This window comes from Botrytis cinerea, chromosome 18 (assembly GCF_000143535.2).
Source record: "Botrytis cinerea B05.10 chromosome 18, complete sequence".
NCBI lineage: Eukaryota > Fungi > Ascomycota > Leotiomycetes > Helotiales > Sclerotiniaceae > Botrytis > Botrytis cinerea.
Window position 1 is genome coordinate 69387 of NC_037327.1, and position 139380 is coordinate 208766.

Genomic DNA, 139380 nt, shown 5'->3' on the forward strand with positions numbered 1-139380 from the left:
GAACGTATGTATGGAATTAATGATGAAGATGGATTTGATGAATTGTAAGAAGAGATCTGTTTGAGTCGGCGTCAAGGAAGTCCAAAGCAGGATGAAATGAGTTGAGAGGTAATATAAGAAGAAAGGAGAAATAAGGTAAAAAGTTAGGGGGGAGAAGTAATTTAGTAAATTGATCTTCTGTGAATTCCTGAGGCAAGATGATTGTGATTTCAGTTTGATAGCTGATTTGAAGGAGAGGTCTGTATCGGAACGTACGATATCATATGACTAAGCGAATTATATGATTCTTCCCTTTATATATAGAGGGAAGAATTATATTTTATATAGACTTTTTATAATACTTTATTTAGTGATTTGGATTCGCTTGTTTTTTAATGAAATTAAATATTAATTAATATTTATCTTTTAAAGGTATTTATAAATTAGATTACTTTCTGAGAATTTATATAAAGATATTTATATAAAAATGAAAATGATGATTTAGACTATTTAATGAGATATTTTTGAAGAAAATGAATAAGATTGTATTAGATTGAGTTTATATATGATTTGTGTAAAAGAATTAGAATATTATTCTTTTGAATTATATATTAAAAAGGGATCTCTAATTATAATTGATTTTTTTGGGATAATTTTATTCTATATCGATTCTATTTATATCTATTATATCTTGTTTAGAAGTCTAGTATACTTTTCGAACTCGAATTCCTTTTTTTTTTATAAAAAGAATTTTTTCTTTTTTTTATTAGAAATCTTTTATTAGATCTTTCTTCTTTATTTTATAATACGAAATATTCTTTTTCATGTATTTATTAAATTAGAAAGTAATTTGTCTATTGGGAATAATAGATTTAAATTATTCGATTCGAAAAATAAATGAAAAAGATTATAAAACTGAAAAGTTTATTATAATATGAATAGCTATTTGATAAAATAATTTCAAAATCCTATATAAATTAAATCTCTATTTTTTTTTTTTTAAAAAAAAATATAGTATTTTTAGTGCTTTATAAGTTTCGAATTGTTGTTTTCTTATTAAAAAAAATTCAATTGTTTATATTTAGAATTTTGTAAAGAAATAAAAGAATAACTTATTTCTATTTATCTTTATATAATCATTGAATACTTTACTCTCTTTTAGTTACATTTCAAATTCCAATTGAATATGATCTTATATAATCGAATCGATTTAATATTCTCCGTTAATTGTTTTATTATAGTAAATAAAACTTTTCTTTATTTATATATAATTTTCAATTCGATTTGTTCTTTTTTTTTTAATTTAAATAAAAAATAAAGAAGATAAAAAGGAGGGGTAGTTTTATTTTAGGATTTAGGATTCAAGGGATTTAATTAATATAATTTGTTCTTTATATTGTATATTTTGAATTTTTATTAAAAATGGAAATTCTGTTTGTATTGGAACATATAATATTATATAATTAGATGAATTATATGGTTTTGCTTATATAAAGGGAAGAATTATATTTTATAATAGATTATTTCAATTTATATTATTTATTTTGTATAGACTTTTTATAATACTTTATTTAGTAATTTGAATTCAATATTTTTTTAAGTAAAATTAGATATTAATTAATATTTACTTTTTAAAGGTATTTATAAATTAAATTACTTTTTGAGAATTCATATAAAGGCATTTGTATAAAGATGAAGATAATGGTTTAGACTATTTAATGAGATATTCTTTGAGAAGACGAACAAGATTATATTAGACTGAGTTTACGTACGATCTGTGTGTGTCTGGTTTCACTTGGGGGGAGGTCGAATTCAAATCACCAGGTAAAGAAAGCACTATAAAAAGTCTATACAAAATGAATAATATGAATTGAGATGATCTATCATAAGGTATAATTCTTCCCTCTATATATAAAGGGAAGAATTATGTTTTTCGCTTAGTCATATGATATCGTACGTTCCGACAGTCTGGTAATAGAGACTTTGTAAATCGTATGAGCCAGTCTTGAATTGAAGTTGAGGAGGTTTTGGGTTGGTAGAAAAATAATGGTGGTAATTTTGATAGGGGTGAGTAAGATGAGGTGAGAAGAGGATCGAAGTAAAGTAAGTTGAGAGAGAGAAGAAAGATCGATATCGTGTTTTTTGATATTGATAAGTGATGAGGAGAAGTTTGAGGTGGAGGTAAAAGGAGGTAAATAGAGAAATAAAGGGGGGTAAGATATAACGAAAGAAGAAAGTTTATATTATATTCCAAGATTAACAAAAGTTGCAAAGAGAGAAAGAGCCAACTCATATAATGTGTGTGATGATTTCCTACGATTTATCAATATCATAATGAGGGGTAAAGGGGGGAGAAAATGAGAGGAATATCATACCAGGGAAACAGAACGGACAGAGTGTTTATGGAAACTTAGAAGAGAAAAAATACCACAAGGTTATAATTCGAGAGCCACCAAAAGTCCAGATAAGTGGATTATCTTGATCGTATTATAGTATAAAGACTGGTGGGAGGAGAAGAGAGAAAACCAAGGAGTTCCATTAGGGTGCGAAGAAGATTGAGAGGAGGAAAAAGGAATAATTCAGTATGTATTGAGAATTTCATTCATCGACTTAGAGGCTTCAATTGGTCATACAGTAATCGTGCACACCTATTTGCCGAAACGCAAAAAACGCGTCAATTTAGTTTATTCATTTTTATAATAATTAATTGAATTATTATAGGAAAGGTAAAGGTGGGTGTATGACCTTTTGTAATTATAAAAGAACTTGGGATTTTCTTAATAACTATTTTCTATATTATTAAAATGGATGTGATATGTAACAAAAGAACTATTTTATTTAAAGTTTTTAGAGGGAGATTAAACATAAATTGAAATAAATAAATATTATTATAATATATAAGATTATAATCTAAATCGATTTATTAAAAAATATTATTAGTTTGTAGATTTGAATATAAAAGGGATATTGTTAAGAGGATTTTTAAGAAGTATGAAATAATTAATTGAAAAATTAGAAAAAGGTTTAAATTTATAAGAGAATATATTATTAAAAGCTTAGTTTGATATCTAGCTCACTGGGGGTAGATAGTAGAGAAATGAGGTCTAATATTTTAATCAGATGAGTACTTTGTAGAATAGAAAAGAGAGAGAAATTAAAAATGAAAATAGAAAATGATTTAAATATATAATATATATAAAAATATAAAGATTATAATCTAGAAAGGCTTTTGTAATATTGAGAAAAGTAAACTTTATATTATAGATAAGGATTTCGAGAATAAAAAGTTTGAATATAGTATTAACTTTTATTTCGAAATTCTTAATAAGAAATTAATTTCTATTTAGAAGGGATTAGATAAAGAGTATTAATTTATATGGGATAATATTTTTATATATTGAATTAATAAAATATTGAAATAATTTAGAATTAGAAATATTCCTTTAATTGATTTCTAACCTCCTTATAATTCTGATTTCAATTTTATAAAGTATATTTAGTGATATCTAAAAATATATGTTTTTAAAATATTTTCTAATATTATATAAAATAAAAGCAAATCGAAATATACTAGGCAAAGGTTAGAAAGTATATTATAAACAATTTGGAATATATTAAACAACAATTTATTTATAAAATTAGAAGTTAATATAGAAAATAAAATAGAGACTTATATTATAGTAAACAATTGATATATTAAATATTAAAAGTTTGAGTTATAGAATTATTATATAAATTATATAAATTAATATATATATATCAAAAGATGATCAAAATTTAATATTAAAACATTAAAGAATTGATTTAATAAATAGAATTGAATGAGGGGGTGGTATTGATGAATTCCTGGGTAAAATCTGGCCGACGAACAGCTGTGCCCTAGTACTGTATGATGTCGTATGTGGGTTGAAATGAAGAATAAATGTAGACTACGCTCGGACGAAGCCACATCAATATCGATTGAAACGAATCGTTGGAGAGATAATAATAACTAAGGAGGGAAACCAAGAGAGCAGAGTAAGCAACCAAATTTAGATACTCTCGTACTTTCATTTCACATCCCATCCTAATGTAGTTAAATGCGCGTCCACATTCAACAGCATCAAGATCTGATATATCAGCCCATAGAACGGTACTTTGAGAGAGATGAGATGAACCGCGAAAACAGATTGAAGGAGAAGTAAAAGAAGAGAGAAGACAGGGGAGATGAAATATTATCATTATCATATCATCATGTGTATATGAATGCTCTTCGTCCGTGGCATAAAGACCGATTGGCTGCTACCACCGCATGAAACAAAACAACAAAGAAAACAAATTGAGAAAGACAGAAATTCTGAAAAATCAAAAAGTGAAAAGATGAGAAATTGAGAAAAGAAAAGACGGGATAGAACAGACCCGAACAGGACAGATGGGAATGGCACAGAAAGTTTCATTTTCATCTTAATCTTAATACAAAGAAACTCCCAATATCATTAGCGAATATTTTCAACCGAACTACCTACAGCTCCCAACCTCTACTTCCTGTTACTCTTCCTCCTCATCTTTGTTGAAAACATCCATCCATATCTGTTATCATACCTTAGTAGTTATACTATCTCACATTGTTACATTTCCACCTATGCACGTAGCAACGCCATCTCTCGAGCTCTTTTAATTATGGCGGAACCGTCAGCACCGTCAGGTCAAGAAACTATAGGACCAGTAAGCTTTGTATTTTTCAACACTCATTCTTGCTCTACTTGCTCTCCTTACAATATTTACGCCCATTCCTCTCATTCCTGCTACCCAGCCCCTATTGTATCGTCACGTATACAGTCTCTCCACTTCCCTAATTCGATCTCCACAATACCGAAATGCTAGATTACAATCCGTAATCCACTAGGCCAGCCCTCCCGTCGTTTCCTCTCCTCTCGCCTTAACTCTAATGGCCCACCCCATCGCCCTTCTTGGCTCCTCCTCCCGCTTCGATTGGTCTCCCACCCAAAAATCTATCATTACAAACTTTATTAACTCTAACTACTTTACAAAAGTTTAATGCGGTAAATATAAGACTAACAAACTATCCGCCAAACAGTTTGTCCCATTGATTCGAGACTTGGATTTGGAAAAGTATCGGGGCATGACCACCGGGGATGGAACGGATGTGATGGATATAGTGGTGGAGAAGTTGCGCACGAAATTTGTGAGCACGTGGGACGGAAAAGGTAGTAATCAAGTGCATATTGGAGCCGTTATGAGGGGGAGGCTATTGCCATTGGAAAACCCCTCAGTTGGCAATAGTGCTGTAACAAACAATGACGTTGCTATGGGTATTGATGTTGATGTCGAGGTTCAAGCTCATGGCCAACCAATCCAAACGTCATCGAATTCATCTGTTGCTACATCAAACCCATCCGTCGCTATCATACCCCCCACCTCAACTTTCACCAAAAAACCCATACATCGCTTCATTGAGAGCTCGCCGAAAGCCTAATTTGGAGCAGACTTCCGGTAGACAACTAACGCAGCCGGTCCTTTCAAATTCCGTTGGATCTGCACCAAACTCCGTAACCCCGTGACCAGCTTTTCTGCTCAATATGGAGGGTAAAAAATCTCAGGGCTCGAATGTCAATACAGCCGCAAACACTTCTTCTGGAATTGATGTAGCTGCGAACAATTATTTCGTGAATGAATCTCAGAAATTCCTGTCTCGCAATTCACGTCCCTGCGTTGAACAAAACCAGGGAGCGGGGAATTCTGCCAATCCTGGAATGCGGTTGCGATGAATTCCAATTCTGACCAAGGTCCTAAACGACTTTCTGTTGATCCATGCCCCTATCTGTCCGATTTGGAAAAGAGGAATCGATTAGAACATCTGAAGCAGGAAAGAGAAAAGTTGCGACATAACAACCTGGAAATTGATGCCTTGAGTGCTACTTTAGAAGGATCAAGTGTTGGTCAGAAAGTCATTCCAGAATCTGGATTTGAACATGGACAAAATCAATCTGGGAGCTTCCTGTCGACTATTGTTGGGAAATTGAATAAAGGAACAGAGTGGCTTGCTAGACAACAGCTGCAGGCCAATACCCAAAATTTACCTTTATTGAGGCAACACAACTTAGGAGATGCCACTGTAAATCCGGTGCAAATTCCAAATCAGAAGGCAGAGAGTCAGGGGGCTTTTATTCATGGAGGTCAGGCTGTGCCTAGTCAGCAGATTGATCATACCTCTCGAAATTATCAACAGAGAGGTTCACGAAGTTTCATGAATGAGGAATTAGCGTCCAGTGTGTTCGCCCCTACAGCATCTCAGCAGGGAAATGTAAACCCATCTCTGGCTCAAAATTCACAAACTCAAAATTCAAACACACAACATCCACAACAATTGATGAACAATAGATTAGATACCCACTCTCAATATCAACAATATTCAAGTCCTCCATTTTCAGAGAATCAAGGTACTCGTCCCAAAACAATCTCGACTTTACCAAATCGACAAGACTATAGAAGTCCATTTACAGTCGATGAACTTGACATTGATGCTTCTCAACGATATCCTCAAGTCTTGCAATATTCACATTCAACTGTAGAACAGCCTGCTCGGAATCAGCGAAGGGCTCACTTTGACAACACTCAGACTCGGGAGCGATCAGCACTAGTACCAACGCAGAATCTAATGCCGATGCCGATGCCGATGCCAGTTCCGATCAATGCACAGCGACAAACCTTTCCGGAGCAACAAGTCCCTTTGCACCATCGTTATCTCCAACATTCATCGAACAATCATTCAACCCCAAGTCCAACGCAAACACACCAAGTGCTCGGCAATGAAGTGGTATTTAGAAGCCCTGAGGTTCGAGAAGATGATGACTAGACCATTTTGTTCGATCATTCAATTTCATCGGTACAACAGCAGCAGCAGCAGCAACAATCGCAAAGTGTGTACGACAAGAACACGAATATGTATCCTGTGCAGGAGAGCTATCCCTCAAGGCCAAAATATTCCAGGAAGTTATGCGACTGCTCATACTCCTTCGCAATACCCACCGTATCAACATCAAAGCCCCAGTTATTGCACTGGCAATCCAGTAATCATAAACCCCGTCAACAATAGTAGGCATGCTTTCTCCAATTGCCCAGAGTCACACTATAGTTACCCACAATCTCCTTATCATCATCCCTCTACTGCTGCACAACATCCTCCAACTGCTCCAAGAGCAGCAACAGATCATGTTATTCTACCTCACCCCTTATTACCACCTTCGCCCACGATGCCGACCCCACAACACAGCAGAGATTTCACATCATTTCTTCACCATACGAAGAAAACCCATAAGAAGGAATCGCTCAAAGATAAAGCAAAAATTGAGGCTTATCAGCGAGCAATGCGTAAAAAGGAAAGGGCTAGAAAGATTAACATTTTGGTAGGGATGGCGAACGAGGTGAAGGACGATGGTGATATTAAGGGGGATAATACTTGGGGGGGTTGAGATGTGGGACATAGGCTTTCAAAAAGGGGGGTATAAATAGACAAAGACGGTCGGAGACGAACAGAGGGAGAAAAATGGATGGGTAGAGATTGACGAGTGAAGATGGAGTTTGATGGGAATGGATTTTGATATGATACAATATGATAATGATTATGAACGAATCGAGATGATAGTTTTGTGAATCTATATATGCATATCTGATCAAGGGTATAGTTAGATGGCTAGTTGTTGTAAATTTTCGTGGCGTGAACTATCATCCGTAGATGGAAGTATACGGATATCATAAGCCCCATCAAATGATTATTGAGAATTTTGAGAATTCCCAAACATAATGATATTCCATTGGCTTGGGAAAATACACCTTCACATTCACCAGTCATAGCTAGAGTCATTGTCAATTTCAGATAGTAATAATCAACAATGATTATATAAATGAATTTTTCAATGGAAAAAGTGAGACTCGTGGAACTGTGAAGGAGGTAGATGTGACTGTGAGAAAGAAGTGATATGATATTGTGAATTTAAGAAAGTTACAGGAGACTGTGTTTTACTATCATGGTATATCAACTACGTGCGTTAAACAGTTACAGTATTGCCTTGATTCGGATACGCGACAGCCATTTTATTTGCACAATAAGCTTATTCTTGCTTGCGAGGAGATAGATACCCCGAGCTCCAGGGGGAGAGTGTGGGTGTAGAAATTTCTCCATTTTGACGTAAGCGATTGTGCAAGTCTTTGATTTTTTAGTTGGACACTATAGGATTGATTGAGCCTGTGGCGAGCGGGGTATTGATGTGTATAATAGCGAGAGTGGTCAACCAAGAAGAAATATCGATGTCCCGGAGTGAACGGGTGCCGGATTTGCAAGACTTATCAACAATAGAATGAACAGCGAGTGGTACAACTTGTAATGAAAAAGTGGTAGGTTTGTAGGATGAAAAGATACCGACACGCAAGAAGCATGCTCGCGCCAGGGTATCGGAGGGTATTTGTATTGGCTTGAAAAGGGATGCCAACGTCTGGAGGGGTAGCAACCGGTATATAAGAGTTGTTAACATTCGATTCGTGAGAGATGTTAGTATGTAAGGAGAAAGCAGATTCGGTTTGCGAGAAGCATCAGTACGTGAGAGGACAGTGGTCAACGTGTGTAATGCAGTTACAAATTTGCAATGGAGATGTAATCGATTTGCGAGAAAGGCAGATGCGTGAGTGGTCAAGTAGATAATATATTAGAACAAAATAAATTGCTGTGCGAAAGAAAAAAACCTGAATTTGCAGGGAGAGGTATTTGAATCAAGAAGGGAGGGTTGTAGATTTGAGGAAGAGAAATGTGAAGTTACCGAGGTACACTGTTTGTTTGGCGGTGAGACGACGATCTTAGGGACATATATCAAAGTGAGTCTATTGAAACGAACTGTTTATCAGTAAGAGATGTTTCGATGCCCACGGGATTGGAATATGGATCTGCGATGTATCAAGGAGACAGATATGAATTTGCGAAATACAAGAGGTATCGTTGTCTCGGCTCGACTGACATTGATTCTGTCATAGGAACATTTAAACAGATAGTTTGTGCTGAGGTTTTCACGCGATGCGCGCTCGCAATCTACATCATTAAGTAGTAAAGATAATGAGAGTGAAGTCTTTCTATGTAGCTAGCGATGATGCTATCGATCTTGTGATTGGAGCTGACGGTGAATATGGAGAAGATAGAGTAAAAGGCGCCCGGTGCTTGTAAGTTTGACGAAACTCGGGGAGAAGAGGTTCCACCACAGTTAAACTAACAAATTTCGATGCTTGGAAAATGAGAAAACTCTCCAATGATAGAGTCCAAATCTAAGTCCTCGGAGGCCGACTACAAGGTATTGATTTGACGAACTTCCACACGATACATACACAAGCATATGGCAAGATGTACACATGTACATACCTGAGCTTATCAACCATCTCATTATATCTCATCAAATCATTCTTGTCGGCTAATCATCCCCATGGCAACGACCTCAACTTGGTCGGCAGAAATTGTCGAATAGCCGGCAATCACCAGTCTCATTGGGATCTTCGATAAGTTATTTAGTGTTTGGGGAGAACTATTTCCAGTCCGATGGAATCTTGAGACCATTTTTAGATGAATTGTTGGATCGCCTGCTCATTCAAGATAAGAGCTTTCCGTGTACACTGGGATAAAAGATTACAAGAAAGCAATTGTTGATACAAGAAGGATACAAAAGATATAGTATCCAAAAATTATATAGATTCTATATATTTAATTATATTCTATTTAAAAAGCTAACTATATATTGAAAATAATAAGTCTTATATAAACTTATTAAAAGAGCTAGCCTCTTTTATATTCGCTTAAAGCTTTATTATAATAATAATTGAATTGAAGTTATTCATTTTGTTTATATATTAACGACTTTTTTTTAGTTTTCAATTTATATATAAATAAAAGAATAATAAAATTCCTGATTTTGTCTGTTAATAGATTCTACATCTTTTTTTATTCTTTTTTTATTCATTTTGTTAACTTAATATTAATTTTGATTGTAGTAATAAAGTCAATTAATTTTAATGTAATTTTTTATTATGATATTAACTAGATTAGTAGTTTATATAAACTTATTAACAGAACTGATCTCTTTTATATTCGTTTAGGACTTTACTATAATAGCTAAATTAAAGTATTAATTGAATTGAAGTCATTCATTTTGTTTATACATAGCTCTTTAGACAGAATAAAACTTTGATATTTAGGACCTGCTATTGTAGGTGCCACGTCATTCGTATCCTTCTCATACGAACATATCTCAGAGGAAATTCGAATTTGGCGAACGAGTTTGTTATGTGTGTTTTTTTTCGGTATTTAAAGTTGAGTGTCTTTAAGCTCATATTGTTGTTGAATAGATGGTTTGTGAGAGAGAGAGAGTGAGTGAGTGAGTGAGAAGGAGAAGAGTGGGGAGTGGAGAGTGGAGAGGAGGGTTTATATGGGTGTGGTTAGAGTCAAAAGCAAAAAAGACAGCAGCGCTATGTAGTTAGGCTTAGAGTTTCTCTTTTTAATAAGTCGATTATCTGCATTCTAAGATGTCTCCGATGATGGTTTTGCTCTATCCGTCAAACTCGATCTCCCCCCCCCACAGCTTTTCCAGCCACTATTTCTCCATTCAAGAGCTTCTATTCATACACAATCATTCACGTTGTTTCTCTTCTTCTCAGAAGAAACCCAAAGGGACTGGGAGCGAGGGCGTGGTCCAGCATTGTGGATTTTGTGATGTATCCGTAATTTCAGAGTCTTGAATATGCACTCCTTCTGACCGTATATCAAAATCAGTACGTGGGAGCTCTGAAGATGTATCGTACTACACCAGGGGGAGCACTCTGGTACTCTACCATATACAAGATATACTGCACTACATCTGAGTATGCTATCACTCTATCATGTAAGAGATGTATCGTGGGGGAGCCTCTAATACTCCAAAATCTCCTATTACACTTTTAGAGAAGCGTTTACACTAGTACAGAGCAGTCCCAGATGAGGCGATTTTCTGTATTAGAAAAATGATTCAAACATTGGTACCTCGAAAACGTGGTATCATCGCTCGATGACCTCAATTTCAACAACTTGCTGGTCCCAGAGAGCTTCCTGGCATCTCCCAAGCCCGACCAAAGCCGAATAAGAGCGATCAGGTGCTGCCCACAAATACTTACGATTTAGATTTGCTGCTTAGCTCGGTCTTAACCAGATACAGCCCTAACCCACAATAAAGCTGTCTGTATGCGATATTAGCCTGGGGGAGTATTGGAATTATTTGAACAGAAGGTCAAATAGTACACTATGATGTATCGGGATCAGCCCACATGTGACTCCGCCAGGTCGCACATATATTGCAGATTCGTGTATACACTTTTAACTAGGAGGTACTTGCTTATATCTCTCTCCGTGAATAAAAGAATACGCTAAATCCTACGAGGTCTTTCAAAAGCCAATAAAAGCGCACTTCTCTCCACAACTATCTATCTACAAGTTTTTAAATATACACATAGATCTGATATCTATTTACAGTTTTATTACAATTTCGAGATAATAATAGTAGAGTTTAAATGATTCGAGAGGCACCATTGATACATTATTGATATTTAAAACTCAACGAAGAGTCTTTAATTATTTTATATCTTTGATTTCATTCCGATTTATGAAAACATCTGGTTTATTGAGAAGTATACAGTCTTTTTTGAATTCTTTTTATCAGTATATATTGTTTACTTGGGAAATAATACCTCTCCTTTTTCTCTATCGAGTAATACTAGAAATCAGTAGGAAAAAATGAGGCCGAAATTTAATGGTGGCTCACAAAAATGTTGGGGAAAATTGAAACGAACATCAGATAACATTATTATAACGTCTTTTTGAGACAAAAAGTAACAAAAATCAGCTTTTTAATAAAGATTGCTAGTTCCTAATACAAATTACTAGTTCTCCAATATAGATTGCTAGTTTTTTAATATAAATTACTAATTTCAATTACATAATTACAAGCTTTTTCTTGGCCCTTCATAACTAAAAATAACTATGGAAAGCACTAGTGTTCTCCGTAGTTATTTTTAATGCTATTTAGAATTTACATTTATATTTGTATTATGCAGCTTTAGAATTCTAGAAATAAATAAAATTTACATTCTTACATTTTATCAAAATATGAATTTTGAAGATATTTAGAGATTATAAGCTTTTTAAAGTAGTGGTTTGTAGGTATATAGGCTTAAATGGAATATTTCTAATTAATAATAATAATAATAGGGTTAGAATTACTAAACATTTTTCATTATATTCTTCATTAGATTTATTAATTGAATCTGTTATTTATGTTCTTATTTATTAAGTCTTTTATTAGATTTTTGATATAGATTATTTCTTATCATTTTCGTTACAATTTTTTTTTTCATGGCTCAGATTTTATTAAATATTGTAATTCTTATCACAATATTCATGATAGTTTAAATTAAAATTCGATATTATAATTTCAATTCAGGTTCCGATTTAGATTTAAATTCTAAGAATTCAATGGTGAAAATGTTCAAGTTGGACATGTCTTAGATATCAACACCTACATTTTTAAATATATTCTTAAATACATTTTTAAACATGTTTTTCGAGTTTCAATCGATTGTTATTACTATCATTATAAAACCTGATTTAAAGTCAAATAGAGATTTTGAATAACTTGAATTGATTTATGATTGTATGTTCGATCAAAAATAATTTAATAACTTTACTTCTCTTATATGTAATTATAATAACCAAGTTTTGATACCTACCTAGGTATCTTTATAAACTTGTTTTCTTTCAACTATAAAACTGAATTTTAATTGATTAATTATTTAATACTATATCTAGGTATCTATAATCAATTAAGAAAAGTTATATACATTTAATACAAATATTCTGATTATATAGATATTTAACTATATAGTACGATAATACAATTCTATTTGATTCTATGAATTTATAAAGAGGTTAAATAATAAAATTACAATATATTTCTTACACTTTGATTTCTTCTTTAAATTCTCATTAGATTTGAATTTAGATTTTAATCTAGAAAAAAGTTTACGTTAAATATACTTTAGCTGTTAACAACCCCTACTTTTGAATATATCTTTAATTGATTTTTTGAAATTTCAAACAATTGATATCATTATCTACTGTTATAAAGTCTAACGAATTCAGAATTGAGTATTTTTAAAACCCCCTCAATTCATTTAATCCGATTATTACTTTTTTAATTCCTTTCTTGATTCATTGGAGATTATATATTGAATGAAGATGATTTATAAGTTGCCTTTGTCTTACTCATTTAGATTAATCGAACTTTAGTATTTTCATAAACTGCTTTTTTTCGTTCGATTAGAAACTCTAAATTCTAATTTCTTGCTTTCGTTATTTAATAGAAATCAAATTGAACTATAGTATTATTATACATCTATATAATCGAGTTATTTTTGTCAAAAATACAGTGCTAGACAATTGAAATAAGGCGAAATCGCAAAACATACCTAGGTACTCAAATTTATCGTTTTTCATTCTTTTTAAACTCTCATATTTTGGAACCCTTTGAATGGATTATAATAAATTTTCGACGTATTTTAAAAATTCATGTGAATTTTAACAAAAATAAAATAAATGTTTTAATACATCATTTCGTTTTGATTTAGTTGATTAAGGATAATCAAACTTCTAAAAAATCATTTTGTGATTATTTTATTAATCAATGTAATATATTTTGATAATTTTTTAAAATATCTAGTTTTAAATTGTAAATTTTAAATAAACCAAAATCCTAAAAATATTTGATATATTTTTTATAAAAAAAAGTCACTGAACTTCTATTATGTTAAAAGATTTCGATTATTAAAATAGTTTCTATGAAGGATTATATAATATTAAAAAGATGAAAAATTGATTATTTTTAGTGTATTTTTGGGTTATGGCTTTTTTCAATTGTAGGTCATTGTATATATATAATCCTCTCTAATTAATTGTAGATGAAATACTAGTACCAATTTAAAACTTTTTAATACAATTATATTAAACTTCTCCACAAATTTATATAATGTACAACTTTAAAAACTGAAAGAAATTGAAAAACTAGTAATGCAACTGAATAAATTAAAAGTTACTTGAACTTTTATTTAAATTTAGATTAATTCTCATATTTATAATGAAATTGATTAATTAAAATATAACGAAATCAGTTTAAGAGATTTAAAATATATATATATAGTTGAAAATGAAAATAATTGATATTTGTAGTATGACTAAATTTCAAATTTTGCTATATTGGAGTCGAAATCAAAATTACAATCTAAATAATAACTCCAATAGTTAAAAATCCGACAAATAAAGTTTTGAATAATAGAAACATAAACTAGAATCTAAACATACATTCAAAGAATAGGAATCTAATAGTCAAACAGCTGTATAAGAAATTTAAACCAAAAAATTAAAATAAGAGTTGTACAATAATTTTATTATTTCATTATTCAAATTTTAAATCATTAGAAGAGAAGAAATTGATAACAATAAGAATTATAATGATGATGATGATGATGAAAATGTATAGTACTTTTATATAATAACTAAAACTCAAGTTGTCTCTATATATCTTATATTACACCATGGTTATCATTTGAAAGATAGAATCTATTTATTTCTTTGTATGTGTGTATAGAATATGTATATATTGGTGATATCAGTCGTTGGGGACAGAGAAACTGAAGTTTCTAAAATAAAGAAATTTCAAAATTAATAATAATTAATATAAAAACAATTTACGAATCCGCAGTTTGAAAATTTTTATTGCTTAAGTGGCTAGTATTCAATTGTATGAAATAGCTTTGTACTTTCTTATAAATCTTTTCTTTTAATCTGGTTATTATTTTTGTAATAATATCTTAAAACAGAGAATACCCAATTCCAAATCATTTATCACAATCACGAAATCTGAAGTTCATACATTCAATAAACTTAGATACAAACCTTTTCCAATTTTAATAATAAATATATACCTACGTACCTATACTCTATTTTTTGATTATAATAGTTGAGAAGTAACACAAATATATTGATTCAATTCCTTAAAACGATTAAGTAATTTTGTATATGATATTGAAAATGAACTTTAATATTATATCGAATATGACGTAAGAGTTCTGGGCCCTGTTCATAGCACCTCTTCTATTTTTCAACCACTTTATATTGAATTTAATAATCATCCAAAATTATATTATTTATTAATAAAACTTGATGATTTATTAATGAATAATAACTAATCTTTTAATTGCATTCATATTCTCTAATTTTTACATTGATATTTCAATATATATCCTAAAATGTATCAAATTGGTTCTCTTTCAAAATACTATTAATCTATATTTCAATTTACAAGTAGAAATAACTATAAGTAATAGTTTTTCTTAGCTCCTCTTTTATTTATTATGATATTTTTTCAATTGAATGAGAATTGAATGAAAAGGGAGACTAATCAAAGTCTTACTTTAGTTGAGTTAACCTAACATAGTTAGAATGAATTTTAAATTTATTTTATATAAAAATTAGAGAAGGGCTTAGTCTTTGAATAGTGAAAAAAACAATAGGCTCAGGTATTTGATTATAATATATTGAGCTGGTAATACTTTTAGCTTTTGATTTTTTTATGAAAAAAGGTTTGCAATTTATAGTTCTATCTGATTATTTTTCATATTCTTACTAATATTATTTTTGATTAATATACCTAGGTATTGATTTAATAAATAAGGAATATCTTTTGTTATGAACCTTTTTAATAATCTAAATACTATTACTTTTTCTCTCTTTAAAAGAGCTTTATTTGATTATATAATTTTTTTTCAATTATTCTTTCTTAGATTGATAATGTTGATACCATCAATCTCTTAATATCGATAAGTTTATATAGAATCTAGTTGCTTTTTTGTTTGTAGTCTTGAGATAAAGGATTTAGAATATACTATATAATATTTACAGTTATTTTGATATAATTTCTAAGGAATTATATAAATCAAAGCTTTGATTCCTAGTATATTTTTGATTTGCTCAAAATCCATTCTTTTTTTTGATTCGAATTTTGTCAATGTTCTTACATTTTAACAATTTTTTTTAATTAAAGTTGTGAAAAGTTGATACATTTTCCTTTTATATATAATCTTATAAAGTTGACTCAATTTTTTTGGGATTTTTCACTAAATACTTATAATAAAATATTAAAAATAAGGTGGCTAGCAAGAGTTCACTTAAATGTATAGTAAAAAGCTTTCAGAACTCCTGTATGTCCATGTGATATCTTATCACGCTTACCTTAGTTTAGGACCAGTTTAAACTAAGCGCTACTTTAGATAAAAGAGATCAATTAGATAAAAGATCTTTTTCCTCTTTAACTTTCTTATTCTAGTCATCTAACCACTATTGATTTGCTCTGGTATGTGATCGTGACAAAGGTTATATAATCTTATTTAATTCATTAATAATACTTGACACCGATTATCTTGATAGAGAATTTATAAAAGAATTTATTAGTATTATAATTAACTTTATAGCAAACTAGCTCTATATCTCTCAAATCTTGATTAATTACTCTTATACCCTAAAATTAAAAGTGAATTTTGACTTCATGAGCCTTAGATTCTATAATAGATTTTTTAAAAGCTTCTATAGTAAGATCATTAGATTTTCTAATAGAGAAGTAAATGTAACAAATATTTTCAATTCAACAACTACTATATTATGATATTAAGCAAATGTGAAAGTGATTAGTCGTTTTTAATTTAATTTTTTCAATTTCTAAGTTTGTATTTAAGATCCAATTTCTACATATAATTAGCTTACTTTCCAAATAAAATATATTTATATTTGGATTCTTTAATTTGTAATAGTGGGAAAATTGATTTTGCAATAGGTAATGAAAATGTACTTGAATTTAAATTCTGTGATGGGGTATGGAAATGTAAATTCTTTAATGAAATGATTAGATGCCATAATAGAAACTAAGGGGTATAAGAGTGATTCATTTTCTAATCACACAGTATGAGAGTAATCTGTCGGATAAATTGATACTATCACTATTATTACTATTACTACCAAAATTATCAAGAAAAGTAAATTTTTGAAAATTAGGCATTAAAATGATTAAAATTAAAATACCTAGGTACTAAATATTCTTGTCACTTACTTTACTTGCTTAGAAATGTATACGAATATACAATATAATTATAACAGTGTATAGTAATGCAAAATTCTTTACCTAGGTACTACACATTCAGATATTATTGATATTTTAGTTTACATTTAAACTTGAATTCTTGTCACTAAAAATAAGAGAGTTATTCTCTTAAGACTTTGTACATGCGTAGAAATAAAGGGGGTAAATCTGTACTACAATATGATATAATCAAAATCTATATACCTAGGTGACTTAGCCTTTTTCATGAATACGGCACACACAAATCCCATTCTGATTGGTTATAAATAGCACACTAGCATTGAAACAAAATTATTCCGTTCCCAATAGATAATTATAAGCTTCGATTAAATATATAATCTTAAGTTAATGAACGGAATTACTGTGAAAATGACAATCTAATCGAATTGTTTAAAACGTTTTCAAATGTGCTTTGAAACTTAGGTTAAGTTTCATAATAATAATAGTATCAACCGAGATACATTTCATACGATACAACAGGAGATAGAGATTTTAATACCTGGAATACATTTTAGTGAAAGATTTTTCTGAATTAGAATCTGAATCTGAATCTATAAAAGAAATCTAATAAGCAGTAATTAAAGATAAAAATATATACTCAGTCTATAGTTCAGTAATCAAATTATCAGAGCAAGATAAATTAATAATAATTAATAATTGACACTCAAGCATAGCGATAATGTGGGGCTTGCAGTTATATATTATAAATTTATAGTATATCCACACACAGCAATAATACTAGCCGCCAACAAAAAAAAACTAAAGCTGAGGAATTTGAAGGGTTTCAAAATTAATCATAACTCATAAGAGAAGAGAAGTTATATTAATTTGTAGTATGAAAATTTCTTTTTCCCCGACGGCTAGTAATAAAATTGCAAAGATTTCTATAAAAAAAAGTTCAATTTTATCAATGCTACTTTTTCTCTTTAGATTATATACATTTAAGAAATCAAAACATTGTGATAAACAGATCAATTTTATGAAAATATTCGATTCTAAATTGTTTATCGAGATCAGAAACCCCAGAATTTATGTATTTAATGTATTTGTAATCTTCCAAAATCAATTATTACCTAGGTAAAATTTTAAGGATAATCTCAATATATCAGTTATTTTCAAACACCAACACATTAATATTGAAATGAAGATCAAAACCCGGTATATAATCATGAAAGATATGAAAAAAAGAGAATAATAATTTATTATTTTTGATTAATTGAAAAACGAATGAAGATTTATTAAATATCAATATATAAAATATCAAAATGAAAACAAATAACAGTAGATTTATATCTTCTTAATATTGTTTTTCAAGTTTTCAATGAGAAAATAATCAAAGCTTACCTAGGTATATATATAGATCACAAATGCCTAGGTGTATATTAAAAATTTCCTTACCTGATCAATTAAACCCTTAACATTATACTCATAATGTATTCTTTATCTAATAGTACCTACTTAGCTAAACTAGATTTCTTATAATGAATTTAATATATTATAATTTGATTTATTATCAGATCATCAATATCACTGAATCGCCACTTCTCATACTATTCAATTATTTCAATTTCAATATACAACATTTCAAGGAATTATTATAGAAATATTATTGAAAGAAGCTCGAATTATCTTAGTTATTGAAACTAACTTCTTATAAATCTAAAAATCTATCAATTATTCAAACTACAAAACTCTATAGTGTTTCGATTTATATTATAAAAGAAAATCAATAATTGAAATAATCGAACAGAAATTCAAATAAATGATTATAAAATTATAAAATTAGAAATGATAATTATGTAATGTATATTCAATATAGATTTAAGAGAATTGTTATTTAAATTGAAAAAATGTAGAGAATATAATAAATTATATTTTTGTAATTAAGGGATATAAATTGTATTAGAAAGGTTTTAATATATTGGTTTTTAAAGTATTGAACTAAATTAAAATGCATTTTAATTATATTCATAATTTTCAAAAAGGGTTTTAAAAAGATTTTAAGTGCAATGAAAAGTGATTTTGATTGTTTATGAATATATAAGTGAAATGTTATATTTTGGATGATGATTTTTATAATTTCAACAAAATATGTTTTATAATAAGATTTATGAATATAATAATACCTGTCATTAATATGAAGAAATACAATAAAAACAAAATAATATAGATAGATAATTGAAAGTAGATTATAACAATAATATATGGAAATAAAAAAGGATTAAATTATTCTTTTGTTTTTGATATTTTGAAAACACATTTATTTTTTTAATTGATATGATTAAAAAATTTCTTTCACAGAATACATTATTAAATTTATATTAAATAAATAAATCATGAAACAAATCTAAAACAGTTGAAATATTTATATAATAATGAAACTAATGGATTTATTGAAATAAATATCAAATATATTTTGAAGGTTGAATTTTTTTAACTTTTGAAATTTCATATAACAAATCGATTATTTTTTTGAAATATGAAATTAAGATTCGAAAAAACAAATTCAATTCTATTTAGTTTGAAATTTTATTTCTCAAATTATATATTCGAATTTGTATATGTATTTATTATTTTTTCAATATATATCAATAAATCTCCTAAACTTCTTATAATTCAATTAAAACTGTTTCTTGATCAATTTTAATAAAATCTCAAATACTTTACTATCAGTTAAATTTTTTCATATCTATTCTTGAATTTACATCAATTTTAATTAAAAATACAAGAAGATTAGTTCGAAAAAACAGTTTTTTAATCATAAAGGATTACATATGATAATTAGTGAATATAATATATTATAAATATTAATATATAAAATTCTTTTAATTATAATAAAAAAGTTTATTAAATAAAAAGCTTTCAATACATTATTTCAACAAAAGATTGATATTTAGATTCAATACAATGAATATCTAAAAGAAAGAAGTTTCAATACAGAAGTGTTCTTTAATCGCTATTATAATAAATGTGCAAAGATAGAATATAATATAAGAATTCGTTAAAACAATATAATAGATTCTAGATTGTTGGATTCTTAACAATTTTAATTAATTGATTCAATTGTTATTGAATAATATAGATTTAACGTGATTGAATACCTAGTATGAAAAGTAGTGATTCGGTGATATTAGCGATCCAGTGACAACCAATTATATATATATATATATATTAAGTAATTCTAATGTAATTGAATTCATTTTTTGACTTAATATTATATCACTATTTAACTCTTTTTAAGCTCTCAACATACTCATCAATATATCCAATTACATAGAATTCTTTATGCGTCTTCTTATAAGAATATAAGATTGATTCAATCATTCATTTTCCATTACTTGTTTTACAATCTGAATGTTATTCAATTAATGTTTGAAATAAAATGACATTGGTTTTGGAAATGAATAATAAATAAAGTACTAAGTAATTTTAATAATATAAACTATAACTTTCATATATATATATTCAAATAATTGAATGCAAGATCGATTCAATTATATTAAGAATTAAACAGTTCATTTTTAGTATCTTTCTATACTGGAGGTTTAAGAGTAATTCGCAATAAACATTCTTAAAATCTCAATCAATTATATAATCAGGAATGTCTTCATTAAATATCAAAATACCATAACAATACATAACAAAAAACTAAAAATATTAAAGGTCGATTGCGAAAGTACATAAACTCCTTTGTTTTTTATAATATATCTAATATTGAATAGGTAATTAAGTAGTTCTTATAGACAAATCTACAATTCTTCTTAGTTAATTAATATAATCTAGAAGTAATATGACAGAAGTCTCAAATATATTTTTAAAACATATCAAGATATTAGATATGTATTTTTAAATATCTAGTAGTGGTAACATTAATCGTATTGATTTATATTCAAAAGATGTTATTAGGGATATAGAGATATATTAAACTAAAGATTTTGATTTAATATAAAGTCCTGTTTTATAAATAAATCAAAACTATAAAAAGAAAAAGAAATCTTTATAAATAATTCTAGATCTCTGATTTAACAATGATAGATACAATTCATTTTCGTTTCTAAAAAGTATTTCCTATTTTATTAAAGTGAGATTAAAAACAAAAGCTTTTATTATATGTTTACTAACTATTCAATTAAATTTCTTTCATTTTATATAAATTAAAAATCAATAAAGAAAAATCTGTTTACAATGTTATTAATTTCGTTATAAAACTTGCTATTGGGCTTACAGATTTAATATTTTATAGATTCATAATTAACACCACGTACAAATGGGAGTTCGGCTTCTTACTGGCCTTAGGGCACGTTCGGATAGTTTTTTTAATTTGCTGACAAAATAATTTTTTAACTAATAATTCAGCTTAAATTTTATAGATCTATAAAATATAGAGTAATAAATGTTAACAAATGTTATCCAATTGCTATTAAATGTTGTATTACAGATTTGGCGAAACTTAGTAAAGCTGTTATACAAATTTTCGAAATTTGTAAATTCATATTTTGTAGCTTTTTGTAGTTCAATATAATTATTCAGCAAATCACTTTTTTTCAATTTTATTATTAATATAGATTGTTGAACAACATTTGTATTTAGTAAATGCTTATTTAGATCTATATTGTTAACGAATATAGCTGTATATCGTCTAAAAAATCGATTCGAACGGGTCTTTAGATATCTATAAATCTTGAAGCATTATTGAATTTTATTAATATTATAAAATTGTGGGAAATGGAATCATTTAGGAACGTATCAATTTTCTATAGCCTATAAATTCTATAAATTTTATTAGTACCTAGTACTATTGTCATTATCATTATTATCATCAAACTTCAATTTGTCAATGATAAGAATTAATAATTCTAAAAAAATACTTTTCTTCTTATCCTTGAAAGATATAAAAAGATTTATAAATTCAACCTTGTTATCATTCAAACCTCAATCATTCCTGTATTCAATAAATAAAGTTCTAATAATCAAGTGATAATATAATGAATCCTTATACCTATGTAAGTGAAATCTTAGATGAATTGATGAAATTTTATATTACTACCCATATAAGTCGTTCCTTTTCTATTGATTCCAGCAAAATTAATTAAAACTCGTTGAGGTAGGAGAGAATTGCATAGATTAACAAGTAGAAATAATATATATAACCTGGAAGCTTTCAAAACTGAATTTCTAATGAAAAAATACTAGTATTGATACTAAAATTAAATCGTCGAGAAAACATTTATTGTAGTTTCAATTAATCTGAAACTTTTCAGAAATTTGAATATGAATTGAAATTTAAATTAGACAGTACTTACAGCATTAAAAATCTAATAAATTACGTTTATAACATTAAAATTTTTAATTGCATATATTGAATATCATAGGTATTTAAAATCCTAGAATCTATTTATCTTTGACTAAAATCTACAATATAATCAAGATAGTATGAAAGTAATTTACAATACCTAGGTAAAATTAAAAGTAAAAAACATATCTATCTATAATTTTTTCCCAAAGAAATATAATGAGGTATCTATCAGTGCTTTATTTAATCATTAATATAAGATTTGAATATCTAGGTAAAATATCAGAGACGTTTCAATCTTTAAAATCATGTTTCTATTAGGGATGAATAAGATTTTAAATTCGAATAAAATAATAGAATATTTTCAAAACTAATACTTCTTGAAAACTTATAAGTCACTGAAAGGTTCAGGCTCTTGAATTTGTCTTTGAAAGTATTTAAAAATCTTGAACTTGAAATCGAATTAAAATTTATACTTAATGTATTAACTATTCTTTGATTAATGAAAAATAAATTAATAATAAACTTATATAATATAAGAAGGCGAATCTGCATTATAATATGATATTATCAAATACCTTTATTGCCAAGGCATTCGATAATTAATATATTGAGTGTAAAACTAATATATTGAATATGAAATGTCATTTAAATTAGTATAAATGATATGGAAAATTTGATTAATTGAAGTACATTCTTATGATTCTAAAAAAAACTAATTATAATATCCGAACTGGTTTATTATGATCAAAAAAAGTAGATGAAATTTAGAAAATCATTTAAGATCAACAATCAATCTTAAATATATTGATAATATAGTTGAAAAAGAAAATTCAATGAACCTTATTCAAAGAGTCAAGAATATAGGTATTTTTGCATTCATTTTTCGTTTTAATATAGTAAAAAAATTAATGAACCGAAACTCGAAAACAAAGATAACAATGATCAGAATATACCTACTTCAGTATCTAAAATAACCATATTTAGGTAAACTTTCAATTGTTATAATATAAATCAAATTCTGAATCGCATTCAATTTAATGTAGGCATATCAACAAGAGACACAAATGTGAAATTAAAAAAAAGCTTATTAGGAGATTTGGTCGGAAATTTGAAAGAAAAAATCTAATAAAAAATAATCCAAATAAGAATTGTATCACTTCATGAAAACAAACAGAATAAAATACATAATGTATTATACATTCCATATATTTAATACATTTCTATCACTAGGCTATCTTTACAATTTGTAGAATATCAAATCTCTTTTAATTGTTTATAAGTAATATACTAAACTTTTAAATCAATAAAGTTTCATTAATTCTTATTGAAAATGAAAAGAGAATTATTAAAATATCAAACTTTGATTTTTCCAATCTTTAAATTAAGAAATCAAAAAACAATTAAAAAGATTTAAATGTATTAAGTTGCAAAATGCTATAAAAACTCATAGTATAATTTGATTATACTTATAATCTTCAAGAGGCTTTATATAAAGACTCTAAGATTAATTGAGACTAGGTAGCTTAACATGATACGTATCATATATATAAAAAACTACGACAAATTAAATCATAATACACAAACTTTTTTTTGGCTTTTTGTGGTAAAAGAAAAGTAGTCGTATTAATATTTTTTATAATCATTTTTGATGTTAGGTACCTAGGTATTCAGGATTTATACTTATACTTGTGTTATGTCGCTTTTAAAATTTTATATTTCAAAAACATTTGTAGTATTTAATACTTAGGAATTTTAAAGCCATTTGAAGATTTAAAGCTTGTTAAAATGATACCTAATCTATATGCTAGCTTAAATGTAATAAATCTAAATCTCTTTCTATATTTGTTTCTTGCTTTCTTTTTAAGTCTTTTCCTTTCAACCTTTCTTGAAATGTAGTTCTGTATCCATTGCTAAATCGTGTTTTTTAATCCTTATAATCTCATAAATTTTATGAATCAATTGAGAGAAGTTGTTCTTTTTTAATTCTTTTTCTAAATTCATTTTATTCAATCCTTATTAACTTTGTGAAATCTAAAATCCTGAAGTCTTTTATCTCTCTCATTATGTTTCCAAATCTCTAAATTAATCAAGAATATTAATTTAATTTATGAAAACCTTAAAAGCTCAAATGAATCATTTCTTCAATAGAATATTATTGATTAATACAAAGATTATCTTCCAAGGTTATCAAAAAGCCTTCAATTTATAAAATTCCATAATATTTTCTGATTTTATTTCATAAATCCTTCATTTGTAGTTCATTGATTTTTGAATTCTGAGATTTTAATATTCAGTACACAGAACATCTACAATCTTTCCTAACCAATCAACTTGCAATTATATAATTTGTTTCAAGATATCAACCTTAGAATTGAATTTTAATCAAATAGATTTCACAACAGAAAATATGAATACCTATTGATACATAGGGTATAATCATTATGAGTGTTAAAAGGAACAATAGGATTGAAGTAGTATGATGAGATAATCGAGAATATGTAACGGCGATGATATCTACACCTATAGGAGTAGCAGAAGAGAAATCATGTTTTTATTCTAAATAATTTAAGAGTAGACTCATTTTTTCAATTAATATATAGGGTAGTAGTAGTAGTAGTAGTAGTAGTAGTAGTAGTAGTAGTAGTAGTATTATTGAATTGTACTAAGCTAAGGGAGTTATAGTAATAATTTATTCAATAAAAATCCCAAAAATTGTAAAGGGAAGAAGGAATTCATTAACCAATAATACTAGGTTCCTGATTTTAATATATTACAATTTTATTACTTATTTCAAAAAGTATTCAACATCTTATTGTATATAGTTATATAATCTCTCTTTAGAGGTACATAACTTCAATTATTATTTATATAATTCCATTACTTTGTTTAAAATAAACATATATTAGTTTGAATCATAAAAGGCTCTAGATGGTTCAAATCTTCCTCAAATAAACTCCAAATTTTTGTTTTAGAATTTTCATACCTAGGTAGACTATAAACCCCAGAAATGTAAAAAATCATTATCTTCAAATTTATGAGATTCTTTTGTATTTTTTTCTTGGTATTTCTTTTTTTCCCCCTTACTTTAATACTACTTATTCTTCAATTGATAAGATCAATCTTGTATTAAATAAGAACAATAAAGAAACTAATAGGAAAGCAACTGAGCTTTTAGAAAATAATAGTTCAAAGAGAAAGGTTTAACATCATGTATAGATTGTTAGAATTGTTAATATTGATGATTCAATTTTACCTTTATAGATTCTAATGAAAGAATCCTACTTAGGTTTGTAGAGGTCATTATGTACTCCTGTTGAATTTTTCCCCTCCAATTAATACACGGAAATCGATTCTTTTGTGGATCAAATCCTTGAATTCAATAAGAATTGATGAATAAATAACAAGATAAAATTAAAATAGTTAGAATGATTTGATTGATATACGTACGTATCATTAGTTGTGGAGTGAGTAAATATTGAATAAATATGAAATTTATAAAATTTTAACTTTTTCATATTTCCTGGGTGTTTTATATTTATTTTTTGGAAGAATTTAAATTAAATTTATACTTGTTAGTACATGAAAGTCATTCAATCAAATTATTTGACTTCGAATGTTGAAGGGATTGAAATAAGAATATAATGTTTAAACATAAATTTTTATAACAGTTTGTGATAGTTTTATTTCAAAAATCGAATATTTTTTAATTTTTATACCTGTGTATCAATAGGTAACCGATTACAAATTGGAATATAAAATTAATATCTTGAAAAATAGGAGAAGTCTTTATTGATCTCAAAATAGCATTTTCACCATTAGATATTTGAATACCCAGGCACACATCCCCATCACCACCCCCTGAATCTCTCAAATCTCTTATAATTCTGTAGCAACTCTCTTGAATCAATATTAATTAAATCTCAAATCACTTGTTACGAATTACCTAGGAACCTTTATTTATATTCATATCTGATAAGATATTATGTACTATTACTTAAAGATATTAAAATATCGATGTTTAAATATACATTTCTAAACACCGAAATTCTTTATTCTGAGGAGTTAATAGAAGATTAAACAAATGTTGAGATATAGAAAAAAACTATAGTATAAGAATTCTTTAAAACGATGTAATGTACCATAGCCACTTAAATTGGTGATAGCTTCATTCAACTGATTTAATTACTTGCAAATTATATAAATTCGAAAATATGAGTTGAAATAAGAATAGGCCACATAATGACATGGGTTGTAAAATATCAAATCAAACTATTCAAACAAAGTTTAGAGATAAAATGTTGAGGAAATCAAATGCTTATTGATTTTAAATCTAATTGTATGTTTTTCAAAGATTGTAATGTTTGATATATAAGAATACTCATTACAAATTAACATAATGTAAAACATTACCTAATTAAACTTTAATGTCTATTTAATGTTTTGATGTTTTAGTTATTTTACTTTAATTGTTTAACTAATTTCGGAGAACTTTTGATCAAAACACTTCTGATTAACTGATCAGTATTTCAAATTTCAAATTTTCAATCTTTATATAATTTCTGAATTTGATAGAAAATATGATTGCTAGATCTAAAAGTGCCTATGTACCTAGGTGAGTAGGTATTTGTAATGTTTAATCCAAATCGGAAGCAAATGAGCAAGTAATGTGAATAAATTTCTACATAGGTACCTAGGTATTTGACATTATAATTGTATTTCTATATAAGAAAAGATTTTCATCTATGTTTGTGATCAGAATATTGAGATACCCAGATAAACTTTTAGAGTTTATTTAAAAGGAGTTCAAATTATTTACAATTTTTCGTTACTTAAATCAAAATGAATTTACTTTGAATGAACCTTGAAAATAAAAAAACTATGTAGGGAACAATTATAATTAAATACAGTAATGACGATACTGATTTATATTTAAAAGATCTGTTTTGGAGTATAAGAGTAGGTATACTAAACTAAGGATTTTGTTTTAACATAAAATTCTGCGGCAAATTACCCTCATGCCCCTCAAATGCCATTTACTTAGGTGATTACTCTCATGCCCTAAGATTCAGAAATAATCTACTCTCATGCCCCTTAAATTCTATCATAGAATCTATTATAGAATCTAGCCATTTTAGACTAGATTCTATAATTTTAGGTTAGATTCAATAATAAAATTTACTCTTTTGTTGTTTACTAAAGAATCTCTATTTTAAGTTATAGAATCTACTCTTCTATCGCTTATTATAGAACCTATACTTTTAATTATATAATCTAATTTTTCTATTGTTTACTATAAAATCTATACTTTTAGTTATAAAATCTATCTTTTTATAACTTTAATCCTAAAGTAGATTTTACAATAAAGTACTTTGTAATTTTTGCATTTTCTTTAAATATAGAATCTAATCTCAAAAGATTAGAATCTAAAAGGTATTAGAATAATTTTTTTTCTTTCAAATTTCAAGGCATGAGAGTAATTAAATGACATTTGAGGGGCATGAGAGTAATTTGCCGAAAATTCTATCTTTATAAAAAGATCAAACTATAATATTATTTTCTTTTGCAAATCTATTCAATATCTTTCGTAACTCTTTCTAACGCTTTATATCATTATAGATTCTAGAATCACTTATATAATAATAATAACAAAAGTCAATAAAGGAAAATCACTTTTCAATATTGATAATTTTGTTTTAAAAGTATCTATGCTATATAGATTTGATATATTGTAGATGCGTAGCTAGCACTATATATAGATAGGAGTTCGGCTTGATGCGGGTTATGAGTATATATAAAAGTAATTATAAAAGTATACTTAATAAAACTGGAACTAATTTTTAAAATAAATAGTAAAATAAACGGCAAATTACTCTCATACCCTAAAACTGAGAAATAATTTACTTTTATACCCCTTAGATTTTATTATAAAATCTATTGTAGAATCTAATTTAAAATTATAGAATCTAATCGTTTTAATTTAGATTCTATCCTTATCGCAATCATTTTATGAAATCTATTCATTTGATTATGAAATCTATTATAAATTTTATTATAGAATCTCAAGAGTTTGAAGATAATTCTTTTCCAGTTTTTAGATGTAAGAATAATTAAATGATATTTGATGGGTATGAGAGTAATTTGCTAAAAGATAAATTATAATATCAATGAATCAGAAGCTCAGGATTATTTGTCAAAGAATTTCTTTTTCCCTTCTTAATTCTTCAATCATACAAGACAACCTTGGAATATTAGATAATTTGTTAATATTATTCCTTAGCCTAATATATCTTCATAGGAGATTTCCTCAGATATAAATCGATATAATTTTTGCTATTCTTACTATTTTAGTTTTGATATAATGTTATTTATAGTGAACGGCGAAGATTGAGTATCTGTAGGTATAAAATGCCTTCTAGAAATCTATAGTTGTTTTATTAGAATCTAGACTTAGAGTTACGATTGAATTATCGACATCTATGCTGAGTAATCCATAGGTTACATTCATTCTTTCTTTTTTGAATCATTTTTTTCCAAAAGTTTAATTATTTTTCTATTAATTATTTTTGAAATTTTTATATAATTTTGAATTGGTTTTATTGATTGAAAAATGAGCGATATATAATGACAAAATAGAATATTAGAACATAAATAGAAACGAATTCTTTGTTACAATTTGTTTTGGAATTTTCAAAATCTATAGTCTATAGAAATATTAGAATGTCTACGTAAATCTCTAGGATTTGTTTGAAAGAGATTCTAATTATTTGAAATCTGTTATTACTTAAAGTCATACTTCTTTACTTTAAAAAACTATAGAAGGAAAATAGAATAATAGTCATAACAATATATTAAAAGTAGTTGTCTTTAAATTTGTATATAATAAAGCTTAAAACTCACTTGAAAATAAATGAAAGAGTTATAATATTATAAAATCAAAGACTTAAAGTTATTTATTAGAAAATCTTTTTTTCTCTCGATAATTTTTAGATTTTTTAAAAAATAATTTATCATTATAATTACCTACCTAATTTAATATATCTTGATATTTCTTAGGAGATCTTTTTGGATATAAATCAATATTACTATTCCTATCACTAGTATTAATTATTATTATTTATACTATTTAACATTCGGAATCAAAACATTCAATATGAAGACTTCAAAATTACAATAAAAATAGAGTACATCATTAAAAATCAAAACAATGATTTAAGGTTTGGAATCTAAGATTAAATACTAAACTTTTAAGATCAAAATAATATAACTTGGAATCAAAAACGAAGATCTACATTATCCATAGAATATATTCAATTATGAAAAATAAAATCAAGGTTATCAAGTGTGAAACTTAATTAATATAGAGCTATGTACCTAGGTAGATGATATTAAGAACTATATACAACAACTTTTTGTAATATTTTTAATATACAAAATAATTTTAAAAAGAAAGATTGATAATAGATTCTACAGATAAATCCTAATTGTCAATCTAATAAATAAACGGCTAATTACTCTTACGCCCCTCAAATGTCATTTAATTACTCTCATACCCTGAAATTTGAAAAAAAATTACTTTCATACCCTTTAGATTCTGTAATAGATTTTATAATCAAATGAATAGATTTTAATCTTTTAAGATTAGATTCTATATTTAAAAACGATATAAAAATTATAAATTACTTTATTATAAAATCTACGTTAGAGTTAGAATTATAGGAGAGTAGATTTTAAAATTAAAGATATAGATTCTATAATTAAAAATAAAGATTCTATAATAGGCAATAGAAAGGTAGATTCTATTATAGAATTTATTATAGAATCTAATCTAAAATAACTAGATTCTATAATTTTAGATTAAATTCTATTATAGATTCTCTAATAGAATCCAAAGGGTATGAGAGTAAATTATTTCTGAATTTTAGGGTATGAGAGTAATTAAATAACATTTGAGGGGTATGAGATTCATTTGCCGATAAATAAAATGAAATTGAAGATGTAGGTTCACCAAATTCTTCTTAATTTTATTCTGGATATATATACCTAGGTGATTAATTCTCAGCTAGTGTAAACCATAAAGAGAAGAGATCTTTATAAAGTTTCATTATTCATTTTCAACGTACAGATTCAAACTAAAATATTATGGTAGAGTTTTGTACTGGGATATATTATAAAAATGTTATTTAGTATGCTGATGTATATATATATATATACCTATATACATGATTGTTGGCCAGCAGCAAGCCGAACTTCTACCTATGTATAGGACCGATAATAAATCTATAGTATATCAAGTTTTTAAACTTACTAAAACATTTATAATAAAATCAATATATTATAAAAAGATTTAGAAGAAGTATTAAACAAATTTGCAAAAACAAACAGTATCGTATTTAAGATTGCTTTTTATAATTAAAAAGAGAAGAAGAGAAATAAGCGAATATACACAATCAGTAAGAATTTTTCATATAACACATTTGAAATATATTTTTGTATACCTAGACATCTAATTAAAAGTTTCTGGTCTATATTAGATATAATTAAAATAACAGATCTTTATTCTAAAAAAAAAATTGGGGAAATTGTATTTAGAAAATTAATAGTTGTTATATATCAAAGACTTTTATTTCTAGTTTGGGCTGATCAAAATAGAAAATGCTTTCTAAGAATGTAAAGAAATTATATTCTTATGGAAACAGAGATTTGGAACTATTTATATACCTAGGTAAAGAAAACCTTTCTTTTACCTAAGCAGACTTTTGATTCGTTTATAAAACTAGAATTTTATATTAAAATAAAATTTCTATCTTAGTATACCTATATTTAAAACTCTAGGGAGATCTCTTAGATATAAGTTGATACTATTACTTCTACTACTACTGTTTCATATTACCAGATTATCTAGACTCTAAAATGTTTGCATTAATTTAAAATGAATTCAAATCAAATAATCTTTCATGACAAATAAATAATTTTTTTTGTTAATCTTTACCTTTCTTTTCATCATATAGTCTTTGTTAATATGCTTGTTATAAACTTTGGCAATTTGGAAATTTTGATTTAGAATAATCCAATTTATAAATAATTAGGATAAAAATGTTAAATAGCTTGGACTGACTATAGTGGAATATTTTAATTAGAAATGATATTATACTTAATATTGTGGAGTTGTAAAACTATACCTACCTACCTACCTAGGTAGGTAGGTGACAAAATGTGTTAAACTTTATGATGGAAGTATTAATGTATATGATAGAATCATATTTGATAATGAACCACTCATAAAACCTCTTTTGCTTGGTTATAAATAAAATAGCAACAACAAAATGAAGTAATAACATTTCCAAAAAACTACCTAGGCAGGATAATCAAATTTACTTATAACTCGATATCAAATACAAGTCGAATAGAATTAAGAGAACAATCAAAAACAGAATTAGATTCAATCAGTTGAAATTTTTTTGAAATCGAGATTCATTTTCAAATTGAATATTGTAATAGTATTAAAATCAGTCAATTGAAATTGGAAAAGATCAGTTGAGGTATGTTTGAAGAAAGATATATAGATATATAAAGTATATATAATAATTATTATCAGGGAAAAAGAAAATCAAACATGAAAGATTTCAAAATCTGAAATTCTGTGAATCTGAAACCTGAAAATATCCTTTTACCCAATTGTAAGTAGAATGTAATTCAACACTAGGTACCTAGGTATAAAGAATATTATGAACTCAAAGAGCTGTAACAATTTAACATTGTTTGATAATGATATCACTAAATAAACTTTCGGATAATTTAAAAATGTTATGTTATTACTTTTGAAAAAATACTGAAAGTCTTGACGAATAAAGAGACTACTCTCATTATCAAACATTATGTTGTTCTATTATCTTTGTCTTTATAACATAGTCTAACATAAATATATGAATAAAACATAAACATAAATATGAAATTAAATTGATCTTTATGTGCCTAATTATCACGAGTTAACATTAGTATTATAGTCTTAATGCTAAACTTCAAAATAATCGTTTACGTGTGGCTCTTACATCGATTCTTAAAAGCTCTCTAAAGGATGCTCTTACTTTTTAAATTGAACACAGATTCCAAATTTCATACCTAAAAGTTCATTAGATGTTAGGTTACCATTATAGTTTCTTATCTCTTTTAGATTCCGGAATAACATTTATATAGAAAGTATCTTGACTAGGAAGCATTGATTAATATAATAGGTAGGTATAGTACTTTTCAAAAGGTTCAACAATTGTAAAAGAGTCTACCTAGGTAGGGTTTAATATTAAATTGAATTCTTTTTATTATAATTGGCAAACCATAAAATCAAAAAAAATTGAAAATCTAATATCTCATGAATATATAGCATGAATTTAATTTTTTATCATCTTGATTTTTCGAATATCAATATTTGAAAAGGATTTATGATATCTATTTAGAGTCTTTATAGCTACCTAGACAAAGAAAAGTAAAGCATACCTAGGTGCTTTGATCTATTTAATTGGATTAAATTTTAATACAAGATTTTGAGCATTATAAAAAAGTAATGCAACTTATTATTATACATTAATGTAATTAGTATAGGATTGAAACAAAATTAAAAAAGCCATTTATAATTATCATTATATCAATTCGCTTTATATTATTGTTATATAAGACTTTTCAGAGTTTATTCAGAGAGATTAAAATTATATGTAAAATGAGCAGATAACTTTTTTCCTGTAAATGTTTCAAATCTTGATTGTGTTTATATAAAAATCGTTCATTGTCCTAATTAATATACTTGCTAATGTGTTCTTGCTTAAAACTTTGCTTTTTGAATATTTCTTTGTGATTTATTATCATTATATATATTTGATTCTAAATTTTGTGTTCCAACATCTGACATGATTATCTTTAATATTTAATGTTAACAGAAAAATCGAAACTACGAATAAACTGAGCAATAGTGCTCATATATTTTCAGTAAATCCTTATATTATATATGAATTAAATAATTTTGATATTCAGTTTAGAAAAGCGATTTTATATTCAATTCAAATTCACATTGCTTTTTATGATTCTGAGAATTTTATGATTTTGATTTTGTAATTTTTGAAAATAAGTGTTTGTGTAGCAAAAACAGAAATTAGAATGATGTATAAGCTAGTTTATAAAATATATCATAAATCAATAATTGATTTATGAAAGATCATTGTAGCTTACGATTCTAGAATCAGTCTGTTATTTCTCCTACATTTTAAAATATTATATACCTAGGCAACTTCAAATTTGAGTGTCATAAGTTTCCATGGTTCCTATATATTTTGAAAGTTTATTAAATTCATAAATTATACTTTGAAAGTTAAGATATTAGGAAAAAGAGATATTTAAAGTATGAATTTATAGCATCTTCTTCTCTTATTGATTACCTAGGTAAGCAATTGTTTCGATTGTAACCCTTCGGATTTTGAACTTCGATTTATTTTTTAATAGTGACCACCGCGAACACATCTATAAACGCTATTGTGAATATTATTACCTAGGTACTTGATTGAATTTCTTGTTTGAATATTTTAGCAAAACTTCAATCTATTACGTTTCCACTTAGACTCTTAATTATCTAAAGTTTTAACAAATACAGCTTTTTTGATATTTTATTCGAGCAAATCAACTACTTATAAAAATCTTAAATAGAAATATAATAGAAATATTAATATAAATTCACAATACTGAAATTTCTCAAATATTTAAGTCAAATATATTTTCCAAATCTCAATTAATTGATATAACCACCAAAATGAAGCTTAATATAAATTTGAATACAGATTTTGAATGCTTTTGATCAATTCAATCTACCTAGGTAGGTGTCATTTTTTCGATCATTTTATCCATTTTTTTAAAATCATATATCAAATCAAAACACTATTTTAACACAGTTGGTATGATTGGAATACAACAATTACATACTATTTAGGCATTGAATACATTTAGGTAACAGGAAAACGAAATAATTATTATGTGAAAGGGGAAGGAAATTTATTACCCATAATTTCCAAGGTTCATCATCATTTCAATATTATTTCAAAATTTATGCCCAGATTATGAAATTATTGGGTAAGTAAGAATTGATAAATAGAACGGATTGGAAACATTATTTTTAAGAATAAAGTATTCAAATCAACTAAAATTCTTATTATTTATAAATATAAATTTAGCAAAGAAGATTGAATTATTAGATAAAATAGACTGTTTTAGGTTCGAAATGACATTATAGTTAAAACTTCGATAAAATCCTGATTAATACTACATTATGAAAGATGATATAATAACTATAATTGAATATAAGTCATACATATAATCGTAGTATTCTTTAGTATTAAAATATCAAAATTCATGTTATTATTTCGAATTCTATTTATTTTATAGTGAAGATTTTATAGCTTATAATGTAGTGTAAAACGATTAAAATTGATTTACATATTTTGAAAATCTTTAAATGTTAACTTTTATCTTTGAAGCAATCATAAAATGACATTCTGCATAGCACATGAAGTCTTAAACAATGACCTTATGTTCGATCAGATTTGAAAATAAACAGTATAAATAATTAAAGCGATTACATGAAACTGCCCGGGTATACATATATTTAAGATATTGTCGATATTTATTTTTTAAAGGTTTCCAATATTTTTGAAAACTAAATCTATAAGGTAAATTATGTACCTGTATTAAAGAGATTATAAACATTCTATTATCAATAAATATATGACTATCGTCAATAGATTTTGTACTATTTTGATTCATTTTATTTCGATAATTTGAAAACCTTGTGGTGTAATAAATATCTTTTAAATTTTCTTAAAATCATATTTATTGAATCATTCAAATTAGAATTTTGAGAAATTGATAAAATCAATACATAAGATTATTATTAACAATCTCTCTTTTTTCAATTATTCATTAGCTAAGTTATAGCCATCTTCACAAGGAATTCTATTTGAGTAGAAAATATAAAAAAGATGAAGTCAACGATAATTCTTTTTTTAATAATTTAATTTAAATAAATAATTGAAAAACAGCAAAAAGACCAAAGCGCTGCTTTCCAATTATCGTATATATATAATACTATATTTAAATTCACATTGGTAAGATCGTTATTAATACTCAGATTAATGAATATTAAACTCTGCCCTTAATTTTCAGTATATTACTATACCTATTTAGTTTTAACTATTATTAGCCGAAACACCTTTTCACACGAAAATTTATCAGTTTCATGTATAGTTTTCATTATGATTATCGATTTAATACAATTCTTTTTTTAATGAATCCATTTTAATATGATAATTCTTTTAAAGAATATAAGATCAATCATATATTGGATGTATATAAGTCAAATTGTATGAGTATACAGAAAGTTAAAGTTTTCTCAAAACCATTAGATTTAATAATAAAATGAATGAAAATCAAATAATTTTTTCAATATTTTTATTCGACTATGAGGCTTTCTATAAACAAATTTCTGAGGATTCGAATTATACAGAACGTGAATTATCACTATGAAAACAGTATCAAATTCAAATTCAGAATTTGAATAATAAATCAAAAAGATTTTTATATTTGAAAATACAGTCAAGTCAAAACTTGATTTTTGACACAAAAATGCTCTTCAGCTGATAGCGGTTGACTAGTAGTAAAATCCAGATTCATTTAAAAGCGCTTGAACAACTTAGTTTTAATTCGAAAGTTTTTATAATACCTGGGTATCTAGAAAGATTTATTCGTATTATTTAAATCAGAAGTATTCTTTAACGAAATTGCTCATAATCCGATGTTTACAGATTAAATATGAATAGCATTTTAATATTTGAAGTTATTTTTAACGTCTATATCTGCATTTTGACTAAGGATTTTCCGTTGAGCATTTCTTTAAAATATAATACCTACTACCTACTTCGATGATATTAACACAATTAAGATTGTATATGAGAACTATTTTTAATAATACCTGGGTGATTGATTAATTGTAATTTGATAGATTGAACTGAAATTGTTAGTTTATTTCAAGAACTTTATAAATACTATTATATTCTTTTAAGTGCATTTACACTGATTGTAAGTTAAATTATTCATATCCCCCTGTTATTATTTAATATCGAGTTGAAGAGAATCTTAGTCGTATGCAAAATCTATGATATATTTATTTTTCATAAACTTTTTCACTTTTTCTCTAAAATGGCACAAAATACAATATTATTATTATTATTATTATCCTTTCTTCAAATATCTATTCAAGCTCTTCATGTAACACATGTTAAATTTTTATACTTTTTTTAATGAGAAATTCAAAAACTTCTAATCTATTCTTATTATACTTTTTATTTGTAAAAGCGACTACTATATAAATTATTTTATTCTATATAACTATATTCAGGATTTAAAGTGATTTTATAATTCGCATGAATATTCGTTCAAATTGTATTTTTATAAAAATAAGATTTTTGAAATGTATAGAAATTTCATTTTATTGAAGTAATAGTAGTAGTAGCAATAGTAACATTGATTCTGATTTGACATATGTACATAGATTTAAGACTTTATTTTTTTTATTTTTTCGAAAAATATTAAGACGTATTAAGTTAAAATATCTACAATTACAATAATTAAATTACTATAAAACCTGTCCTTAAATTATAATAGATCTTATAAAATTAATAAAATAGATATATATTATTTTAAAATAAGGTTCGTCTTTATTATGAAAAAGAAAAGCAACTGAAAAGTCTAATTCAATATTATAAAAGATTGAAAACAAAGAAAAAACTATGTCTAATCAGAAATGTAATTTCAATAGAAAAAAAGCTTAAATAAAAGCTGTTAAACGTATTCGTTCGATATCATCAATATGGATATCTAAAAGATCAAATCAATGAAAGAAAAAAATAAAAAATAAAACTATAATATTTACTATATCCATTGATACAAAACTTTATGAAAAATGAATATCCATCTAGGATTCAATAAAATTAAGGAGTTTTCTAAATCTAAATGATCTATTTATTAATCATGAAAAATATTTGATATTTTTCATAATTGTAATTTAGAAAAAAATAATCGAAGCTCTATCTTTTCCAAAATCTTGAATATTTAATATAATAAAATATGAAAAAAAGAGTTTTTGTTTTATTTCCAAAAAAAAAGTTGAAACTAGTAGTTATATAATCGAATTTCTTAAATTATTAGACAAAATCCTTATGAAAAGATTTTATAATTAGAAAACTATATAATTAATATTATAAAAGTTCTAATGCAAGAAGAACCTTGATTTTGTATTCAAAATTCCACTTGAAATATCTAATAAATACTTAAATTTTTGTTTTATCTATTAAATTTATTATTTTATATACCAAAATCCCTTTGTATTAGAGATTACTAAATAACTATAAAATAAATTATATGATCTATGATTTTATTTATGATAAACTATCTATATATGTTTAAAATAATAATATTATTGATATTAACTTATAATAAATTTTTGCTATAAATAAATCTTCATTATTAGATGCAAAATCCAATATTTTTATAAATGTGCATAAAAATATAGGAATGGGAAACCTATTCTCGTAATTCGATTTCTCTTAAAAATGAAATGATATATAATTATTGAGTTTTAGATTGTTTTAGGTTTGATAATTAATTTCTGTTTGGAGTTTTAAATACAAATAATATTAACTGAATTCGAAATATCCTGATTTATATTTGTTCTATTCATTTGAAAACTGTATTATCATATAGAAATAGATAAATAAAAATTATAACATTATTAATGAATTTATCTGTATTGTTCTTTTTCAGAAAAAATAGCATTTAAAACATTCAAGAAAAAAATTAGAAAACTTTGAGAATATAATCTTTAACTTTTTTTATGTTTGAATATATCCTAAATAGAGATTACAAATGTTCCAATATTACATTCTTTTTGTAGAGAAAGTTTTTCAATATAATCTGATTTACATATGTATTTATATTTATATATAGTTTTATTATATTAATAAGTACCTAGGCAATTAAAAAATAAAATAGAACATTTATGACTATTTATAATGAAATAAAAGTAATTCCTTTTCTTAATTGATATTTCATAGATTCATTTACACAAAATTACTTTATATTTGCAAATAACATAAATTTCATTGTAATTAGATTTGATATATTTGTGATTTTTATATTTGAAAATAATGAGGTAGTCTGAATAACTTGTAAAAAAGAATTGTGATAATTAATATAATAAGAATTGTTGATATATTTAATATTAAATATTTTACTTTATTAGTCTTTTGATGCATAGAAACTGTATTAATTAGAGGTTATCTACTATTGAAATTTATATAATTATATTAAGCTATGAACAATTCAAAAGAACTTACTTCAAGAATTTACTTTAATACTTTATGTTCTTTTCAATACTTAGCAAATCATATATAATAGTAACATTAAGTTTTATAAATTAATAATTATCAAAGTAATAATTTTAGTTAAAAGCAAAATAATATCTTTAATAACTTGTACTATCTAATAACAAAAAAAAGATTTTGAATAACTTAAAAGAAGTTTAAGAATTATACTTAATCAAAATTCTTTACTTGAATCATTTTTGATTGTAATCAAATTCGTAATTAAAATCAATTATAAAAACTTGTGACAATATTTCATTTAATGAATGATGATGGGATTTTTATAATTTCAATAATTTTATCCATTTTCAATAAAACAGATTTTGAAAACTAATCGATTAAACTGCAGTTAAAAAAAATAACAATTTATTAATTTTCAACATAATCATAAAGATGAAATCATAGAAATTTAACTCAAATATAGAAAGTCTTTAGTTTTAATATAAAATAATATCATGGAAAATAATAGTATTATTTATACATGATCATAAATTATTTAAGATTTTAGAAATTTCTTAAAATAAAAACAATAAAGTTGTTGATAAATCATATTGATGCTAATATCTTGTTATTACTTTAAAATAGTTAACAATGAAGAATTTGTTATTGAATGTATTCTATTAAATAGAAAATGAAATTAATTAAAAATATCTACATTTTTTCTTCTTTTCCTTTTTATACTAAATAAATTTACCAATAATTAAGGGTTTTAAAACCTTATAAACTGATTTTCAGATTCCAAAAAAATTGAAATATATTGAATATTATTAATCAATACTATCACAGAACTAATAAAAATAAAGTAATACAAAAATACAAAGAATAATCATTAAATGATTTGAAAAAAGAGTATTAAGATATTACTAATTTTAGATTTGTTATATCGATGTGTATATGATTGATATTTTATTGAAGGACTTCTATTAATAAATTAATATTAAACTTAAGATCAAAATTACTGTTTTACCTTATATAGATTCAAATCTATATTTCAATCTGATAAATCTAATGAATCTAGTGAATCTAATCAATTCATATTTTTTACATATTTCTTACTCTAAACTCGAATTAAAACACTATACCTATGTGCTCTTAAGCACTAAAAGGCTATTGAAAGAAATCCCTCTAATAATATTAAAAACACAAATTATTAGTCCTATATTATCGAGGCAGATATCTTTTTATTTTAGGGTTTTCAAAATTTAGCTCAAATGAATCAAAACCTATGATAATTTCCCACTTTCCATTGTAAATTCCAGAATAAACTTTAGATCCATTTCTTTAAATCCGAGACTCCAGTATTAATTCCTATTCTCTTATTATAGACTGTCTCCGTGAATCTAGATTCTGTCTTTGAATCATAGATTTTCTAACAAAGCAGTATAGAATCTACATTAATATCTATAAATATCAAGGTATCTGTTACGAATTCTGATAAATATTCTTTTAAACTTCCAAATAACAGATTTTTGACAACATTGTAAATAATGATTCTATAATTTCAATTTTGGATCTTGATTTGTAATTATGAAGTCTAGTTATTATAGACTTTATAGAGTAAAAGACTAAAATTAGGTTTATTTCAAAGATATAAAGTACCTAGGCAGGTAATTAAACTTTTTTCCAAGAATCTCAGAATACTTTTTTATCATCAATCAAGAGTTTACAATTAAAATAATAATTTAATTCGAACTTTCTTCGTTTGATAATATCCTTTTAAAAATACAAGTTAAGTTTAATAGAAGAACTATTAAACATTTAAGAATTACTATGATATGTATGATTCAATATAAAAGTAGAAGGACATTTTGAATTTGAGATATTGTATTGATTTGACAAAATCTATAAATATATAAGTTTAAGAATGTTCTGAAAAAGAAATCTAAAAATCTATGAATCTAGAAATATTATTATCCAAGAGTCTGACTTAATATTCGATGTTTATTAATTATGAGTATTTTGATCTTCATTTTTGATATTTCATTTCCTACAAAGATATTTCAATTGAATTAAACATGTAAGTCTTTATAATAAACTTTCAATTTAAATTAAATTAAATTTTCTTCTGTTGAAAATTAAACCAAAATATGAGATTATCTCAGAACTTTCAATTATAGATTTCAATTTTGAGATTAAGTTCATTTATTATATCGAACAATATGTTATATTTCTCAATTTTTCCTTTATCTTTTTTTTGAGACTCTATATTATACTCATATTTCATTTATATCATTATCAAATCTTCCAATTTTAGTAAATTCATCGAATTATTATATTCCAGTTGGTTCGCTTATTTATATCAAAATCACATTAATAATTATTGAAATACAATTGAATTAGTAAAATGTATAAAATATTTGAATATAGAATGGTTTTTTCTTAAACAGTCTACCCACGTAAAAACTTCCTAATATTCATATTTTAAAATACATTTTATAACTGGAAGCTGATTGATCGAGAAAAAGTATAGATGCTTTGTATAGGAATATCAAAATATAAAACTCAATTGAATTAATAAATTAATTAACAAATTGAAATTAAAAGATTTACAGAATAAACAAAAATTATTATATTATTCTTCGAATCGAAAGCTTTTTAATAATATAATTTTTTTATTAATACACTATTGCTTATTGAAGGAATGATTGATTTAAGAATTGAATCGAATCGAAAAAGTAGATTGAAGTTTTGAAGAATTGAATAAATGTTTTCGATTGGTTTGAAGATTTGGAAATGCAATAAAAATGGATAAGAAATCTTAGATTCTTAAATTTAGGTAAAAGAAAAGAATAAGAAAAGAAATTAGAAAGAGAATTAGAAAGAGAATTAGAAAGAGAATTAGAAAGAGAATTAGAAAGAGAATTAGAAAGAGAATTAGAAATAAATTTATTAGATTTATTAGATTTATTAGATTTATTAGATTAACTAGATTAATTAGATTTAATAGATTTATCTTAGGATTTGAGATTTTGAGGGTTTAAAGCTTAATTGCGTCTCCAACACCTTTATATAAGTTAGAAGTGAGAGACTAGTGAAGTTTATAGATTATTATATTATTATATTGTTATCATCATTAGAAATTGAGAATTGAACATATCCTACTTAAGTTTGTATACAGACAATTGCTTTAAAAAGTTTACAATCTTCGAATAACTTCAAAATTTGTGTTTTTATAGTATTTTAATATATGAATCCAATTTTTAAAATTCTAAAAACTATTTAGCACACATCCTAAATATTATTAAAAATGATCATAAAAAGCACTGACATGACCATTATTATTTTTAGCTACGAAGGGCCGAGAAAAAGCGTGTATCTAGAGAAGCTGATTATCCCATCATAGTATCCTATACAATTGAAATTTACTTTAAAAATATTCAAATTCCTCTAGTAAAGATCTAGATTATTTATTTGATAATGTTGTTTTTAAATATTTGAAATGAGGATTATCAAAATGTATCAAACATTTCAATATAATATTTAAAATTTATGGAAAGTTTGAAAAGATTTTATAAAAGATATTAGAGTATTATACTATATTATCTTGATTATCATGTTATATAAATAAATAAATTTTAAATAATTATATTAAAAAGCGTATTTAAGAAAATTGATTTTATTAAACTTACAACACATTGATTTCGTATTTATTTTATATTTACTTTGGTATTATATAAAACTATTATAAAATTATATAAAATAATCAGAAACATGAAAACATTAAATTTTAAGATTTCTTTGATTTAAAATCTTCAATAATATTCTTTTGTAATAAAAACTAATCATCAAAATACAAAATCAATGTTGTGCAAAAGTTTTCAATATATTGAACAAAATTATATATACAATTTTTTCTTTTTATATTAATCATGTATATTATAATGTGATTTATTATCGAGCGGATCATATTATTAAGCGAATCATTTTCACCTTAATTTATATTCTCAATCGTATATTATTCAACAATAATTGAATCAATTAATTAAAATTATAAGATTCTAGTAATCTCAAACGTATTATATTATTTTAATAAATTTTTATATTATAATCTACCTTTCTATATTGACTATAATATCAACTAGAAAATGCTTCCTTATTAGAATTTCCTTCTTTTAAATATTCATTGTATTAAATTTGAGTTGCAATCTTTTATTGAAATAACATATCGAAAATCTTTTATTTAATAAATATTTCTTTTTTATATATCAATATTTGCTTAATATTTCATTTGCTTTGCAAAATATACAAATTTCTATACTCAAAAGTATATTTTCGTAATCTAATCTTTCTATGTCTTGAATTAAAGTTAATATGATTTTAAATATAGGCATTAAGGAGTTTGATTGATAATAAATTCTTAAAGATTTTATTAAAATTAATAAAGAAAAAGCTTTAATCAAACTGTAAAGAGTTTAAAACATTTATTGATTTAGATTGAAAAAAAAAGAATAAATATATAAATATGAATATCTAATTTCGAAAATACAGTTTCAGAATTGAATAAGATTAGATTTGTTTTTTGAAATTTTGATTTTGTATTTTAAAAATAATTGATTTTTTATATATAGTTCTAAAAAATTATAAAGAATTCACTCTTTATAATAAAATTAATATACACTTTAATAGATCTATTAATTTAATTATTATATAAACATTTTAGATTATTAAAATAATTAATATCAAGTGATTGAATTGAACGATTTGAATATAATATTATACTTTTCATAATATATCTGAAAAGTTGATTATTTGAATTTTTAACATCTATTTAATACTAATATTCAATATTTGTTTCTTCTTTAATTCTTAATATACCTATTAAAATATTCCAATTATTTTAAGTCTATTTTGATATTTGTTTATTTATCAAATATAAATTTAATAGTTGATTTTATAGAAAGATTATTTTTGATATATCAATTAAAAAAATGAATTTGTTTTTAAATTATTATAAATCAAACGATAATTTTATTCTCCCTATTTCTATATATTATTATTGTATTTTGTTTTCAATTATATAATTCTATTATTTTGTTTTTACTTCTTTGTTTAATATTAATTATTATTATCTTAGAATATACTATTGTTATGACTATTATAGAGAAGCACCTTAGGCATTGAGGTTTGAATCAATCGAGTTTATCTCGTACTAATGACAACCCGCACACAAATATAAATGATATAATTTTCATAGTTCTAGAAGGAATAATGAAAAGTCTTTATATTATAGTTGACTAGTTGATTCATTACTACTCTCATTTTAACAATTATGCTTATTAAAAAGATTGTTTTATTGAAATTTTAGAAATCACTATTCAAAATATTTGATTTCGTTTATATATTTACAATCAATCGAAATTTTTTTTTTAATAAGCTTAAAATATTATAAAGAATCTTTTGAAAGTTTTAAATGTAATTAAAATATGTTTTTAATTCAATTCAATATTTAATAAATTAATATATTTAAAATTTCTTGAAAAAATTTGAGGTTTATGATTTGAAAATATTATTTATCGTATACTTTATTTTTTTATATTTAAATAAAACACCTTTTGAATTTATATTAAGAATATATTTAATAATAATTTTATCTTTTAATTCATAAATTTATATTAACTTTTTGAATTTTGGAATATAGAATTGAATTATTAATTTTTTAAATGAGGGTTATGTAAGGGATATTATATAATTAGGAAATTTTTCAAAGATTAAGTTTTTTATTGTTTTTAATAGTTTTAATAATTAGGAGTAAGTATGCTTTATTATTATTAGATTGTATAACTAATGATTAATAAATTGTATATTAAAATTGAAGATATAAATTAAAATAAAAGTGGTGAATTTAATGATTTGATTTGCTCAATAATAAATTATGTTATATATATTTTGAACTTAGTATTCCAAAACACTCTTAAATATTATATACTAATCATTCATGTTTTTCTAAGCCAATCAGCTTTCAATTATGAATTCCGTTTTAAATCCTATATGTTAGGATATTAATTAAATAAGAAATGTATCTTTAAAATTCAAAATAATTTTCTATAACAACAACGATTTTATTTTTAATAACAAAAATTCTCTTTGAACTAATTCAATTCTAAGAACTAAATACAAAATTAATAAAATATAAGAAATTTTATTTTCAAATTACTAAACTCCTCAATTACTAACTTCAAACAATTAAACATTAAATATATATCTTCAAAATAACTTGAAACATGTTTTTAAAATTTGAAAATTTTGATTTCTTATTAATAATCTATTAGAAGATTATTCTTATTTACAAATCTTTATTTGAATAATAATCAACATTATTTAAAAAAAAATTACTTTTAACGAATAACCTTTATGTTTCAAATATAAAATTAATTCTATTATTTAAAAGTATGGGATTTTTTACTTTAATGTTCAATCTTATTTTAAAAATAAAAGAAACTATAAAATTATCAAATATTTTAATCATTCAAAGATTTTAAAATATAATATATTTCAAAACTCGAAAAAATATAATATAAATAAATATCCTATTCTTTATAAAAATATTAATTGTTTATTATAACATAATAAATACAGAATCAAAATACAATAACAAAATAAATCAATTTATATAATTAGAAAATAATCAATTATTATATCAAAAATAAATCTATGAAAGGCTTTTATAAGTCTAAAAAGGATTATAAGGATATTAAAAGAGAATCAAAAGAAAAGCAAAAGTTGACTACTCAGTGGGGCTTATAAACGGCTAATTTACACCTGAGGTCAGATCGCCACACTAACATTACATTATATTATATTATAATAGTACTAACCGTCGGTGAAAAATAATTTAGAGTCTACGAATACGTAGGGTTTCAATGTTATTACAATCACTGAAAAGAAAAAAGAAACTTCTACGAATTCTTAGTTTGAAAATTCCTTTTCCCCGACGGCTAGTAATATCTCAGCTCTTAAAAATTTACATAATGTGTTAGTGTCATTGATATGTAAATGTTGTAGTGATAGTAGTGACCTCGGTTAGTTGGCATGGCTAATGGTAATGTCATATAAGTTTGATTGAGGTGGAGAAAATGCAAAGGGAGAGTTCAAGTCAACGGCGGCTGATGATGGTCCACAAACGTAGTTCTCGGATCCGGCCCAGAAAATATGCGGGTGAAGCGCTCTGTAGTGAAAATTGTGCACCTACTGCTGCTGTAAGCCCACGCCGCTGGGCTGGGAGTGATATAAAGCGAATTCAGGTGTAGGAGTGCACGTTTATGAAGGCTGCGGGATTGAGAATTCACGGGCTAATTGTGGTCAGAACATATCACAGTCGCGAATCATCGGTTGGAATTGTGGGTGGAGGGTCATTGATGTGAGACTATTGCAAAAGTTGTGTGCTGTCAGTTGCTGCTGATGCTGACCGCCAGTCTGGAGGAGATATGAATCGCTCTCAGGGGCGAATGTTTGCAAGCACAGCAACTGCGATGGCGAAATCTGACGAGTAATTTGTTTAAAGAGCATATCGAAGTCACCTCTTAACAGTAATGATTACTGCTGCGGCGTTATTGTTATTTCGGGGGGGGGGGGGGGGTTGACAACATTGTAAAAGTTGTGAAGATCATGTTGCTGATAATTGATAGGAGAGAAGTCTGAAATAGAATCGAGGCTGGCTAGTTCTTCACTTGAAAGCTCAAGTGTTGGCGGGCTTGTTTCAACTTGACTCCCTGTTTGCACTAGCTGTTGTTTTTTCTCCATTCCTGTAAGAGAGATATCACTTAGAAGGCCTCTTTATGTAAAAATGTATACCATGTATGCTGAGCTTTGACTTACGATAATTTCGTTGAGCGATTCTAGTCTGTATACGACGACGCTCATCAAAATCTGGGATCTGAGTCTAGTCTTCGTTGGGGTTTGCACGAGAGCTGTAGGCACTGTTAACTTTTTGTGATGTCTGCCTCTGTTTCTTAGAGCTCGATGCATCCTGTGGTACAGCAGCACCGCCAAATTTGCTTCTGGATATATTTTGAATGAATTACAACCGGTAGCAACAGACTAAGTTATCAAGAAAAGATACAAGACTATGGTTTTAATGGGGGTACTTAGTAGTTCGCTATAAGGAGAAGAAAACGGAAGACAAAAGGATTATTAATTCTCATGTGAAGCTTATCTATGTCAGTCAGAATGGCCCTAGTAATTGGAATATTTACTGAGTAATGATGCATTCGAGGCTTTTAATATCGTGGTCGAAAACTATTGAAGAAATTTATCATAATTAAAACTCTGTATTATATTCAAAAAATGAGTCTTAAGTTACCTAAGGGCCATTTTCTTTATCTTCAACATTTGGTTTCGAGATGAATCATCTAGATCGGAGAGCGATCTCTCCTACCTCCCTTAAAGAAGCAGCCCTCGGAGAAGACTATAGTCATCTTATAATTCTTATGTAATTTATAATCTTCAATATTAACTATATAGTCAACTGAATATCCTTACTAGACGTATGAAATCAATATAGATATTAATAATATAAAACATATAAGGAAATTCCTTTAGTCATTAGTATTATTTATATATCATTATCTATAATTTTCATTTGCTAAAAGTGTATATCGAAAACTATCTCGTGTTTCATTTTGAGTTATATAAGTTTACTACTCTACTACTATATTAAGTTTGTGCGAATGACCTTTTTATACTAAAACTTACCTTATTTAAATACAATTAAAAATAAACCCTTTGTTTTCATAATATCAGAGTTTCAGAATCAATGAAACTTCATTTAAGTATTAATATATTAATATCTCTATTTTATAATATAATTGAATGTGATTAATTCTATTCAGAATTTTTTTTTAACATTATACATCGCTTTTTATTATTATCGAGATATTAATCATATGATCTTTCAGAGCTCACTCGCAAGCCCACTATGTCTCTTTAATAGAGTCTCGATCGCAATTGATTTTCACCAAACGATAACAAAGTCGGACATTGCTAAGTTTGCAAGGACTACTGGGGGACATGCCAATATTAAGCGAAAAACATAAATCCTCAGTAAAGGAGCTGATATTGGTCGATGAACATGAAGTAATTGTATGCAAACTTCACACTAAACCACCAATCACTTCAGCCATCTTGATGAGATGATGATTAACATAATGCAATTTCTGAATATATAATTGAGGATTTTGATTTATTCTTTCTTTCCGATTGTCCGTCTGCTTGCTTATATATTGCTGTATACGTAGTCAGCCAAAACTTGGTTGGTATCCAGTGAGGCCCACAGAGCCTGCTAGAATTTTTACTTAATCAACAATTCTCGATCCAAAGGCAGATAATGTTGCATGTAGATGATCTAGTGAAATGCTTCGAGTAATTTTTTTTGCATCTGATCTCGAGTCAGTCACCAAGTGTGCTCGCTTGCTCAATCGGCTTTTGGTGGTAACACATATTTCATTACCATCGCGATCGCAGAGCATAGAGACAAAAAAAATCCATAGTGAACTCGGCTGATCGTTATGTGGGAGCTGGTAGTAGGTGCGACCTGCTAGGTTGCTTTCCGACCGAGGATTTGCTTCGCAGTCACTTATCGTAAAACTGGATGTATATCTTGGTGAATTAAAGCTAGCTAGTAAGAACATGAACTATTTTGAGTATTTTGGGAATCGATAAGTGTCCTTCCTCTCAGTTCTCTGGAGTCGTGATATTTGTGCGATTTAGTTTCGTAGCCTTTCCTTTAGTAACCAGAGCATGTAATCACTAATCCTCCCCCCTCATATCTTAGGTATAACAGCTCATCTTATAGATGATTGGGTAATTCAGTGTTTTCCTCTTTACATAAGTCTTGAACAATCCACATCATCTTTGTAGCCTCGAATGATCTCGTACGAACACCCGTGGCTTGTGAAAAGGGTCCCCATAACTTCCTTCATCATGTTCTTGATGATGTATACTTTTAAAAATTACCTATGAATATATTGGGGTGCGAAATTTATTGGAAGAGCAGTTGTGACAAAAGACGGCAAGTTTTCTTGGCCAGTAAATGCTCCCGGGACGGTCTCCATGCTTATGGGAGACGACGCTAATAGGACCTCTGTCAAGACAGCTCATGAAGTTCATGCTGCTATTGGGTTTCTTCAAAAATGATGAATCCATCTCCTTGTAGTTTAATTTTTCAGCTAAGACTTTTTACAAACAAATATACTTTTACTTAATTGTTGATTTCGATGGTTATCTGTGTAGTCATTATTCTAGATGTTTTATTTAGTCACATTGAGGACATTAATCTTACACTTATATAAGTAAAAATTGGAGAAATGCCACTCTGGAAAGCATTCATTTTATTAACAGAACCACTTGCGCTATTACATTACTATTAATTGATCGAGATTTTAAGAGTTCTATCAATGGCAATAATAGCAAATACACCCTCGATGATGCTCGAGACATCTCTGTCAATTAGATCAACCGCTAGTGATAATTGATCTAGGTATATCCCCGTTAAATTTCTCCAGCAGATCAAGAGAAGATTTTTTTCATAAAAGTACTCTCATCTAAGTTAGACACATCAACATACAAAGCCCCTGCGGCAATTACACAGAAAGGAAGACGATCATCACGCTTGACTTTTTTTGTAGGACCGGTCATACATAGTGTTAGCAACACCTGACTTAAATTTGGTCCATTAATTACCATTAGAGATGTTAAGTAATGTAAGTTTGATATCGTTGAGAACTTTGCTACCATAACGCTTTTCTAGCTTGAATTGAAAGACCTGTCTCCGTGATGCCTCGTATTTCCTTCACATAGTCCTTGGATTTTTATAAACATATGTGTTTTGGGATAATGGTTAAGAAAAAGTAAATGGGCTGCGAGGAAGAGAGTTTTGTATTTTTTTTTGCAAGAGGTAAACCAGCCAGGGTGGCGGTTGAAGAATTGAGGAATAGAAGTTCTCAGTATCACGTTATCCTATAGCTGTGAAAGGACTAACATCCGAGATAGTCCTCTAGCACTGAACAGTATAAGCTAAACACAATTAAAGAGCAGGGAGGATTGAATTTCCCTAAATACTTTTCAACTGTAATCACGCTCCACTAACCTTCCAAGTATGCGGCTTTAGGAATGATAGATGGGAGATGTAGTGGCAGGCGGGTGGGCGCATAAGTGAGAGAGGGCAGAGTTTCTATACCTAGATACTTCTCTAGTAAGCATGTATAATGATGCTTAATTGGATGACGCTCTGCTGCCTCTTCGAGAGCTACTAGTATTGTGGCCTTTTCGCTTCGCTCTATCTAAGTGAGAATTTCACAGTAGAAAACTTCAAGCCCGGCGAACCATGGGGTTTGGAGGCTTACCCTTTTGATCACAAAAGGTGGTCATATACCAAATCATCATTTACATTCAACGATATCGCATATAAAACGAACGCCTCATTAACACGAATATCATCATGGTATATACTCGCTCGCTCACCCAACTCGTTCACCCGCCTGTTAAGCAACCATCTATCCATCAATTACAATCATTCTTTCTTCAGTATATTCAACGTCCCAAGATATTTCTCCACCATCCCATCAATCTCCACTTGCTTCTCCAATGTCCTTTCCATTTCCTTCAAATGTACAACAAGTTCCCTTCTCTTCACTATCTCCTCATTCAAATAACGAGTAATCTTCTCAATCTCAGCATCTTTTTGTCTCTTTTTCGCCTCTATTCCATTGGCCCTTGCATTAATCTGACTAAATATCTCTAGCAGTCCAATGTAAGGTCGTACATTTTTGGGCACTGGTCTTTCCTATGCCTTGAAATCCTCCAAGGTTTCCTTGATCGATTCCTTTTCCAATTCTATCGCCTCATCTTCCAGTTTAGCAACTCGTAATTGCGCCATAAAATTCTGAGTTTCTTCTTCAACCCTTCGCCTTTTCACTATATTTTCTTCTCGCTCTACATCCAATAGCTTTCTTTTAGTCCTCTCTTGCTCCCTAAACTTATCAAGTAAGTGTTTCGTGTTAGTGATTGAAGTAAAAAGAGCATCAAGGGAAACAGGTTTATCATCAAAAATAGTTGAGGGAGTTGAAAACATGAGCGAAGGAGTCGTAATATTGGAGATACTAGGAACTCGATTTAGAGTAAGTGAAGAGGTCGTTTCAGTTGAAGCAGCTTGGGCTAAAGGCGGCGGTTGGATTATAATCGGGACCGATTGATACGTCTGTAATATTACAAACTTTGGTGGCATCGTCGTTCTGTGTCGATTCTATTCCTGATGTCACTTGATTTGAATCAAGCCCTCTGATGAACAGGTTTCGCATTAGTTCAATTGACATGATTGGTAAGTATCTTGTCGATGTAGCGATTGTCAAAATTGAGCATTCTATAGACAAATGTAGCCACAAATAGTCCACATGATGATGAATCCGACTGTTGCGCACACTCTGGAGGGATTCCTGAAGGATAGCTTCTCATGTTTCCCCCATTGAGTGTTTTGGTTCCAATCCTGATCTTGCTTCTCGAAGTGACCCCTCCCATACCTCCCTCATTGAATGTGATTTGCCTCTGTATCCATTCCAACAATAGATCCGAACATTCTGTAATTCTTTCAGTTGATCGAATAGAATTGTAATGCCTAAAGCTATTTTCTTGAGGCCTTACTACTGCCAAAGTCCAGTGAGGGTATCTGCCAGGATGATGAATCGGTACGAATATTTTTTCATACTTGTAAAACTCCTTGATCCGAAAGTCTTTGGAAGAGAATGCAAGTGGATAGAGTAGACGTGTATTATCCGGATACTTGAACGATTCCAGCACAGAATGTAGGGTATGGTCCGTCCATTTTCACCAGAGTGAATGTTGTACTTCAAGCATTGGTATGTAGCCGCAGCATTTTTCTTCAGTTCCCCCTCAGACGGCTGTTTTTCAACTGAAGACATTCTTTCAGGTGTAAGGAGGATTTGTTGCCCATCTCGGTTAGGTACAGGGGTGATAATGGAATGCAATTGGGGTATTCCTGGAGTATTTGGGATCTGTCGAGCGCCATGAGTGCTTGGAGTGCCTGATACATCTGCGGTGGGTTCTGCGATCAATTAAAATGAAACCTCTTGCTCATCTGAAAAATTCCTATTATTTGCGCTCAAGCCATCATATTTCTCGTGACTGTTGACCACCCCCCTAAATCCTTCATACCCAGACTCAAACTCAGTCTCACTCTCTTTCCATCTACGAACCTTTATACATCCTTCTTCATTCATCATCATCTGTGCATCTTTATGTTTAGGCATTTGAAAAGGAAGTGAATTGTTCAGTTCTTCAATAGCATGATCGTTATGTGAAGGATGAAAAGCGTCATTATCATCCGTGTCATTGTCGTTTAGACTAGAGTTATGTTGAAGCTCGTTATGCGTAGAGTTTCTTTGTGCAATTTTTGGAGATGGGGTAGACTCCAGGTTGGCTGATAATCCTATTGCTTGTGTCAGAATGTTAAACCAAACCATCAATCCCCAGAACATACCTTAAATTGACGAATTCCATTTTCTTCCCATGCGAGTTATATTGTCGACAGCAAATGCGTGAGCATTATTGGATACTCATCGTCTGCGTATTCTCTCCGCTTTAGCAATTACTAGATTGGCATATACATTTTGGTAGGTAAAATCGAGTATAGTGAGTTCCTCCTGTCCGAGTATTGTGGGTTCTCCCTGTGCTTTCAATTCTTTCCGACATATGTTTTATAGCCTTTCCTAACCCAATCAATATTTGCAAAGCATCTCTTGACTGAACTATCTCTTTACCAACCCAAAAGTATAATGCCCACCAATCTAACCCCGAATAATTCTTCTCGACCAATTTGCTGATGCAAGCTCTCTTCCTCTTGCCTGTGGTCAATTCGTTGTAATGGCCTTGCTCGCATCTCTCAATAATATGCTTCAAGTCTTTCTCATCTAAAGACTCCAAAACGTATTTTTGGAAGGAGCTAGAGTCGTTCTCTGGGAAAGTCTTGCAAAGTTTCGCCCATTGTATTGAGATCTTCCGAGCTGATGTATGAAAGGATTCGAGGCTGACTTTCAATTCGCATAGTGTATGTGCGAGTGCATTGTTCACACTCTTGTATGGTGTAGGTGATGTAAACAGATCGGATGCTGTGGAATCAAAATCTGAGCTGTCGTTATCCCCTGTGATGGCCAAATTAATACCTTCGATGAAAAGAAATTCAATATAAATCCCTATACAAACTTTAATATGTATATTATATTTATAATATATTCTTTTCGTTATTGATGAAATAGTTATTTTATTATTGATGAATATTTATTGTTTCAAATAGGATTTGTTTAATATTGATTTTTAATAGAAAAAAAGAAAAAAAGAAAAAAAGAAAAAAAGAAAATAAGAGTTTTGAAGGGTTTTAGAGATTTTAGAATTTAATGAATATTAGAGTTGTAAAAAAAGTGGATGAAAAGAAAATAAGTGTAAGAATTAGAAGAAGGAGGGGAATGAATGTAAGAGTTATGAAATGGGTGAAAGGTATTAGTTATAAGTTTAAAAGGGAAGGGGAGTGAGAGGTAAATTATTTATATTATTTTTAAATTATTTTTCAATTAGAAATTTTATTATTGTATTATATTATATAGAATGTATTATAAAATCATAAATATTGTATAGCTTTAATCTATTTATTTTATATCAAATTCAAAACAAGTAAATATCCTAGTGATTTTTAAATCAAAAGTTAGAATTAGCTTTCAAATTCAAGAAATTTATTAAGTCCTTTTGAAATAAATTTTTTTAATTGTTTACAAAAGAAAAGGCTTTTTAATCAATATTTTAAAAACACTTTTTTCAATATATTATAAAAATATTGAATATTTTCTTGGGTTGACAAAGCGGCCATTTTGTCAATTGCGGATTCTGCCATCATAGGGATTGTCATCATTATATTGATCTGTATTTATACCTGAGTCTGAGTCTATGAAATTTCATAATAGGTATATTAAATCCATTATTAATATATTACTAAAATACTATATTATTATATAATATATAAATAATATAATATTACATTATATATTTATATAATAATATTATAATATAATTATATCTTTTATTAGATTGATTTATAATGAAATAAAATGGAATAGAATTAAATAGAAATATATAAAAGATCATTACTAAATTGATTAAATTTGATTAATTATAATTTCCTTTTATTATATAAAATGATTCTATAAGATTCGATTTAAATTGATCTTATTTATAAATATAGAATATATTAGAATTTCATTATAAACTATATAATCCTAGAATATTCTTTAAAAAATACCTAGAAAAATAAGAAAATTCGTTCTTATTTAGTTTCAATATACAATTTGATTTCAATTTACTATATATTCGATTTGTCCTTTATAAACTAAACTAAACTAAGTCTTCCATATTCACTTTTATTATAATATTTATTATCATATATTATAATATAAGATTTTACCTCTTAAAGAGTCTAAGTCTGAGTCTAGACCTGGGCGTTTAGTTTGGCAGGACATTGTAACTTTAATTGAATGATCGAGAATTGAAATGCAGTTATGGTCGCAGTCGCTTAATCGCAGTCCCATACAAGGCAATCGCATTCTGCTAGGAAGAATTATTAGTAGACGTTTAACTTTGTAAAAGTAAACTTGCAAAAGCGTCCCAGTCCTAGTTCAAGTCTCAGACGCAATATTATCGATGCTTTATTGATGTCGCTTTTTGTAAGGTTATTCGGTCAGATGCTGTAGGAATGTAGTTATATGGCAAGCGGTAAGGTTTGCGCGTAGGCAAGAAAGTCTATGGCTGATGAAGGTAGCATAATAATGGTAATGAGAATGAGAGAGTATGAGTATTGGAATTATCGGAAAGAACGAACGACGATGATAACTAGAAGGTTCTGTTAAGATGGTTAACCTTGAAAGTATAAGAACGATAGAGAGCGTATTGAAGAAGTGCTTGAGACAAAGTGTGGTATGGTGAGAATGGATGAGGGGAATCGAAATGACGCGCTGCCGACTCTCCGATGGCCGCTGCCATAGAGGCTTTTTTGCTTCGCTCTAGAAAATGAAGATGTTGAGATGAGAAGATGGTGACGAAGATGGTTTTGTGGTGTTGTGTATTTATCGTTTGATTATGGTTGTAAAATCTCGTTCCAATGTTACTGTTGTCGGCGGTCGTTACCCATAGCGACGACCACATTTATTTACAGAGGTACAGTGCATTATCTACTCAAATAGGTCATTAATCTTCAGAGGCCTCTGAGTAACCTCTAACAATTTCAACTCTTTCATAATACGAATACGAACCATGCCTCCTTCATACTTTATATACCGACTCTACCGACGAGGTAATCGCTTTCTCTCATTGCTAAGACATAACTGGTTTAATGAAGTCCTTACCCCTTCGATGAGTCGACTGGCAAGACTTTTATGCTGACCTCAGTTACTCTTCTCTGAATATGCGTTAAAGGAAACATGGAAAATAATGTCTCACTACTCAACTCAAAAGTCATCGGAGTCTTTTCCTTCCTTACTTGTTCTTTTTCAAGTGTGAGAATGTATTGACTAGAAACCGAAATACCTACTAGACGTTGGGTGCAATTGAAATGACCAAAACTAATTTTATTCTAAGCCTATTTAAGTACAATCTACATTACACTTTTGAAATAAACTTTTCAAAAAAAAAAGACTGATCAAAGTATTTGTAGTTTTGTTTAAACGATTTTCAAATATTTGTATAATAATGTTTTTTTGTATCAATTCTAATGAATCAGAGTATTCTTCATCAAAAAATCTAGTTTTAATTTGTTCTAATTGTTCTTTTATATTTAGTCTTATATATGTATCATTTGATTTTATATTATATAATTCTTCAATTTCAACTTTTACAATGCCTATATATAACTTAAAACTATATTCTTCAAATTTAGTAATATAATTGTAGTGAGATAAAATCTTATATTATAAAATATAATAATAAATATTATAATAAAAGCGAATGTGGAAGACTTAGTTTAGTTTAGCTTATAAAGAACAAATCGAATATATAATAAATTGAAATCAAATTGTATATGAAGATTAAATAAAAACGAATTTGCTTATTTTTCTAGGTATTTTTTAAAGAATATTCTAGGATTATATAGTTTATAATGAAATTCTAATATATTCTATATTTATAAATAAGATCAATTTAAATCGAATCTTATAGAATCATTTTATATAATAAAAGGAAATTATAATTAATCAAATTTAATCAATTTAGTAATGATCTTTTATATATTTCTATTTAATTCTATTCCATTTTATTTCATTATAAATCAATCTAATAAGAAATATAACTATATTATTCATATATTATATAATAATAATATAACATCTTAATAATATATTAATAATTGATTTATTATATCTATTATAGAATTTCATACTTTCCTTTAATAAATATATTAAATCAATCTTATAATATATATATATATATTAATTTAAATTGATCTTATTTATAAATTCAATCAATTTAATATAAACTAATAACTCAATAAATCTATTAACTTTTTAATTATTAATCGATATATAAATAAGATCTAAATCTTTTGAATTTATAATATCTTTAATAAAATAGAATCTTATTATTATATACTTACTTTTTTTATAAAATATAAAGTTTTTAAAAAGAATTAATACAATTTGATTATTTATATATAAAAGGAATTTATTTTATTTATATGATTTAAGCTTTAATAATAACTTTTTAATATAAACAACCTTTTTAATTATAAAATTAATTATAATAAATTCTAATTTTATTATAAATTAAACTACTATAAATTATAATTTAGATTTCTAGTTAATTGATCTATTTCCTATTATAAATATATATTTACTAATGGATTTATATATATTGATTTCTTTTTCATAATTTGTATTATAATAATTTAGAATATAAAGATTATTTATTTTATTATAATTAATCTCTTTATTTATTAATCTTTTTAAATATTTTAGAATTCATTTAATAATTTGAATATATATTATATTAAAATTAAAAGCGAAATTAGATAATCTGAATATAAATAAAATTATATCTAATCTAATATCGAATATTAAATATAATAAAGAACTAATGATTTCTTAATATAATTTAATATTATTATAATTAGCTTTCTTTTTATTATATAATAGTTTGATTTTTGAATCTATTGAAACAGATATAGGATTAGAATTTAGTATATTAAATTTTCTAATATCTTTTTAATATATTTTGATTAATGTAGTTTTAATGTTTTGCTAATTCTTTTAATTTGAATATTTAAATAGTCTTTTATAAATCCTAAATCTTTTAAATTGAAATGATTTTGAAGATTATTAATAAATTTATTAATAATCTTTTGATTTAAAATTATTATAACAATATTGTTAATATATATATTAAAAATTATATTTTTATTATTATTAATAAAAATATATTCTTTAATAATTAGATTTTTAAAGTTTAATTTATTTAAAATGTTTTTTAATATATAATATTAGATTATAATAGATTACTTTAAACTATATAAAACTTTATTTAATTTTAAAACTTTATTTTTTAATTTATTGAATCCTTTTAATAAATTTAATAAAAAAAATATATTAATATTATCTTATATAAAAATTAGTATTATATAGATTTTATAAATTAATTAATTATTTTGAAAGATTAATATAAATAAAAGCTTTTAGATTATTGATTTAATTATTAAAATATATATATCAATATAATTTAATCTATATAATTATTTAAAATCTTTGATAATAAATCTGATTTTGAATTTTATAAATTTACCTAAATCTTTTATTTTATATATCTATTTAATTTTTAGAGTTTTATTATTATTTGAATTATTAATAATATTTTATATTTTATTCAATTCTAAAATATTTATTTTAAAATTTATAACTTTTAATCAATAATCTTTTTCCAATAAGCTTATAGCTTTTTTATAGGATTTCAATTTGATTAATATATAATTTAATTTATTAATAATAATCTTATTATTATTATTGAATTTAATATTGAAAACTAATTGGAATTCTAAATCTTAATTTATTTCGATATTCACTCCCTTATTAATTGAATTGAAATATTCAGAAAAAGCAAATCTATAATAAAATATTATATTTTTTTCGTTTTCAATTAAATCCTTATTTTTTAGAATTAATTCTCTAATTTATTTGAAATATTGTATATTAAATTCTATAGAATTTATCTTATTTATATCAATCTCTATATTATTTAAAATTTCGTTTTTTGATTTATTATTTTCATTAATTTCAATAATTTCAATGATTTTGGAATTAATCTGTTTTTTATTAGGATTATTATTCTTTTTTTTATTTTGAATAAACTTAAAATCAAGATTTTCTTTTTTTAATAGATTTAAATCTTGATTTTTATATTGATTTGAATATATTAAATCTTTTTGAATTTCGATATCTTTAATACTAATTATTCTTTTATTGATAGGGATATAAATGAAATGATTATTTAATAAATTATATTCTATTAATATATTTTTATAAATTTGAAAATCTATTTTTTTATTACGAATTTCTTTATTATTAATAATATAAATAAAAAAATTTAGGATTTTAAAATAATTTAAATTAGATTTCTTATTATATATCAATTCGAATAATGATTTATTAATAAAATTATTATATATTCTATTTTTGATATAAGTTATAATTTATATTAAATATAGCTATAAATATAATAGAATTCCTTTTTTTTAATTAAATATAATAATCTTTCAATTATATATTTATTCAATATTTCAGTTATTTTATTTTGAAAGTAAATATATAAACTAATATATTTATATATAATCCCATAATCTTTAATAAAATTATTTCATTTATTAAATAAAAATTCAAAAGCATTATTTAATTTCAATATTTTGATGTTAATATTAAATTGATTTTTAATAAGATTATAAAAATCTATTAAAATATTATAAATCTATAATTTAAATTTAATGGGATATATCCAAATAACTTTAATAATCTAATCAATAAAAATTAAAAAATATTTTTCATTTTTAATTTTTATAATTTGAAAGGGTTTAGTTATATTCAAATTGAATTTTTCGAATTTATAATTTATATTAAGGATTTCTGAAGATTCCTTATTTATTTTTTAATAGAATTTATTAAATTTACAAGATTCACAACTTTCTAAATTGAATTTAAATTTATTCAATTAAATATTTAAGGATTTTATTATATAATCCTTATTTATATAATTTAATTTTCAATAAATTAAATTTAAATTGATTTTATTTAATAATAAATTTGATTTTAAATCAATTTCTTTTTCGATTTCAAAAATATTGATACTTTTAAAATATTTAATATTAATTTTAAAATTCAAATAATAAATATTATTTATTTAAAAAATTGTAATTCAAATATTAACATTTTTATTAATAATATCAATTTTATTTTTTAAAAGAATAATATAATTAATCCATCCTTTTTGAATTATTTTTATTGGAAATCACATGTATAGGCATGTGTATAGCATATATATGACATGTGCATATCATTATATCAAATTCTTTTTTCAAGCTTTTTACTCTTTATATAATAATAATATATATAATATATATTCTATTATTATAATAATATATATAATTTGCTATCTATTTTCGATAAATTATAAATCTCGTATTATAATTAATATTATTTTTATATATAATATATATTCATTCCCTCAATCTTTTTGTTATATTTAATAAATATATAACCGATTTGGTATAAATAAAATAGAGAATTTTTATTATATTCAAAGGCAATAATTGAATCGAATTTTATAAATCTCTTGAAGTAATAATAATAGTATTTGTTAGTTTTGATATATATATTGATAATGAAGTAGTATTAATTGGAAATTGTTTCGATATTATTAATTAAAAAAAACAAAAAGATATTGTAATTTCTATTATAAACTTTTACTTATCTTTAATCTATTATTTTCAGATTATACCTTTTATTAGAAATAGCGATCTTATAAAAGTATGAATAAAGATTTCAATCTTTAATAATTCATTAAATCTTTAATATATTAAGGATATTAAAAAGCATTTTTTATATAAATAATTCGATTTTAAAATAAAATCAATTTAAATCTTCCTTAATTATCTTTTTCATTATCAATATAAGATATCTATCTTAGATAATTCTATTTTTAATAAAAATATTTATAATCAGTTTTTAAACTTTTTTTCTGAAATCGAAATCTAACAAACTTAATAAAATTTTATTATTATTATAAAAATAGGATTATAGAATGTATTATATACTTTACAAAAAGCCGAAAGGATTCCTTGAACTAATATAAATATAATAATAATTAATATTATATATAATTCTTTATATAAACGATAAATTCAAAATATTTAAAAAAAAAGAGAAAGAAATCATAGGGGATATTATATATATATAAAGAATTCTATAATTTCACAAAATATTTATAAAATTAATAAGATTAATATTAAGTTTTATAAATTCTATAAAAAGAAAGATTATTAATAAAAGAATTGTTTTATATATATTAAAATTAAGGAAATATTGAAACTAAATAAATAAATTATTAAAAATAGTTTTGTATATATAATTATTGTTTATTTAACAATAATAAAATCAGAATATATTACTTCCCTTTATTTTGTTAATACAATATATATTTAATTTCTTAATAATTTTAATTGAATATTCGATTCTAAAGCCTCTCATTATTTCACTAATTCTTTCTTAAATTTTATAAATATTATATATTGAAATTCATTTTATCAAATAAAAACTATCAATAATATATATATTCTTAATATCGCTTTTGATATAACCTTTATTGAAAATTTTATTTTAAAAGATATTTAATATATTGAGGATTTTTATTCAATTCAATTTATTTCAGTTAATACTTTTATAAAGATTAAAAAAAAGATTATATTTAAAGGGGATTCAATTTTATATTAGAAAAATGGTTAACTTAAAATATCAATAAAACATTTTAATAATAACTATATTATTCGATAATTCATTTTTTATTATATTTATATAATTAATTTAAACTCAAAAATAAAAAGTATCGATTTTAATAATAATAAAACCAAGATTATACATTATTGGTTTAATTATTTCAATTATAATTAAATAGATAAGTTTAAGAAATCCTTAAATAATCTTTAATACATTAATAAAAGAAAAATATTTAATCGAAAAGCTTATAAATCTTGTTTTATAAAAAGAATAAATAAGTATTTCAATAAACACACTGCCATCCATATTTTTATAAAATTATATTATCTTTATATAAATCTTTCAGAAATTCAAAAACTTTTAAAAAATGAAAACAAATACTTTATTATAATTATTAATAATACAATTAAATCGATTTAAATTAAATATATAAAAGATAAATCTATTGATATTATTATATCTATATTAATAAATCTAATTAATCAAATTGAAAAAGAATTTAATTTTAAAATTGCTATTATCAAAACCAATAATAACAAAAATGAATTTGAATCACAATTCCAACTAGAAATCTCAAAGAAAAATCTAATCTTTAAATTATCACCTCCAAAAAAACATTCTATAAATAGAATTGTAAAAAAGAAAATTCAAAATATTAATATTACAACTAAATCACTCCTAAACGAATCAAAAATTAAATCTAAAATATAGAAACTCATTATTAAATATATTATATATTTAAAGAACAGATTTTCTATTAAATCCCTACCATTTAAAAAAACTAAAATATTCTCTTTAATAATTATATTATACAAAGTTATATCTAGGAAATAATCTGATTTCAAGAAATTCAGAATATTTAATTATAAAATATAAACTAAAAACCCTTAGTAATCTAATTTAACAATAAAGAAATTTGAATTCAAAATATTCAAAAGAAAGTATATCTTCATCAAAATGAATAAAAATAATATCTATTTTTTCTTCAATCTCTATTTCAATATTATATATAGAACAACAGATATTGATTTTGATGAATACAAATATCCTTTTAAAGATTTCAAAGAAAAGGCAATTCCAGAATAGTTTGGGATAATGAAAAAGAGAAAATCTTCTTTATATAATAAAAATATTATTATAAAAAGAAGAATGCGAAAAACACAAAAAGATATATAAATACATATTAATAAACGATAGATTGTTTAGACCCGAAATGAACGATAGGCTCAGATTTATTCTTCGTGAATACTATAACAGTGACAATTACAAACAAATGAGCCTGTATAAAAAGTATAAATGCTTTAGTCTTCGAAACAAAGAGTATAAGTAATTATAGAAATTCCAAGAATTAAATCTATTTTGATAGTTGTTTTAGTTCGAGATACTTTGAATAATAGTTGCAAAAAACGATTGAGAAAGATCTTCAATAATTAGATTGTTCAATATATAATTATATTATAAACTGCCTCCATACATCCTGAAGCCTTTTCAATTGATAACTTTAATTCAATATTTAAAAAATCAATAAAGCTTAACAACATCATATAAGGGAATGCTTAAATATAAATAGAAATAATTAGAAATGAATTGTAAAATCTAAAGGATAATAATACTTTTGAGATTATAAATAAAACTATATCTATTAATAAAAAGTTATTGAATAATAAATATATTTTGAAAAATAAATTAGATCGATTTAATAGATTAGTTAAAAGAAAAGCAAGATTAATTATTAAAAAATATTTTCAAAGATATGGAATAGATTTCTAAGAGATTTTCACTAATGTAGTAAGATATTCGATATTATATATTTTGCTAGCCAAAACTATTACAAAAGATTTAAAGATTGATAATATAAATATTGAAACTGCTTTTTTAAATAATAAGCTAATAAATATAAAAATTCTTATAAAAGTACCAAAATATTTCAAAGAAATCTTTTTCGAAATCAAATTCAAAAACAAATTATATCTCAAATTGAAAAAGTTATTTTATAAATTAAAATAAGTTTTAAAAGTTTGATAAATAATTATTCAAAGATTCTTTAAAAAAATCAAGCTTGAAGAATTTATAGTTGATTTTAATTTCTTTATTGAAAAAGGAATATATATTCTATTATATATAAATAATTTATTAATAATAGGAAATTGTATCAATATAAATTCAATAAAAATTACAATCGGAAATTGTTGGAAATATAAAGATTTGGGAAACATTAGTATATTTTTAGATATCCAAATAAAACGAAACCGATAAGATCGATTACTCAAAATATATTAATCGAATTATTCAAAAAAGATTTTATACAAATTCAGAATTGAATTTACTAATATCAAAGATTTATTTCTATCTTTTAGTATTATTATATGAAATATAAACAAAAGCGATCTACTATATGAAAATGATAAGACTCTTTATCTTCAAATCATCAATAACACTATTTATCTCTCAAATTACATCCAACTAAATATAATATATACTATCGAATAGCTTGCTCGTGTTATACAAACATTAGGGGAAAATCACTTGATACTTGTAAAATATTTGTTTCAATATCTTGTAGATATATTTCCAATTAATATAATCTATTTAAATAGATTCAATATACTTTTATATAAGTATCGAATATATATAAATTTCATTTAGGGATTTTTGGAGGATAGAAAATTAATATAAGGTATAGCTTTTATCAAATATAATAAAACTATAATATAATCCTTAATTAAGCAAAAGTCAATCTCTCTCTGCATAATAAAAGTTGAGATTATTATTACAAATGAGAAAGCAAAAGATATTATATAAATAAAAAAGCTTATCAAGGATTTCGGAGAATATTTTAAAAACGAATCCTTTATTTCAATTTTATATTATAATAATAAAAACAAAATTGATTAAATACAAGAGAATAAATTCTATAATAAAGCTAAATATATTGATATTCAATAGTACTACATCCAAAAAGATATAATGGAAGTTAAAAGGTTTCGGATTATATAAATTCCTAAAACAAATCAGATCGCTGATATTCTTACAAAACAATTAATATATCCAGATTTTACAATTCATAAAAAAGATTTAAAATTGAATCTGAAATACTGAATCACAAAGAAATCAAAATATAATCAATTAATACTTACACTAAAACTAATCAATTAAATTAATTAAATTAATTCATTTTTTAACTGATTATTTAAAATTGATTATATTGATTACAATTATCAAAACCATTAATTTTGACCACTCTAATTAAACTAATAAAAATCAATTATTATATCGATTTCATTTATTTTATTGATTTTATTATATTCTTTAATCCTTTTAGATTTATTAAATCAATTCAATTCATTTAAAAAGAATCGAATTAATTATTTTTGAATGATTTATTATATATTGATTAGATCAACCAATTTAATTGACTGAAATTAATTAATTAATTGATTTTATTTATTAATTTATATAAAACAATATATAAATCTAAAGTCTATTATTACTCGATTGGATTTATCAAAATTATTATAGGAAAATGGCCATATTATGATTTACAATTAATAACTTTCATTTCAATTCATTATTATTTATAAATTATACATATAAAAAAGAGAATATAGATTTATTTATTATAATAAGGTTTTATTATATATTTAAATTCTTCAAAAAAAGAAAGGATTTTATAAGCTTTTTCATTTGCCATAAATAGAGGAAATCGGATTCAAAGAAGAATATTTTTGTACTACAATATAATAATAAATTGTAGGGTTATTGAATTTCGAAATAAAGATATAAATATTATAAACAACTAGGATAGTTTGGTTCTATTATAGAAATTAATAAGACTCTTTATATGTATATAGAATCTATATAATTTGATAATAAATATTCTATTATAAAAAGGATATTGGAAATCACATATATAAGTATATATATAGTATGTATATAACACATACATATTATTATATCAGATTCTTCTTCCAAACTTTCCGCTTTTTATATAATAATAATATATATAATATATATTCTATTACTATAGTAATATGTGCAACTTGCTGTCTACTTCCGACAATTTTAATAAAACTTATAAAAGTTGAAGTTATTTTTGATATATAATATACCCCCTATAAAATCATTTCTAATTTATTTATTAAAATAAAAATATTATTTATTCTATTAATTTATAGCTTTTTATTATTAACTATTATAATAAAATAATTATTTAATAATTTATAATTAATAAATCATTCTTTATTAAATAAATAATACTTTATAATATCTGAATCCAATATAAATCTATATTTAGATTTATATATATAATTAATTAAATCTTTATAATTTATAATTATTAATTGCTTATTTGAAATAGAATTATTTGAGCTTTTATTTGATTACTTCTTATTAGATTCTTTATTACTTTTTAATTCAGAATATTTAAGAAAGTATTTAAATTCTAAATAACCCTTTTTATTACAATAACTATAATTTAGAATTTTATTATTTTTATTTTTAAAATTTATTTTATTAATATTTAAATCGATATTCAATTATATTTTAGTTTTTTCAAAAATTAACTCATTAAATAATTTATTTAAATTAATATTATTTATATTCTTAATTAATTCTTTGAATTTTCTAAAAGCGAAAATATCAAAGAAGCTAGATAAGCTTTTAAATAAGTATTATACTATTTTAGCTTTAGAAAAAATATAATTTATTGATTTTAAATAATTATAAACCAATTAAATAGAATTAATATATTCATTTATTTCTTTTAAATTAATATAATTAATTTTATTTAATTGATCTAGGTATTTTCTTATTATTTCAAAGGAAGATATTTCAAAAATTGAATTAATAAAATCTTATAGACTTTTCGCTATAGTTTTATTATTAAATCTCTCAACTAGCTTATAGCTAATTATAAATCTTAAGATTTCGAAAGCTTTATTCTCATTTTCTTTGAATTCTATAAACCTTTTATTATATTTAATTACTAATTTAAATAAAATAGCTTTTTTTAATACATTTATATAAAAAAATTTATTTGATAGCTTTGCTTTTTTATTAAAATATTATATAAAACTATTAATTTATAAAAAAAGCTTAATATTCTTTAATTATTCAATATAATTAGATTTGCTTTTTAAAAAACCAAATTTAAAAAAAACATTAGAAATCATTTTAAACATTTGATTTATATACTAATTGGATTTATAAACTAATTATTATTTTAATATTATTTTATATTTAAAATAATATTAAAATATAAATAGATTTTAATAATAAATTGAATTTATATCGATTATTTGATTTAAGAGATTATTAAACTAGCCACTTTTTAAATTAGCTCTTTATTTTATTCTATATAAAAATAAAGATTAAATAAACTAAAATACCTTAATATAAAGAATATTAATATATCACCCGTTTTGAATAACTTATAATATAAATATATTATCTAAAGATTTAATTTTATTTATTCAATTAGGTTTAGCTTTAAGAATACAAACTATAGAATCTAATATTATAAATAATTTCGAAAGAAAAATCGATATAAAATCAATATATTTATATTCGAAATTTCAATATTCGATAACTCAATAATCAATATATAAGCTTAAATTAAACTTATTCCTTTTTAAAACTAATAAGAACTAACTGGGCTCATAATCTATAATAAAATAAAATCTTATATTATAATATATAATAATAAATATTATAATAAAAGTAAATATAAAAGATTTAATTCAATTTAGCTTATAAAAAACAAATCGAATATATAATAAATTGAAATCAAATTGTATATAAAGATTAAATAAAAACGAATTTACTTATTTTTCTAGATTTTCTTTAAAGAATATCCTAGAATTATATAATTTATAATGAAATTCTAATATATTCTATACTTATAAATAAGATCGATTTAAATCGAATCTTATAGAATTACTTTATATAATAAAAGGAAATTATAATTAATCAAATTTAATCAATTTAGCAATAATCTTTTATATATTTCCATTCGGTTCCATTCCATTCTATTCCATTATAAATCAATTTGATAAGAGATATAACTATATTATAATATTATTATATAAATATATAATGTAATATTATATTATTCATATATTATATAATAATAATATAGCGTCTTAGTAATATATTAATAATTGATTTACTATACCTATTATGGAATTTCATAATAATCTAACCAATCAAGCTCCTCGATTTCTTCAAAATTTAATTATATAGAAAATATATATTTATATGATAAAAGCTATTATTAATTAAATACATAATTATATTTATTATTATTATTTTTAATCTAATACGAATATATATTACTTTTTATTTCCTGTTTTATACTATATATTTCATTTATTAATAAATATTATATAGAGCTAGGGAAAAGAGTAAATTAAAGGTAATAATAATATTCGAAAAGTTCTTTTTATTAATCTTTTTATATATTTTTTAAATTCGTATATTATATATAATAATGTATGTAAAAATCTATTTAATAATCTTAGTAAAAGAATATTTAGAATGAATAGCTTTAATAAGTTTAGTTCAATATTTCAAAACTCAATATTATAATTTATTCAAACTGATTGAGAAATTTTGTAAAAGTAGATATAAATAAATATGTATATATAATTAGTTTATATTTTAAGTCAATCGAGTTAATATTAGTAAATATAGTTTCGATCTGAATTCGAATTAGTTAATCTTATTATTTTATTTATTGAATCTAATATGCCTGTTTTAGTTTTGTGATTATATAAAGCTTTTATTATATAAGCTTTTGCTTTAGAAAAGTCTAATTTTTATATTAAGTTTTATACGTAATGAATTTCATATAAAAGATGAATTGTTTATTAGCTATTCGTTTAAATATTATTAAAAAGAAAGGAAAAGCTTATTATTATTTCTTTAATATTTAAGTTTTGAAAAGTTAAACGAAAAGTTTTCTATTTTATTAATGAATTATTATTTAGAATATATTATAGCTTTTAGAAGGTTTAATTTTGAGTATATTATTATTTGATTATTAATAGAAATTTTATAATCAATTTTTCATATTTATTAAATGATAATGTATAGTTTATAGAAAGTTATATATTTGTAAAATTGTAAACTGACAGAGTAAATAGTTTCTCATTCAATTAATTAGTTTTATATATTGAATTGATTAGAATTAAATATTTGAAATATTTAATATTATTTAAATAATTAGAATTAGTAAAAACAAGATTTAATTTGTTATTATTGTTTATATTAATTACAATAATATATTATTGAGTTCATTTAATTCGATTGATAACTGTCGAGGTTTTATGAATTTATAACATAATATTGCTTTTAATAATTAAATTAATCAATAAATTATTTAGATTTTTTTCCCTTTAGAATAATCTATAATTGATAATATCTAAGTATATAAAAAAGGTTTTATTTATAAAACAAAGAGTCAAATCAAAGCTTGCAAATTTAACTCTTTTATTTTTAATAATTCGAAGGACTTATATCAATTGATATTCTTTTACGATATTAGCTTTTATTAATTTAATCAAATAAAAATAATATTTATAAATATTGTATTCGTTAAAATCATATACATAATTAATCCATTCTTTTAATAAATGAAATTCAAAGTGATTAACAGATTCTAGGATTTTAAAAGCTATATTATATATAGATTCAAGTCTTTTATATTACTTAATTATAAAATTAAGATTTTAATTAGTTGACTTTGTATAACACTTGAACCAATAGATAATATAATATATTATATAAGATATATATAATGATTTATGAATTCGTAAAAACAAACGAAATGGAAATATACTCATGTATTATATAATCATATATCTATATAAAAAACAATTTTCATATTTACAGATTTATAAAACCTCTTCTGATTAATCATAAATAATATATCAATATTAAAATAGAATTGTTTTAATTAATAAGGAAATTCAAAATTTCAATTCAATATATAATCTTTTGAAAATATATAAACTAATTATTAAAGATATATTCTATTAAAGTTTATTATATACTTTTCAAATATATTATTTTTATTATTTTCTAAATTCTAATTATAAAATTATATATCAATATAGATATCTTACTATAAATCTAATTAGTTATTAGATTTAAATCTTAATATCCTTGATTAATAAGTTGTTAGGTTATATAAATAAGAATTAGAAAGAGAATTAGAAAGAGAATTAGAAAGAGAATTAGAAAAAGAATAAGAAAAGAGAATTGGAAAAAGAATAAGAAAAGAGAATAAGAAAAGAGAATTGGAAAAAGAATAAGAAAAGAGAATTAGAAAAGAGATTTAGAAAAGAGATTTAGAAAAGAGATTTAAAAAAGAGATTTAGAAAAGAGATTTAGAAAGAGAATAAGAAAAGAGATTTAGAAAGAGCATAAGAGAAGAGAATTATAAGATTTTAAGGTTTTAAAGTTTAATTATATTTTTAATATCTTTATATAAGATATAAGTAAAGTTTATAAACTATTATTATTATTATTATTATTATTATTATTATTATTATTATTATTATTATTATTATTATTATTATTATTATTATTATTATTATTATTATTATTATTATTATTATTATTATTATTATTATTATTATTATTATTATTATTATTATTATTATTATTATTATTATTATTATTATTTATAATTAAGTCTCGAGCGTAGCGAGGATCGAGGGTTTAAGGGCTGGCCCTTATAAAGATTAAAGAATTAAAATTAAAATTTTATATATCTTAAAAGCAAGAAAAAAAGAAAAAAAGAAAAAAAGAAAAAAAAAACTTCTATGAATCCACAGTCCGAAAAATTCTTTTTCCCCGCCGGCTAGTAAAATTATTAAATAAAATAAATATTATCAATTATAAGTTAAAAGAGATTATATTCTAATCAATTAAGTTTAAAAGTATTAGAGAGCAATCATCTGATTAAGTATATATAATAGATTCACTATTTCAGAAATATTTAGAATACTTCATACTTTTATAGATTAATAGGAAAGTAAATTATTTCTGATATTGTATTTCAAATATAAAAATACTTTATTTTGAAATTCTTATTTATATAAATTTAAATAAGAATAATTGTATTTTGAATTCAATCTTAATAATTAGTTTAGTTGTAATTATTATACTTTTAATTTCTTATATTTATAAAATTACTAATTCCTTTTTAATTAATGTATATTAAATGAATTTATATAAAATAGAAATGAATATTAGAAAGTAATTATCTAATTGAATATATATAATAGATTTACTATTCTAAAAGTATTTGGAATATTCTATATTTTTATGAGTTAATGGGAAAGTAGATTACTCCTAATAAAAAGTGAGTAAATTGAAAATTCGAAATATTATATAATAGAGGTAATAAGTAATTCATTTTAATTTAAAGAAAAAGAAAATCTGAATTTCGAAAGCCTCATACCACGAGGCTTATAAATTTTATAGTATCTTTTTGTAAATATATAAAAACGTAGTTTATGAGTTGTCAAATTGGGCTTCCTTATTAGGCTTAGATTGAGATTAGTTTTCGTCATTTCAATCGCACTTGATGTCCCCCAGACGTTTATCTCGCTGAAAAATTCCGTGTATCATCCATCCATCCTAGATTATACAGACACCCCCTCGCCACCTCATCCACGAATCAGCGCTGTCGGAAGGTTATTCCGCTCCGCGAACTTCCAAATTTTGACAGAAGTTCGGGGATGACTTTCGCCGAGTACCGAGTATGTCCCGAGTGTGTAACGATGACGACATTTTTACGCACATCAATAAAATGTTTAATATGATTTATTAGTATACGGATTATATTAGTAAATGAGTTATCTTATTTTATATACAAAATTCGTTTATGTATAATTATATACTTTCTTTATTTAATAATATAATTTAGAAAAATTTGAGAATATTGAAATTTAATTATATAAATATTATAAAAATCTAATTATTTATTGAAAAATCAAATTATTATAATAGTTATTATAAAAATAACTTTTTTGTAATAAAAATCGTAATAATTTCTATTTTTTTTTTAAAATATAATAGAAATATTTATAAAAATATTAAATTTATAAGATGCTAATTTCTTATTGTTATTGAAAGTTTTTTCCTTTTTTCAAAATAATGATTAGTTATTAAAATAAGAATATTGAAAAAGGCCTAATTTTAATGTATTTTCAAATGACCCGCACATTGATATGACCCGCACACTAATAAATCACGTTACTCGTATACGATAGTCACTCGAGTCAATCCAAAAATGAGCTAAGCTTTTGTCAATCGAATCTTTATCTTATCCATCAAAACACAAGAACCCTCATCGATTGATTTATTAAATCACGCCTTTATCAGCCTACTCTTCAGTTAACATCAACGTCATTCAATCGCTAACATCAAATTCAATCAATTCAACTAAGCTTAACTGCGAGGTGTGAATGAATAGCTTTGCTCGTCCAAATACCCAATGTAATTGAAGTGGCGATTTATTGTGTATATAGTATTACCCTACCCCACACTTTGCATGCCTTGTAAGTTTGTATAACCACTGGTGGACGCTCCTGAAAGTAGCCTTCACTCCTGCTAAGTGATCCTTCGCAAGAAAGGTATATATCCCGTAATATTTTTATTGTTTATTTTCAAAGAAAGGATCTATTTGTTGATAAATCTGTTTTCGTGTTTTCTCTCGCAGTGATTGCGGGAGGGATAATCTTTTGTTTATTTTTTATTTTTTCATTTTTTTTCGGTAGGATGCACTCCTTTTTTCTGATAGTGTAGCTGTGTTGGCACGAATCTGTTTTGATGCTGTTGCTGACTTTCTTGACGAGCGTACCCGAGGACATGTTAAGAAGGGTTATGTTATACAACATCTCTGTGCAGAGATTCGCTTGATTTTGTTACCCGCTCAAAGTTTTCAATTTGTTACACATGGACTCTAAAACACAGGCGCCGATGTCCAGCAGTTTACCATACGCATGAGTTTCTACCTCTTGTTGATGCCAACGTCCGCCCCTACCTCCATTTCGAGGATAGCATCTAAGATGTCTAGTGTATGTCAATCCAACATACGCCAGAGTGAAGACGGTTGCATGCGATTTGTTTTCAGGAGGAAACATAGCAAACGCTCCTTACGGTTGCGGGAAGGAGACTCGTGGGAAATCTGTAGGTATGAATGCAAATGTAGTAATCAACACTGCTAGGGCTCTGTAATACAGAATTGACATACTCCTTTCGTATCAGTACATTCTTTGCTCAGTGTGAGCACCTGTAGCTCCGGCGAAGGGCAGATGAAGACATGTTCGCTGATAGCCTTCGGCGAAAATGTGATGGTATGGCGAGAAGCTCGTAGGTCGGCGGAGGATTAAATACAGAAGTCTAAGTCTTTCGATTTTGCGTTCTACTTGACCCAGGCTACGATTAATGCTTAAGACCTCGGACCTCTTTCAAAACGATGTATGACCCCGGAGGACTCCAGACCGTCTTTAGCCATGAGCATATGTTCCCTGCCATCGGGATTCCGGGGTGCATTGTGATATATGAGCCAAGGAACTACGGCTGTAGGAAGGACAGCGAGCATCCCCGTATGTGATTAGAGAGAGCTTATGAATTACATCATTTCGGGATACAACCCCGCGGGATATGGTACGCCAGACGGCTACGATCGCAATATAGCTTACGCGAGTAGTGTCGTGATGCTGAGCGAAGCTTGTAGGCGTTCACATGCAGGTTTGTCGGAAGTTGGTTGTAAGGCGTGCTTGGGCTGCTTTCTGATACCCGTAAGGGGCTCAGTGACCTACAGCATTAGATTGTACATGCATGACTTCACGGATCCAGCCAGTTATATTGTAACACCAGCTGCACTTTGAACCTTGATGTATATGGCAAGAATTGTAATTTCGTTTTATATATAACTCCAGGCTCTGTTAAGCCTTTACGGTACCGCCGGTACTCGTGTATATGGGAAAACCTCTAAGTCTAGAGAACTCTAAGTAGGGTACGGCAAGTAAGCCAAAGTATGGGACATCGTTTGTTTATGCTTTTCTCTCCGGGGCTCTCGCCAGGCATATCACTGACGCGGCTTCAGCAGTAAACATCAATGTAGCCACTAGCGAGCCCAAGCTGGTAACCAACTTCGATGATTGGTCGGTTACCCTCAAAATTCCCGAAAGAGCCGACATTCTCCGGGTACAGAGAGTGGCCAGCAATGTTGACCCCAATCGCATGTTCTCCAAGAACAATAGCAGCTTTATAGTCAGCCTCGATGCATCCTTCAAGCTCAAACGCAGTGAGACTCAATGCATAAACGAGGACAGTAAATAGATCGCCCTCAACGAATCCGATGAGTTCAGCCCAAACACTGATGCAGGGTGGAACTTCTCTATGATACTGGCCGTCGCCGCCGTTATAGAATTGAATATCGAGAAACTCCCACCTATGCGCATCGGCTGGACAGTCGTCAAGCTCACTGTGATCCAACCTTGTCAACCTTGTGTAAAAATCGACACCTCGGAGGCATTTGTGGCCAAGCTCACTCAGCTAGGGCTTTAAATAGCAATACGCACTAATCGGGCTGAGTATACGCCTACCTTGCTGATGAGTTTTGGGGCCTGAGACATTAAGGTAGACTCGGCAGACCCAGTAGGTCGGTATGATCATTTACTAGGTAGGTACACGCGGTATATGGCATGGCATATCACAGAGGTTTTGGGTGATAGTGAAAGCGTGAAAACACTAAAATGGCCTTTGAGAAGCTCTTTCATATTCTACATAGATTATGTATATCTATCAATCTCGAATGTCTTAGATAGATGTCTCGTTACTCCTATCATCAACCTCAAATGGAATCCAGTAGCGAAATCGCAGTTATTGCTAAGCTTTCCTGCCCCCAATGCATCCTCACACCGCAGTAATCACTCTAGAGATTGATGGAATTCAAGACTGCCTCCATCCCATCCCATTTCAGTTTCAATATCTCTCACCAATACGTCCACTGGAGTCGCATACGTGACATCATCGAAGCCCTGCAGAACAACACCCCCATCCGGATTACCACCCCAAATCATAGCCATAGGTGTAAGTGCAATAGTCTTTCCATCAGCACACGCCTCAAGCTCACATATCAGAGCACCAGAATCACCTTTCGTGGATATTGCCCCTTCCTGTCGACCGACAAACACATATTCGTCTGAAGTTTTAGGGGTCGTGTCGTTCACGCGTAGAGTGGTTTGAACGCTCATAATACCGTTCATCGAACAAGCTTTCCAACCAAATGTTCTACTTGTTGGTTTGAAGTAAATGGTATCGTTACAAAGGGTCGAAGATGCAGAGTTTGGATTCTTGACGAAGATTCTCTCCGCATTATCCAAACCCTTCAACTTTGCATCACATTCTTCGCACTTATTTTTTGGCCATTCATGCATTTCTTTCATGTATTCGATAAAGTCGCGGACTTGGCCGTTATAACATAAATTTGTAGTTGGAGATAGCTATAGTTGGAATTAGTACTATCGCTTAAACAGAATCTCAAATCAGTAGTAAAACATACCATATTCTTGAGCGCCAGATAAGTATTACGGATTATGCTTCAATCGAGGAAACCTTTGTAAATGGAAATTTTGTGCAATTCTTCGGGAGCAGCATAGACATATCCAACACTAGTTTGGTGGTTCTCAGCCTCTTGTATTTGTTCATGAAAGACGTTTTCCTCTTCTTTTGGTGTATCTGCTTGGAATAATCTTTGTTGAAAGTTTCTTGACGTTCTCGAAGAACTTTGATGAATATCTTAACGTTTTTAAGATTATTCCTCAATATTTCTAGGGTTTTATCATTATCCATAGGTGCAGGTATGGATATGTTTAACTTTGACATTTCATCTCTGTATTTATATCTTTCGGTCCGAGATGCTGCGTCCGGAAAGACAATATGCCTACAGGTAAGGCCATAAATGTCATCCTTGTATTTGAGGAAACCAGCAAGGGAACCAATAGCGGGACAAAAATTTTCGCGTCCTATTGAAAGGCCAGGACATGGAGTATACATCCTATATAAATCCTTGAAACTATACATGAGATCGACACCCTCTTTTTTTAGCATCAATATCTGAACTTCTTAGCATTGAATTGCGAATTTGGCAGATATCAATGTTGATCCTAGATATAGTTAATCGTAGTCAGCAAGTCGTGCCCTCAAACAAACGTTCAAAATAGAATATGAAGCAACATACTGTTCATGAGTCTCTAGCTTTTGATTATTCAGCTTAGTGTGGATGATCTCATCCATACCTTGCAGGACCTTAAGAGCAGCGCTTTCGTTCCCTGTAATATAACTCGGTGTTTGAATAAGAACATGAATGACAATAGAATTGAGATATGCTTTGTCCCCAAAACCAAGATGAAGAACATTTAAAGTCCATGAACAATTCGAAAGTGATGAAAGAAGAAAGTCCTTGAGTGAGGAAAGAAGATTGTTTTCAAAACATTCTATATAGTTTTTATCTCGCTGGCCCTGAACAGCAGAAACCTTCTTTCAAGGAAGATCATGGAACAAGTCTTCACCCAGGATGTCGTTCTGTGTCTGATTGGTGGCAATCACTTCTTGTCATTTGAGACCATATTTGTAACGGTTCTTCTCTTCAATAATCGAAAGGAGAGCCATGCTTTGATATTGAGGAGTGCTTTATTGAGTTGTTATTGTTGTTGTGTGTCTAGTTGCTTGGTGGAAAATGTCGTGAGCTTTGTTGTTGGAAGTCTGGTTGTTTTTTCGAGATCCGAATCCGTTGAGAGAACAATTAGAAGAGGTCTTTGTACCCCCATGATGTAAAGGTGACATACCTAGCGTCTATATGACTCATAAACATAGCTACTTGGGTGATGACAATGTTGTGGATTGGTCTGTAGGAAATCTTTTTATTAGGTGAACAAAATTATTCTTGGGGGAGCATCAAATATCCTAGAACACCTGTTCAAATACAGTAGGTTTAAGAATTACAGTACAGTACAGACGTGCATATATATCTTAATTCATGCTGTAGAGTATCGACTGTATAAATGAGTTCAAGTGTATGGTTCTCTCATTGAATATCTCCTTCATTGTATAACCGGATCTCTCCCATCTCATACCACCTAATTCACCAGTACTGCCGTAGGATTCAATCAATAGTCTTGTCTACTCTAGTGATTTTTCCACGACATCTACCGAGAGCATACTAGGTTTCGGGTAGCTCTATGTTTGTTAATCAAATGCGAATGATCTGAGCTTTGGTGGTATGAAGACTAGTAGCAAGAGAAATATTCATTTTGGGGATGGCTCTATACATTTTTCGCAGAACTGAACTTGCTAATAACTTTGTAGCCATCTTCATTGATGTATTTACTACGTGCAAATGTACGATTGATCCAAGAGTAAGTCATAATAGAATCAGTATTCGTTTCACTCCTTTAGTTCTTTGGTTTTGGGAATCATTGGTATGAAATAAGTTCAATCAGTCTTTGATATTTGAAATTCTCTTTATTTTGTTTTATCTCTTATATATACATAACAACAAGCTAGGAAACCTCGAGAATAGGAGAATCAACCCCACTTGGATTGTTTGCCGAGATTTATCGACTCTCGCTTATATCGAGGTTAGAGCACCAATTCACACTCATACAATTATACCTTAGACTTGAATTATCAACAAAACGTTCTGAAAATCGAGATTGCAGTAACTAGGGGATAGTGATCAAAGAAAGGAGGATTTGTTTGTACTGTATTCTGGTTAGACAAATACATTGATTAGATTGTCTATCTAATCATTATTATCTAATATCATCCCGAACAACAATGTCCGTATGATACGCCATAAAATATGCGTACACAAGAAAATGATTACTTTTCGCCTCCTTATCTAGTTGCTTAGAACCATACAGCAGGCTCTGTCCTCCTATCGGATTCCATCTTCAATATTAGCATCGAGTCGCCTTCGCCTTTTCTTTTAGATTCAGACCCATATCAAGCCGCCATAACAGGCTATCTCATCTCAAATCTGGCCAGCTCTTTTGTCTTCCGTTTGACATCCGGAGGGAATGAAATGACCGCAAAGTTTATCACGCGAAACCATTCAACAAGAGCGCAATGCGGCCGGTTGGAAAGGCAGCTAATGGAGTTATGCAAATAAGACAGAGTTAATTGTGGGAATTAGCTTTGTTGAAGGGATAGAAGGGGGGGTCACAAGGAAAGGGGATGACATTACGGAAATTGTGGTGACAAGAATGAGGAGAAGAAAAGAAGGTTCTTGGAGAGAGGAGAGAGGAGAGAGGAGAAGATGGATGGACAGGAAAATTAGGAGAGAATTATCGGTGACAAGGGAGGGGCATCCCAAGTGGATCTAAAGTATCATCGAGAGCAAATAAATCGCCGAATCACAATTATCGCAATTCGCCAAATCAAGATCTATTTATCTGTCAGTCTATATGATTACACTCAATCAATAAATCTAACTTATAAACTTAGATTATCAAAACTCGATTTTCTCCACTTCCTCCATCGTTGCAGTCATACTCATATCAAAACCCTCCAATCTCTTTTTCATCTTTCTCTTTTCCTCTTGCATCACCTCGACTTCCTCTTTAATATCACCGATCAGCGTAACACAGCCATGTATCTCCTCGAAGATTCCATCCCAATCCGATTTTTGAAGCCACCTTTCCCTATCTGACGAAAAGCCAATACCATCAATAAGAGCCGAACCCTTTTCTTTACTCTTCATCAATTTACTTTCCATGTCAAAAAGATCCACATTCTTTCTTGTAATTGCAGATCCTATACGATAGAGTTGATCCAGTAATTCCTGTTTGATACCCCAAAGCTTCTCCGCCCATTGGACGAAGGCCTGGCGCTCAGTTTGGTAGTGAACCACGGGATCCATACCCATCTCAAAAGAAACTAAAGAACTCGGTTCATTATAATCACCAGCATTCTTGTCTGGGGACAAAGCAAATTCTTCTTCATCATTGAGCGGGCCTGGTCCGTCAAAATCAGGAATCTGATCACTAGCTGAACGCATCGGTGCAGGAGATCCCCTCGAAGAATTGTACCCATTATCCCCTTCATAACTTGGTGCGTTTGATTGTTGATGATCGAAATTAGAATTGCCATCGCCGTCTCCGCAATCTACTGGTGTTGGTCGTCGACGAGCAGGACTAACTTCAAACCTTGGACTAGAAACCATCAACTCGGGGCTGGGTAAATTTCGTCCTGGATTAGGAGAATATCTACTTGAATTGGCGCCTCCCAAGATATCCTGTTCGTTGCTGGGTTCTAGTAATGGCGATTCTATTACCTCGTGTTGTATTTCTTTTTTTCTTGCATGCTCAATTTCGATCCCATCTTCTTCTGGGCTTGTCTCTCTGCTTGTTTCCGACGATACAGATTTGGAGCCATCTCTCTCGTCTTCGTTTGTGTCTTTTGATATTCCAGAAATCAGTGGTGTTCATAACTCAATTGACAATATATGTATACAAAACATACCATTCGCAGCGCTCGTCTTCTTCCTCTTAATTTCAGAAACATTCTGTAATGGAATATCTGGTTGTACGCCCCTTTTTTGCTTTCTCGTAGCAACATTTTTTCCCAAGTTAGAAGTCAGCGAATCGGCAGTATGATCCGAGTTGCCTGTATCCGAGTTGCCTTTACGATATCCCAACACGTCACCATCTTGCGCCCAAGGTTTCGTCATCATCCAATCAACAAAGGTCTGCATACTGGGCCCACTTGTAAGATATTGCATTAGCAAATGCTTATTCAGTCCTCTTTGCTCATTGTCCCATCCCTTATGCGCAACATAGGCCGAAAGTAATCGAAGGATTGCTTCCCTCACAAGTGCCTTTCTTTCGGAAGTAGGCAAATCCGAGTCCTTTTCTTCATCGTCATCATCAACATTGGCGTTGACGCTTGATTGACTCTCGCAGTGACTCTTCATAACCTTCAAAATTTTCCTGAGTAACGGATATGTATTCTTCGAAAATTTAGATCCCATCACCCCAAAGATCCCATATAAATCCACCCCAGTATTGCATACATAGAGATTTTCGAGACTTCTCAATCGAGCTTCCATCGTACCACGCCCAGCAACCAACTTCTTCCGATGAATTTGAAGGTCTGCTCGTTGTTCATGATCAGGGAAAACATCATAGAGTGAGCCATTCTTTTCCATATATTCGACTAGACAAGCTAGTTCTTCAGTCGCGGATACAACTTTAGCTGATAGCAATAGAGCGCGATCCCTTAACATTTGATTTCTTCTCGAGGTATCCGGTGATTGAGAGTATTGATTCTCGAGAGACTCGAGGAGGTTTTCTTGCCGGAGTTCATCCTCATCGATTGTGCTTAGGGATGACATTTTATGAGCCTATAGAGTTTATAGTAAAGGATTCGAGCTTGTCATAAATGTATTCCCAGATGTGGAGGCTGAGGAAAATGATGCTGTATTACCAATTACTCGCAGATCGAGAGAAGAGGGTATTTAGCTTGCGGGAATCTCAAGGAATAGAGTGAAATGGAAAAGGGAGGAGCCTATGTTACTTCTCTCCTTGTTCTTCAAAAGAAGAAGGTGTCAAATAATACCCACGCTAAATGATGACAGCGACGTCCGCCAACAAATCTCAAGTTGCGGATTTAGTCGCGACCTCTCCAATCTCGATCCGCGAGTATCTGCGATGCGACAACAATCACCTCTCTCTTCACTCCGTTTGGTTCATTGGCATATTCGCATATCTGCCGGAGAGAAACACCCGATCCGATGTAAGATATACATTTGCAGGTGGTCCTCCGTTGAGCTGTAGCTATACTTGAGCAGAAGATAGTCGAATGTTTTAGGATGATGTACTCGAATTGAAAGCAAAAGGTTGATTCCATTGTGAGATCGGCATGTCCGTTGTGTTGCGACGGCAGATAGGGAGTGCACAACACAGTGGGTAGGCAGGATTAATCCTACCTACGCACCTGCATTAAGATCTCATTGCACGATTGCGGGCACAAATTGCTTCAGTGTGATTCTAGGGAAAAGGCAGTGCCCGCGTGCCCGCAATACTATAGACTGACAATATGGCGAGGGCGACCTGCGACAAGAGTGAGAAGTGGAAAGTGGTAGATTTTTTTGAGTTTGAGTTTTGAGTTTGGGATGAAGAAGGTACGCTCTACAAGGTAAGTTACGCCCGGTGGGGCTTAGGTTTACGCACAGTCGCACGCTACTGACACGAGCTCACGTGTTCAAGGACAATTGTTTTGCGCGTACCAAAGTCGCGAACCAAAATTCATGGATGAGATAAATTGAGATCCATTGCTTGCTATACATGACGCTCCGCTGGGCCACTGCCGGTGGGGGCTTTTTTAATTGCTCGAGGTGAGCGTGATTGCAGAGTAAAATAATTGGTGTCTATATCGAGATCTTATCAACGAGATGGACTCGCGATTACTTAGGTAGTGAAGCTTCTGATAGGTATTCAGTTTCTTCCAATAGGCGTGCCGTGAGATATCTCATCAAGAGCAAGGTGAAAACGCCTCCACGGTAGCGGACCCCGGAGCCAGCGGGGCGTCATGGCAAGAAGAGCAACAAGATATATGCAAAATGGTATAATAGAGGTGTATTCGAATATTTGAAGGGAGTTTCCTTGGGGTTCTCGGTACAACATTTTGGAAAACGACATGTTATTAATATCTGTAGTGAGCATGGCGGGATAATCTTTGATGTACCTATGTATGAGCAAATCATCCGTGCGGACAAGGTTGGATATTTTGAAAGAGATTATAGGCTCTTTTAAGGTGCATACGCTGTAAGGCTCTGTATAAAAGTTGATCTCCGTTCTAGGCACTCGAATATGCTAATAGTGTTTATATCCTAGGCTTGATTAAGCTTTAGATCAGCTCAAGATCTTAAAGCCTGAAGCTTATAGGCTCGTTAAGCCTAATATGGGTTTAAAATTATCTAAGCATAGATCTTACAACGATCAATTAGTGTATTTGATTATATTCCGCAAGCATTTATAGGGCAAGAGGGCTATCTAGTCTCTTCCAAAATGACCGCGACCTCCGTACCTAGTAATGAGTTGTATTTCCTTGAAATGGTAAAAGTATCGCAATGGAATTTAGAGTTAACTTCCACGAATTTTGGCAAGATGTACTAGGTACTTCTTCCCTCGCTTCCCCTCGCTTCCCCTCGCTTCCCTTTTCTTCAATACAGTACAATCAACCAATGGAACCCATTTCCCCCCGTTCCTACACACCCCTATTCCTCAATCAACTTCCTCAAGTCGTAAGCAAATTTCACCCGAATCTTAACCCATGCCCTGACATCCTTCCCCCATTCCTGCAACTCTCCAATTCTCTTGCCTATTTTTTCTTGTTTGATTTTCTCCTTCCTAGCCATTTCCTCATCCCCCTTTCCTTTGCGACCGCTCCCAAACCATCTTTTCCCTCCCGACTCTTCATCCTCTTCAATCCCAAATATTCTGCCATTTTTTACCGCTTCATCATTCTTGTCCCCACTCTCTAGCTCCCCTCTCATCACCAACTTCCCCAAAAACTTTTCACTCGCCTCCATAACCGCATTCCACATCTTCATATCCTTCGGCACCAGATCTTCAACTCTCTCTGTAAGTTCTCCAAGGTCGGAGATATTTATGATATCTCCCATCAGAATTTCAAGGCTGTTTTTGAGGTTAGTGGATTGTTATCATTAATAGTGTTAGAATTAGTATCTTCATTGGGTTTTCCAAAAAGAAAAAAAGGGAGAGGTTTGGGGAAAAAGCTCACTCGTTCAACTCCGCGGCTCTCTTCACCATTTCCTCCTCTGTGTAAACTTCCATCCACGCGCCCCACCCAAGCCAATTCCAAACAGCCCTCCTCTGTTGCTCATATTCCTCATTCGCCCTCTCCTTTGCATCCGTTTTTTCTCTTTCCGCCACCGTTCCCACCATCTTCAATAATTTTGTCTGTCTGCCAATATTTTCCAGCAAGCGTAGAATCACCTCTGATTTCTTTGTTGCAGTACGCGCTGATGATTTGAGATGGATGATATGCGAAGTGCGATGCTTGACTATTTGAGAATAGGTGGAATGGGCTAGTGATTCGAATGTGCGGTAGCCCTTTTTTCCATACCCTACTCATAGGAATGAGGATGGAGAAGGAGGTGCTTTTTCCCTTAACGGTGACCCCAGACCCGGTTCTGCAAGTGCATCTCCCGATTGCACAACCCCATCCAAAATCCTCCTCCACTTCCCCTCTAACTCTCCTACTTCCTTCGCTACATTTGTAGAATTTATGACCACGTGCATTAATTCCTCCGCCCAAGAATCACGATAGTGATGATATTCTTTCTGGGGCAGATTGATTTTTCGGTGGAAACTATCAAGCGAAGGGATCAGAATGGCGACTGAATGATCTCGTAAGGCCAGACTGTTTCTGTCGGAGATTATTTCAAGGGCGTTGGATATGCGGGCAGTGTAGAAGATGAGGTCAGTCAATGTGGGAGGTTCGCTTGTAGGATCGGTTTGTGGGCTGAAGAAACCTTTCATTGCCGAGTTGTAATTTTTGGATCACGCTTCGTAGATGGCTTTATTTTGGAGAACGGGAATTAGTGGGATGGGGATTTGTGGCACATTTACTCTTTCCCCCCAAAAACAAGCTTTTGGCGCCACAGAAAAATTCACGATACGCAAACCCAAGTTCAACACACTTGCAATCAACCAGAGTATACCCTTAGCCACGGAGCAAATACGATAAATCATACCAAAACACATGTAGATGGTGAAGATCGCGAAGAGAAAGATCGCTAGGGAGATAAATCGAAGAGTGAGAGGCGTGCGGTACTTCTCGGGTAGTTCGCGGTAAATTTCTTTTAAGATATCAGGATAACTGTGAAACTCGGCAGACAAAATACTCTATGAGAATTTTGCGTTTTTCTGTGGTTGAGAAGCTGGAGTTGGAGTCGCAACTGGATCAAGAGGAAGAGAAAGAGTGGAAGGATCGAAGATTACACGATTATAAAGAGGACTCGAAACCGCATTTTGTGTATCGCTGGCATCGAGGGCAATTGAGGCATCTATTTCGGCGATTCGGTTTCGGTAAACTCGTCTATTTTCCGAGGAGGAAGATGATCTTCGTCTCAAATAGGGAGGAGGCATTGGTTGATGATTGTTGGACGTTCCGCCTGGTTACTGCTGTAGAGACTGTTTTCGCTTCGATGAAGGAGGTTGTCTTTTGATAGTGAGATTGAATGAATAGTGAGTGATTAGTAGTGAACATTGAGAAGGAGGAATAATACCTTCCATTCATCACCCTTTAAATACCACACCACACATATTATGTAAATTCCATTGAAGACTCATTCTTTCTCTCTATGGTTATACAAAAAACCCCATAGCCATACTCATACGAATCCCATTAAAACTTCTTTGTTCGCGATTCACTTGATTCACAACACCGCAAACACAAACCAAGACCGAAACCAATTGACCTAATCAGAATCATTTGAATCGACCAGAAGAAAATCTTTCAGTCCTCTTTTTCTTATAGCATATATATGGAGCAGTAGTAGTAGTAATGATATTAATTTACGTCATAATAACACCCCTTTGAGCGCTTTAGTTGCTTGAACGTACGAGTCTTCACCGAGTTATTTGATTGTTGATATATATCATATCCACAAGAAGCATGGAACACGACCAAACGGGCAACTTAGTTCCATCGTGGTCTGGTGCATTTGATGGATTTAGAACAAAGAAAAATTAAATAATTCCCCTCATTTCGAATGTTGTTTCCATACCAAGCCTTGGCTGGTAAAGATATCGAAGGAAATCTAATGAATTGACTAGAAAGAACAAAGAAAGGTTGAGACGTTGTGTTTGTATTAACGAAAGTTTACGAACCATGGATCATACATACAGTGTACGCATGTAATCTTTCTTCTAATCACAGTACCTTCATCTTCATTTTCATTTCGACCCAATTATGAGTTTCCTGAACTTCCCTAACGCCACCCCGCGCCAACCACCCCAGAACACCTCCAACCAACAGCCACCCCGCCAACACCAACACCAACACCACTATTACGATTGCACGAAAGTCTCCAAATGACATCCCCATTTCCACAACCTCGCACTCCCTTATCTCCCTCAAGATCCTTCCTCCTCTTATTTTTCCTCCCTCTCCTACACTCAGTATGACTATTCCCTCGATGGAGAAACGAGCTTCGATCCAGACTATTCACAGCCAACAAATAACACATTGATTAAGAAACATTTTCGTACGCTAGCAAGGATTTTACATCCGGACAAATATGAGAGATATGTTAGGGACAGTCCGCCGCCTAGAAAGTAAGTTTTTCTTTATGGTTGTTTTTTGGCTTATCCATCCCATTTGAGATGAGAGTGAAGATGTCTGGATAGATCTCTTTTGATCTATTCCCTCTTCTGGGTTTCAATCGGGAAGGAAAGATAGGCAGAGAAGGGAGTACTCTTCTTTACATATATGGGGCAAGCCTCCGACCACCTGTGCTTGGTCTGCAATTTCTATGTCTCATTTCATTCCAATTAACCCCTGCCCCTCAAACCAATCTAAGCTGATCATCCCTCCCAAATCTAGCCCTCTACACCACATTCTCCCCTTCCTCGCTTCACCCCCTCCCTACCATGAAACCCCCACCTTTTCCCCCACTCACGCTCTCGCTCTCCTAACTCACGCCTATAAAACCCTCACAACGCCTTCCCTGCGAACCGAGCACCAAGAAACTTGTTCAGATTCAGATTTCGGCCCCCGCTTCGACTTTCAATTCAATACGAATCCAATTATAGAAAATGGATGGGTTACCATGTATGAAAAGGAAGTGAAAGGATGGGGCAGAAAACCTTGGTTTTGGGAATACGAATTTGGAGTTGGACGGACAGAAAGACTGATACTTGAGGAACCGGGAAACATAGGATGGAGCGAGCGAGCCTTTGGCACTTTTGGATATATTGGAAAAGAAAGAAGTGAAAACGATAGAAGCAGAATTGGTGCAAAAGGAGGAGATGGGATGGGTGTAGGGACTGAGGAGACCTTGGTAAATTTGGGACATTATTATATTGACAATTTTCTGCCGAGGGTCGTGACGGATTGGGTGTGGGAGATGTGTGAGCATTGGAGAGAGGTACGTTAATGGAGTGATTTTGAGTATTACTGCTTATTGTTATTTTTCATTTGCTAATTTTTTCTCCCGTTTCATATATTTACTCTTTCTCTTCTACTTGCAGTATAGCCATCCATATCATCTCAATCTATATTAATATTTACACCCCCTAGTTTCGCGGTTACGGCTTTTCTCATTCTCTCCCTCAATCTCCATCCACTCCCCGCCAAAAACCCCTCACTCGTGCCCGCTCCAACCCCACCGGACGGAACCGAGGAGAATGGTATCCCCTACGTGAAGCACCTGGTCCCTTTGCTTCGAGTTTACGTTTATTCAATTCTGCCGAATATGCTCTTTTGAATCATGGTTGGTATTCCTATTCTTCTTTGTAGTCAACTATCTCCATTTCATCCCATTCTTATCCTTATCCCAAATCCAAATCCAGTCCCCATCTTGTTCTAACAACCATCGATACAGAAAGAGAGAGAGAACGGGGGAAACAGACAATGAGTCTTGGTCCACATTGCGAGGGGAGAATTTGGTGGGTTTGGATTCCTGCGTCTGCAGGGGGTAGTGGTGAGTTTTTGGGGTCCTTTTATTGTTTTTTCTTCTGAATTTTCTACTGTTTTAAATTGCTTGTTCTTAAGTTCTTGAAGTATTTTGGGGGTTTGTATGCTCTTTTCATTAAGGTGGAAGGTGGAGTTTAAGAGTCTTGAGTTCTTGATATCTTTTTTGGGTGGGGGCATGTAAGCTTGAAAAAGCGAAAGGGGAATGAGAGAAGTTTTCCTCTGGGTAGATGGAGTAGTGAGAGGAGTATAATGCGTAGGATAGAACAGGTATTAGTAGTTCTAGTACTATGCGTACACTTTCATATGGCCTTTGGATTAGAAGTATGGTGTGGGATTTGCATGAATTGGCTAATTTTTTTTGTTGTGGCATATAGTATCTGAATTAGGTATTGGTAGATTGGCTGGAAGTGGAGTGGATAGCTTACGTGGGAGGACTTTAGCTGAGTATGCCTACTTCACTTTTCATCATTGAAAGGAAAAGAAATTGAGTAATTCTCTATCCATCTGTTCATTCCGTTTATTCTCCCCCTCTTTCTTCCCCACTTTCTTCCCTTATGCCCGCCAATTATGCTTCTATCCCTTCCTCTCCGCTACTCTACTCACTCGCCCCCCAACTATTCAACTAACTAAGCCTCAGACTTCCCTGGTCACACCGCTCCCACAATACGGACGTCTCGCTCCTTGCATCAGGAAAAGCAAACCCCAAAGAGGTCTTTCAACCACAAGTCTTAGATAATCTGATTGGCATCTTTCAAATTTTGGCTGGGCTTTGCATTTGGATAGTTACGTTTTTGATCATGAGAAGGGTTTGGAGGAGGATTTTGGAGGGCGGTGGGGGAGAAGTTCGACCTCAAACGATAGGAAATATGGAAAGAGAATTGAATATGGGGGATAAACGCATTCAGAAAGAAATCGAGACTCAGATAGGAGGGTACTTTGGAACAGAAATGGACACGGCGGATAGACGTGTTGAGACTCATCCTTCAATTCAAACGAGGGGCAATGCGGGTAGCGGGGTAGAGAGGGTGGCGAATATGGATGATACATGTGTTCAAACTCAAATTCGACGACCTCAGACTCAGAATCGACTTTCTGCAATCGCTACATCATGTTCTTATTCAAGTGACGAGAATTGCGAGACTAGCCAGAGTTGCGAGATGTAGGAGGGTGATGGGCTTGTCAAGAGTAAGAACAATTGACGCTAATTTATTCGAATGGCAATCATAGGGGTCATGGTAGTTATGTAAGGTGTAAAATTTGATCAATAGAAGTATTATGTGCGGCGAATTACTCTCATATTCCTGAACGTGAATCATATTACTCTCTTGTCCTTCAAGTTAGCCTAGTGTAATTCTATACCCCTCATGATGGGCCTCGTCGCGAATTTTATCCTGAAATGGAAAGGATCTATGTTGGACTGGTAAGGGGTGGTATCGAGGGGTAGATGAAGCGGAGTAGGGAAGAGTATCTTATGAAAAGATGGTAGAAACTATAGGGAGAGGGTGGATGAAGTAGGAGTTGTGGTAAAAGGAGCCGATGGTAATTCAGACAATCAGGCATGGTTCGCCAATCGTACTTTCAGGACCAACACATGACGATTGTACCCTAGCAGCTGAGCTGGTTCTTTTCGTTTCTCCCGTTCTTATCATTGTACCCCTCATGACCCCAACCGAAAGTTTGGGCAATGCAACCGAAATACGTGCTATGTTTGCGAACAGGAAGAAATTTTGGTCCAACAAACATAGCTCTAAAGAACAACAGACTGCCAAGAAGAATGATTGAAAGGCAATGAGATCCAAAAGGCCAAGTACCAATCGTGATAAGTAGAACAAGCAACATACCCATTACATTTCGAACTCATAAGCCGCCTTTGAGAACGCATTCTCTGCGTTTATCAATTAAACTGAAGATTGCGATTCATTCTTCGCCGACAACGGTGATAGTCACATCGCCGAAATTGAAGGCTCGTAGGATGGTCCTGAAACCTTCCTCGCCCAGGAGACCCATTGCAATCTCAAAAACCAGGCTACTATCTAAATTTTGAATGTTACATTCGGTGATATCGCTGAAAGCTTCTTCGACTAGCGTTACTCCAGCTTGCAATTCGTTGGCATCATGCTCGACTCAGAAGCCGCTGTCAAATCGGTCGATGATCTTCTTCAAGGCTAGGCCTTTCATAAGCTGATCGATGTCACTATTGTTCCAAACTCTGACCAACAGACGAAATTTATCTTCGGCATCACAAAAGCTATGAAAACGGACATTCGTCTCATGTATTATCAGGACGAGTCTAATTTTTGTTGCTGATGTATCAGCACCATTACTTCCTTGTTTTTCAGACCAAGCCAGGATGCAAATGATGTTTAAGAACCTCGGAAACGCTGTTCTTAAATCCATGGTACCAATATCTGTCCAGTTGTTCATGGTTTTATCTATGCCTCCCTCGGCAGACACCTGTACGCGGTGCTCTCTACGAACCTTCAATTCTTAAGGGTTTTCCTTATAATTTGAGGTTTTTTATTTTATAAATAGGGTTTTATTGTAATTACTTACCCATATTAATACCCTTCGGGAGGTCTCCCCCTAAAGATTAAAATAATACTATACCATACCATACCATACCATACCATCCATCTATGCCTCCCTCCGTTGGAACATCTCTCTGAGACCATCTTTATCTGAGGGTTATGTTGCATCGAGTTACCAGACCAATTCCGAATGGAGATTTTTAAACTATCATTTCGAGCATCCATCCGTGAACCAACTTCGATCCATTCTTGAGTGTGTAGCCGTTTCAATGAGAATACCGAGGTACGGTTGAAAGCTCTTACCAAGTTCCATCATTATCGCCAGATATACGGAAACTTCCCAGGAAGATTTAACTTTATTCTTAAGGATGATGACGTCGAATTTATCAGGACTGTAAAAAGGTATAGAGCTATTCCAACCTTCATTTACACTTTCAATCAAAAATTCAAAATGTATAGCATCAGATATAGTCAAGGTTTTTGTCAAAGGAATGATCAATTGGGTGATATCTCAAACTACTTTTGTTTTATTCCTTTTCTGAATATTTCGATAGACTTTCTTAAATATCTTATTACAAAATAAAAAGCTTTCGGGTATTTTTTGTTTTGTTTCTAATAGAATTTAGTAAAGGTCCTTATTTACATCTATAATATTCAAATCGAATCTATTCATAAAGCTATTTTTTGCTACAAAAACAAATTTATAGATTGAGTATATATAAAAAGTATATTTTATTTCCTTTAGTTTTTGATTAATATATGTAATAGATATAGGTGAAGTATAATCAGCTTCTAATTATTTATTACAAAAGGTTGAAGAAGATTTCTTCTTTATAAGTAGATGATTTATATTATTCTTTAATTCAAAATATTCGTTCAGTCAGAGAAATTCTTTTGTTTAATATTTAAGTAGATCAATCTTCTTGTAAATTATATCCTTTATATAAGATTGTAAGATTGATAACCGAAATCGTTTTTCAAAAGGAATAATAGAAGGGTTTGTAATTTCGTTTTATAATTGTTTTCGCTTTAATTAATGATTCTCAATTTGTGAAAATTTAATGAGTTATTAGATTTGTAGTATATCAGAGTAAGAATAATATACTTTGATACTAGGAGGACAAACTTATTAAAAATATTAGCTTATTCCTTATAGCGTCTTCTATTAATTTACTACTGAATTGTATAATAAGTTCTCGATTGTATCATTTGGATTATAAATCTGAAGCTTTTCGATAATTGAATTAATGGTAGTTATTGTGAATATTAAACATATATCAATATTCTGATGGAGAAAGGGAAAGTGAAATATATCTCATCGATTTTCTTAGTATGTTGAAGGAATCGTTTTTGTAGATGTGGAAGGGGTGTGGAATTGTTAATGCTATGGATCTAGATTGTGTATCAATCCATTATAAGATTGTATCTTTCATATTTATTCCTAACAGTGTTTTGCATTAGTTTTGCACTAGGCCAAGATTGTAAACTTGAGGATACTGTATTTTCAGGGTTATAAAAACGGCGAAAACTTCGATTATCTTGTTTCCAGACCCTTTTATCCCCACCCTAATCTTTTTTGAGGCTTCAGATGTACCCACTTTGTGTATGCTTTTTATTATCCCGGTTTCATTTCCCTCTATACAATTTGTAGAAAAGGTTGGCTATATGTGTTCCAACACCAATGTAAGCTATGAGAAGGTTACTGTGTGTAATTAAAATAGATGTTCTTGACCCCGCTCGCAAATACGCCTGCGAATACACCTAAATTGATTCTTTCAAACTTCAATCAGTTAATCCCACTACGATTGTAAAGATTACTTTAAAAGTAATGACAGATCCTAAAAGCCCTCAATTGATTTAATCTAACTGTTCCTTTTCTAATTGTCTTATTAATTCATTTAAGGCTGTGTATTTAGTTGAAGTAGTTCCGTAGACATTTCCGCCTTTTGTTAATCACATCGAATTAGAACAGTCCTATCTTAGGTAGTATTAGGGGCGATTTATAATCAATTTAAAGAGGCTTCTGAATCTACAGATATAATATAAAATAGCACAATTATGTGAATATATGATTACACGATACATGGCTGAGAGTGAATCTTCCCCCTTTTATTGATTCTTGGTATCAACTGTGCTTCCGGCACCACCTTTCGAGTCTGAAGCGAGGATAGAGGTATGTATTTCCACCCCACGTTAGACAGAGCACAAGCCACGCCACCTCTCTGAAAAGTGTGACTAACCACAATTAAGCTTCAAGCTCAATGAGAGCATACATTTTAGTTCTAAGAGTCATGAAAGGTAAGTACAAAGAGCGCCAGCGACCTCGTTGCTATTTTTAGTCGCGAGGGGTCGAGAATAAGCTCGTTCCATTTCCAACTTCTTTTGAAGTTGAAATGGGACGAAACGAAACCTAGGCGTTTGTTTCTAGGAGACTCCATGAATGGGTTTGTTGCGATGATAGTCGGTCGCAATAGATAGAGAGAAAAAAATCGGAAGCTCTCCGAAGTATTCTGAAACCTGTCAAATAAAGAACATGTTGCGGGAGATGTGGTGAGAGTTTTAATACAATAATTATATATAAGTAGGTTAGTTATTTTCTCATTGATTTTTCCTTGTGATTCATACTTTCTTATTGCTAGTCGCGCGTTATTCTTTGGTGCTATCCGTACAAACAAACAATCATGGCATCATCACGACTGGCTATGCCAGCGACAGCAGCGTCGCGATCACCACCAGCCTTACCAGGCCCATCTGTAAGTCTATTCTTTTCTGTTATCTTACAACGTAACAAAACTTCGGCGCGTACTTCGTACTTCGCGCTTCGTGGCTCTTGTTCAATTCTGCGATGATGTCAGAATCACTAACTCGTCCAAATCATCTAGTCCCTAGTCAACCCCGCTCCTCCTCCCGCTCCCATCACGATAATGGGTCACGAAATCACCAGCCTCTGCAGTCCTTCTCGCTTTGACTGGTCTCCTGCGCAAAAAAACCAAATTACAAACTTTACAATCGATCAAAAAATAACCAAAGAACAATGTTCCAGAAATAAAAAAGATCAGATAGATTCCGCACGATTTGATCCACTTTTCACAATTTTGGGTTTTGACAAATTTAGAGATCTGAGGAATGGGAAAGGGGAGGCCGTGAGGGATATTGTGGAGGAAAAATTGAGGACGAGAATGTGGAAGAGTTGGGAGGGGAATGGGAAGGTGGATAAGGTTCATCAGGAGGCTATTTTGAGTGGGATACATATGCAAGGGGGGCCGGAAGATGCAGCTTTGGAGGGTGTTTTGAGAAGAACAGATCAGAGATTAGTATTCAGTGGGCAGGACATTGATAGGGGTAGAGATGTAGGGAGAAGGGGAAGTGCACCTTTGAATGCACCAAGCATTCCTCTTTCAGGCCTATCATCTCAACCCCCTCAGCCAATCCAGGCATTTCAGCCCGCTCAGCCGATCCAGGCACCTCAACCTGCTCCGACAAACCAAGGTCCTTCATCCTCTGATCCCTATCGTCATCTGTCAAAGGTTGAAAAAGTGAAATTGAGAGACGATATGGTGAATGAGGAAAACAGGAGGAGAAAAGGGAAAGGAAAGAAGAGATCATATCAAATTGGTGCCACGATACACGAAGATATTGAGCCTCATCATGAGTCCCGCTTTCCTGATCCATTGCCAGGGCTTCGTGTTCCAAACCCTGCTCCTAATTCCGCTTTTGCTACTGGATCACAATCTCAAGGTCAAGATCAATCGAGTCGGAGTGTTACGCAAATTTATGCTCCTATTACAGAGGCACACTCGCGCCAATCTCAAGATCAAGGTCAATCGAGTCAAGTACCCCCCGGAGATAATAGTAGTGGATTCAAAACAACCGTTTTCAAAACGATGAATCAATTGCTTGGAACTGCTACTGATGCTTGGAGGGGAGATGGAGATAGTGGAGGCATAGGTGAAGGCGAACACAGAGAGAACGATGGAGATAGGGGTAGTCCATCAACAAGTGTTCATGCACCTCCTCAATTATCTGCTCCAGCTACAGATAAACTTGGTAGACAGTCTTCTATATCTCAATCCTTTGCGTCATTATCGATCCACGATGGTCCGGTCGAAGGTTTGATTGGATCTCAGCAGCAGCAGCAGCAGCAACAAGGCTTTCGCTCGGCTCAAATTCCACCCGCAATTCCATTCCAAACACAAATTTCTCAAGCTGCTTACATGGAGTCATTTGGTAATCATCCTATGAATTCCGGAATGGGTGCATTGCGAAATTTACAATCCCCACCTCAAGCTCTTGGAAATCAGCAACAGCAAGGCTCTTATAATCCTTTGAGATCGCAGCCTTTGAATCATGATGATGCTAATTCATTTATGGCTCCTGGAAATCATGGATGTAATACTCCTCAGCAAAATAGCAATAGTCATTTCGCGGTTCATCAGAACTATGGGACTAATACATTCGCATCTCCACAATACAATGGAAATGCCCGTCCATATCATAACGATCCTAATGCTGCTGGCCCCCAACTTTATAACGTCAACCCTGCTGCGATTTTTCATAACTTCAACGCTCCCGCTGCTCCCCAAAATTATAATGTCAATCCTGCTGCGGTTCCTCATAACCTCAACGCTCCCGCTGCCCCTTTCCTCATAAATCCTCCGGCTAATCTCAACCCTACACCACCTAACTTCTCTTCCTTCATCCGTAGCACTCAAGAAAGCTATACGCAATCACTAGCACAGGATAAAGCATCATTGGAGGCACAAAAAGCGGCACTCCAGGCTTATCATCAAGGATTGAAGGATAGGGAAAAGGATAGAAGGTTCGCATTCTTGGAAAATGTATGTAGAAATGCGAGATTAGGAGAGACTGAGATTTAGATGTATTAGACTTTAGTTTGGCGTTTTTGGGGGGAAATAGGCAGGCGAGATTGAAAGAGAATGTTATTTTGATAGATTAGATTTCAATTTATGTTTTGGGAGTTTTGACTTTTGTCTTTACTATTTCCTTCATCATCTTTTCTTTCGTTGAGTATCAGAAATTTATATTCCGAGTTATGCGAGTATATGACATTCCAATTTGGTACTCGATTTAGAATCCACCTCATACTCAATCAATCAATCATTCTATTTCATTCTATTCCATTTTTCTCTATTTCGTTTCTCTCTATTCCATTTTATGCCATTCCATTCAACTGTCTTATCTCAACTTTATTTTTCCCTTTATCTCAAAGTTTCAATCTAAGCCGAACATTTCCATGTCTACACTTCTCTCCCATTCATTCTGAAGACCAGTTCTTACTTCACTTCATGAAACTCTATCTTCTGGTTACGTTGAATGGCTATTTACTTCTTTGCAGGTTACTCTACTTTCACGCATACTCCCGTCTACTTCTACTTCTTCATAAGTTAGATGTTACTATCTGCATTCATCTACTTCAATATGTATAACAGACGAAGTTACTAATTACAAGACCACATCAATACTCTCAACTGTTCGCTTTTCTTCTACAGTTGTTCTTTCCACTGTCATTACTGTCACTACCTCGTCCAATTTAGTTCAGGGCTTTACTATCACTCCTTCTTTGCAGATCACTGCCCCGTACTCATCTTCGTACATTCATCTCCACACTCTCCTCTCTGCGCATTCATCTCCATACATCCATATCTACGCATTCGTCTGCATACATTCATCTGCATATACTCATCTCCACACATTCATCTGCATACATGCAATCATGATATAGTATTGATATTTGTGGACGCGCAGATATTGATATGATATTGGGGTTATGTATGCATGTATGGATTGATGGATTGATGGATTGATGTGTAGTTTTTGATTTCACTTTAAGTGATTTGGGATGGGGGTGAACAATGTCGCCAACACGAGATATACTTCCATTTCCCTGATCATCTTTGGATGATACATTCCATTCGAAGCGGTTATCGACAATCTAATCATCAGTAGCTACGCCACATACCTCGCAAACTAAATATGGATCCCCCAGAAACTCTTTGTCAAGATTAGATGGAGTTTCTTGGCAGTCCTTACACATCATCTGGGTATTAACATTCCGACGTCACGAACTTCATCTTCTAAAACAGCGGCGGGCTTTTTCCTCGGTTGATCTTCTTTGGAAGATATTTCGAGAAGTGAAATTTGTATAGGAGATCTTCGAGCGCAGCAAGCTATTGGGTCTTGGGGGCTTGCCATCATGATATGATAACAAGGCCATCAAACAACTGATATGACGCTCTGCTAGCTCTCCGCGGTATCCACTGTTTTGGAAAAAAATTATTTGGAAGGAAAGGTTTACATGTACGAGCGGGTGAGTCTTTTCATGGCTGATTTTCAATGATTTGCTAATATGATTTCAGGCATGAATTCTCTACAAAACTTCGTGTTTTGATCATTTACAACAAGCACAACTACGGCCACCCGTCGTTATAACCATCCGCATTCAATCATCAACGATGATGATATCTATTCTCAGCTCAAGTCCACAACTTATTGCTTACTAGATCAGTCCATTCACAAACAAAGACTACGAACCACCAGCGACCACAATCATAATAACCACCATCGATCGTCACCAATCATTTGAAGTTTATCCACAAGATGTTGTTGGATTCATGTATATTTACGTATTAATAGATATGGACATCTATTCTCGTATTCCTCAATAAATCCCTGAGACGCTATCTATGCATTATCAGCTCGATTCCTAACTTCCATCTCCTTCCTTATTGTCTAGGGAAAATATGTATGAGAAAGTTTAGTGTCGGAGGACTTTTCATTAAATTTCGACACGCAGATCTGTTCATTCAATTGCCAATAACCTTTCTTCAACCACATCACGAAGTAAATCATCCATTTCCGAAAGAGAAACTCGCCACTTCTTTCTTGGAGATGAATGAGTTATTTTGTGATGTATGAGGAGTAATCTTTGGTTTGGGGGGAGGGGGAGGGGGTTCGTTAACTTGGTGGACGGCTGAGTAGATGGTTGGATGGATGAACACTTTGTTTGCTTGTTTTTTCTGTTTGTTTTTTTTTTGTTTTTTTTAAGTTGGTGGCTGTAATTGGGAATGGGAATCTGATGATGTGTGGATGGAAGATGCATTCTTTGCTTCGCCTTTTTCTGTTTTCTGTTTAGTTATCTCCTCGTTTATTGGAATTGGTGCTTGGTGGTTGACAATTGAAATTGAAATTGGGGAGTTCGCAGATTTGAGATTTGAGTCGCAAGAGTTTGAAGGGAGTAGAGATGGAAGTGCAAATGGGGATGGACGGATGAATCATTGAGGTTGATGTAGACGAATGAACTTGTCTTTTTCTCTTGGACTTTAAGAGTCTTGGAATTGGGAATTGGGAATCTGGAGTTTGGTGTTTGGTGTTTGAAGCTTGAAGTTTGGAATTTGAAATTTGGAATTTGGAACTTGGATTAGATTAGAGGATTTGAAGCAATGATGTATAAGAGGTGGCTCCTTTTATAAATTATTGCCTCTTTTCTCTTCTTTTCTTTTCTTCTGTCTTCTTTACTTGGGATTTGTAATTATTTGGATCGGAGGTTCTTAAAGAAGTTGGAAACCTAAATGAAAGTGTGATGACAACAAAATGAATTTGATAACCTGTAACATCTTGTGATTAGAGGTATTGGACTGGTGGCACTAGCAGGACTAAGTCGGGGGAACTGGTGGCACTAGTGGGACTGGATTGAAGAGACTCGTGGCATTAATCGTACTGAATTAAGGGACTAGTAAGACTGTATTAAGAAAACTAATAGCACTCATTAGACATCAATGAAATCTTCTTAGCTGATCAGTCTTTAAAACAAGAAGAGATACTTAATCATTTTGAAGAGTATATATGCGGATGCTATTTGTCAAGAGACAAAGAAGAGTTTAGATACAGTTCCTCTATCGTCCACAGGTAGCTTAGTCCTAAGTACAAGGCCCTATTTTACAATCGAATACTTCCTTTTCTTTTCTTCTCTCTTTTTGATTAAGGAATTATTTTAAATATCATAATTAGATTCAATCAAATATATAACATAATATTATATATCTTTAATAATCATAAAATAAAAAGATAAATCAAAATAAAAGTTAAAAAAATAAAAAGAATTTTAATTGATATATCAAAATACAGATTTAATGATTCATTTATTGAGAAATTCATTTTCAATTCTTTGATATTATTTTTCATAATTAGATTTCGTAGAACTCAAATGATCAAATGTTAAATTAAATTCGATATTTAAAAGGCTAAATAAGGAGTAGATCTGTTATTAAATATAGTTTCTCTATTGTTTATGAGTAGTTTAGTCTTAAGTATAAGGTTCTATTTTATAATCGAATACTTCCTTCTTTTCTCTTTCCTTTTCTTTCAATTAAAGAGTTATTTTAAATATTATAGTTAAGTTCAATCAAATATATAATACAATATCCTATGTCTTTAATAACTATAGAATAAAAGGATAAATCAAAATAAGAATTAGAAAAACAGAAAAATAATTTAATTGATATATCAAAATACAGATTTAATAATTCATCCATTAAGAAATTCATTTTCAATTTTTTAATATTATCTTTCATAATTGAATTTTGCAGAATTCAAACAATCAGATATTAAATTAAGTTCGAAATTTAAGAAGCTAAATGAGGAGCAGATCTGTTAATCTTCCCCTCATAAATTTCTGTGGATTGAAAGTAACTAACCCTAAATCAATGAATAATACCAGAGCGAAAAACAAAAGTTGAAATTAAATCGAAGGGGAATTTGAAGAAAAAATAGGCAACGGTAATGATTGACGATGAATCCGAGGCAGTTTCTTCAGTAAATCATCAAAAATTCAATAAATACAAAGTTGAACAATTGATTAAAGAGAAAGTAAATAAGAATAGTAGGTTGGAATCTGAATTAGAACAAAGGCAAGAGCCACAATCCAAGAGACTCTCCGGTGTAACTAATGATTGGATACCTGCTTCGTGTAAACCCCCATTAATTCCTGATTCTGACCATAATGATGGGAAGAAGAAGAAAAAAAGAAAGAGTACAAAGCTTCAACCTCTCGCTTTACAAAACCTACTCCTGAGAAAACGAGAAAAGTCAATCATACGACTGCAACAACATCGGAAGAAAAGTAGATAGAGATCTCTGGTTCTTCTCAGTCGTCTCATCTGCTGTTTTATAATCGCATTTAAAAGTAATAAAGCAGAGAAGCTTCCAAGTTCAAGTTGGAGCCCGATGCCCCTGATTCTTCACGTTCTTCTCGTCAGCCTTAACTTAAATCGAACTATTCAAAATCTCAACACTATTGTAAAGAAGAAGAAGAAGAAGGTTCAAATATTGGATAAGTTGATGAGGCTTTGAGGCTTTAACTTTTGATTCTCATAGAGTTTTGGGGAAGGTGCTAGTGTGGTTGATTAGGGAAGGCTTAGAAATTGACGAGATCTTTGAGAAATTTGTTGCGAATTATAAAGGAAATTTAAAAAGTCTTAGACAGGACGCTCGCAGCGTGAAGAAAATGAAATAAACTACTTTTATTTTCTTTTCATCAATTTTATATATCGAATTTGTGACAGTTGTAATATAAATGAATATGTACATGTAAGTACTCACAAGCTCACAAGCGTATTATAGTCACCGAGCACAGATAGTTGTCGCTCAATAAAATCACACTTAAAACAGTCGTTTTGCTACTTTTGTTTTATAGTTTAATAATATAAACTCTACTTTATATATATATATATAAATAAATAGTTTATTTTTAGTATTTTTATATGCAATAAAATATACAATAAGTTTTTTCCAAAAAAAAACTTCTTTAAAAATACTGAAATTTATTAATAAAATAAGTGAAAATCATAGACTTTTATAATTTCATTTTTCAAAAATACAAATAACAATTTAATTGATTTTAAAAAGTTTTAAAAATTGATTTTGTTAAATATTAATATGGAAATAATATATATAATAAAATTCAAATAAAGTTACTTATTCAAAGTTGTTAATTCTATATAAAATAAAAGTAGTAAAATGATTGTTTTAATGTGATTTTATTGAGCAACAATTATCTATGCTCTAGTACTGCATATATAGCTCTTGTGATTCTACATTCAAAATGTATAGATGATATATGAGTTAGTTGACTGGATCTTTTATGAACACATAATACTTACTATTAAGGTAATACTGATTGCGATAATTGGTGGCTAGGGAGAAAGTGACTAGGGAGGAAGTGGTCAGGGAGAAAACAATTTAGGCGAGAATAATTAAGGAGAAGCAGCTAGCCAGAGATAGCATTTCAAGCAGTATTATCTTCGCTTAAATCTAGAGATAAATCTTTCCTTCACCTCCTCTCCGAAGTCCTGAGAAAGGAGGAACTCGCTGGAGCTTGCTATTGAGGGTAAGGAAACAGGCACAGAGGGCTCAACACATACTTGTATATTTGTATAGATACTAAACATGATTAAATTGCCGTTTTAACTCTTTATAAAATTTACTCCCTTCCCTCACCTTCGCCTCCACTACCAACTCGAATCTCTAATAAGATTAACACTCTCTCCCCTAACCAAATCCAAAACCTCCCCCTCTCCCCTCAACGGTGCTTCAAATTATGCTTATCGAAATGCCGCTTAACACCCTCACCCTGAGCGGGCGGCGATAGAAGGAGATGCTTCGTGCTTCTCTGTAATTTCTGGAGCCAGTTGAGGATTCGTTGGAAGAGGAATCAAGTGAGGAAGTATAAAGGGGCAATTTTGGCCCAATCTTCACGAATTCTATGCACCGATTCCCTTGTCGATAAGCCCCTATATTGTATTTTTTTTCTTCTCATCACTATCTTCTTTTATTTCATCAACAATCTTCCTCTTCCTGAACGCGCGGAGTCTGGAGGCGGGTGAGGGTAGGTGGAGACGTAAGGATGTACTTCGTGCTTCTCTGTCAGGAGGTAACGACCTCCCCATCATCCATCTCTATTCAAATTTCGCAACGTGCCAATTAAAAATTGACGTTAATGAGGAAAAAATAAACACTCTCCCATTACCTCAAGATTGCATACTTCTTCGAATTGTAATTCTCCATCCCAAAGAATGTGGATATGCGTAATATGTCGACGTTGGAACTAGAGGATTAGATTATGGGTTTTGACCTTTAAGTCGGCAGAAGGATGAAGATCTATGACAAGTGGTGGGTATATACTATAAGATTGACTACCTTGACCACGGTGGTGATACGTGTAGGGGGGGGATGCTGGGGGGAACAGTGTTGATGCCTGGATCTCATATGCTAGCCTTGAAGTCAAAAGATTGATCTTACAGAATCTTACTAATTTCTAACGCCGCTAATAGTATTCTGTTTCTTTCTATTTCCTCCCCTTTTCCCTTTAAATCCCCTTCCACTGAAGCACCAATATCTATCTCAAGACCACATACTTCATTCAACGTTCCACCAGATACCCAAACCCACGAAACATCCCATCTACACCCCTAGCTGCATCTGTGAACTCGGAATTTAAGTGAGCCCAGGAATCTGCTTCACGGAATGGAGTCCACTTGCCTCGTAGATAGTTGGTTGTAGGGTTAAAAGTGCTACCGAATGGGCGACGGAGACGAACTTTTTCGAGATAATTCCAAGTGGATAGGTAATATTAGTTTGGTAGGCCCAAAGAGAAATGATGGTATGTATTGGGGGCCCATTAAAACAAAATAGAGATTGATTGAACCAGATAATGATTCCCCAAAGCGTATCAGTAAAAATATCCAGAAGAAAGTTATCGTATAAAAAATATAACAAACTATCAATTGTCTCCATCCCTCCCACACCCCCCCAATCCCCTGCACTACTTTTTACTGGACCCACCTGACGTTCAAAAACCAAGGTTTTCTCTCCCGAGTCTTCAGTATCATAAGTGGCGCCGATGCCCAATCATGTAAGGAGGAGGTAGTCGATGCGAATAATGCTCGGTGTGAGATGGATTTCAGCCAGGACATATGGATAAAAGCCATACGTGGTGGAGGAGGTGGGAGAAAGTGTGACTGACGTTAAAGTTAAATTATGGTTTTGCGGATACAGTTGGGTTCATTGTTGGATGTGCATAGGTATTCGGCTGGGCGGAATAACAAGTATCTACTTCTTTCGAATACGCCGTATTCTTTCCATACAAATTCCCTCTTCCTCGAGAGAAATACAAAGTATCTCTGGGTATTCTTGATTTATGTAAATCTTGCATTTATTTAAGTACTCGGTATGTTTTTTGTTGGCAGCCTGGAGAAAATGTAAAGCGTGTTCCGCGTGAAGGATTTGATTTTCGGTAAGCGCAGTGTATGGGCTGGTGGATGAAGAGGCAGATCTGATCTGGAAACAGGCAGCAAGGCTGTGAGGTAGCGGGGTACTAGATTTGAGAAGGCAAAGTTAGCATAACTCCAGAAAATTGAGCGAGCCATGGGGACTTAGAGGCTTGCCTGGATGGGCGTGGTAGGCTGTGGCAAGGAAGGGCTGGTGGGGTGGGATGAGACATTTCAAGATGTGAAATTTGGAAAGTAAATATTTGAGCGGAGCGAGCTATGGGGGGTTGTCCCCATGAGCAATCAACCCAAAGAGAGGCTCCGCTGGTTCTGTAGAGTCCATTGCCATGGAGGCAGACCATACGAATGGAAAACATTGAAATGGAAATTGATACCTACGAAACTTCTCAATTAAATGACCAAATGGCCATAGAGAGATACTTGGGGATAGTGATTCCTGATACAAGGATCGATGCTTGTCTGGATGTAGAACTCTTGAGTAATCTCTTCGAGTTTCAAAAAAAGATTCATTAGTACAATGTCACCCACTCAAAGAGATGAGAAATCGGAGAGAAAAAGAGATATATGAATGAGAATATACCAATAAGATGTCTTAATAACAGCTGAATGTGAACCCGTCAATGAAGAAATGTGTAAATCTCGATAATGCGGATAATAATCTTGTGGACATCGATTAGAACCCGAACCGGAAAACGTAAGTGGGGTTATGATGGAGAGGATAAGGAAGACAACGAGGAGGAGGGGATTGGTGCATCGTATTTTGAAGAAGATATGATGAGCGAGTGATCGAACGAGTGAACGAGGTTGACATTAGTTGATACTGACCGCAGATCTTCTCGCAGGCGTTGGACTTTGGCTACTCAATGAGATCGATATTGATATCAATATCGCAAAGAAAGGAAAGGGAGGAATGATGTTATATTTTCCATAAGCACGAGAATGCGTATGAGTATATAGACGATAAACTGAAAACAAAAAGAAGACTAAAGGATAATGAAAGCTTCTCTTTTCCTTAATCGTTCTACATCCACCATCTCTAACTCAATTATCACCATCGCCCGCGTTTGCCGCGGCAAAACGCGACAAACGCGACAAACGCGACAAACGCGAAAAATGCCACAAAAAGCCAATACTAATTATACTTCGTATACTTACATCAGACCAGATCCTTTATCGTTTTATGCCAAATATCTCCATCAACATCATGTATTAAATCCGAAAGTCTGTGGGCGGGAAGATCTACGTGCGAACTCATCAATAACGTGCATAGTTGGGCTGAACTGGAACCTCTAAAATGGAAATCAGATATCTACACCTATAATACAGCATAGGAATACATAACACTTCATACATGAACTATAAAAGAAGTACGCGAAGTCAAATTCTTCATTTCACATACATATATCATGTTGTTTCTGAATATGAATGGAGCTTCGATTTAAAGGGACTTGACCCTTTGAGGTCTAGCTCTCTTCACGAGATACTAATGCCCTGTCCTGTATAGACTATCAGTATATGAGAGAAGGGATAGACCTAGTTCCCCCACTTCCTTCAGGTTCGCTCATTGTTAGATTAGTCATCTTTTGATTCTCCCGCCAGTCCTTTGTAGAAATATTAGATAGCCTCTCGAATGAGTAACGTGGTTTAACACCGAGTGCACCATATCACCGAATGCACCACTTCAAAATATACCAAAATTAGCCTTTTCCTAATATTTATATCTTAATAATTAATCAATATTTTTTTTTTTAAAAAAAAAAGATTTATTAATAAAAAAATGTCTTTTATAAAAATATTAAGTTTTTATATAAAATTTTCTATTATGTTTTATAAAAAGTGGAAATTGTTATGATTTTCGTTATAAAAAATCTATCTTTATAATAATTATTATATTAATTCAAATTTCTAATAAATAACTAAATTTTTATAATGTTTATATAATTAAATGTTACAATTTCAAATTTCGAAAAATTATATTATTAAATAAAGAAAGTGTATAGTTATATATAGATGTATTTTGTATATAAAATTTGTAGTGCATTTGGTAATATAGTGTACTCGGCGTTAAACCATGTTATATGTAAAGGCTTTCTCAGAATATCTAGATGACTATAATTAAAACAGACCTGGATTTTAATAAGCTCTCGCCCGAAGTTGCTCAGGAGATGTAGGCATTAAGCTATCGTAGCCAAGCGCTTCCAATTCAATTATACTGTGTACCCAAACCAATTGATGTAGAATGAGTGAAGACAGTATATGTATCTAGCTTTGGATTTGTATACTTTCTGGCCGCACGAATGATCTTTATAGAATTTTGTACAGCTTCGGCTTCAGCTGCATTTGGTAAACCTTTGTAGCGGATGGGGGTGTTGTACTTGGTTCATTATATGCTTTAGTACTGAAATGCTATTAATCAGTTAAAGTAGTTTATTAGTGCGTGCATCATATCAGTACGTGCACCATTTCAAAATACACTAAAGTTAGATCTTTTTGAATATTCTTATTTTAATAACTAATCATTATTTTAGAAAAAAAAAGGATATCAAATAATTATACAAAAACAGATTCTTATAAATCTAGTTTTTATATAAATATTCCTATTAAATTTTAGAAAAAGTGAAAATTGTTACGATTTTCGTTACAAAATAGTTATTTCTATAATAACTACTTTATAAATCAAGTTTTTCTTAAAATTAATTAGATTTTTATGATTCATATATAATTAGATATTTTATATGAAATTTTCAAAAATTTTAATCTGTAAATAAAGAAAGAGCATGGTTATATATAGACGAATTTTGTATGTAAAATGAGTAGTGCACGCACTGATAAACTACGTTACTTGTTACTTGGTTGATGATAGGTACTTGTGGCTGTGGATGAATCTTGGGGCTAAAGAGATGTTGTGGCTGTGGCTGTGGCTAGAGTTCATGGTTGAAGTGGAGGCTCAAATCAATCCAAGATAAGAGTCGACGCATGCCGAGGTCCTGCTAAATTTCAACCTTCAACCTCCGATATCCCGACATCCCAGCATTTTTTCCCTTCTCCTCTAGGAAAAAGGCTTTCACGTGTCTTTCTCCACTGTCAAATGCAAGGACCTTCCATATCCACATATCCACATCCATTACTACGAGCATGTATTAAATACAGCTAGAGAACACATAAATGAATGAATACTGTGTTCTTACAAAAATACGTCTACGTGTAATGAATATAACATAATGGAACGAAACAAAATATATTAACACACTACGAGATACTCTGCTCACTTCATTTTGTTAACAATCTATCTCAACCTCTGTTTACTAGGTATTCATCCACCACCTGCAATAATACTCTCAAAAACCCTTAGAACTCTCAAAAATTTCTGTACTATCAGAACTCTCAGAACTCTCACAACTCTCAGAACTCTCACAACTCTCAGAACTCTCATTGATTTCATCACCTCCAATAATCTGAGAAGTCCTCTTACCAGAAGAGTTCCGATCATGGGAATGATATTGTAACACCCTCTTTGGACTTGGCTTCCCAAAGACCTTTGGTGTGGCATTTACCATTCCCTCCTTCTCCTTCTCCTTCTCCTTCTCCTTCTTCTCCTTCTCCTTCTCCTTCTCCTTCTTCTCCTTCTCCTTCTCCTTCTCCTTCTCCTTCTCCTTCTCCTTCTCCTTCTCCTTCTCCTTCTCCTTCTCCTTCTCCTTCTCCTTCTCCTTCTCCTTCTCCTTCTCCTTCTCCTTCTCCTTCTCCTTCTCCTTCTCCTTCTCCTTCTCCTTCTCCTTCTCCTTCTCCTTCTCCTTCTCCTTCTCCTTCTCCTTCTCCTTCTCCTTCTCCTTCTCTATTCCAATTCCTTGCCACCATCTCAAGAATCTCCAACATCCCCATATGAAACAAAGGAAAATAGAACCCGCCATCAGAATCAGAAAGCCATAGAATGCCGGAAGGACTTCCACTAACCTGGAATCAAACACCTCATCCTTGTTGATTTGTTTGGACTGGAGACGATATTTATTGGTATTGGAATTATGATAACGTTGGGACCAGGGAAGTCTAATGCATATTGATAAAATTAGGTTTTATTCACGTCGAGAAGAAAAGAAAAGAGGGAGATGCTAAAGGTTGGAAAGGGATATGAATAATAACAACAATAACAGTATGCCAAGAGCCGGTGCGGGTAGTAAAAAGATGGATCTCTCTCATACGGAACAAAAGGAGGTATGTACTTACTCGGCTAGATTCCTTCCTTGTATACTGTCTCCACTTCCTGCTAATCTGCCGATTCCTAAATTGGAAACTACTCCGTTCAAGCATATGATTAGTAAAGCAAAGACCAAAGACTAAAGGCCAAGAGAATATTCAATACAAGAATAAATCATGTTGACTCACCACTTCCACCCGCAGAAGCAGGAATCCAAGTCCACCAAATTCTTCCTTCACAATGTCCTCCTAAAGTAGATGACATGTTGGCATAGATAGGCGAAGTCGCTATCATACGATGCATACTTGAACCAAATCCGGCCGACTCTCCTTCACGAACAGCAAGCCATTCCCCATTCGACCCTTTCCATATCTTCTTGGAAGAGTGAGGGTCGATTTCGTAATGTCCGATGAAACCATAACCGCGCCACTATTTGATTGATTAGTGTTAACATCTAGAAACAAGGATGTATGAAGGAATACATGATCGAAGGTGTGGGTGAGTGAATAAATATATGTATGTATGAGTATAAGTGTAACTCAGCAGGAATAACATACCTTTCGAAAATCTTCACATGTTCCCCATATCCAATCTGAAAACGAACTCGGAAGAAAATTGTCAATGTAATAATGGCCGACATTGACAATCGTCTCCCCAACTCCTACTCCTACACTATCCCCTCCGAAACTACCAATTTTCAGATTTTGAATATCAGCCGACTCTCTCCCTTCCCTCATTTCCCCCCCTCCAATACATCCCCATCTCTCACCAAAATTTGGGAAGGATTGAATCCAAAACCTTTCCATCCACCCATAACCTCCCCCAACGGCCAATAATCCAGTTTGTCCAAGTCCATATTCATATTCCCAAAACCAAGGTTTTCTTCCCCATCCTTTGAATTCTCTTTCCTTCATATCCATCCACCCATTGCGTATGTATGGGTTTCCATTTTCTTTTGCACGATTGCATTCATATTCTGGCATCGAGAATGGACCAATGATTCCAGTACAACCCTCTTCGTATTCATATTCATAGCGAAGGAATGGATCAAGAAGTGTTTGACGGGCCAAGTTGACAAGATGAAGAGCTTTTCGAGGGGAGGTAGTAGGAGTTTCGAGGGTAGGATTCTTTGGATCGAATGGATGTTGTGATTCGAAGAAGAGGAATCTGAAGTTTATAGATGGTTAGAGACAGGTCAATGGGCAAAGTCTTGGTCAGATGAGTGAGTGAGGGAAGTACCGGACAGGTAGACTGGTAGAGTGGACGACAAGGTGCCGGATTGGCAGAGTGTATAAATATATGACCAAGTATCAAATCGGCAGAGTGAGTTAAGAAAAAGAAAGAAAAAATCGATTACATACGATTTTGGAGGCGGACCACTCTTTTTAACATACCCCGAATATTTATCAGGGTGCAATATTCTTCCAAGGGTTCGAAAATGCAATTTGATCAAAGTATTGTTTGTTGGTGGTGGATCTTTCAAACATGTCATCAATGGAAGTGCCGCTCCTCGTGGATATTCTGGATATTGGGAAAGAAATGGTAAAGCCAGATTTTGGAAATGAGGTTTACATCTTCCGATGACAGTACAATCATGATGTTCGCGAATTGGTGGAGTTTGTTTTTGTTGTTTGTTTTGCTCCGATCCGATGTCATCACGAGAAGAAGACATTTGAAGGTTTAAAATCAATGAGTGAGCAAGCCCGTTGGCTAATTGAACAGGATTGAATATGAAAATAGACGCATCAAATGAATTGCGCTACTTTCACAATTGATGTGGAATGAACTGATGTTATTGATGGTGATGGTGATGGTGATGCTGGTAGCGGTAGTATTCGTGTCTTTTGTTGTGTTGGGAAATTTGAGACTTTGGGTATGAAACAGAACAAAGAAAAGAGAACTGTAGGGAAAAGCATCGACTACATGACCACGCTTGCCGACACTACCTAAGTAGGTGTTCTCATCAATTCTTATTATTCTCCCTCGCAACGCTTGTCAATCTTCATCATTATCATCTACCGGTCCTTCACGGCAGTGGCCCTCGGAGAGCCAGCGGAGCGGCGTCCATTCTTATTCCACCCTCACTCACCACCCGTTGTCCATTCTCAAGACCACTGTCCATTCTATTTACGACCATCGCTCTCGAAGTTTCAGCGGAGCGGCATCCATTCTTATTAAATCCTCGCCTCACTACCCGCTCTCTATTCTCGCCATCCTTGCCATCCTCACCGCTCTCATTCATTCTCGCAACACTCATCTATTGCCACCATTCTCATTAACGGGACTCTCACAACACTCATTAATTCACACCACCCACATTCATTCTCACTACCGATACCCTCACCAATCTTCATCGACCATCATCAATCACTATGGACCATCTTCTATACCCCCAAACCCAAGAAGAATATGATCTTGCTATATCATTGTTGAATGCCGCAAATGGTACAAGGGTGAAGAATCCTCCATCCGCTTTCAATAGCTATCCAAACCCGGCGACTCTGACACCAGCCCCACAAGGAACCTTTCTCTCAGCGATTCGGAGTACTATTGTAAAGTTTATTCCTGTGCTTGGCTTTGTGGCTCCTTATGTCTTTCCCATCCTTGTTGTATTTTTGGTCTATCTCTTTTGGGACATCATCAATGGCATAGTTTATACAATCTATGGGGTCTTCCGAACTGGCACCCAGATATTATCCATCATTGGGACTGTAGGAACATGTGCCAAAACACCCTTGGTTTGTTTTTACACAGCATCTTCATCCTTCGGATCAGCACATGGGTTTAAGAATAAGCCACCACATTCAACACCAAATCCATCCAACACCCAACGTCGATTAATACCAATTCTCAACTTGGAAAAGCCATATAAGGTTTGGTCTGATCAACTCAATTCTGATATGGATGAATTATTCAAGGTTACCAATACTGGAACGCTGGATGGCGAAGTCCCATCTATCACTGACCTCATGATATACAATACTCGTATCACCAGTGCAATACAGATCATGTCAAATCGCAATAGCGTTGATCTACGTGACAAAGCAGCTGCATATCTGATCCCAAAACTCCAAAGTCTTCAGTCAACTACTTCAGATCTTCACAGAATGTATGAGTCCTATCGACGACGCTGGGCTGATAATTTGACCAAAATGGCAGCTGAATATGAGAATGTTGCAAACAAGGTCGATCGATTGAGACAAGAATGGGAACTCATCCTAGATGAGGTGGTTAAGAATGGTAATGAAGGAAAGGGAGATGGTGTACCTCAAACTGAGTCTATCCTGCGGAAAGTCTGCAACGAAGGATACAAAGGATCCCTTTTCTCTTTTGGCAAGGTCAAAAGCAAGCCTGATCTTTGTACTTATGAAAAATTGGCTTCAATGAAATATCAACAAATCTTAACGGAGCGTCGAAATCATGCCATTCTTCAGAAGGAAACATCATTGGTTTGTCAGAAAGAAAGTCGAGATATTCTCACATTATTGGATGATTTGAAGGCAAAGATACATGTCCTAAAATTGACGGCTAAGTTTGCAGAAGAAGCAAAGTCTAAAGTAGAGATGGACACGAAGGATGAATTGGCAAAGGAAAGAAGAAATATGTGGAACTATTTTGAATGGGGTCGCTGGGACTCTGTATACACAGAGGAGGAAATTGAGAAAATGTCAAAAGAGGCTGAGATGTATGTACTGTTGTCGTTCATCATATTTCTCATGAATCATCATCATTTTTTCTTACCATTCTGTTCATCATCTCTTTTCATCCACCCTCGTCTCCTATGTTTTCTTACTCGACATTATCTTTCTCTGCTGGTCCCAGTTTCTTCAAATTCGCCTATCATCTCTTCTTACTTACTCAAAGTCTCGTCTTACTCATCTCTCATCTCTTTATACTATCTATCTTATTTCTTCTCACTATTTCTCAGACCATCTTTCAAAATTCCTGATATCATCTGTTTTCCTTGTCTTATTACTCTTATTGTCTATTTTCTCATATTCATTTATGTTTCTTCCTTTGAACGTCAATCTCTTTTTCTATCCGTCATCACTTTACCCATTTTATTTTTACCACCACATGCATACATTTCATCTTTTCATTGTTATTCATTCTGATTTGTTACTAACTCAATCTCTCTCCAATAGTATTTCTACTATTGGAGAAGATATCATCAATTTACAAGCCCTCACCACGTTCGAAAATAAAGTTACAAGCATGATATTATCAGATGCTAGGATATGGACTTTGATTTTCATGCATAGCGAGTCGTTTTTAAACATGCAAAGTTTTGCAAAGGATAATTTGGATGATGGAGCAGATGGAATTGGCAGGATTTTTGGCCGTAGCGTTGAGGGAGATAAAGATAGTGGAGGGGCTTGGCTGAGATGGGGAAATGATGGTGCGAATGTCAAAAAGGTGTGTTTTTGTATCTTTCTTTTATGTCCTTTCTTCTTTGATGACTGTACCTGTTCATATCAAGGACTTGGTGGATGATACTAATACTCTATATCTAGGGAGATAACAAGTCAAAAGGCAAAGGGAAAGATAGTCCGGCCAAAAGAATGATGGAGTTGAGGGAATGGGGACATGATGTCTCCAAGTGGGTGGAGGAAAAACTTGAGGCTGCAAAGGACTTGAGAGAAATGGTCGAGGGTAGGGTTTGAGAGTTCAAATCTGAGATGGGAAAAGGGTCAAGGGTCAAGGAGGTGAATAATTGAGTGAGTGAGCGATGAGGATTAAAATTGATAAAGTGAAGGAAGGATCCATCGGAACACATACATATGAATTAGCTAAATAGAATACGTTTCATTCTCCTCTTGTACATGGGCCACATAGCATATGTTGTCTTAGTGTGAACGAGAGCACCGCATTGTTATGAGAGCACCGCATTGTTAGAATTTCTATCAAACTCTTCGATACATCACACAATTCAACTATCATAGATTACTATCGTCTATTTAAATGCTTTTTCTTCCATTCAACAATGAGACTTCCCTCCACTAAAACTCCCCCCATTCAATCTACTCCAAATATGAATTCTGCATTTTTCACAGGAATGGTTATTTTTTGGTAAGAATGACCTTCTCTCTTCGTACAAAGAGAGCACATAAAACGAATGTACCTTTTACATCGTGTTTATTCTTAGTATGTATACATTTATATTACATAGAAGAGAAAGCAAAAACATTAGTGAGGATACGGATTTATAAGACTCACTACATACAATTCATTCTATTCAGACCGAGCCTTATTAGCCTCTCTAGTTTCGTTAGCACTACTAGTATTACTGAAGTCACCAACGGCACCTGCGACACTAGCGTCCTTTCAGCGCCTCGCTAGCGCCTCGTTAGTGACACCAGCGGCATCAGCGTCATACTGGCGGCACCAGCGGCACCAGCGTCATGCTAGCATCACTAGAACCTCGCTAGAACCTTACCAGGGCCTCGCTAATGCCACCAGCGGTAGCAGCGTCACTAGCATCTTTCCAGTGCCTCTGGCATCACTAGAACCTCGCTAGAACCTTGCCAGGGCCTCGCTAATGCCATCAGCGGCACCAGCGTCACTAGCGTCACTAGAACCTTGACAGCGTCGCCAGCGTCTTTCCAGTGTCGGCAGAATCTCGCCATTTTCACAAGTGCCACTGTTCCTATCAGCCTCAGTGGCAACATCAGCTTCGTCAGTGTCACTTGCTTCACTCATTTTACATTCTAATTTCAAACATAATTTCACAATTTCGACAACTCACAATCTCAATCACACTTATACATTAACGATAAATGACTGTAAATGAATGAAAATGAATGTCTATCTATCTAGATATTTCTTTACCCTTCTTTCTGAATCAATCAATCATTGAAAATTGAAGAAAAAGGTAATAATTCACAAAAGTTGCCACCTTTCGATGAATCATGACCTCCCTGCTCAGCTCAAATCTACCTCAAAAAAGAGAGTGGCGAGGTCTTCTTGAAGAGGTACAAATGAGTTAAGTTTTTTCTCTCAAAGTTGATTGACTTGATCACTTCTTCGCCTCCTTCAAGTCACCAAAATATACCTGCTTCCCATCGCCAAAAAATCTCCATGTAAGATCCTTTCAATCAACATGACTCTCCACCTTAACTCTCCAACATAACATCTTTCCATATGAAATCTCCCAACACAACTCTTTAATTTGACATTTTCCAACTCAAAGTTCTCCAATATAGAATTTCCCAGCACAGAGCTCTTCGACTTAAAACTCTCCAACTCGACATTCTCCAATACAAATAACTTTGCAATGTAAAATTATCCCAACACATGTGATTCTCAACGAAAATGCACCGTATTATCAGTGGATATCGTGATATACTGTTGACACGGTGTTTCAGGTACACAATTTATGTGTAGATAAGACCTAAAGGCGGCCACATATCTCATTCAAACCCGAGAAAAGGAAGATGTGGATGGTGATGGTCGTGAATGATTGCAGATGGGAAGAATGATTGTCGATGGGAATGGTTGCAGATGAAAATCAGAGTATCTTGTGTGGTGGTATGTTCAGCTTATAATATACAGCTTGTGAATGAAGGTAGATACAATTTATGAGCGATAGCAACCCTTTCTCAATGCATAAACTGCAACTTGTTCAAGGACCTTGCTTTCTTTTGCAGTTCAGGGCGGAATGTTAAGGGTATACTCACGCCCAAGTTCATTCAGATTCAGTAATCATAGGTATATCCACGAAGCTCAAGTTCCAGTCTAAGTTGGTATCTCGACGATGGATGTTTAATGGTTCGCAGGTTTGACAAGCTCGTAGGTGTGTAGGTGAACAGATACGTAGCTTTGTAGCTTTGCAAGTTTGTGAGCTTGGGAGTTTGAGATTTGTAAATTTCGTGGATTCGTGAGTGCATGGATTTGAATGTTTGTAGAATCCGTGGATGTATAGGTTCGTGGGTTCGTAGATTTATAGGTGTATGAGCATGTAGATTCGTAGATTTCGTAGATATATAGACACATGGGCAAATAGATTCGTAGGTTTCGTAGATGTGTAGGCGCGTGGACATGTAGGTTCGTAGGTTCAGAGATATATCGGGTTGTGAGTCTCGCAGATGCGTAGATATGGAGGTTCGCAACTTTCGTAGATATGTGTAGGCATGTGAGTATGAAGGTTTTTGGATTCCGCAGAAGCAACAAGTGAGTAGCTCTGCTGACATTCCAATTCAATAATGTGAAGATTGAGAAACGGCCAGCTCATGAATTCACGGGCTCGAGACGGAGACACTAGAGATAAAGATTATCAGTAAGGAATTTTCTGTAAAAACCACCCACCGACTCGCTCAATCCTTTGAGAAGAAGACTTACCAGCAAGAACAAAACCATATTAATGTTGACATTCGCGCGTCCACGAATATCGACATCAAATTGTATGTATTTGTTGTACACATGGAGGAAAGAAAGAAGTGGGAATACGAAGAAGAGGAAGAGGAAGTTAAGGTAGAACACTTAGTACATGGATGGAACAATTGATAAAGAATGAAAATTTCTAGAATGTTTCATTTTGGAATTTCTGGAAGGTGCATGATGATTGACCTACATAGAACTTGCATTCAATGGTACGCGTGAGACTGTTTGAGGTTGGAAAAGACTGAGTGGAATTGAAATGAACTGAAATGAACTAATTACATACACTCAAAACGACTGGAAGCTGAAGGAAGATAAGAAAAATAAAAATGTTACACTGGTGGTATCAGCCACCACTTGAGCCTCTCACGTGACACTCGAAATTGCAAGTATATTCCTCATACCTTTCTCCGCCATTACTTTTCCAGCGTCATGTTCATGATTTTAAATGGTTCTCATCTTCATAATGTAAGTTGGCAGGTTTGTTTAGAGTTGTTGCAATGTCATTCATTTAGGTACCTATCTATTTGTTCTTGATCGGTCTCCTGCATTTTTATTGAACCTGTGTTTACAACACTCCGAGTGTGAGATGGTGAGGTGATGTGAGGATGATTATGGTTATAACGATAAAGAAGATTGTGACGATTATGATAGATTTGAAGAGGATGGTGTGAAGAGAACGATAGAGAGGCGACAAGACAGCAATAAGGCAGCGATAGAGATGGATGAGAGTTTGGGTGTGAGGTTTGGAAATGGAAGTAGAAGTGGGAAATTGGACATGATATTGAGAATAGGTGAAGGATCAAGAGGAGAAGAGGGATGAATTGGAACCAGAGTTGTTGAAGGGGCCGCTTATTTGTGTGAAATTCCATAATTGGTACAGTAAATCAATTATTAATAGATTACTAAGATACTATATTATTATTATATAATATTTAAATAATATAATATTATATTATATATTTATATAATAATATTATAATATAATTATATATCCCTTATCAAATTGATTTATAATAGAATAAAACTAGCCGTCGGGGAAAAAGAATTTTTCAGACTGTGGATTCATAGAAGCTTTATTTTTATTTTTAAGATATATAAACTTTCTTTTTTATTTATTTAATCTTTATGGGGGCCAGCCCCCAAGCCCCCGATCCTCGCTACGCTCGAGATTTAATTATAAATAATAATAATAATAATAATAATAATAATAATAATAATAATAATAATAATAATAATAATAATAATAATAATAATAATAATAATAATAATAATAATAATAATAATAATAATAATAATAATAATAATAATAATAATAATAATAATAATAATAATAATAATAATAATAATAATAATAATAATAATAATAATAATAATAATAATAATAATAATAATAATAATAATAATAATAATAATAATAATAATAATAATAATAATAATAATAATTATTTATAAACTCTACTAATCTTTTACTTCTAGCATATATAAAGATATTAAAAATATAATTAAACTTTAAAATCTCATAATTCTCTTTCTTATTTTCAGATTCTAATTCAGATTCTAATATTGAAAAACGTTCAAGGCAATTGTGCCTAAGGCATTTACACCCCTGCTTACTAATACACTTCTGAATATACCTCCTTTCAATTCAATTCATTCAATCTATTGATTCTATTATTATTATAGGGCTTACTATAAAACTAATTAGATTACTAGAAAGCTCTCATTTGCTTTAATCTAATTGCTTCTTTTTCAATCGAATTTTCTTTTCTTTTAAGGTTGTATACTGAATTGAAGGAATTTTGTAAAACCTATTATTTTGTCTAATTGAAAAAACTAAGCTCTATACAGTTTTTCCTTTTATTCGATCGGAAAAACTAAGTTTCAATCAATAGAAAGTATTACACATTATTTATAATCAATCAGAAGAGGTTTTATGAATCTGTAAATATGAAAATGGCCTACTATATAAATATATGAAGTATATAATTACTTGATTTGCTTCTACGAATTCATAAAGGAGAAATTAATATATATAAATTCATTAGGGGATATATATTTATAATAGAAAATGAGTTAATTAATTAGAAATCTAAACTACAATCTATAATAGTCTAATCTATAATAGAATATAAATTTATTATAATCAATCTTATAGCTAAAAAGATTGTTTATATTAAAAAGCTATTATTAAAGCTTGAATTATATAAGCAAAATAAATTCTTTTTATATATAGACAATTTAGCTATATTAGCTTTTTCTAAAAATCTTATATTTTACAAAAAAAGCTAGTATATAGTAATAAGATTTTATTTTATTAAAATACTATAAATTTAGGAGATTTAGATCTTATTTATATATTGATTAATAATCAAAAAGCTGATTGATTTATTTGTCAGGGAGCGATCATCTGATTGAGTATATATAGTAGATTCACTATTTCAGAAGCATCTGGAATACTCTACGCTTTTGTGGATCAATGAGAAAGTGAATCACTCCTGACATTATTAAGCTATTAGTTTATATTAAATTGATCGAATTTATAAATCAGATCAATATAAATTAATATATATATTATGAAATTAATTTAATATATTTATTAAAAAAATGAGATTCTATAATAGATATAATAAATCAATTATTAATATATTATTAAAATATTATATTATTATTATATAATATATTTATATAGTAATATTTATATAGCAATATTTATATAGTAATATTTATATAGCAATATTTATATAGTAATATTTAATAATATTATAATATAGTTATATCCTTTATCAGATTGATTTATAATAAAATAAAATGAAATTGAATGGAAGTATATAAAAAATCATCACTAAATTGATTAAATTTAATTAATTATAATTTCCTTTTATTATGTAAAATGATTCTGTAAGATTCGATTTAAATCGATTTTATTTATAAGTATAAAATGTATTAGAATTTCATTGTAAACTATATAAACCTAAAATATTCTTTGAAGAAAACCTAAAAAAAAAAAAAAAATCGTTTTTATTTAATCTCAATATACAATTTGATTTCAATTCATTATATATTCGATTTGTTCTTTATAAGTTAAATTCAACTAAAGTCTTCCATATTCACTTTTATTATAATATTTATTATTATTTATTATAATATAAGTTTCAATCCTCAATAATTTGCAGATGTGTTGACTCCTAATATTAGAGAGATTACTTCCAAATGTGTTGACTATGAATACGCCGGCTAGTCATCATTCAGAGTCATCAACTGTGGTGGACTCTTAGGGAATCAAGAAGAGGATGAGGATTAAAAGGAAATAGTTTCAAGTATGTTTACTACGTTTGTTTGTTGTGAATCAGATACACCTAGTAACAAGAAGAAGGAATTGGAAGCCACTCGCCCAAATCTTTCGACAAAGAAAATCTTGTAGCAGATTTAGCGAGGGCTTCATTTCAATCGACGATACAAGCATATGATGCTTTCTTTTACTTTGACCTTCACTTAGCTCGATCTAGCCATCCTTATCACGATATCAGAAGGTCGATCAACATCTGTTAGAAACTTTATTCAGGTACCATCTACTCAGAAGTTATCTATCTTGCTCTTCTTGTCTCTTTTTCTCCAAAGCTTGTCCCTCGTAGTTCGATCTTGGATTACTCTCGAGTAATTGTCACTACAGAGTTCATCATTTATCCACTCTTTGCCATTTCCCTCTAATATTCAGTATTAGTACATTACTCGTTATTCTATTGCCACTCAAGAACCATTCGTCGTCTCTCCGTCAATCATCTTCTCCTCATCTCTTGTCACATAATTATCACATATATCGTTAACAATCTGGAATCATGGCTGCACTGGCACCAAAGCCCCCTCCCCCTGAATGCATGATAATGGGCTACCCTGTTTACAACCTTCGCAAAGGCAATCGATTCGACTGGAACCCCGCCCAAAAACGCAACATCACAAACTTCATTATTAATAACCATCTTAAGAAAGAACAATGCGGCAAAGGTAAAAAAGATCAGATTCCCCGTTCGCAATTGGTGCCTCTGTTTTCGGAACTGGGATTCAACGAATTTAGACATATGGTGAACAATGAGAATGAAAGCATCTGGGAAATTGTGGAGGAAAAGATTCGAAATCGTATGTGGAAAGTTTGGGAGGGGAACGGGAGGGCAGACGTGAAACATCAGGAGGCGGTCTTGAGCGGCGTCTGTATGAAGGAGGAGGATGAAGAACGTGTTGTTGAAGAAGTAGTGCCTTCTTTAAGAGAGAATGCTGCTCTTCCTTCTGCTATTCCTCGTGCTAGACAACAGCTACCATATTCTGGCCCTGGCTCTGGCTCTGGTTTTAGTTCCTCTCATATTCTCACCAACACCACCAACAACCACGACGACGGCAGTATGATCACTCGATTGAGATCTAATGCGGCCAGGGGGAATGCGGGAAATCAAAGTGCAGTTTCTGTATCGGCACGAGCACAACCAGCACTAATTCAGACCCTCTCGCCAGCATCAACAGCGCCAACCCAAAGTACCAATAGTAATGGGATTCAACAAACTCAGGAACCAACAGTTTCTAATATCAATTCTGGACCTGAAAATTCTGTCAATCCTTTTTCTATTTATTCTGAACAACAGAGAGAGGAAATCAGGCTTAGGCTTGAAAGGGGGAGAAGGGTACAGATCGAGGACGAGGCGGAGGTGGGAAGAGCCCTGCAAGCACCGCCGGTGCCAGTTCAACAACCACAAACTCATGATCAGAATTATGGCCAAGGTCAGAATGCTGCGGCCTCCGTAGCCGGAGAAAACAACAACGGTGGATTGGTGACAACTGTGTTTAGAACAATAGGTAGGTTGGCGAACAGTTCCCATGCACCTTGGGATTTGGGAATGGGCGGGCTAAGCTTATCCAATCCTGGCTGCAGTGATAATGGAAATGGAAATGGCAATGACAATGGCAATGTTGAAAGCAGCGGCGATGATGTCATTCCGGTCAGTGATAGAATGAGAGATTTGCCAGTTCCGCCGAAAGGATTTGAAGGTCAGCAGCATACAAATCTGGGGCCAGGAACTGTGGGTCATCAAGATCAAAACCGGGCAACAATACCAGCACTACCACTGCAACTACCCCAAAACCCTTACTCTCAGCCATCACCCCAAAACCCATATTTTCAATCATCACTCCAAAACCCATATTTTCAACCATCATCCCACAATCCATATTCTCAGCCATCGCAACCACCACAACCACTGCAACTACCCCAAAACCCTTATTCCCAACCATCGTCCCAAAACCCATACTCTCAGCCATCGCAACCACCGCAACCACCCCAAAACCCTTATTCCCAACCATCACCTCAAACCCCTTACTCTCAACCATCACAACCACCGCAACCACCGCAACCACCCCAAAACCCTTACTCTCAGCCATCACCCCAAAACCCATATTTTCAACCATCATCCCAAAACCCATACTCTCAGCCATCGCAACCACCGCAACCACTCCAAAACCCATATTTTCAACCATCGTCCCAAAACCCATACTCTCAACCATCACAACCACCACAACCACCTCAAAACCCATATTTTCAACCATCATCCCAAAACCCATACTCTCAACCATCACAACCACCGCAACCACCTCCAAACCCATATTCTTATCCATATTATCCCATCGCATCACCACCCCAATATCCATATCACGAAGGCTGTCCTCCTTTTCCTCCCCCTTTTCCCCCTGCACCACCTCCTGCACACCATCAGCAGCACGATCAAAATGCGGGATGTAGTGGTGCACACGGTCAATCGGTTAATGGGTCGTCGGTCAGTAAGCTTTATTTCATTAATTGATTTGGCATGGATCGTTATTGTTTAAGGGACGAACGAGTGGTGCGTAGTGAGTAGATGATTGCATGGGTGAATCGATAAATGAGCTGTTAGATTGTAGGGGCGGGTCAATCCAAGCATAAATGAAAGGGGCGGTCTGATTTGATTTGATTTTTTCTGTCCTGCTTTGTTCTGTTTTTGCCTTGATTTGATTCCTTACATTTCTTTTGTTTTCACCAAGATGTGGATATTTAAATTCAATTCAACATATGAATAATGATCACTATGACATCTGTTTCCCCATGTAATTTATGTCTTGTATCTTGTGTCTTTGATGATCCTTAACGTCTTCTAAGGTGCGAGTAGAATAGATAAGACAGGAGAGGTTAGATAGGTGATATGAGATGAGATATGATGGACTGAGTAGATCCTCAAAGTACTGTTCTATAAATCTTAGAAGTCCTAGCATTGTATCGTTGGTATTTATTCTAGAAGTGCACAGTTCATCGAGCTCTCTTAAAGGCCAACAATAAGTGGTAACCAAACCGAATCTAATGGTATGGGTACCAATTAGCCCCCCACCCCCCCAGTTCGCTCCGATTGAGATGTGTATCATTCTACTTTTTTGAACTAGAAATTTTCAGATCGATGATAAAGAAAATCGACTTAACAACTGAACAACGCAGGGGGGAAAACAAAAAATGGCTGGTGCTGAAGCAAATTAAGCCAAGGTTTCGGCTATGATTGGCACTGAAGAATATAGAGACAGGGAATATTACAGAAATGCCAGCGTCGATGAGAGGATTAATGCCCTACTCAGCCGCAAACCCAGTTATTTCATCCGTTAGGATATTCTTTAAAGAAAATTTAGAAAAATAAACAAATTCATTCTTATCTTAGCTCTACATACAATTTGATTTCAACTTTATAATATATTCGATTTATTCTTTATAAGCTAAATCTAACTAAGTCTTCCACTATTACTTATATTATAATATTTATTATAATATAAGACGCAACCTCCAAGAGATAAGAGACTGAAAGTCTCATTGATGCGAGTGATTCAAAAAAAGAAAAAAGCTCGGCTTAAGATACGAACGTTGATCTGATGAGGAGTATTGAAGTCAAATAAAGGAAGAGAAATAAGGGATAGAAATTAGGAAGAGTGTTTGACAAAGAATAAGAACTCGTTCGGATCAATTTTTTAGACGATATAGAGCTATATTTATTAACAATATAGGTCTAAATAAGCATTTACTGAATACAAATGTTATTTAATAATTTATATTAATAATAAAATTGAAAAAAATTGATTTGCTAAATGCTTATATTGATTTATAAAAAGCTAAAAAATATAAATCTATAAATTTGAAAATTGTTGAAAGTATGATTCACATGAATGCTAGAATAGGGGGAGCTAGCCCTAATTAGTACTAATAAAAAGCTCTAACTTATATCAGAACTCTTTCTCTCATAAATAATTTTAATATACTCAATATAATTGCCCTACAAATGCTTTCTTATTCTATTCTATACTTCCTATTATATTTTATAGAAAATCATATTTGAAATAGATTATAAATTCGGATTTGTATTCGAATTAGAATTAAAAAAGGGAATACATTAAATATAAAAAAAAGATAAAAATTAATACTTGAGAAAATAAAGGCTATTAAAATTATTGAAAAATAAAAGTCTAATTATAAAAGAATTGAAATAAAGGTTTCTTATTATTGAGATTCAAAAGATCTTAAAAATATAATGAATTGAATTATTCAATAATATATATATATATATCTATCATCTACCCAATAAACATATTCACTTTCTCAAAGTTATTTATATTCATATTTAATGAAAACTCAAATTACATTAAGAAAAAGAAAATACAATTTAAAAGAGAAATCTATAATCCAATTGAGATTATATATCAAAACAAATCCAATAACAATACTATCGATTATATTAGAAAATCGATTACTATAACAAATAAAAACAACAATAAACCATCAAAGATTCCAATTCTCAATCGAAAGAATTAATAATAATAATTTAAGATAACAAAGCTTTATATTATACAAAAAGATTGGGATTATACTATTACTAATAATATAATTATATACAAAACATTCTATATCAATTTAGAAATAATTAAATTCAATAAAACAATATACAAAATAAAGAAAGCTTAAATTGATATAAAACTCTTTATTATCCAATATATCAATAATATAAATAATAAACTTATTAAAAAGATTATTGAATTCAATATAAAATGAACCAAATTAAAAAAGAAATATAAATATATCATCCCTTAAAAACTATAAAACAAATTTATTCAATTTATTATATAGAAACTTAAAAATAGCATTACAATTGAAAAAGACTAATTTAAAATCTATTTTATTTGAAAAAAGATTATTGAAGCAAAAGCAAAATAAAGAAATATATTAATTAAGAATATTATTTTCGATTTCTTTATTTAAAGCCTTTCGAAACAATTCAATATTATTATTAAAATAATCGATATTCAGAATCTCGATTTTACAATCAAATTTGAAAAGATTTATATTATAAATAAAATAACTACTTTAAAGAAGACTATTATATTAAATAATGATAAGGATATAACAATAGTTATAATAATATAAACTAAGAACACCAAAATTGTAAGAAATTTGATAAAAACTATTATTGAAGTTTTAATCAAAGATTATATAATTCTAATAGATTCAAAGAGTATTTCTTTTGTAATAAATTTAATTATATAATATATAATTGTTTATATAAAAAGAATATTAAAGCTTATATCAAAAAGAATTCAATTAAGAAGTCCTCTTTTTCATTCAAAAATCGAACTTCATTTAATTAAAGAAACCGCAAGTTATTTCCAAATAGCTTATTCTTTTGTTTTGTATATAATTGCAATTATATTATTATAAAAGTATTAAATAAAAACAAAATTTATTATTTTCTAAATGAATCTGTATATATATCTTTTTATAGTAATACTAAAGAATAAATTGTAGATATCAATTGTTTATTATATATAATTAATCAATTCCATTTTTTATTTAGTTTAAAGTTATCTCTAATATCAAAAAGAATAAAGATTGAAAAAGGAGAGTTGATTGTAAAAGAATATAGAATAATAGAGATTAAATGAAATGAAAAGTTATATAAATTGAAAGTATTATATATTCCAAGGTTAAAAGCAAGCTTATTATTTGCAAAATTGTTTTATAAAAAGTTTAAAACCAAAGGAGTTTTTAATAATAAGAAAATATACTTTTATAGAAATAGGAAAATCTTATTATTTGTAAACAATTTCTATAATATCTATATAATCGCTAATATTATCAAAAATGATTTCGATATTGTATTTCCAATTGAAAAAATAGAAAAAGAGATTCCAATGAAATTAGAAGATATTATATATAATGAGAGTAAAATGGATCGAGTGGAAATCCAAAAACAGAATCGATTAAATCAATATTGACTATAATATTGATATTTTGAACATATAGAATATGGAATCTTAAGTAAACTATACCTTATAATAATATTGGAAAAGGATATTAAACTATCTGTTAATCTAGAACCTTATAAGATATATATAATAATTAAAATAAAGAAATATTATAATATTATTCTTACAGAATATAAGAAACAATTATTAACTCTTATTTCTTTTGATATTTTAAAACCATTTTTAATATCTTTTTGAAAAAAATAGTACTTTATAAAGATAATATACAACTGGACAAAAAAGATTTGGATAATATATTTAAAAAAGAAAAGTGATATTATTATAGAACTCGAAAAGTAAAGAATTTGTATAGAATGAGAGAGTAGCTTTTTGATAGAAGTTATATAAACTAATAATATTTTAGAAATTGAAAAGGTATTATAAGAATGGTAGAATAAATTGAATATATAGTGATAATCAATATATATATATACATTTCGAATCAGAATGGTATTGTAAAGTATATAATTCAAATAATATAATTAAATATTCGGGCAATATTGAAGGACTCAATTATACTTATTAAATTCTGAGATTATATAATTGAATTAGATATATATATAAGGAATAGGATATATATAGAATCATAAATGGATGAATTTGAAATTCGATAATGTTATAATGAGATTTCAAATAATCAACAATAAGATATAAATATATTAATAAAAAAGAAACAGATGTTATTATATAAGATATAAATTGAAATAGTATTATTAATTACATATATTAAAATATAAAAATCAAAATACTACTCTTATATCAATCCAGTATTTTACCCTAACAATATTCATCAAAACAAACTAATAAATTGAATAAGGATTAATATATTTATTGAATACAATAATTATATAACAAAGCAATTATGAATATATACTCTCAATAAATATATAATAATAAAGACAAATAACTATATATTTTTCGAAAAATTATTAAATAAAAAGATTAATTTGAAGTTGTGTTTAATTACTTTAAAAAGGGATTTTATAAAAGGACAAGGAATATAGAACATTTTATCAAATCAATAACCTATAGGAAGACCTTGAATTTACTTTGTTATAAGTATATATATAATATTTATTAGAATTGCCAAGTTAGAGATTATTATGAATATTGAAGAATCTGAATTAAAACTGATTATGTAATTGTAATTGATAACTATATTATAAATAATTATTTTACAAATAATATTATAAATCGAATCAATAGATATTATAATAAATGAAATAGAATATATTGAATTAATAATAAGGAAGAGATTGAAAAAATAAAATAATGAAGTGGATTTTTAAAAGGTTAAGTATTTGTATATATTTCTTATTATTATAATGGATTTGGAATTTAATTAAAAGTTTTTTATAAAGTAATAAAATAATAATTATATATTCATTTTAGAAATAATTATTATAAATATAATAATAAAGAATATATTGATTTTGAAGATATATAAAGAAATTATAAATAATTTAATTTATGGAAAATAATGACAGATTATTATTAATAGGAAGATTGAAGAATTAAAAAAGAATAAAATATAATAATAGATTTATAATAATGAAATAAATAATTTAATCAATATAAAGTAAATATTTATAATGAAATTGAATATAGATAAATCATTAGAATGTTTCAAAGTTAGATTAATTGTGAAAGGATTTATATAGAAATATGAAATAGATTTCTTCAATACTTTTATATTTATTATGTAATCTGTTATTATTTAATCATTTCTATTTTTAATTGTATTTTAGAATCTTAAGATATATTATTTTGATATAAAGAATATATTTATTAAAATAAAACTAAAGGAGAAGATTTTTCTTTTTATATTAAAGAATATTAATATCAAACTAAAATATATATTCAAAGTTCTTTAGAATCTTTATAAATTAAAATAAACTATATATAATTAAAATAATTTTATAAAGAAATGACTTATCAAATAGGATTTTATATAAAGTTTGACTAATCTATATTTGTTTATTCATTTTGAATAAGATATTATAATATTATTGTATATCGATAATTTTCTAATTGTAATATAAAATTTGAATAATATTTTATAATTCAATAAACAATTTACTTTTATATTTAAAACTAAAAATCTAAAAAAGATTAAAAACTTAAAACTTCTAAATATAAGAATTATTAAAAACAAAAAGATTAAGATTTTATATATCAATTAAAAACAATATTTAGAAAAAATACTAAGCAGATATAAATTCAAGAAAAAAAGTTTTAAATTTATTTCGATATTATTAAATAGTTATAAAGTATTTTAATTAATAAAAAAGAATAATAAATAAACAGATCCTAACAAATATAATTGTATAATTGAAGAATTAATATATATAATAATATATTCAAAATCTAATATAACTTTTGAATTAAATAAACTCAATTAATACATAAAGAATTCAATAGATTTTTATATATATTAATTAAAAAGAGTTATATAATACTTACAAATAATTATCAATTATAAATTGCAATTCGAATTAAAAGGAATAAGAAATCTTATGATTTATTTTGATATAGATTATATTAATAATATAATTGATAGAAAAAATATATTAGAAATAATTACACTTTTAAAAAAAAAGTTAATATTCTAAATGAATCGAAAACAGAATTCAATATCGATATCAATAATCGAATCAGAATATATAATTTAATTTATTATAATAAAACAAAATCAATAATTAATTCAAATATTTTGAAATATAAAATATAAGTAATTTGTTATAAAAAACGAATCTATTATTGAAATGAAAGGGAATAATTAAAGAATAATAACTTTAATTAAAAATGCATAATTAATTAATAAATCAAAATATATCAATATAATATATTATTATATATAGAATTTCAAATAGAAAGGAAAGATTGATATTAGTTATATCCCTATTGACAAAATAATAGCAAATGGATTAATCAAATTATTAATAAAAAATGCTTTCAAAAGATTTATAGAGATATTAGATATAATAAAGTATTATAATAGATCCAAGAAGGAGTATTGAAAGTATAATTCATATAAATACTAGAATAGAAAAAGCTAGCCCTAATTAATATTAATAAAGAGTTTTGACTTATATCAAAGCTCTTTCTCTTATAAATAATTTTAACATACTCAATATAATTGCCCTACAAATGCTCTCTTATTCTACTCTATGCTTCCCATTGTACCCTGTAGAGAGTCATACTTGAAACAAAAATTTATATAATAGTTTTACTTAGTTTTATTAAATCTATAATATAAGTTTGATTAGTATTTAATAATATTTGTTAATATTTGTTATTTTATATTTTATAAATCTATAAAATTTAAGCTGAATTATTAATCAATAAATTATTTTATTAACAAATTAAAAAAAACGATCCGAACGAGCCCTAATTATGAGAATGAAAGCGACATCAAGTTGTAGAATCGAGATGCAGATGGTATGGGAAGAAATACTGTCAGCAAATAGGGCGTTTCTTTCACTTCGATTGTGGTGCTTCATTCATATAAATATGATGAATTGAGCAGAACAAGGAAATGAAAGGAAATATGAATTAATAATTTAAGCTGGCGTGGAGGAATATCGATGAACGGGGTAGTCTCAATTTTAAGAGAATTGTGAAGATTTCAGGGAAGGAAAATGGGTTATATTTGTGTAGATTCGTGAACACATGTGTGGAAATAGAAATGATATATTGTATACACGATCAGTTGCTGGTGTTTCTATATTTCCCTCAACACGTTTCCCTTTTTGACTAACCAACTCTTCTCTCACCAATCTATGCCTCGTACAACGATAAATTTACCATCTCCATCACCATCTCACCCCTTAATGCTTGACCAAATATCCATGTGTTTTAAGCACCAATTTCACACACTAGAACTCAACAGAACCATAATATACACAGCTCTTATGGGATGAACTGTTACCAGGGTGTTACTGTGTGAACGAAGTGAATGACTTCAATTCAATTACCACTGTAATTGAACTACTGTAGTAAAGCCCCAAGCGAATGCGGAGACTAGCTCTTTCAGTAAGTCTATGTAAGACTTACTACTTTCAATACGTAGCTAGCTACTTAGATAGAATACAATTAGACATGCAGGACCTACGCAGTTCATGGGCGCTACGTCTTCCACCACCACACCACCACCCTGAATCACCTTTTCGATTTTTTGACCAAAATTATTTCAACAGCAGCTCTTGTTGAGATCGAACCATTGCGCCACTGCTGATGGGGTAGATTGAGTTGCAATAAAAGAATCAGCTGAAAGAAATCAAGAGAGAATTTGACATGTCCACATGAGTACGAGATCGGGATCACTCGCACTTTAACCTGATCTTCAACTTAAGCCATCTAACAATGTATTTTTTCCCTTCCTTGGTAAATTGTATAAATCAGACTACTGACTTTTTAGAAGGTTTATTAGTTAATATTTCTACTCACGTTTTCGTGTATACAGAAGGACTAGTGAAGTATAAGCTGGTAAGTTCAGTACTTTGGATAGTGATAAACACCTGTGCTTCTCTGAGCCTTTATCTGCTGCTGCTCGTGATTCGACTGGAGGGGGGGCTATAGATTGGAAGTATGGAATTACGAGGTGTTGACGCTTTCAGATAAAAAAATTCATGTCAGTCTATTCGTTGAGTGACATTTATCAGCTTATATATATACTTCTGACCAGAGTCAACTGACCAATTGTTTGACACACATCTTACCACCACAAGCTGAGTTAAATCCATCTTTATTATTACACTTGAGATATTTTCTGCCTCATTTACATGTATATATGGGTCGAGGATCTTGGACTCGTGAATCAATTATGGAGCATGTTCATCATACCAATTTACTCCGCATTTCCAATACCAATCCCACTGTATCTTTGTACGATCAAGGGTAGAGGTCTGGATAGCTTGCGTGATCAATAAATGAGGATTTATACTATACAGCAAGGGCTTACATGTTATCGATCTTGGTATAGACCTCGAACATATTTCTGTCAGTCGAATGATACAACTAAGCAAAGGAATTATTACGAGATTAAACCTAGATGAAACTTCTCTCTATTCGTGGCATGTTGCAAATTTAGTATTAAAAATACGCTTCTATCTCTTATTTCTGAAATCACAAGGTTTCGTGATAATTGAGAGATATTGAAAGTCGAGTTGTTGTATTGCATATATTAACCTTTGTTGTCTCCAAGATGATTTCTCAAATCCTCAAGTTGTTCTCTAGTGATTAATTACTTAGCTCTGCATTAGCAATAGATCTTTATGATGCGTTGGAGTCAAAGATCATTGTTATATGAAAATGATATTTCGATGGACTGCATTGGACGGAGACTAGTGGGATTCACGTGGACTACGCGCTTGTGATGCGTGATTGGGCGGTAGGTAATGGACTGGTATTGGTTAAGAAGAGTAGATCTGAACAGATAGGAAAACGCTTGACTCGATTATAAACAAGTATTGTGCAGATGAGGAGAGCACCTCGTAGGTTGGTAGAATTGTAAGGTTTGGAAGTTATTAGTTGAAGGTATGTATGCAGCTGCCTACCAGGTACTACTACTAATCATAGGAGCGCCCAAAGCTTTCTTGGCTCAATGAATCCGAAGCAAATTTATAATCAGTTTGATTGAGATTCTTCCGAACCGTCGCAATCGATGATAAGTACCCAGTCATATACTGCCTCCGTGCTTCATCGACTTAAAAGGGTCCTCTCTCCATTTATCACTCGCACCGAAAATATTTGCCTTCCTACTCGATACAAAATCGAACACATGCCTTCTACTCAGAATACGAAGATCTTGCGGCTATTGCATCATAGGCTGGACATAAACTCCGGCAGATCAAGGTTGTAACACCTGGGCAGCGAATCTGCAGTACAACTAGAATACAAATAAACTCATTCCCTGTCGAGCTTAGGATATTGGTACAGCAACGACTACTCCACCATCTTCACAGTTGTACTATATAAGCGGGAATTGTGGCCGCTGCTTACTGAAAGCATGTAGGAGAGCTTTTGTCTTTGTTGGATAGTAATGCTTTCATTGTTGGCTATCGTATTCGGTGGGCGGGAATAGATTTTGTACTTGTGGGCATCGATCTTGTCCTAATTGCTAGTGCTCCTATGCACGCTTGGGATAAGGCAAAAAAAGCTTTCCACGGTGTATACTTTACATTTCTGTAGCATCACTGTGTCTAAATCCAATTGTCGAACGATAAAACATACTTTCCACATCTTGATGGGAGTAGGTAAAGGATGTGTGGTGCTAGGGACATGTGTTAATAAGATGTAGGTCTCTTAATAAGTTCAAGCTTCAATTAATAGATTGTGAAATATTATTCCGGTTTTAGCAGATGATTTGGAGAGAAGCACAGGTATGATTTTGAAGAAAAGCGAATAGAAAGATATTACGAGTAATGGCCACGTTGAGTTGAGAGTTTGATGACGAGCATTTTGCGAACCGAAGTACTACTAGGGAGAGTCAGTCACCATTATTCAAGAGGACGATGGAACTAGGACATGTACATATAATGATCACTGGGTAGACGCTGATAGATAAACTAGTACATCATAGTACTCAAGAAGAAAATATGTTGCGGATATTTGAAAACCAATGAAAAATGAAAGATCCTTCAACTCTCCCAGCCTAGGATTCACAATGCACATATCGATGTGAAGTGAATATTACTCTGTGACTCCATCATCTTTCATCTTTCATGAAATAAAAGTAGATATTTTCAAATGGTATCATTAAAAGAAACCATATGACATTTATTATCCGCAAGGAAACGTGTGATAGCCGGACCCATAGAGTAATCAAGTTAGCCTACTAGCATACTTAAATTCAACTCATATAACTAGACGCAAACACACACATCCAAACCCAACTTACATATCCAAGCGTAATTGACATAACTAAACCAATCTCAAATGCCTAAGAGCCAATTCGGATCGATTATTTAGACAATTTAGAGTAAAGATAATTCCGTTTTCGGTTAAGTTGTATAGCGACTTCGTTAGATCGAAATAATGGGGGATAAATTTGATGTAGAAATTGAGAAGTCTATTGAATTGTTTTATTTTACGAATGATGTTTGGATGCTTTCAATTGTAGATGGCTTGAATTTTGTTGTTGGTTATTTTATGCTATTCCTAGTTACTATAGTGAAGCTGAGAAAGTTTATAGTTTTTGTGTTCCAGAAATATTTATTAGGTTTGAGATATAAGTGTGCTTTTTCTATAGTTTCTAGAGTTTTTGTACTATGTTTTTTGTGTTTTGTTTTTGAGTTAGAGAAGATAATGATGTTTTTAAGATAAGCAAAATACGTAATTCTGAGGAAAAGTGTGAGCATTTTGTTTATGATTTGCTGGAAGATAGAGAGGGCGGAGGCGAGTCCTATGGGTATGGTTGTGTATTTGTAGATTAAACATAATTTTGAATGCGAGTTTCTATTGATTGTTTCTTTGATGCGTAGGTTATTAAAGCCTGCACGTACATCAAATTTGGTATATATTTTGGTTTTGGTTAGTCGGCCAGTGATTTCGTGTGAAAGTGGTAGCGGGTATTCGTCGAGGATTACTTTTGAGTTAATTGTTCTGTAATCAACCACGAGTTTTGGTTGAAAGAGTTCTTGGAATTTTGATGCTTTGTTTGCGACGATGAATACTGCGGAGGTGACCGGGGATTCAGATGCTGGATGAATCCTTTGGCGAGTTGTTTATACAGGTATTGCTTTAAAAACTCCCCCGTGATGACAGAATCCGCAACTGACAAAATAGCCGCTTTGTTAGCTTAAGAAAATATTCAATATTTTTATAATATATTAAAAAAATTGTTTTTAAAATATTGATTAAAAGGCTTTTTCTTTTATAAACAATTAGAAATTTTTATTTCAAAAGAATTTAGTGAAATTCTTGAATTTTGGTTTAAGATAATTAATACTTTATTTTTATTGAATTCGATTAATAATTGAATTGAATTTGAATATATAAATTAGAGTTAGATAGAAAATGTATATAAATAATACATTCTGTATAGGGTTAGGGTTAATGGTAAAACTTTTAATTGAAGAATAAATTAAAAGTAATATAAATAATTTATTCCTTAATCTCCTTCAAGTTTTCGATTAATATTTTTCATTCATTTTATAACTTATACGCTCACTCCTCTTTTCCTTCTAGCTCTTATATTCACTTCTTTTCCTTTTTTCTAACTTTTATATTTGCTCCTTTTTCATCCACTTTTCTTATAACTTTAATATTTATCGAATTCTAAAATCTCTAAAGTCCTTTAGAATTCCCATTTTCTTTTTTTCTATTGAAATTCAATATTAAATAGATTTCAAACTATATCGATTTCATTTATTATTAACGAATCGATTATATTGTTAATAACGAAGTAGATATATTATAAATGTAATATACAAATGAAAAATTTGTATAGGGATTTATATTGAATTTCTTTTCATCAAAAGTATTGACTTTGCTATTATAGAGCTCGAATTAATCTTTTATATCGAAGAGTTTACTATGTTACATTTTCTTATCTTCTTTAAGTATTATTTTGTCATCGAAGTTTAATCAGCGTGATGGGAGAATGTGGGCGGATTCGTTTGAGAAGATTGTATCAATAAATCGTTGGTAGATAGATGGGGTTGGTTGTTTCTATCTTTCGAGGTTTTTGATTAGTTTGTTGATTGAATTGGTTTTTACAGAGGTAGCTTGTATAGATCTGTATGAAGCACCCTTAAGTTCAAATTCCAGACTTACTATTGAATAGAAAGTGATTTTTTATCTGAATTTTTCTTTTAATTCTATTTGGGAATTTTCTATTGATATAGCGATTAAAAGGATACGGATCACTTTGAGAAGCAAGATTGAAATTAAAATTAAAATATTTAATAAAGGAAATATAGAAAGCTATCTTTCAAAAATATATTTAAAATATATATAATAATTTGATTTATTATTATATAAATTATTTATAACTACATTTATTTATAGAATACTTAATTTCAATAATCATTATATTAATAAAATAATTAATAAAATATATATTATATATTTTCCTAAAATAAAAAACTTAAAAGAAGAATCTTTATAATAATAACCGATATCCCGACATTTTATATTATCTTAGGTCTTATATAATCTCAAATTTATTATTATTAGAATTTCAATATTTAATAATAATTATAATTTATAAGATATCAAATTGAAGTTTTTGAATATTGATAATGTAATATAGAATTTTCATATAAAATCCTCAAATAATTAATCTTTAAATTTTATTGATATTATAATTGCCTATTCCTTTTTAATTCTAATTTTCATTTCTTTTCTATTATTTTTCGAAATATTAACTTTTCTAATATCTAAAAGTTTTATAGCTTTTTGATATATTAGATTTATTATAATAAAAGATTTTAAAAAACTTTTGATTTTCTTAATAAATGATTTTGAAATTTTTAAAGTTTTGTTTATTATACTTTTTGAAATCTTATAAAATTTAACTATCGATTTTCTTTTAATAAGCTCTTTTTTACATCTTTAAATGCTTCTTTTTCTTTCCAACCTTTTTTTTAATTTTTTTTAATTTTTTAGTTTTCTTTTTTTATTAAATAATAAATATTTTGATATATTAATAAGTTTTAATTTTTAAAATAGTTTTAAGAGAATATAAAAATGTTTCATTTTCATTTTTTTTTATTAGATTCAATTTCTTAGATTGATTTCTTTTCTTTTTTTCTATTTTCACAATTTCTTTTAGTTTCTTTGTTTTATATAATTAAATATTAATTTGAGCTATATTAATAAAAGTAGTTTTAAAAAGTTTCAAAATAATTTTAGGATTATTTTGATATTGAAATTTTAATTTGAATTTATAAAGAGCTTTTATTATATATAAAATCTTAAATTTAATTTTAATTAATTATATTAATATAGGTAGTATAAAAGCATATTCAAATATAATATTATTAATAGTTTTTTTATATATAAAATAAATGTTTGTTTTTTTAAAGGAAGAGAGTATATTATATATTGTATAAATTTCAATTCAAGTTTTTTTAAATATAATTTAAAAGTTTTATTTTGTAATTTCAAATAATCTTTTGTATTTGTATAATATATTATTCAATATTATATTATAATTTGTTGAAAATGAAAAAAAGAAGTTATAATCAAAAGATTGAAATCGATATATAGAATGTAATAATACAATCAATAATATAATTTTTAATTTATTATATTTCAATATAAATTTTATATTTATATAATTAGAATAATTATCTATAATAAATAAATGATATTCTTTATTTGTTTTTAATAACATATAATATTGAAAGATTTTTTAAAACTATATTAAATTAAAAATATTAAATAATTATTTATTAGTTGAAACTTTGAAATAAACTTTAACCCTTTTTTCTATATTATCAATTTATATATTGTAAAGATATTTTGAATTCTTTTTATAAAATAAATTAAATAGTATAATTATATTATTGATATAGATATATATTAAAAGGCTAATAAACTCTTGATATTTATTTTATTTAGTTTTTATAATTCTATTTCTTTTATATATATTAGTATTTATAATTTACTTTATTATACAAATTAGATTTATAAGGAAGCCTTTTTTATTTCAATTGTAAAGGTTTTTTAATAATATATTATATTTTATAATTGTTTTTATTAATTAAATAAAAGAAAAGAGGGATTAACTAGAACTTTTTATATAATATAAATCAATAATAAAACAAAAATAATATCAATTAGATTATAAAAGTATTCAAAATGCTTAATACTATTAGTTTTAATATATAGATTATTAATATATTAGAGATATCAACTTTGAAAATATATTTTATATCTCTTAATAAATTGAACTATTTAATTCTTCCCTACAAATCGATTTATAATCTCTTTCATTAGATTTTTGATTATACAATTTGTAAAAGACATAAATCTTTATATTGGTTTATTAATTTAATTAATTAAAATCTCCTTTTATTTTTTATAGAAACGTTAATGAATATCTTTATAAATAAAAGCATAAAAAGCTAATTATCTTTTATATTATTGATATAGTATAAAATAATTAATATTATAAATTTTTCTAATGATAATTATATTGAACTTCTTTTAAATTTTAATTTGAATTATTGTTAATTTTATATAAGTTTTTATAATTAATTTGAAACTCATTATAAATTTCGTAATTGATATTTTATAGGATTTCAAATTTTATATAGGATATGGGGTAGTAAGGGTTGTGGCCATAGCTCATAGCACCCTTTATCAATTCATAACAAAATCCCTACAAAAATGATATTTTATTATACAAAATTAAATATTTGATAATTTTTCGAATTATTATATTATAAATTTTAAACTTCAATATAATAAAATTTATTAAATAATAATTTAAAAAAAATGAATGAAATATTTTTTATGATTTTTGTAATTGAAATATAAAACCTCAAAACTAAAATTTTCAGAAAATTCTAATATATAATACTTTTATTATACAAAATAATCAGTTTTTTTGAAATTTCTAGAATTTTCAATTTCAAGATTCTATATCTTATTTGGAAAAAATTTAAAAAATATTCTATTCATTTTTTTTAAAATAACTTTTATGATTTTCTTTAATTTGTAATAATAATTATCAGAATTACTTTATTTTGTATCAAATTTTCAAAGGATTGAAAAGTTGAATAAATAATAGTTTTTGGTGTATTTTCGCTAAGGGTGTTACGAGCTATGGTTATAACTCTTACAAGATATCGGGATATTAATTATATATATATTATATATATATCATATACATGCCTATATATGTGATTTCTAATAATAATAAATAAATTGAAATAATAGATTAAAATATTTATAAATAATATAATATTGAAATTTATAATTATTATAATAAAAAAGATTTTGTTTTTTTTACAAACTTAAGAATCGATATATAACTTTATAATAAGAAAATAAAAAAATAGAAAATAGAAAAACTTTATTATTATATTTATATTTACTATAACATTAAAAAAAATATTATAATTATTTCGAATGAAATAATTTCTTACAAAACTATTAATATTCTTTGAAAATTAAAAAAGAATCTTTGTATTTTCAATTTATAAATCATATAAACAAACGGATATTGAAGTAAATAAAATAAAAACTCAAAAATTTGTAAAACTAGAAAATCTCTATAGAATTCTAATTATATACAATAAAAATAAAAATGGATTAACAATTATTCAATAAATATTTATTAATAATAAAAAGGAAATAAAAATAGAATCTATTCTTATTATTCTTATTCTTATTCTTATTCTTATTCTTATTCTTATTCTTATTCTTTTCTTATTCTTATTCTTATTCTTATTCTTATTCTTATTCTTATTCTTATTCTTATTCTTATTCTTATTCTTATAATCTTGAGAAATTTAATTAGATGATTTAATTATCTTATCTCTTTTTATCTAATCACTATCTCCTTTGTTTTTACAAATTGAAACTTTTATAAAATCAATATAAATCAATTAATTTGAAAAATAATTTAGATCTGTTTTCAGAATTCAATTTATAAAAGAAAATAAATTCTAATTTCTTTTAAAAGATTAATAAGTTTTTTATTATAAATTGAATTTAGGATAGTAATTAGATTTATTTATTTTATAGATTGTTATTTCTTTAGTTTTTAAACATTACTATAGCTTTTCTTCAATCTTTTGAATCTTTTAAAAACTAATTTTATTTCAATTTAATATAAACTCTTCAACATTAAAGATATTTTAATTTTAATTTTCAATAAATATAATTTTTTATTTTTTTTTAAAAAACTTGAAATTGAAATTAAGAAAGGTAATTAATTAATTAATAATCTTTAATACTTTTTTGCAAATCATTACTTCTTTATTTTTTATAAATTATTACAGCTTTTTTTCAATCTTATCAAAATTAGAATTATTTCAATTCAATACAAAAGCTTTAATTTCAGGAATCTTTTAATTCTAATTTAGAATAAATATAATTCAATTAAATCTTTATTCAATTCTTTTTTTAAAATTCTAGAAAGCTTTAAATAAAATTAAAAAGAATAATAATCAATTGAAGAGATCTTTAAAGGTATTTTGTAAATTGAGAATATGAAATATATAATTTTTATGATTTTGAGATTTTCGATTTTTCTAGTAATAGAGTCATTTTGTAAATTGAAAATATAAAATATATGATTTTTATAATTTTGACATCTTCGATTTTTTCAATAATAAAGGCATTTTATAGATTGGAAATGTGAATATATAATTTTGAAATTTTAAAGATTTTGAAGAATATAATTATTTTATAAACTCGAATTATAAAATATTTATTTTTAATAAAATAAAGAAATATTAATGTGTTTGATCAATTTCATATTTAATATTTTAAGTGAAAAAAGGATATTAAAGCGTTTTAATTCTAACTTTGATTCCATTATAATATTTTATAAATAAAAAATGTTTATATATACTTTTTTCCCGGAAAAAAGTCCCTTATATAAGAGCTAGGATAACAATCAAATAGAAACTTTTGAATAAGATTATTATCTCTCTCTCGAAATGAATCACTATCAATAATGATTACTAATAAAATTCTTAGAATAATAAATAGAGTAATAACCAAATAAAGATTTTTGAATGAGATTACCACCCCTTTATCGAAATAAATCACCACCAATAATGATCATCAAAAAAATCCTTGGAATAATAAATAGGTGTATAGGAATTAGTGTTATTATCCAAACGCCACAAGTCCCATGATATCCATCCATTGTAAATCGCAAGTCGTGAGTCGCAAATCCCAACACCCTACCAACCTAATCCATAACCCTACCATCTCCTCATCATTCCTCCCTCCCTATTTCCCTCCCCCTCTTCTTCCTCTTCCCACACTGCAACCAAACCTGCAACGCCACAACCATTGTAACCACCACCTGCATCTCATCCCCATTACTCATCTTAAATCTTCCGAACTCCACTAGCTCCATAAAACAACCCTCATCTGCTTCCAATCCATTTTCGAGATATTGTGCGTATGCTTTGGGAAAGATGCCTAGGATTAGGGAGAAGATGTTTTGAGAGATGGAGATTAAGGGGAGGCTTGGTGGGGGGGGGAGGGTGAGTTAGCTAGCTGGGTTTGGGGTGGGGTGGGGTGGGGTGAAAGAAGGTAAGGCACTCACATCGTCTGATTCTCCAATCTCTCCGGATCAAGTTGAGAAAACATGCCGATTAAATGAGCGGCTTCCTGAGCCTGGGCTCTGATTGGTTTATCATCGATGGAAAACATTGACTTAGTCTAAACATCATTGTTAGTTGGTCCATTAACCCCGTCAGAAACCCCCTCCTTGACAAAACAAGTGACCAACCTCAAGACTACAATAAGCAACCCCCGAACATCTCTCCCACCTCCCCAAATGCATCGCTTTTTCCACTAGACTCCCATCATTTTTCGTCGTACAAGAAAGATTTCCAGCTTGAATAGTAAGTGTATCGTTTGTAATGGTCCACTCTAGATACACTTTTTCATTTCCGTTCTCTGTCTCTTCGTTTTCTTTCTCGTTTTCAATAACTGGTCTGAAAAGCTCTACAACACGGGATAATAGTGCGTACGCACAAGCATTGGTTGTAATTTCGGATTTATTTCTTAGATCATGACTTGATTGGTCGCTGGGAATTGACTCGACATATGATGGGGAGGAGGATTTTTCTGTGCGACGTTTTTTTGGAGGAGGTTTTTCGGGGGTGGAGGATGATGCTGGAGAGGAAGATTGTTCGGTGGGGTTCTTGGCTGGACGTTTCGCTGAGGTAGAGGTAGAGGTAGAAGGGTTCGGAGGTAGTAAAGGAAGTTCCTGCTCCTGCTCCAGTGGGAACGAGGACGATAAATCTGAAGTAAATGATTCTGGCTTTGCAATTGATGCATGCTCAACATCAAGTGATCGTAGTTCTCTTCGAGGATCAGGTGTAATTGGAGTTTCGAGAACTTGTTGTAAAAGTTTGAAGAAGTCATCAAATGTACCAGCCGATTCAGAGATTTGGTGATGAGTAAAAGCAGTCCATTTTTTTTCTTGCAAAAGTTTGAGTACGAGTTGTATTTCTTTGGATTCATCTATCCATGTAGTAGCTGTTTCAAAGTACTCTAGGAGTTGGGCCGGAGCTCTTGATTGAGGTTTTTTCCGTAAGATGCGAAATGTTTCAATTTCGTATATACCCCATGAACTTCCTGATTCGAGAGATCTTGTACGATTAGCTATGGAGTTATCACGCCATTGAGGAAATAACTTTTTGAATTCTCGGGAGGTTGAAGGAGTGGATAGCATTTTGAGGCGCAAAACAGGCACGAGGGGATGAGGTAAAGGGTTGAGGTAAAAGATGTTTTATTTTTATGTTTAGGACTGAATGGAAGCTACCGGTAGCTAAGAAAGGGGAAGGTCGAAGGTTCTCGCTACGGGTATGTGCACAAAGTGACGGTATTCGTTTGTCAGTGAGGCGAGTGAAGTGTGAATGAAGAAGAGACCGTGCTGCCTAGTTACGGTGTGCGCGGAACACGGAGCTATATCATGTGACTAGGGGAAATCTATGAACCTTATCGATAAGATATCGGACGAAGAAACCTGCCAACTGACCTCGGGCCGGCTTACTTCGTATCAATTGTTTACTCGATGGAATATGAGATATTGGATATGAAATGTCAAGATTATATAGAGTGGAGCAAGACCACCCTCATGACAGTGACTCTCGGAGAGCCAGCGGAATATCAATCTTATGACCATGAACGACGCTCTGCTGGCTCTCCGAGGGTCACTGGCTGGTGGGGAAATTGAAGACTGGTCACGTGGCAGATGCTGCTTTAACTTTTGCCATTTTATTCAACATTGTGACAGAATCAGGACAACACTATCTCATTCAATATCACGACATCACCAAATCAACAACACCACAGTACAGTATTACAGTATTACAGCAATACGAAACCATAACATTTCCGTTACTGCTACTATCTCATGCTGTCGGACACCATTTGTTTCATAACGCGATACTTCTTCCCACAACGCGACTTCTACCTGTATCCCGACCGCTATCTACTTCAGCATCTCCACCATCTCCACTATCTCTCTCTGGACTTGAGAATTCCGCCCTCCGCTCTTTATCAATATGTCATATCCCTGGCTAGTAACAATACGTAGCCTCCTTCGGGACTTAAAAACCTCTCTTCAATATACTCGTACGAAGATCGCAAAACCCGATAAATCTCAACTCGAACAGTTGAATATATCAATCCAGCAAACCTACCACATATCCGGCCTGGATAATTTCTGCGCTATCGAAACTTTCTTGAACAGCAAATCCCGTCAATCGGATATAAATATCATGGCCCTATTATTTCGCTCCGAGTTCTTGACGGCTGATTTTGCTTCTCAATATGTATCTTCGCTATTACTTGCGTGGATTGAAGATGATATGGAAGAACAAATTGTTAATGGTATACGGACCAAATGGTTAGTTCTATGTCTACTAATGCTCTGGACTGGGGAAGTGGGAATAAGTAACTGATTGTAGCAGGAAGCCGGTATTAAAATTCCCAAACGATACATATACTGGTGGTATTCGAATAGAGAGAATCCTATCCCTTCGACAACAACAACCACCACCATCGAGGGAAAACCCCATTTATATTTCCTTCGTCATTCGCAAGGAACATCGATCAGATGCTGTCATAACATCAACAGAGCTCTACACTCTATTCTGTACTATGGCAAGACAGATGGAAAAGCAGTCGTTATCGCATATGGAAACTATTGAAGTCAGTAATCCTTTCTTTCAGTATATCCCAACCGAATCCAAAAAGCTTACTTACTTTTGTCCAGGTACGGATGATAGTAATATACTCCCGATGGGTACAAATCATTACGGCGAAATCGACGCGAGCGTATATTACATCCATTATCAATGGATTTGATGATATTGCAGGTGAAATGCAGATCTCTCAGACACCGTGGTTTAATTTCTTGAGTATTTCGGGGAGGCATTGTGTTTTGCTCGCTGTATTTGAGGGAATCAGGATACGAAGTTCTAATGTCAATGTTAAGGCTCAAATTTCTCTTCTCAAGACGAAAGCTCCTCAAGATGATTTTACGATTAAAGAACAAATTTCAATGACGAGGAAGCGTAAGATTTCAACCACGGAAGAGTATGGGAATGGGAATAAGAAGATGAAGAAATGAGATGAGATTTCTGAAATAGTGGATGACTTTTTAAGTGATTATCAATCTAGTACAGCTAGTATATTGCAAGACTATATACATGTCATCAGTATCAACGCCCTAATTCCGATATATGTTGTGGCCATGCTCTTTTAAACAAAGGCTAAACGGAACAGCAGCCTCCACGGCAGTGGCTCCCGGAGGGCTAGCGGAGCGTTATATTATATAAACGGGAGAGGAGAGAACCCGACTGATGAGTTTTGAGGATAAGTCTGAGTAGAAGGAAGGAAACAGATGAAATAGAGGAAACAAAGGAAATATTATAATGAAATCAGGATTAGAATTAGAAATTCTTAATACCCTTTTTTAATTATGAAATCATATAATAATCTATATATAGTATTAATCAAAAACCTACCTCTTATACTAGCCGTCAGGGGAAAAGAACTTTTCAGACTATGAATTCATAGAAGCTTTTTTCTTATTTTTGAAATATATAAAATTTTAATCTTATTTCTTTAATCTTTATGAAAACCAGTCCTCAAACCCTCGATCCTCGTTATACTTGAGATTTAGGGTTAGGGTTAGGGTTAGGGTTAGGGTTAGGGTTAGGGTTAGGGTTAGGGTTA

The 139380-nt window shown here is 29.9% G+C and overlaps 11 protein-coding genes across 13 annotated transcripts; 5 read left to right on the top strand and 6 right to left on the bottom strand.

Moving 5' to 3' along the window:
• Nucleotides 1–76742: 76742 nt before the first annotated feature.
• BCIN_18g00110 (hypothetical protein) lies at nt 76743–80128 on the bottom strand. 2 transcript variants are annotated; one of them, XM_024698270.1, is made up of 3 exons: nt 78533–80128; nt 77504–78466; nt 76743–77455 (listed from the first exon to the last, which is right to left on the bottom strand). In XM_024698270.1, exons 1-2 carry the CDS (start codon nt 79401–79403, stop codon nt 77520–77522), a joined length of 1818 nt encoding a protein of 605 aa, XP_024554087.1. In that variant the 5' UTR covers nt 79404–80128; the 3' UTR covers nt 76743–77455; nt 77504–77519. The 2 variants fall into 2 exon arrangements, with proteins under 2 accessions (XP_024554087.1, XP_001545557.1); XM_001545507.2 differs by having other exon boundaries at nt 76743–78466.
• Nucleotides 80129–81017: 889 nt separating this feature from the next.
• On the bottom strand, nt 81018–82161 carry BCIN_18g00120 (hypothetical protein). The gene is made up of 2 exons (XM_001545509.2): nt 81815–82161; nt 81018–81708 (listed from the first exon to the last, which is right to left on the bottom strand). The coding sequence occupies exons 1-2, from the start codon at nt 81976–81978 to the stop codon at nt 81288–81290; spliced, it is 585 nt and encodes a 194-aa protein (XP_001545559.2). The 5' UTR covers nt 81979–82161; the 3' UTR covers nt 81018–81287.
• A 701-nt stretch (nt 82162–82862) lies between these two features.
• On the bottom strand, nt 82863–83467 carry BCIN_18g00130 (hypothetical protein). The gene is made up of 2 exons (XM_024698271.1): nt 83325–83467; nt 82863–83257 (listed from the first exon to the last, which is right to left on the bottom strand). The coding sequence occupies exon 2, from the start codon at nt 83182–83184 to the stop codon at nt 82942–82944; it is 243 nt and encodes an 80-aa protein (XP_024554088.1). The 5' UTR covers nt 83185–83257; nt 83325–83467; the 3' UTR covers nt 82863–82941.
• A 488-nt stretch (nt 83468–83955) lies between these two features.
• BCIN_18g00135 (hypothetical protein) lies at nt 83956–87050 on the top strand. The gene is made up of 6 exons (XM_024698272.1): nt 83956–84375; nt 84644–85187; nt 85340–85532; nt 85644–85742; nt 86110–86179; nt 86373–87050. Exons 2-6 carry the CDS (start codon nt 84870–84872, stop codon nt 86896–86898), a joined length of 1206 nt encoding a protein of 401 aa, XP_024554089.1. The 5' UTR covers nt 83956–84375; nt 84644–84869; the 3' UTR covers nt 86899–87050.
• A 3506-nt stretch (nt 87051–90556) lies between these two features.
• On the top strand, nt 90557–93263 carry BCIN_18g00140 (hypothetical protein). Of its 2 annotated transcripts, XM_024698273.1 has the most exons (3): nt 90557–90848; nt 90903–91016; nt 91146–93263. In XM_024698273.1, the coding sequence occupies exons 2-3, from the start codon at nt 90945–90947 to the stop codon at nt 93138–93140; spliced, it is 2067 nt and encodes a 688-aa protein (XP_024554090.1). In that variant the 5' UTR covers nt 90557–90848; nt 90903–90944; the 3' UTR covers nt 93141–93263. The 2 variants fall into 2 exon arrangements, with proteins under 2 accessions (XP_024554090.1, XP_024554091.1); XM_024698274.1 differs by lacking the exon at nt 90903–91016.
• Nucleotides 93264–99578: 6315 nt separating this feature from the next.
• Nucleotides 99579–101572, bottom strand: BCIN_18g00145 (hypothetical protein). The gene is made up of 5 exons (XM_024698275.1): nt 101394–101572; nt 101149–101227; nt 100947–101053; nt 99820–100654; nt 99579–99759 (listed from the first exon to the last, which is right to left on the bottom strand). The coding sequence occupies exons 4-5, from the start codon at nt 100072–100074 to the stop codon at nt 99742–99744; spliced, it is 273 nt and encodes a 90-aa protein (XP_024554092.1). The 5' UTR covers nt 100075–100654; nt 100947–101053; nt 101149–101227; nt 101394–101572; the 3' UTR covers nt 99579–99741.
• A 2166-nt stretch (nt 101573–103738) lies between these two features.
• Nucleotides 103739–106602, bottom strand: BCIN_18g00150 (hypothetical protein). The gene is made up of 5 exons (XM_024698276.1): nt 106122–106602; nt 105318–105927; nt 104949–105189; nt 104790–104856; nt 103739–104612 (listed from the first exon to the last, which is right to left on the bottom strand). Exons 1-5 carry the CDS (start codon nt 106430–106432, stop codon nt 103907–103909), a joined length of 1935 nt encoding a protein of 644 aa, XP_024554093.1. The 5' UTR covers nt 106433–106602; the 3' UTR covers nt 103739–103906.
• Nucleotides 106603–106637: 35 nt separating this feature from the next.
• On the top strand, nt 106638–109569 carry BCIN_18g00160 (hypothetical protein). The gene is made up of 3 exons (XM_024698277.1): nt 106638–108445; nt 108906–109176; nt 109275–109569. Exons 1-3 carry the CDS (start codon nt 107133–107135, stop codon nt 109422–109424), a joined length of 1734 nt encoding a protein of 577 aa, XP_024554094.1. The 5' UTR covers nt 106638–107132; the 3' UTR covers nt 109425–109569.
• Nucleotides 109570–115936: 6367 nt separating this feature from the next.
• On the top strand, nt 115937–118227 carry BCIN_18g00170 (hypothetical protein). The gene has a single exon (XM_001545242.2). The coding sequence runs from the start codon at nt 115977–115979 to the stop codon at nt 117981–117983; it is 2007 nt and encodes a 668-aa protein (XP_001545292.2). The 5' UTR covers nt 115937–115976; the 3' UTR covers nt 117984–118227.
• A 16958-nt stretch (nt 118228–135185) lies between these two features.
• On the bottom strand, nt 135186–137023 carry BCIN_18g00180 (hypothetical protein). Its single transcript, XM_024698278.1, has 3 exons — nt 135917–137023; nt 135731–135846; nt 135186–135650 (listed from the first exon to the last, which is right to left on the bottom strand). The coding sequence occupies exons 1-3, from the start codon at nt 136865–136867 to the stop codon at nt 135395–135397; spliced, it is 1323 nt and encodes a 440-aa protein (XP_024554095.1). The 5' UTR covers nt 136868–137023; the 3' UTR covers nt 135186–135394.
• Nucleotides 137024–137226: 203 nt separating this feature from the next.
• On the top strand, nt 137227–139180 carry BCIN_18g00190 (hypothetical protein). The gene is made up of 3 exons (XM_024698279.1): nt 137227–138046; nt 138111–138351; nt 138416–139180. The coding sequence occupies exons 1-3, from the start codon at nt 137703–137705 to the stop codon at nt 138770–138772; spliced, it is 942 nt and encodes a 313-aa protein (XP_024554096.1). The 5' UTR covers nt 137227–137702; the 3' UTR covers nt 138773–139180.
• Nucleotides 139181–139380: the final 200 nt, after the last annotated feature.

Bases quoted from the DNA above. Each gene is read 5' to 3' on its own strand.
- BCIN_18g00110 (XM_024698270.1), bottom strand. From the start codon at position 79,403: ATGTCATCCCTAAGCACAATCGATGAGGATGAACTCCGGCAAGAAAAC. The intron at 78,467-78,532 runs GTATGTTTTGTA...GAATATCAAAAG, and splicing joins GAAGACGAGCGCTGCGAATG to ACACAAACGAAGACGAGAGA.
- BCIN_18g00120 (XM_001545509.2), bottom strand. From the start codon at position 81,978: ATGGTGGGAACGGTGGCGGAAAGAGAAAAAACGGATGCAAAGGAGAGG. The intron at 81,709-81,814 runs GTGAGCTTTTTC...CCTCAAAAACAG, and splicing joins AGAGCCGCGGAGTTGAACGA to CCTTGAAATTCTGATGGGAG.
- BCIN_18g00130 (XM_024698271.1), bottom strand. From the start codon at position 83,184: ATGCCTCCTCCCTATTTGAGACGAAGATCATCTTCCTCCTCGGAAAAT.
- BCIN_18g00135 (XM_024698272.1), top strand. From the start codon at position 84,870: ATGTATGAAAAGGAAGTGAAAGGATGGGGCAGAAAACCTTGGTTTTGG. The intron at 85,188-85,339 runs GTACGTTAATGG...TACACCCCCTAG, and splicing joins TGTGTGAGCATTGGAGAGAG to TTTCGCGGTTACGGCTTTTC. The intron at 86,180-86,372 runs GTATGCCTACTT...ACTAAGCCTCAG, and splicing joins CGTGGGAGGACTTTAGCTGA to ACTTCCCTGGTCACACCGCT.
- BCIN_18g00140 (XM_024698273.1), top strand. From the start codon at position 90,945: ATGGCATCATCACGACTGGCTATGCCAGCGACAGCAGCGTCGCGATCA. The intron at 91,017-91,145 runs GTAAGTCTATTC...CAAATCATCTAG, and splicing joins CAGCCTTACCAGGCCCATCT to TCCCTAGTCAACCCCGCTCC.
- BCIN_18g00145 (XM_024698275.1), bottom strand. From the start codon at position 100,074: ATGGAGACAATTGATAGTTTGTTATATTTTTTATACGATAACTTTCTT.
- BCIN_18g00150 (XM_024698276.1), bottom strand. From the start codon at position 106,432: ATGTCTTCTTCTCGTGATGACATCGGATCGGAGCAAAACAAACAACAA. The intron at 105,190-105,317 runs GTATGTTATTCC...TCAATCAAATAG, and splicing joins CATGTGAAGATTTTCGAAAG to TGGCGCGGTTATGGTTTCAT. The intron at 104,857-104,948 runs GTGAGTCAACAT...TGAACGGAGTAG, and splicing joins TGCTTCTGCGGGTGGAAGTG to TTTCCAATTTAGGAATCGGC.
- BCIN_18g00160 (XM_024698277.1), top strand. From the start codon at position 107,133: ATGGACCATCTTCTATACCCCCAAACCCAAGAAGAATATGATCTTGCT. The intron at 108,446-108,905 runs GTATGTACTGTT...TCTCTCCAATAG, and splicing joins ATGTCAAAAGAGGCTGAGAT to TATTTCTACTATTGGAGAAG. The intron at 109,177-109,274 runs GTGTGTTTTTGT...CTCTATATCTAG, and splicing joins ATGGTGCGAATGTCAAAAAG to GGAGATAACAAGTCAAAAGG.
- BCIN_18g00170 (XM_001545242.2), top strand. From the start codon at position 115,977: ATGGCTGCACTGGCACCAAAGCCCCCTCCCCCTGAATGCATGATAATG.
- BCIN_18g00180 (XM_024698278.1), bottom strand. From the start codon at position 136,867: ATGCTATCCACTCCTTCAACCTCCCGAGAATTCAAAAAGTTATTTCCT. The intron at 135,847-135,916 runs GTTGGTCACTTG...AATGATGTTTAG, and splicing joins TTGCTTATTGTAGTCTTGAG to ACTAAGTCAATGTTTTCCAT. The intron at 135,651-135,730 runs GTGAGTGCCTTA...CCCCCCACCAAG, and splicing joins AGATTGGAGAATCAGACGAT to CCTCCCCTTAATCTCCATCT.
- BCIN_18g00190 (XM_024698279.1), top strand. From the start codon at position 137,703: ATGTCATATCCCTGGCTAGTAACAATACGTAGCCTCCTTCGGGACTTA. The intron at 138,047-138,110 runs GTTAGTTCTATG...TGATTGTAGCAG, and splicing joins AATGGTATACGGACCAAATG to GAAGCCGGTATTAAAATTCC. The intron at 138,352-138,415 runs GTCAGTAATCCT...ACTTTTGTCCAG, and splicing joins CGCATATGGAAACTATTGAA to GTACGGATGATAGTAATATA.